Consider the following 144,179-nt stretch of genomic DNA (forward strand, 5'->3'; position numbering starts at 1 on the left):
AGGGTCGCAAGGAGGATCTGATGGTTGACTGTGTCGAAGGCTGCTGATAGATCTAGGAGAATCAGGACAGAGGAGAGGCCTTTCGCTTTTGCTAAGTGAAGTGCCTCTGTGACCGCAATGAGGGTAGTTTCTGTGGAGTGGCCAGTCCGGAAGCCAGACTGATTAGGGTCTAGGAGGTCATTCTGTAAGAGATAAGCAGTAAGTTGGTTGGATACAGCACGTTCAAGTGTTTTAGAAAGGAAGGAGAGAAGAGAGACAGGACGGTAGTTGCCTATGACGGTGGGGTTGAGGGTTGGTTTTTTTATGAGCGGCGTGACTCTGGCTTGTTTTAGGGAGGTGGGGACCACCCCCGAATTGAGTGAGGAGTTGATGGTTGCAGTTAGGAATGGGAGGATGTCTGGTGCTATGGTCTGGAGGAGTGGGGTGGGGTAGCTGGTCCAGCTGGCACGTAGTCGGACGGTTCGACGTTACCAGTGTCAGGGTCTCGGCTTCTGTAATGGGAGAGAAAGATGACAGAGTGAAGGATGAGGTTCTTGATTCAGCATTTGGAATGGGTGGGGGTTGGGAGAAGGAGCTGCGGATGTTCCGTACTTTTTCCTCAGAGAAGGTCGCGAAGTCTTCGGCAGAGAAAGATGAGGGAGGAGGGGGTGGGGGGGGAGTGAGGAGGGAGGACATGGTAGCATGCAGTTTGCGAAGATTCTTGGCAGAGGCCTCGATCCTATGGTGAAAGAAAGAAGCTTTGACATTAGTAATGGTTTTGGAGAATGTTAACAAGAGGTTGTGATATGTGTTGATGTCAGCAGTGAGGCGTGACTTTCTATACTTCCTCTCAGCCGCTCTCAGGACCTGTCTTTGTTCTCTCACTGGATCTGTCAGCCATGGACTGGGTGGGGAATGGCAGGCAGGTTTCTCAACAAGGGGACAGAGCTTGTCGAAGGAGGTTGCAAGGGCTGAGAGGAGGGTGGAGGTTGCCATCTCTGTGGAGAGAGCAGAGAAGGTGTCACTCAAAGGTAGAGTGGATAGTATGTCAGAGGAGAGGGTGGAGGGGGATAGGGAGGGCAGGTTGCGTCTGAGTGAGACGGTTTGATTTGGGGTGAAGACCTTTCGGTTAAGCATGAGAGTTAGTGAGAAGGATATGAAGGAATGGTCAGATACATGTAGGGGAGTTACCGTGGTGTTAATGATGCTGGAGTTATGGGAAAATATGAGATCCAAGGAGTTGCCTGCTTTGTGGGTGGGAGGCATGGCAGTGGGAGTCAGGTCAAACGATTGTAGGAGGGAGACCACTATGACTGACTGAGATGAGTCAGGCAGGTTGAAGTCGCCCAATAGAAGGAGAGGGGTACCATCTTCCGGTAAGGAGCTTAGAAGCATGTCCAGCTCATCTGTGAAGTGATTGAGCAGACCTGGAGGGCGATAGAGTGTAACAATGGTGATATTGAAAGGATTAGAGACAGATACTGCATGATATTCGAGAGAGGAGAGTGACAGTTCTGGGAGTGGTGTTAAGTTTGTAGCCCATGAAGGAGATGAGTCATGAGGCCAGTGCCTCCACCTCGTCTGGAAGGTCGAGGTGTGTGAGTGAAGTTATAGTTTGTAGATAATGCTGCAGGTGTTGCTGAGTTATTGGGGGTTATCCAGGTCTCAGTTAGAGCCAGGAGCTGCAGATTTAGACTATGGGCGTAGGCAGTAATGAAGTCAGCTTTCTTGACTGCTGATTGACAATTCCATAAGTCTCCCCGTACTGTGACAGGTGTATTAGTGGCTGTAGGAGGGTAGGAGAGATTAGCCGGGTTGCTAGCAAACTGCTGTGGGTGGGTTGAATCTGTTCTGGAGGAGCAGATTGTGGATATAGGTATGAGACACATTGTGGTGTCAAGAGTGGCAGGGAGGAAGGGAGGTAGTAGAGAAATAGCAGAGTGGGAGGGAAAGGGACATTTTTCAGAGTGGAGTGAAAGATAGGACTAGCACTAGGGTGTACTTAGCACTAGGTGGATCGGTGGATCCCTTAGCGGAGAACTCCAGGAAAACTCCTCTTTGTCCCTCTTCATTTTTCTACGCTTCGCTGACGCTAAGCCAGCAAGCCTTTAAATCTCTATCACTAATTAGTGCTGTCTTAACACCTGGCCCTTTTATGGGGGCACTTAACAAAAACAAAATGGCAGTTTTAAACACGCCCCTTTAATCAAGTCAGCTGGTTCCTCAGTTTTAAGATGTCACTAATAAACTTAAAATGGCTTACCCTAGGTTTCAGTATAAAGCCATGTAGATACATGTACAAGCTTGTCTCACAGAGCCATAGTTTGGATTATAACTGAGAATCTGGTGCTAACATGGTCAATAATGCTTATTTTGGACAGACAATTGTGTCTTAAACATTTAAATTGACCAACCATAGACCCTTTTTATTCCAATCAAGGCAAGAGGGCTAGTGGTGGTAGTGCTATATGACATTATTTTATAATACAATTATAACATTGTAGGCTACAGTACGAATATTATATACAGTACAATTATATTACTATTTTATAAGAGCCTACGGGTGTCTCTATCTATCTCAATCACCTACTCGAGATAGAACCCTGTGGCCGCCCGATATCCCCCAGCGAGGTGCTAAACTCGCCAAGTTCTCGGGTCAATTACTAATCCTAATCACGCTTATTTCATAGTCACTAGTTAGTTATATCCAGTTCATATGAAATATAAGCGTAGAAGAGTTGTTAACCTCTTCTTTGTTTGTAATAAACCGAATGTATGTCTGGGAAAACTCCTTTCATATAATAATAATTATTATATCATCATTATCATTATCATCACCATCATCATCATTTTAGGAAAAGCCTATAATGCTAATCATTTGTAAGCCTGATGATATTACTACTCTTTTAATAAGTATTACTACTGCTAATAGTGTAATATTAGCGTAATAACATTAATAATCATTTGCAAGCCCCATAACCTCCGATCAGTTTGATAGACCCATAAATCCATGGCCCGAGCGTCCGGCCCTGCAGTGTCCAGACTCCCAACTTCCCACAAATCCAATAGGCCCGTCGAACACAGAGATACTGGCGCTTGCAAACAACAAATAGTGATATATATATATATTATATCCTTTATATAACTTTAGCTAAAAGCAGTAACCAGCAATTGATTTAATCCGTATGGCTTCCAAAGTATACCGTGTTACCTCAGATGAGAGCAGGGCGCGGGCAGCGTCGTGACACATTGTGATAGAACAGCACAAATGAAAGCAGTCCACAAATTGGTTAAAGTATTTTAACAAAGTTGGTTTAATTAGAAAAAGTAAGTTACAAAGAATAATAAGTATAAAACAAAACATCTGTCTCAAGCAGAGCTTAGCATAGTGAAGTATCTTTCGCTTCATTTATATCTATATCTATGTTCTGTGATCGTATAGTCTTTTACCCTTCTCCTCTGCATTGTTTGGTATTTCAGATGTTCGGTTCAATTTAAGGAAAGAAGCTGACGATGTGGTCTGAATAAAACAAACTGGTGTGTTTATTTCTATTTCTTAATAAACCACAGCTTATGAATCAAACAAGTACAAGCTCTTTACTTCAATCTAATCGTCTCTTTGGTGTGGCAGTTCTGTCCATGATCTGATCAGCTGGGGCCGATCAGAGCTTTCTTCTCCGGTGCTGGTGTTGTTGTCTCTCGGGTTCCCATGACAACACGCGGCTTCTCTTGTGGTTGGTGGTCGCCAGGGCAACCTTGGGTCTCCGTGTGTCTCAGCGCTCAAGCAAGGAGCGCTTGATTTTGTCTCTCTCCGTGGCAGGATCTCCTGCTGCGAAGCGATCTTCTGTCATCGTCTGTCTCCGTGGCTCTGTGGGTGTCCGGTTCGGCTCTCGAGTCTCTGGCTACCCCGTCTGTCTCCAGCGATCTCCTCCTCTCCAGGTCTGTCTCAGTTTATCTCCAGGATCTGTGTGTCTCTGTTTCCAGGATCCGCTCTGTCTCCTCGCCTGCCCTTTTTAAATGAGATAGAAAAGACTTTTCCCCTGCCTGTCTGGTGACGTCACTCCCGCAATCGGGCTTCCCCATTGGCCAAATTCTCCTCGCTGAGTGACACGTCAGCCTTGGTCTGCTGACACAACGTTTACACAATAGAATCCGCCGGGCTGTTTTTAGCAGTTAGCCATTACCTTATTAGGGGATCCTTTTAATGAGTGACACGTCCTCATGTTCTTCTGACAGTCTAACTTGGGGAGACACCGACTGGCTCTCCGTGCACAGATAATAAAACATGAGCTGTTTCCATCTACAAACACTTTACCATTCTGTAATTGCTTTTTTTGAATACTAAGATAATTCTTTATTGTCTAGACAGTGACTCACCGTCTTGTCTTCAGTTGGGTCCACTTTTTACTTTATTTGATTTTCACAGTGTAGGACAATTTTCTAGTCTCCTTGAAACACCACATTTTGCAAATGGTCTAACCCTTAACCTCTGATATTTACCAATTAAATACATTCTTATTGTTTTACTGTTATCCTTGGTTGTTTTGAACCAGTTTTTAATATCCAGTTACTCAAATTATTAACAGAACACAGCTTTCACAGTTCTGAGTTAGTTTGGTGCTAATCTCAGCTTGTTGTTTCACTTAATTTAATTCCTTCTCTGCCCCTGCTAGGCAGGGCTTAATTTTCTAAATCTTGATGCACTGAACACCTGGTCTCTCTTGGGAGCATACTGAGTCATCTATCTTCCGGCTGAAGGGCTCTGTTTACAGTCCGTTTTACTCGGTTTCCTGACCAGCTGCCATGTCGTAACCTGAAATTGCTTAGCTTAGTGTCAATATGACCTTTGATCTCAACTGTATTTTAAGTTTGGTCTTCCTGTTCTAAGATAATTAGTTCCTCTTTTATCTCTTACCACTTACTTTAAACAACCCTCACTTCCTGCCTGATGGCTGGGTGAGGGGCGAGCCGATGTCCTCTCAATTCTCCTATCTTTAGGCCTGTAGCCACAGCGATAACTAACATGGGGTTTTCAAATGGCCCTTCTGTCAAATCAGCATTTTGTCTTATCATTCTGTACAGTTTTAGTTGCTATATTTCATGTTTCATTTAGATAAATACATGACAATAGCTCTTTGCATCTAAAAAACAAAGTATTGGCATAGGGACTCCACTCTGAAAAATAAACAGACTAGGTTCCAGTACTGCGCTCAACCTTGACTGCTGCTATAAAAATGGCCATCTCAAAAAATCTCAATCTGGCCCGGAGCGAGCGAGCCGGGCCTTACACATGTCTGTAGCGTCATATAGTAAGCACAGAAAAACACTCCTCCTTCCAACTTGTATCTTTGCCATTGGCTCATGTCTACTCCACTGGGTTGTAACTTAAAAAAGTAATAGTAACAGTTTTACTGAAACAGAGTACGATATTGTGGAAAATCCCTAGGTCTACATCTGTATCTAGCAGGCTAGTAGAGGCCCACAAGGTCATACACAGGGAGCACATTCCTACCTCCTCTATTCATCATGACTGTGCAGCCTGCCCCAGACACAGACACACACCATATATATATATATGTCTATATCTAGTGCAAAGCGCACAGTATATATATACATATATATATATATATATATATATATATATATATATATATATATATATATATATATATATATATATATATATATATATATATATATATATATATATGTATACATATAGACACATACAGTAAACATATGCTTAATCATTTACATCATAATCCTAATTATAATAGTACATCATACAAGTGACATAAGGCAGAGAGGTAACAGGATGTCAATATAAAAAGTGTCACTAGTTGTTTGTGGGACTTCAACACCCCCTCTGTCATCCTGGTCGGTCACTTTCCACTGTCCTAATAGCGTCTGTACGGGGGGACGAGATGGCAATTGCGGGGTCACGATGGCTGTGACTCTCAACACACCCTCCGTCATCTTGGTTCCCTGGCTGGATGGCCCGACAGGATAGGGGCCACGTCGTTGCTTGGTAGCTGGCGGGAAGATTTGCATCTGTTGTTCCCGGCCAATGCACCCAGTTGTTGTCGTCTGAAGAACACAATGTCATAGTTCTATGGTCTCCCCCTCTGACCTCTTGGATCTCTGTCGTAGTTTGAGGGTCGAATTTTCACTTCTCGGGCGACCCCACGGGTCCCCGAGAACTGTAGCAGCAGTCCTCTGTTAAAGCGTGGTTGGCCTGGTCGTGTGACCCTGTCCGTAGGCCATGCAGGACATCACAGATACAGTCCACAGAGGACTCATCTCTTTTCTATCTTCCAGGCCCATTCTGGGCTCTCGTCGCCTTGTAACTTGGGTCCAGGTCGATGTCTCTCTGTCTCCACGTCACAGGATATGCGGCCATAATATCCCCTGTTTCATCGCCTGCCAATTCTCCTTCACCTTCGTCGGAGACGTCCTCCAATCCTGAGCTCCAGGTCGAGCCCGAGAGTGACTGAAAGGTGGTGCCTTTCAGAGGAGGCCCCGTGCCTATAGGTCTCAGTTTGACCGGTTTAGCTCTCTTGTTCCGAGGTCTAGGAGGTTCGCCCCTTGGGTACTGAACTCTCTCCCTAGATCTTGACCGAGATGAGGACCTTTGAGGATGCTCTGGAGCCTGACCTATCCCGGTCTTCCTCCATTTCTGAGTCCTGATCTGGATCAGTATACTCCTGTTTGCTACTTGCTGCGTCGTCCACCGACTCCGGGGGACAGCCCACCCGTCTAAGAATGCTCCTGGCCTGAGATAAGGCAGGTTCTGATCCTTCAGGTTCGGACTGTACTGTCGGTCTCCTGGGTGTGGATGATCTCCCTCTCTCCGCTGCTCTGGAGGATTTCTGGGAGTTGGACCTTTCTTTCCTCACCTATGGGTGTAAATCCCCCCATTTCGTGTCCGGAGGGACCGCTCATTGAGCGGGGAGCCCTCTGGTCCATGTACCTGTGGGTGGGAGCAGGCAGTGCTCGGCCTGTTTCTATGAGGCATGGTGCATTCAGGATCTGTCCCTGATGGTGACCAACTCCTGGGTCCTGACCATGTCCCTGTGCCATCCCCTCCTGGGTGTGTCTCGCACAGGTGGAGTGGAGCTCAGGGCTTTCAGGGTTAGTGAAACCCCCTGAGCCTTCTTTCTCCGGGCTTGGAGGCCGAGTATCTGGTGTTTCCTCATATATCCTCCCTTGTCCTGACCGGGGCCACGTAATTTGGGCCCTCTGGTCTGAGTGACTCACTGCTTCCCTTGGTGTTCCCGAGGGACCAGACCATGTCTGGTTTCTGTATGCCAGCTCGTTCATGACCTGTGTGAGGTCTCCGACCATAGTGGGCTTGATTTCCTCGAACAGGTTTCCCCAGCCATTACGGTAGTGTGGTGGCCATGCTTTCATTTGAGCTCTGCGCACTGTGTTTGCTTGGTATTTATCCGGGATCAGCAAGACCACTGCCATTGATGCGGCTGGTATTTCTTGGTAGGCTTCCAGGAAGCACCATATGCTTGTATTGGCATCATAATGCCAAATCCCTATTCCAAACAAGGTCATAACTAGGCTTGTTATGCCTGCGTCCTGGGCTTGTCTGAAAATGTTCCTGTAGTATGCCAGGAGTACTCGGGTTTGGCTTTCGATGTCTGCTCCTGGCAGCACGTCCTGCATGGCAATTGTCAGTATCCCCGCGTAACCCTTATTTTTAAGTAGGTAGGGGACTCCCACCAGCACCGTGCCGTCCTTAAGGAGGTTATGAGGTTGTCCGGCCACTTCTCTTGCACACCAGTCGGCGTAGCCGGGTCCTGCCATATCCTGTATGGTTTTTGCCATTCCTCCTCCATTACGTAGGCCTCGGTTGGCCGGGTTAACCACAAACGTGTGGTTCCCTTTTGGTACAAAGTTTTGTAACCATATGGAACAGACCCATAGATGCTGTATATGCTTCGGGTTTCCTGGTTGAGTTCTTGGTTTAATAGCACAAGAGATTTCATTTAATCTTGACATGCCAGGTGGCATGGTCTGCTCCCCTCGCGGGGAGTTTGGTGTAGGGATTTGGGGCAGTGGGTTCCACTGTCCCTGAAGTCCCAGACTGTCGGGCCAGTATGCGGGGGCCGTAGCTGTCGTGGCCTTCCGTGTTCCAATTACCGCCTGCTGTACAGCCGGCAGCTCTGGGTATAGTGATTCGCTTGGTTCTGTGAATTCCTCACTTCCCGCAAATGTTTCAGGGGACTCTGGGTGTTCTCCCCGCTCTCCTAGGTAGTCTAACCCCCTGCCGGGTGTAATAACTCCCAATCCATCATCCGAGGGTGAATCCTCGTCCTCGGTGACGTGGGAATGATTGTGAGACATCCTTAGGCTGCTATTAGCCCTGGCTCGTTAGCCTGCTGTTAGCATCTGTCAGCACTGGCTCGTTAGCCTGCTGTTATCATCTGTTAGCACTGGCTAGTTAGCCTGCTGTTATCATCTGTTAGCACTGGCTTGTTAGCCTGCTGTTATCATCTGTTAGCACTGGCTCGTTAGCCTGCTGTTATCATCTGTTAGCACTGGCTAGTTAGCCTGCTGTTATCATCTGTTAGCACTGGCTAGTTAGCCTGCTGTTATCATCTGTTAGCACTGGCTCGTTAGCCTGCTGTTATCATCTGTTAGCACTGGCTAGTTAGCCTGCTGTTATCATCTGTTAGCACTGGCTAGTTAGCCTGCTGTTATCATCTGCTAGCACTGGCTAGTTAGCCTGCTGTTATCATCTGTTAGCACTGGCTAGTTAGCCTGCTGTTATCATCTGTTAACACTGGCTCGTTAGCCTGCTGTTATCATCTGTTAGCACTGGCTCGTTAGCCTGCTGTTATCATCTGTTAGCACTGGCTAGTTAGCCTGCTGTTATCATCTGTTAGCACTGGCTATTTAGCCTGCTGTTATCATCTGTTAGCACTGGCTAGTTAGCCTGCTGTTATCATCTGTTAGCACTGGCTTGTTAGCCTGCTGTTATCATCTGTTAGCACTGGCTCGTTAGCCTGCTATTATCATCTGTTAGCACTGGCTAGTTAGCCTGCTGTAGACTCTTAGAGTTTTCTACTTAAGTTCTGACTTTAAGTAAACATTAGGTTACTTCAAGTTCAGGTGACTTTAAGGCTCCCTAGACCTTTGACCTTAAGGCTCCCTAGGCCTGCTAGTCGCAAGTAGTTTTCTACTTAAGTTTTGACTCTAAGTAAGCATTATGTTACTTCAAGTTCAAGTGACTTTAAGGCTCCCTAGGCCTTTGACTTTAAGGCTCCTTAGGCCTGCTAGTCGCAAGTAGTTTTCTACTTAAGTTTTGACTCTAAGTAAGCATTATGTTACTTCAAGTTCAAGTGACTTTAAGGCTCCCTAGGCCTGCTAAACTCTAAGTAAGCATTATGTTACTTCAAGTTTAAGTGTCTTTAAGGCTCCCTAGGCCTTTGACTTTAAGGCTCCCTAGGCCTCCTAGTCGCAAGTAGTTTTCTACTTAAGTTTTGACTCTAAGTAAGCATTATGTTACTTCAAGTTCAAGTGACTTTAAGGCTCCCTAGGCCTTTTGACTTTAAGGCTCCCTAGGCCTGCTAGTCGCAAGTAGTTTTCTACTTAAGTTTTGACTCTAAGTAAGCATTATGTTACTTCAAGTTCAAGTGACTATAAGGCTCCCTAGGCCTTTGACTTTAAGGCTCCCTAGGCCTTCTAAACTCTAAGTAAGCATTATGTTATTTCAAGTTTAAGTGACTTTAAGGCTCCCTAGGCCTTTGACTTTAAGGCTCCCTAGGCCTCCTAGTCGCAAGTCGTTTTCTACTTAAGTTTTGACTCTAAGTAAGCATTATGTTACTTCAAGTTCAAGTGACTTTAAGGCTCCCTAGGCCTTTTGACTTTAAGGCTCCCTAGGCCTGCTAGTCGCAAGTAGTTTTCTACTTAAGTTTTGACTCTAAGTAAGCATTATGTTACTTCAAGTTCAAGTGACTTTAAGGCTCCCTAGGCCTTTGACTTTAAGGCTCCCTAGGCCTTCTAAACTCTAAGTAAGCATTATTTTACTCCAGAGGCACATGACAGCAGTCATTTCGGTTCATATTCTTTTGGCTGTTGATACCTATTCAATTAGTATAAAGCCCAACTCACGGATGTTCTAAGCCCCAGAACCTCCGATCCATTTTGACAGACCTATAAACCAGTGACTTGGCCGCCTAACCACCACAGCGTCCTGTATGCTGAAACTTCCAAGTCCCCATAAATCTGATAGGCCCGTCGGATACAGAGACCCTGATGCTCGCTCTGTCCCCCCGCGTCAAGGTGCTAAGCTTGATGATAGTTTGCAGAGTCTCAATTTTATCCATAGGCACTGGTGAGTGTATGTCTCATGCAGCTGATATGGTTGGTACGGGTGTAACCTACCAAATGGTTGCTGTCAGGAAATCCCCTTTGCCTTGAATGAAATATATTACAAATTTTTTCGTCCTCTTTACTCTGGTTTAGAGAAAAGACAGACATCTTTACATAGTATACTTAAAATGTATACAAAATGAATGTAGTATTCTATGTCGTGTTTCTTCCTAAATGACAATAACACTATATATTATTCCTCTCGACAGATGAGCTGAATGTCAAGTGCAGTTTGCACTTGCTCGAGTGTCATGTGTCAGGGCCCCAGAAGGTAAGGATACTATTGATGTTTTTCCTTCCGGGCTTTGAATTCCTCCCTTTTGCCCTCATCTCTGCTTGCTGCTCTGGGGTTAGTGCCCCCCAATCGTCTGCAGAGAGGTATTTGATGTCGGAAGACTCCGTTTTCCTTGTTCTAGCCTTAGCTGGTGGCTGTTGCTGGGCTTTGGGAGGCCGAAGTTGAGCCTTCTCATCTTGCGGGTTCTCCCCTTTCCTTTCCCTCTTGTTGTGTTTGTTGTTAGATAGCATTTTGACTTGGTCATACAGCATACATTCGATACGTAACTGGTCTTGTGACCATGCTGCGCATCGGGCTGCCAGTAGGTTACCCCCTGGGACACCTCTGAATAGCTTTTCAAGCAGTAAGCATGAACCTTGCATAGGTGCTCCACGTATGACTGATCTTGCTGCAACAGTGAGAGACATGCTCCCGTCTCGCACCTGTGGGATTAGTTTCTCCACCATGTTATCCCCTGGATCTTGACCGGGAGTCCTTACTTCTATTTCCATCATTTGGGCCATTGAGGCCCTTTCGGGGATCTCCAGTCCTTTGAGATGTCTCAACATGCAAGCTAGCGTCTCCTGTGCTAGCATCTCCTGAGCTAGCATCTGCTGCGCCAGCTTCTCATGAGCTAGCATCTGCTGCACCAGCTTCTTCTGAGCTACCTGTGCCTGCTTCTCATGAGCTAGCATCTGCTGAGCTAGCGTCTCATGGGCTAGCGTCTGCTGTGCCAGCTTCTCATGAGCTAGCGTCTCTTGTGCTAGCTTCTCCTGAGCTAGCTGAGCTAGCGTCTCTTGCGCCAGCTTCTCTTGAGCTAGTATCTCCTGTGCTAGCTTCTCCTGAGCTAGCATCTCTTGTGCCAGCTTCTCTTGAGCTAGCGTTTCTTGTGCTAGCGTCTCTTGTGCTAGCTTCTCTTGTGCTAGCTTCTCTTGTGCTAGATTCTCTTGAGCTAGCGTCTGTTGCGCCAGCTTCTCCTGAGCTAGCATCTCTTGTGCTAGCTTCTCCTGAGCTAGCGTCTGTTGCGCCAGCTTCTTCTGAGCTAGCGTCTGCTGCGCCAGCTTCTTATGAGCTAGCGTCTGTTGAGCTAGCGTCTCATGGGCTAGCATCTTCTGTGCTAGCTTCTTCTGAGCTAGCGTCTCTTGTGCTAGCCTCTCTTGAGCTAGCGTCTCTTGTGCTAGCTTCTCTTGAGCTAGCGTCTGTTGCGCCAGCTTCTCCTGAGCTAGCATCTCTTGTGCTCACTTAAACCCTTTGAACCTCCCTTACCAGGGCGCAGTTCCAGGCTAGGTCCCTTTCCACCCCTAGGCTTTACCATCCAGACTCCTCTGGACCGACAAGCCTTAGCTTTCTGCTTCCCGGCATTTTCTTTTCAAAAACACAGATCACAGAAACACTACTCGCTTACTAACTCATTCGGTTTCAGCTTATAGTGGCCTGACTGTACATTGAGCCGAACGCGGCGGCCATTACCATGGTCTTACTGCCATATGCGATCCGACCGGCAGGTGACCCAGTCGATAGCGATCCTAGACCCCGTAGTGGTTGTTGGCCACCCAGGTAAGAACCGACAATCTGATCCCCACCCCACTTTGCTTTGGGTATGGAAACTTTGACCGTTTTCACCCGCCTTGCCTGTTCACAGAGGTGCCTGTGCACTTCTGCTAGGTGTGGACTGTCATCCACGTACCACGTGTTGCCCCCACACTTACGTGCGACACACACGCCGACTAGACGGTACCACGGTGGTATGTTGATTCATACCTCATCAGACACGAGGGCCATTCAGTATCTCCCCAGCACTATACAAGATATTTTAACGTGCCCTCGGAACTTCGCAGTCCCACCGCCGCCTGTTGAAGCCTAAGGTTCGGGGCGCCTACCCCCTCCCTAAGCTTCTCTTGAGCTATCGTCTGTTGCACCAGCTTCTCCTGAGCTAGCATCTCTTGTGCCAGTTAGCTCCCAGTTGGCTAGGGCCAGTTAATTCCCAGTTGGCTAGAGCCAGTTAGCTCCCAGTTGGCTAGAGCCAGTTAGCTCCCAGTTGGCTAGGGCCAGTTAGCTCCCAGTTGGCTAGAGCCAGTTAGCTCCCAGTTGGCTAGAGCCAGTTAGCTCCCAGTTGGCTAGGGCCAGTTAGCTCCCAGTTGGCTAGAGCCAGTTAGCTCCCAGTTGGCTAGGGCCAGTTAGCTCCCAGTTGGCTAGGGCCAGTTAGCTCCCAGTTGGCTAGAGCCAGTTAACTCCCAGTTGGCTAGGGCCAGTTAACTCCCAGTTGGCTAGAGCCAGTTAGCTCCCAGTTGGCTAGAGCCAGTTAGCTCCCAGTTGGCTAGAGCCAGTTAGCTCCCAGTTGGCTAGGGCCAGTTAGCTCCCAGTTGGCTAGAGCCAGTTAGCTCCCAGTTGGCTAGGGCCAGTTAGCTCCCAGTTGGCTAGGGCCAGTTAGCTCCCAGTTGGCTAGAGCCAGTTAGCTCCCAGTTGGCTAGAGCCAGTTAGCTCCCAGTTGGCTAGGGCCAGTTAGCTCCCAGTTGGCTAGGGCCAGTTAGCTCCCAGTTGGCTAGAGCCAGTTATCTCCCAGTTGGCTAGGGCCAGTTAGCTCCCAGTTGGCTAGGGCCAGTTAGCTCCCAGTTGGCTAGAGCCAGTTAGCTCCCAGTTGGCTAGAGCCAGTTAGCTCCCAGTTGGCTAGGGCCAGTTAGCTCCCAGTTGGCTAGGGCCAGTTAGCTCCCAGTTGGCTAGAGCCAGTTAGCTCCCAGTTGGCTAGGGCTAGTTAGCTCCCATTAGCACTGGTGACTCTTTAAACTGCCCGACACACAGTTGCTGGTTCCACTTCCGTCACAGTAGCAGGACTTTTTGCCTGTATGATTGCGCTGGTGTCTCTTTAAACTGTCTCCAGTCATTAGAGAGAGAGGGCTCTCATGTCTGTCTCCAGTGCCATCAGAGAGCGCAGACGCCTTCAATTTTGCCACTGCTCTCCTCTGAGGGAGACAATTCTGGTTCCATACAGATCAATATCCCTTGTCTGGCGCTCTCTAAAGCGGAAGGTTTTGACTTCCTAGGTGCTGATAAGAGCACATTCAAGTAAGGTTTAAACTCACTTTTGTAATCTGTTCATTTCAGAGTTCTCCGTTATCAATATTCTAGTTTATTTTATTTGGCTGTTATCCTACCGATTTCAGCCCAAACGCAGGGACGCCATGATAAGAGCGGGTGTCTCTATCTATCTCAATCACCTACTCGAGATAGAACCCTGTGGCCGCCCGATATCCCCCAGCGAGGTGCTAAACTCGCCAAGATCTCGGGTCAATTACTAATCCTAATCACGCTTATTTCATAGTCACTAGTTAGTTATATCCAGTTCATATGAAATATAAGCGTAGAAGAGTTGTTAACCTCTTCTTTGTTTGTAATAAACCGAATGTATGTCTGGGAAAACTCCTTTCCTATAATAATAATAATTATATCATCATTATCATTATCATCACCATCATCATCATTTTAGGAAAAGCCTATAATGCTAATCATTTGTAAGCCTGATGATATTACTACTCTTTTAATAAGTATTACTACTGCTAATAGTGTAATATTAGCGTAATAACATTAATAATCATTTGCAAGCCCCATAACCTCCGATCAGTTTGATAGACCCATAAATCCGTGGCCCGAGCGTCCGGCCCTGCAGTGGCCAAACTCCCAACTTCCCACAAATCCAATAGGCCCGTCGAACACAGAGATACTGGCGCTTGCAAACAACAAATAGTGATATATATATATATTATATCCTTTATATAACTTTAGCTAAAAGCAGTAACCAGCAATTGATTTAATCCGTATGGCTTCCAGAATATAAGTATACCGTGTTACCTCAGATGAGAGCAGGGCGCGGCCAGCGTCGTGACACATTGTGATAGAACAGCACAAATGAAAGCAGTCCACAAATTGGTAAAAGTATTTTAACAAAGTTGGTTTAATTAGAAAAAGTAAGTTACAAAGAATAATAAGTATAAAACAAAACATCTCTCTCAAGCAGAGCTTAGCATAGCTCTTTGCATCTAAAAAACAAAGTATTGGCATAGGGACTCCACTTTGAAAAATAAACAGACTAGGTTCCAGTACAGCGCTCAACCTTGTCTGTTGCTATAAAAATTACCATCTCAAAAAATCTCAATCTGCCCCGGAGCGAGCGAGCCGGGCCTTATATACACATGTCCGTAGTGTCATATAGTAAGCACAGAAAAACACTCCTCCTTCCAACTTGTATCTTTGCCATTGGCTCATGTCTACTCCACTGGGTTGTAACTTAAAAAAGTAATAGTAACAGTTTTACTGAAACAGAGTACGATATTGTGGAAAATCCCTAGGTCTACATCTGTATCTAGCAGGCTAGTAGAGGCCCACAAGGTCATACACAGGGAGCACATTCCTACCTCCTCTATTCATCATGACTGTGCAGCCTGCCCCAGACACAGACACACACCATATATATATGTCTATATCTAGTGCAAAGCGCACAGTATATATATACATATACATATGTGTGTATACATATCACATATAGACACATACAGTAAACATATGCTTAATCATTTACATCATAATCTTAATTATAATAGTACATCATACAAGTGACATAAGGCAGAGAGGTAACAGGATGTCAATATAAAAAGTGTCACTAGTTGTTTGTGGGACTTCAACACCCCCTCTGTCATCCTGGTCGGTCACTTTCCACTGTCCTAATAGCGTCTGTACGGTGGGACGAGATGGCAATTGCGGGGTCACGATGGCTGTGACTCTCAACACTATTATAAAACAAATATTATTTGCTCCACCTTAGATAAAAACAGTACAGACAATGAAGATGGAGATAGTCAAGAGGGAAATAATTATATCAGGAAGAGAGATGGTGAAGAAGTGGAGGAAAAAGAAAATGCAGATGATTCTATGGAGAGAAATTATGAAGAAGTGAAGGAAAGAGAAATGCAGAGGATTCTATGGAGAGAAATTGTTAGGGTTTGTAACCGACCTCAAACGCAACGGCACAGAGAGAGTTGTTCAGAGTTAGCCAAAGCAAGGGCGTATTTATTTTCAGAGTTACAAGATGGAATGAAGTTGAGCAACCGAACAAACGGGGAATCTGGCATGTGAAGGTTGTTGCGGCTCTGCAGATACTCCCAGTAGGTGGTGGTGAGGAATTGGCTTGTGACGTCTGAAGCGGCTCTGCAGATCCTCCCAGCTTTCACTCCCGGTGGAAACGGAGAGAGAGAGAAATCTGAGTTAGCCCAGCGCACAACAGAAACAGAGAGGTGACTGATCCAGTATATATCCAAGTGACTTGATCTTCGGTGTACCACACACAGTTAGCAGAGTCCAGAGAAAAAACTATACGGTAATCCAAAGTGTAAATCCAACACAAAAATAGGTGAGAACAGTACAAACAAAAACGGGATCTCTTCGGTGTTTCACAAACACACAAAAAACTGATGATCCAAAAGAACTGTCTCCAAAAACTCACCAGAGCGCAACGCGTAAAGCGGGCAGATAACGAGGCGCAGCTCAGAACGGGAAACCAGGTTCTCCACAGGGATTCTCCACGAAAGTCCTGGAGAGCAAAAGACAGCAAACAGCGACGGGGAAGGCAGGCAAATGCAGGAGTATTCAGAACGATCCAACATCGATAGTAGGGGGATCAGGGTATATAAAGCCACAGGGCGCTGATTACAAGCTGTGACAGCTGCGGGATGAAATTGATACTTGCTCCAGAAGCGTGTGGCGGGGAGAGCACCAATCAACACGGCACCTTACAGGAACGGAGCGTGTGGCGGGGAATGCAATTAATCAACAAAGTACCTTAAAGGAACGGAGCGTGTGGCAGGGAGCGAACCAAACCTCACAGAAATGATGAAGAAGTTGAGGAAAGAGAATGCAGATGATGCTATGGAGAGAAATGATGATGAAGATGGTCATGGAGATGCTAAAGAAAGCGAGGATGAAAATGATGAAAGGGAGAGAAATGATTCAAACGACACAACAACAAATAACTTGAATGCTCTCCGGTTGCCATTAAAATATGCCACTGATCCAGCCAGTATCCAGGTACAATATATTAACTTTAATGGAGAGAATGGGGAAGATAGAGAGGGGGGAGGGAGAGATACAGTAGAAGAGAAAATGAAAGGACAGGATGAGAGAAGGAGAGGAGAGGACATGAGGAGAGAAGGAGAGGACATGAGGAGAGAAGGAGAGTACAGGAGGAGAGGTGGGGAGTATAGGAGGACAGAAGGAGAGGGCAGGAGGGGAGAAGGAGAGTTAGGATAGAGAAAGGAAGAAGCTCAACAGCACTCAAATTAACTTTAACTGTTATATGTTGTAAATAGCTTTTAAAGAATAGGTTCACTATTTTTCAACCCAGACTATATTAAAATGCTGTTTCCCAAATATTTATATTCCTCACTGATATCTTTAGCATTGAGAAATGTACCACTGCAGCAATGGTTTAGGCCTTCAAACACCATGATAATCTACTTTTCAAACACCATGATAAATCTAAATTTCAAACACTATGATAAATCCACTTTTCAAACACCATGATAATTTACTTTTCAAACACCATGATAAATCTACTTTTCAAACACCATGACAATGAGGTGAAATAAACAAGGTGTATTGTTCCCTGTGTGTTTTTATCATAGAGGTGTAATTATACTATTAATCTGGATTGTCTATGTTATTCTTTGCACTCCATCCACCCCCCCCCTCCCCTCTTCGGGGGACAACTTTATTATTTATTATACGTTTTAACAAAATTAAATAAAAAGTGTAGTAAAATAAGAAAAATATTGAAAAAATATATTTCATTGCCCTCACGGAGGGGGGGAACTCAGACTAGACATTGACAAACAAATTGCAACTAAGGACAATGAAGGACAACAACGAATACACATGACAAGGGAAAGGGGGGGGGCAGAGAGGGGAGTAAGTAAAGTAGCGGGTGAGGAGGGGGATTGAGAGAAGGGTGGGTTATGGAGTGGATGGCTCACAGGTCAATCTCCTATGATTAGGAGCCTAGATTATCCACAAGCAATTCCCAGATGTTATTAAATTGTGAGACTTCGATGTGATCCACGGTTGAGATTGTTTCCTGTGATATGTAATTTGAGAGAAGGCCCAACCATTGCCCAGTATTAAAATGTTCTCTTAAGAGGATAGTTTTCTTGGCAACAGCTAGAGAAACGAGTAGGGGTTTGGTGTTCTGGACTAATAAATTGATAGCAGTAGTATCCCCAAGTAGGCAGAGGGAGGGGGAGAGAGGAATGCTGCAGCTCATGACCCGGGATAGTGCATTGATGACGGAATTCCAGAAGTCTTGAACAGGTGGGCAGAGCCAGGTGGCATGGAAATAGTTGTCTGGGTGTTGAGGGTGCAATGGGAGCATACATCTGTGCTTGCAAATCCCATTTGAAACATCCTGTGCTGTGTGATATGTACTCTGTGTGTTACGAAGGATCAGATTAAACCGAATATATATATTTATTGATTGATATATATTGCATAATATTTGTATATCGTCTGATATCCCTTGTGTATTCTTTGTACATATACACGGAATATCCCTTTAACCTAGTACAGACCATAATATTTCGTTCTCCTATTGGACAGCGGTCCCCTAGGCGCCACTGCCGTGCCCCCAGGGTCTGGTTCGGAGTCGCCGCCGGGGACATGCCTGGACATGAACGGCTCTGCGCAGGGATACGGGACGGGAATAGGGCTGGTACTGGTTTGTTCGCCTAGCGTGTGGATGTGGCGCAGGTGAATACAGATGTAGTTCGAGTTACCCAAGTGAAGACTCACCCACGATACAACGTGCGGTGAAGTAGGGCCCGTTTGGCCCCAAATAGAGCATTGAGACCGCATGCGAATTGATAACTGAAGTATCAGAGTTTAACGCTGTACCGTCGAGTTCGACCTATTCTATTAATTCAGTAATAGTCTATTTATGTATAGTGTATCGTGCGGCTACCGTTCTACAGTGACCAGCATCACCAACGTTTCCTCGTACCAGCTAGTGTGCTTATCCAGGCTGGGCAGCTTACCCTGGCGCCTTCACCCGAGGAGCCCTAGACGAGGACCGTGTGGACATGTACACTGGATAACCTACCCGACGACTACATAGCCCTTTTCGGCTGGATTATATTTGCTTTGGTCCTGTAACTGATGGAGCGGAGAATCGTCTACACCCACAATTGTGTGGGATTTACCCTGTGAGGAGCATCGTCGAGCCCGCCTCTAGGACGCCCGAGGCTGGCTAGCTTTCTTCAATGCGGAGCTGCATACCGGAGAATAGCTGCTGCTTTCGTCTGCCGATCAAGGGAGTAATGTACCGTCTCCCGTAGCAGGAGCTTATTGAGTCCCCGTTGATCCAGACTTCGTTACCGACAAATCCTCTCCCCTTGCTGGCCTACAACCGGAGGGACCCTACCAGTATCTCCCGCTGCCTTACTAGTGTACCATAGATATAATTCCTAAGATACAGGTGGTATTCATTATATCCTGCGTAATATGATAATGGACTTACGTTATTGATTTACTCACGCACATTCTTTCGCCTTATAAGCGCGACGCTACGTAAAGTATTGTTATATACTATCATTGCTGCTAATAAATATTATTATAACCCAGATTTGTTGTGGAACCGTGTCATTGTGGAGGTGTTCATATCATATACCTGTGTACTGTATGGCCAGTAGTAATGTACATAAGACAGTAGTGGTTTAATGATACCATACTTATTTAATACAGTCAGGGAATTGTACCCCTTAGTTACAATTGGTCCTTCGAGCCGGAGGGTAATTAGCGTAATATTAATATAATATTAATATTAACATGGCCGATGATGAACACTCCACAAACGGTTCTCCTAAACTAGATCGCCCGCAGCGCAGACAGCAGCCACCTCTTTCCCTAGAGGACTACGCTGACAGTCTACTACCTAGCTTTATAAAAAAGTTAAGTACGGATAAAATAAATAAAGCGGATAGTAAAAGTATGTCAAACCCTACCGACCAGGCGACCCCGCCAGTAGAGACCCTAGTGGGTTCTAACGTAACTGACCAAGCTCACAGGGGGGACCAGGAGGGACCTGACATGACTTTACCCCCCGCCGACGCCAACGAGGTAGTCCCCGGAGAGCTCCAGGATAAAGAAAGCCCTCCAGGGACGGAACCCGACCCACTACCAGAAGAGACGCACACCCAGGAGACGGACCTCCTCGGAGCGCGACAGGAGAACGGATCTCCAACGAGCACTGCCAGAAGCCGATCACCTCCGCCTGTGTCTTCCCCCAGCGAAGCGGACAAGATGCTGGCGCAGGCACTCATCGCCACCCTGGCAGCCTCCACCGAACGCGATCGACTTCAAGCGCAACAGACGAGCGAGCGCGAACAAGCTGCAGACCAACGAGAGCGCCTTCACGCGCAACTCCAAGCGCAAGCCCTCAGTGAACGCGAACATTCTGCAACCGAGCGAGAGCGCTTCCAGGCGCAACAAAGGAGTGAAGACGACCGCATAAGACTGGAGACCAGACCGCCTTCAGACAGAAGAGAACATTGAAAGAAGCCGCGCCGATGCACAGTGCGCCGCCGCCAATGCACAGCGCGACGCCGCCAATGCGCAGCGCGACGCCGCCAATGCCCAGCGTGAAGCAGTGCGCGAAGCCGCCCATGCCCAGCGCGAGGCAGAGCGCGACCGGCTGCAGGCGCAGCTGATGGACAAATTGATTGCCATGGCGACACCCCCTCACTCCGCACGGAGCTCCCGGAGATCGTCACGACAAAGGTCTAGGGCACATTCCCCTACCCGACCAAGCGACCCCGCCAACAGGAGGATCCTGTCCACGTCTCCGAACCCCCTCCCCGGCCGGTCCATACGAGACCCAGCAACCGGGAAGAACCGGACCATGCCGAGAGACTGAACAGAAGACTCCAGGACCTAGCAGAGGAAGAGGAGGAGGAAGAGGAGGAATGTCAAGCCGACCAGCAGCAACGTACTCTGGACCAGGAGGCCCAGTACAGCCCCGACCAGCAGCAACGTACTCTGGACCAGGAGGCCCAGTACAGCCCCGACCAGCAGCAACGTACTCTGGACCAGGAGGTCCAGTACAGCCTAGACGTCAGCCCCGAGGCACTGCGCTACAAACCCCCGACTCAACTCACGGGTGAGTTTGACGCACCGTCAGCACCGAGGAACAGCACCTGGGTACCCGACCTTCGGTACCCACCAAGTACCAGCCCAAGACAACACGCACGGGGAGACTCGCCCAGGAGGCCTCTCCCCCAACGCTCACCAATGTGCCAGCCATCCATGGCATCGTACCTTGGCACACCGACGTTCCCGGACTTCACACACGAGAACAGAGCACAGTACACAGAGCTACGAATGTGCTTAGAGACAATGATGTCCGATGTACCGGATGAAACGTACAAGTATGCTATCCTACTCAAGCACCTGAAGGTGCCCAGAGCGCACAATATAGCGCTGGCATATTCCAACTCTACTACCCCATACACCGCGGCTCTAGTAGCCCTCGACCAACGTTATGGACGCATATGGGACTACGTGATACAGGAGATAAGAGACATTGACCGTCTCCCCCCAGCCAGAGACAACAGAGCATTAGATGACCTCTCTATCAAGGTACAGTCCCTGGTAGGGATGCTGGGGTCCCAAAAGGAAAAAGGGATATACGAACTGTACGCTAACTCTAATGTAGAGAGAATATTAGAGAAGCTCCCTCCCGCCCGACAAGAGCGTTTCCGGCGGCAGAGAGACCACCGTGACCCCAACGGTCCAGAGGCATCCCTCCTAGACTTGTCTGATTTCCTCGCCAGGGAGGTCAGCAGCCTACGACTGGACACGTTTGTATGGAGTGGACCAAGCCCAAGACCAGGACCTCGGGGATCAAACGATAACCGCCGGTCGGTGACTGTTATGCACCAAGCCGAATCAGTACCGCAGCACAAGAACCACAACACCCCCTCGACGAAAGAGGAGTGGAAGATTGAATGCCAGTACTGTGAAGGAGAACATCGGCTGTATCAATGCGACACTTTCGGGAAGCTGACCACGGATGAGGTGAGTCAGTGGATCAAGGACCACCGCCGCTGCTTCCGCTGCGCGCGCAGCCACATGGCAGCTGAGTGCCGCTTGAAGAAGAAGTGCGGCAGGTGCGGCGGCGCCCACTTGGAGGTCCTGCATGACATCAACAGGCGTCAGCCAGGACAACAGAGTGGGCCCGTCGCGGTAATGTACCATGCCGAGGCGGTGGCACCAGTACCGAAGATCCACCAGACCGCTGCCTACTGTTCCGACTGCTACAGCAGACACTGGGAGTCACGGTGCTACTCGGACGACCGCGAGTCGGCACCACCCCAGACGATCCAAAGCAACCGACCAACAGGAGTGCTCCACATTGACCAGCATAGCGGGACCCCCCGAGTGCTCATCAAAGTGGTCAGAGTGCTCCTGAGCTACGAGGACAAGGTCCTGGACACTTACGCCGTCCTGGACAATGGGTCTGAAAAGACTCTCCTCCTCGCTTCCGCCGCAGCCCAGTTGGGCCTGCGGGGTGCCAAAGGTACCATGACAATACGCACCATCAGAAGGGACCAGAAGACCATAAAAGGTGAAAAGGTCTCCTTCAAGATAGCAGCGGTGGACCAGCCCGAGAAGCAGTATAGTATAACCAACGTCTTCACCAGCCACGACATAGGCCTGTCTCAGTACACCTACCCCATCCCACAGCTGATGGCGAAGTATGTGCACCTACGTCAACTACCTATACCGCTTATCGACGGCGCCACACCGACCCTGCTCATCGGCTCCAACCACGCGGACCTCATTCTCCCAATTGAGGCGGCCAACATCGGACCCAAAGGATGCCCAGTCGCGGTTCAGACCCGACTGGGATGGACGCTCCAGGGCCCCCTCTACGGACTTGACAGTCAACCCACGTCTACACGCTGCCTACACACAAAGGCGAGCGACACCGGCCACTCCCTCGTACAGCCCGTTGAGAGGCTATTGACATTTAGCGAGAGGCCTGTGAGAGAACCGTGGGCACAAGAGGGAGTTCCGAACTCCACCCCCCTCAGCTGTGCCCCAGACGTAGCTGACCTCGAACCCAGCACCCCAGGCGACTCCTTGATGGGGCGGCCGGAACCGGCCCCTCCTCAGACGGGGTACAGAGCGAACAAGAGAAACAGACGGAGGAGGTGGAGGCGCAGCCAAGCACAGATCAAAGCAGTCTCAGGCCCGCTTCCTCCTAACCCCCCTACCATCCCTTCCAGCCCGTCAGAAGCGGGTCAAGGACGGGGACAACTTAAAAGAGGACACAGTCGTTGTGATCATAGACCACTGACCAGTCACTACCCCGAGCTGCGTGGCCGGCCGGCCGCGTAAGCAAAGTGATCACTGGTGCCGACGGAAAGGTCAGAGCGGCAGAAGTGCTCGTCCAGGGGCGGACATACACCCGACCCGTGGCGAGGCTGATAGAGCTGCCAAGGCTCCCCGACTCGCTTAATGACGACCATGACCCCTGACTTTGTGAACTGCCCTACCCTCACAACGGACATTGAGTAGTGGACAGTGTGGTTAATCTGTCTCTGCTTATCTAATTAGGTGGGACTAATTAGGAGGCGGCTGTTACGAAGGATCAGATTAAACCGAATATATATATTTATTGATTGATATATATTGCATAATATTTGTATATCGTCTGATATCCCTTGTGTATTCTTTGTACATATACACGGAATATCCCTTTAACCTAGTACAGACCATAATATTTCGTTCTCCTATTGGACAGCGGTCCCCTAGGCGCCACTGCCGTGCCCCCAGGGTCTGGTTCGGAGTTGCCGCCTAGGACATGCCTGGACATGAACGGCTCTGCGCAGGGATACGGGACGGGAATAGGGCTGGTACTGGTTTGTTCGCCTAGCGTGTGGATGTGGCGCAGGTGAATACAGAAGTAGTTCGAGTTACCCAAGTGAAGCCTCACCCACGATACAACGTGCGGTGAAGTAGGGCCCGTTTGGCCCCAAATAGAGCATTGAGACCGCGTGCGAATTGATAACTGAAGTATCAGAGTTTAACGCTGTACCGTCGAGTTCGACCTATTCTATTAATTCAGTAATAGTCTATTTATGTATAGTGTATCGTGCGGCTACCGTTCTACAGTGACCAGCATCACCAACGTTTCCTCGTACCAGCTAGTGTGCTTATCCAGGCTGGGCAGCTTACCCTGGCGCCTTCACCCGAGGAGCCCTAGACGAGGACCGTGTGGACATGTACACTGGATAACCTACCCGACGACTACATAGCCCTTTTCGTCTGGATTATATTTGCTTTGGTCCTGTAACTGATGGAGCGGAGAATAGTCTACACCCACAATTGTGTGGGATTTACCCTGTGAGGAGCATCGTCGAGCCCGCCTCTAGGACGCCCGAGGCTGGCTAGCTTTCTTCAATGCGGAACTGCATACCAGAAAATAGCTGCTGCTTTCGTCTGCCGATCAAGGGAGCAGGCACGTGCACACATAGAGGCCAAGGGGTGCTTGAGCACCTGCCTTTTTGAGCCTTATCAAAAAAGTGCCCTTTTTGAAAAACAAATAAAAATAATAAAAAATTGTTTACCGTTACGCATATAGACTGCCCTTCCAACTGAAAAATGTCAGGATAGAATCAAAATATTAGGTAAAGAGAGAGAGATGCCCCATATTCCATTGCAGTTTGCACGGCCTCCTCAGCGTGCCTCTCCACGGACCTATATATTTTATGCATAGCGTGGGTGGTGATGATGATGATGATAGAAACCGCTGTGGCGCATACAGTTGAATGCTGGTATTACACTCATTGAGGGACACGAAGAAGTCAAGTCCGATGGAATTTGGGAATTTCAAATACAAATGGGGATTGGAATAAAAAATGCATTTATATTAAACAATACAGAATATACAGCACTTCTTGGGGTCTGTAGGGTAAGCACTTATTCACTCCCCCCTGAACATTTATGGAGATGTATGGGCCTTTTAAGTCAGTGATAAAAGTGTCTTTCAAGGATAAGTGAGCTCCTGCACTGATTATTATAGTTCAATATTCAATATTTGATCACCAAAACCCCCCAAAAGGCATAAAAAGGGGGCCCCCCGCCCGAAAAGGGCCCTTAAAAATCGCGCTGCGTGCTCGGTTAATATATACACACAAGTGCAGTGCCCTTTTCAGCCTTGGAGCACCTGCCCCTCTAAAGTCCTGTGCACGTCCCTGCAAGGGAGTAATGTACCGTCTCCCGTAGCAGGAGCTTATTGAGTCCCCGTTGATCCAGACTTCGTTACCGACAAATCCTCTCCCCTTGCTGGCCTACAACCGGAGGGACCCTACCAGTATCTCCCGCTGCCTTACTAGTGTACCATAGATATAATTCCTAAGATACAGGTGGTATTCATTATCTCCTGCGTAATATGATAATGGACTTACGTTATTGATTTACTCACGCACATTCTTTCGCCTTATAAGCGCGACGCTACGTAAAGTATTGTTATATACTATCATTGCTGCTAATAAATATTATTATAACCCAGATTTGTTGTGGAACCGTGTCATTGTGGAGGTGTTCATATCATATACCTGTGTACTGTATGGCCAGTAGTAATGTACATAAGACAGTAGTGGTTTAATGATACCATACTTATTTAATACAGTCAGGGAATTGTACCCCTCAGTTACACTGTGTAACACCTTATATTGGATTAATTGAAGGTTAGTGTTGTTAGTCATTGTGAATGTGTTGGTGCCAATTTGTTCCCAGGATACGGCATTGGGAGAGAAAGCCAAGTCCTGTTCCCATTTTGTGAAGGGGAGATGGAATGTAGTGTCTGCGCTTGCCAGTATTTTGTATATTTTTGAAAATATTTTCTTCTGTGATGTTATTTTATTCATTGCTAATATAATTGGAGGTGGTTCAAGATCATTCTGTGTAGTGTTAATTTTTTTATTTCAAAATTGATTTCAGCTGTAGAAATTGGAAGTGTTGGTCTGTCCCAATGCCGTATCCTTCAGTCTTCAATCTCGATAAGTGATTAGGCTGTTGTCTGTGAAGATGTGGTGAAGATGAGTAATGCCTGATTTGCCGAGTTGAAAGTCAGGGTTGTGCCATGATTTGTTGTCTATGTTAATCTTAATCAAGGATGAAGACTATTTCACCATACATGACGCATCATATCTTTTTGCTCACGGATGGGGTCCCATGTTGCGCAGTAGGTGCCCTTTTTTTCTTTTCGCCCCTGCCCTTCAAACAGCCTGAGTCCGCCACTAACTCACAGCATCATCATATCATTGGAAATGAACAGAACAAGAATAAAAAGAATGAGGCTAGTAGGCTAGAACAGGGGTTCCCAAACTTTCAGGCCGCGACCCTCAAATAACGGTGTCAGAGAGCCGCAACCCCCACTATTATTGGAGGTAAAAAAAAAAAATCTCTATATATATATTTTTTTTTTTTTATAAATGGAAATGTATGGTTGAAACATGCAAACGTTCAAACGCACACACACACACTAATAAGCATTGGAGGCTTTTAACCAGGGCCGAACTGGGGAAATCATTCAGGCCAGGAAATATAGTGCAAAATATAGCCCCAGTCAGGCCACTTTTTAAGCAGGGGGTCTGGGGGTCCCCCACCATGACATTTTTTGTTACAAAGACTTCATTTCCTGCATTTTGGTGCAGGAAATCTTTTATTTGTACCCTTTAAATGCCAGTGTTTGTGATGGCATCACAAATTATTGTTAAAAAACAGGCTAGCATATGTATGATATAGCAACAACACTGATTTTTATGGATTTTCTGTTTTTTTGTAATGTCAAATTGAAAAAAATACAATCTTTTATTCAACTTCAGCCCTGATCATAACACCACATATTCATTTTATAATTCCAACCCTTTAAATGCCAGTGTGTGTGATGGCATATATTTGCAATATATCAAATGCAAAGTAGATTTATCTGGGGGGGATTATTACAGGCTAGCATGTGTCAATGATTAGCAACAACAGTTTTTGTAAGGGTCCCGCCTCCACCAATCACATGCGGCTCCCTTTGTGTGTGTGGAGAGCAAGAGAGAGAAAGAGAGATAGTTCTCCAACTTGTGTGAGTTGCAGTGATCTCCTGGTTGTTCCCCACCTAGGTTATCTAACTATTGCGCTGCTGCAACTAGAAACACTGGCCTGGCCTGCTTCTAAGTTCAGTGGCCTGACTGCATTAAAAAATAAAAAAAATATATATATATATATTTTTTTAATCATCTGGCGACACCCCCCACACCCCCTCGGCGGCTCGCGACCCTCCTGGGGGTCACAAACCCACTTTGGGAACCCCTGGGCTAGAACATGGCTGAAAACAGTGTAAGACGAAATTCTGTTTTGTTTTATTATTATTACTTTTATTTTTTTGAGGACAAGAACTGTTTTTGGGACTATCATTGGAAATGAACAGAACAAGAATAAAACATAATGAGGCTAGTAGGCTAGAACATGGCTAAGACAAAATTCTGTTTTGTAAATACAATCTTATCCTGCATTTTTTTATTATTACTTAAATCTTTTTTTAAATAAATGTCTATTCATAAAAATATATGACTGATGTGTGATTATTATTCATGTTATATACTGTTATATACTGTTATGGGGCTAAGTAAGCAATCAACCCTGCAAAATAACCTTTAGTTGTTCTGTATATTTGTTCAGACAATGGGCCTTATTTATGAAGCGATATAAGAACAGATTTCGTTCTTATCTAGCAGTTCCTCTTATTTTATTCTTACCAGGGATTCAGCAATGTTTTCTTATTGTTGCTTTTCTCTCAGGCAAGACCAAATTCTAAGAGTGGTTGAGAGCACTCTTACCGAAATAAGAAACCCAAAAAAAAAGAAGCCTATCATTGGTCAATTGCTCCCAAATACGACTTTAAAATCCCAGAACTTGTCAATAATAATAATTATTATTATTATAAGTTATTGCGTGTGTTCTGCTTCTGAAATTGATTATATATTGCTGTTAGAACAGTTAGATGCTCTGGCCACCCAGGCCAACGCATATCGTCTAGATCTATTTGCAGAGCCAGATGAGTGGCTGCTTAGCCGTTTCAGATTGAGATTGAGTCATTGAGATTGAGTCATTCAGTATTGACAAAGCCTACATTGCTGGAACGATTAATTTCACACATATACAATACATATAAGTATAAGTCTTTATTTGTCATCAGATTAACTCACACACATGCGATGGGTGACCGACAGGAACACACACACACACATGCAGTGATGGGCAAGCTACTTGGAAAATGTAGCAAGCTACACTACAAGTTACTCTCGATTAAATATAGCTCAACTACAATGGAAGCTATCCCCAGAGAAATGTAGCAAGCTACACTACAAGAACATGACAAAAATAGCTAGCTACATCGGCACTACTTTTTTTTTTTTTTTTTACTTCGTGACCAAGTTTCCACCAAACAAATAGGCAGGAAAAAAATTCTCAGTTTGATTGTTTATTATAAAACTGAAACAAGCCCTCGGTCTGGCTTTTTGTGTCATCCTTTTAACATGAACTTGTATTACACACTTCTTCAATATCTGAATTGTTTTACTTCATTTTACTAGTATTATGCTACCAATGTATATACTACTACCAACTATGCTAATATGTCTATACTACTACAGTATGTACTCAGAGTATAACACTCAAGCTTGCCACTGACAAACAATACTACTTATCCTTGGCTGCTAGATATGTACCACTCCTACTGACTTGTTGTACACAATTTGTAAGTTGCTTTGAATGAAAGTGTCAGCTAAATGACCAAATGTATTTAAATATGTAACTCACAAAACATTCCATGGCCCCAAAATCATGTGGGGACCCCCCCTGTGGGTCCTGTCCCACAGGTTGAGAACCACTGCTTTTCCCTCTTTTTTTCTTTTCTCCACCCCAATAATATTGTTCATTTTTTGCCTACAGTGAAACATCATGATAGCAGCTATCTTAGTTAAAGCTGTTGACAAAGTGTACTGACTTGTGTGCTGTTTTGGAACAGTTGATTTTCATCAGCTCACCTGACTGTCCTCAAGTTAGTGCTGGACGTGTTGAGAGAGCAGCATATGTTTTAGCAGTTTTTTCAGTGAAACTCATACATGTGTCCCAGATAGGGCCATGGAGAGTCATTGTTGTTATTGACATCATCATCTTCATCAATGCCATCGAACCCCTCTGCCATTTCGCGCAGACTGGTTCATTTCATGTAATCCGTTAAATTGCATTCATTCAATACGTCTGTGTTTTGATTTTCACTTCCTGCTTTGCGGCTGGAGTCCCGCCCTATCCTGCCTCTGATTGGCCTACCCGTAATGTTTTGGTCTACCATACCCAATCATGAGTCGTCACTCATATCTAAACAAACCAACCAATCATAGTGGGTTTTTTACAGGGAGTTTTTTTTTCTCCTCGCAGATCTTCTAGTCTAGACTGTCTCTCCCGAAAGTAGCGTGTAACGTTTCTCGTCGCTACGTTACTACTTCGTTCTATAAATAGCTCCGCTACAGAGATCGCTACCCTGGTTAAAAAGTAGCGAGCTACCAGCACGCTACTGAGAATTGTAGTTAAGCTATGTAGCGTCGCTATTGTAGCAAGCTACTGCCCATCACTGCACACATGCGATGGGTGACCCACAGGAACACACGCACACACATGCACTGAGTCGTGTGTGTGTGTGTGTGTGTGTGTGTGTGTGTGTGTGTGTGTGTGTGTGTGTGTGTGTGTGTGTGTGTGTGTGTGTGTGTGTGTGTGTGTGTGTGTGTGTGACCAATGTCAGATTGCGAGTGGATTACTTTCCAGAGACATGAAATGTACATGACATGAGTGTACAGGGGGACACTGAACACAAAACTGCTCCAGGTAAGATTAACTTTACTGTTACTCCCAGTCCCGGAGCGGAGGCGCAGAGAAGTGGGGCAGACTGGTGTCAATTCTGATCAGCGTTTTTTCAATAATGGAATATTCTTTGCGATGCAACGAAACGCACGTCCGTACGGATTCAAGCTTCTGAAATATGTCGCCAGAATCCTGAAGAAATTCCCTCTCTCTGCCGATTTCCCAGTGGACCTTACATCTGACTCGCTGACACCTTATATTGGATAGAAGCGCAGCTCTGCTTCCTCCGTGAGAGAATACAACCAGTGTTGCGGGCCTTCGGGACAGAGACACATCGGCAGCAAAGAGACGTTTCCAGGAACAAGCTGGCAACACCGCAAATCAAAGGCAATCGATCCCGCCCCGATATATTTTATTCCCTGTTTATGTAATATAATTTGTGGAACCAAATAAAGTATTCAAATGTATGTGTGTGTGGGCGGCTAGGTGGCGCAGTGGGAAACGCAGGAGATGCTGGTATCGAGCCCAGCTCTCGGCGTTGCTATGGGAGGCATAGTCTAGCAACGTTCGAGACAGGGGAGGGGAGAATTGAGGGGAGAATTGGCGAGGCGAAATTGGGAATGGAGAAAAATAAGGAGAAAAAGTGGATAAAAAAAATGTATGTGTGTGTGTGCGCTCGGACGTGCGCTAAGGCTGCCTCGCTAAGCCGTTTATGTATTTATTTATATGTATTTATTTCTGGAGCATTAAATGCATTTATCCTCTCTGGTTGGATGGTGTATTGTACTTGTGCTGTATAATAACAATACATTTGAATATAATCTCATTTTGAGATCAGTCGCAACTCGCAAATCGCTTCCTGTTGAATGGATCAGCATGCAACACCAGAAACTCTCAAGCTGTTTTGCATATACCTCACCCGCCTTATAAGGAGCATGTGGGTGTGTCTATTTTAGTTTAAGAATGAGTGGGATGCATGATGCAACCGACCTGGGTAAGAACAGATTTGATGAATGTGGCGGTGGCTTTTCTTATTGTTCTCTTAACAGACAGGTAAGCAAGAATAAATAATAAGATAGTATTGTTGAATGAGGCCCAATGTGAGTACAAATACAGAAATTCTGCTGTCAGCTAGGACCAATGTTGCCATGTTACAACATTTCCCTAAAAACTTACGAAAATGTAAATTTTTTGAAAACCCTTTCATTTCTGCATCAGAGGCCTTCTACAACAACATATGTAAGGTCAAAAGAAATTGCTAATGTTTTTCTCTACAGGGTGTTAAGCAGGGTGTGATCTGTCTGTGCGTGTTATTCATTCATTAATCACAGGTACTTAGAGAGGTGTTGAAGCACACACAGACGATAGCTCTGCTTTCATAATAGCAGAGAGAACGAAACGTTAAGTTACACTTATCTTAACGTTATAGCAACTTAACTTGTGACCAGCGCCAGCGTCTATATTACGCGAGTCGAACTGACTCCGAAAAGACCGTTCATCATACAACTTGGTTTAAACCAAAGGTCCATTCAAAACTGTGTATAATGAAATAATTGTGATGTCTGACTATTTCCCTATGAAAAACAGTATCAAACCGGCAACGCAATGATGAACAACACAGCGCAATCCTCTCGAGACCCAGCCCATTGAATTGTGTCCTCTATAGGTGACATTTTGTTCACATGTACAGTATCTCCCTTTAGTCTTTTGATCTACTCTACTAATTCCTGCTGTACTCTACAGAGGACATCCAGGGCTTTCCATTGGTGTATTGCATGATATGGTGGCATGCTGCCCCTTTTTTTCATCCAAAATGGCAAAATAGGAAACAGTATGGACAGAGGCTAGGTAGGTCAAATACTGTTTATTATTGTTGTTGTTTTTTTACTATGAAAATCATATAGATTCTTGTTTATTAACATGTTAGGAATGATATATTACATTCTGAAAGCAGTTGAGTTTTTAGTAATAGCCCTTTTATGAATGTCAATTATAATGGACACCAAGACCATCTTTATGTGCTTAATGACAAACATTGTTGCATTCTTTACCAAATAATTGAGGGAGACTGAGATTTGGAGTTGTCAGATGATGAGAGATGAGGACTTTGTACCAGGGACAGAAGAGCATGAGGTGTAGCAAATGCAAGATGTTTCTCTGCATTACCAAACAGAGAAAATGCTTCCAGGAGTATCACTGTTAAAATAGAAAATGCAAAGAAAGAAATTAAGCACAATGAAGAATGAAGAATTTATGTTAGACAAATAACTAAATTACAATAATAGATATAGATCAAATACAAATTGTTCATGTTTGTTAAAGAAATTATTATTTATTTAATATTCTACAGCCATTTCTTACGTTAAGTTTGGTCGTCTTTTTACACGAAGATGGTCTTGGTGTCCACTACAGTGGACATGCCGTAAAATAAAAAATGTAAATACATTTAAAAAAGATGTTTTTATTAACCCTAAATAGGTAGGAAATCACAAACAAATATAATTTTGAGGACACTTTTTTTCCTCGGTTCCCAGGAGGATATAGCAACGGTCATATATTCTATACATAACTCAAGGTTAATTTACAGTACAATGAGGTTGCTACCTGGAAAGGAAGAAGGATCATAATGGTAGAATGGTCTCCTCATCTGACTTCAAATATAGCCAGTAGAGAAATAAGCTGTGCAGCCAGACAACAGAGCTATAGTTTAAAACTCATGATTTATTGCCAAAGGGCTCAGAGTGAATTATAAGGTTGTTGTTTACATACAAGGATTATTTCATAGTACATCAAACATGTTTGTACATAGGCTTAATAAGGTTTGCACATCAAACCTAGTATGTACATAAACAGTAGTCATGGTTATCAAATGAAATAGAGAATCTACTGAGCATTACACATGAGTAAACCTGGTCAACAGATAAGGATTACACTAAACTAAACAACAATGGTTTTTCCATGATTTACTCGCATGAAACGGCAGAAAGCATGCTCTGTGGAGAGGTGGTGTGAGGTGCAGACCTGGGGTGTTTCGGGTGTCTGGCCTGTTCTCTCTAACAATGCGTTTATCATTTATACTCAAAATGATGTCATAAGTTGACTTGGTCCATAGCCAATCAGTTATTTCTATATATTTGGCATTCTGTTCCAATTGGTTCTTGATTCTAAACACAGGCGTTCTTCTGTTCGGTCCAATCAGGTGATCGTCTGGGGGCGGTCCACCCCCTGTCTTCTTCCTTGGGGTCTTTCTTCAGCAAACAGAGGGGTATTCCCATAAACATTTTACAAAGTATCTCTAGTGTATATGAATTACGCTCTTCCAGTATTATCACAGTTTTACTCTTTTGCTTACATTTTAATACCAAATTTCATAATCGGGTGACATTCCAAATAACATTTATCTAATAAGTCAGTTTCCTTTTAATATCATCTTGTTTGAGTTAGCTCCAGTCTTAACATCCTATCAGAGCCAGCTATCTGGTCTCTGCTATCGCTGCTGAAATCTGCTAGTGCTGAGTGTGACTTTTCAGTTCCTTTGTTCCTAGTGGGGTACATTTACATACAGTCTTCAGTCACACAGTTCTCCATTCTGAGTGTGGGAAAATCTACTCTCTCATATCATATATGTACTTTAAGACATTCTTTGAATTTAGCCATTATAAACAGATATTTGTAGTTTTCAGTGATGATGTAACAGTGTGTTTTGTCTCTAATGTATAATTGTATTGATTTAAACAGTTCTATTCAAGTGAGTCACACAGTCTTCAGTCATTCGAGTGGGGCTTGGTTGACTGTATCAGTTGGGTGTGACATTTTCTAGTTCCTTTGTTCTAAACAGTTGAGTAGTTAAATGGGGGTTGAAATGACTATTCCTGTAACACCAGTATCACTTATTACTTAGCTCTGAAAACCCATTCTGCTGTTGAAAGGGTACACCTGGCTTTTTGCATTATGGTTTTCTAATTATATACACATATTTGTTATGAAATGCCAGTCAAAGATACCACAGTTCCTTCCTTTGACAATTAATATTGTCATAAACCAGTATATTGACTTGATTTCATACAGGCTAACCATAAAAAAATTTCACATTAAAATAAAAATCATATATTTTTCCCAATTTCTCAATTTTCTCTTTTTCTCATTATTCTTTGGTACATATCATCAATGGGCTTTTGCTCCTCATGGCTCATAGCCAGAGGCCTACTATATTTTTTTAAACAAAAACTTTGAATATGTTGACAACAATTAAAAATAATTTTAATCTAAACATCACAATTTTAATACCCAGTATTCTTAATCTACAGAAAAGTAGTTCCAACCCTCTTAGATGATCTGGTTGAGAGAAAACATACATTAGTATCACAATATTTTCACTTTACATTCGTTCTCTGAAATAATATTTTCTTGCTAATTTTTCTTAAAATAATTCAATCACATTTACATAATTCATCAATTGCGCTTCTCATCTATCCTCCCCCCTTATGACCAACCCTGGTCATACAATCTTACCACCTTGGTCTCCCCAGCTCCAGTCGGGCAGGGAAGGCACAAACACCCAAGGAGAATTTTTTTTTACACTACTTCCTAGCGTCTAACTCCCTAATTTACGTGCATGTAATTACCTATCTCAACCTATCCGCCCTTTGTTTGTGCGTCCTACCAAATCAAATGTGCACAAAACAAAGACCATCAGTAGCTCCGTTCAGTTATTTCCCTGTTCCCCACAGCCCCAACCAAAACTTCACAATTCCCAGAGGATCTTGCTCACACGTATCCTGCTCAGCCCTCAGACCATCTCCGGCCCCCTCCTTAGCTCGGCAGCTAACAGCTGCAGCCATGTTTCAGGCCAGGTTACATGCCTCAGGTCTAGTCATCTTTTATCCCATGACAACCTGTCGTCAGACTCACAGACGGTTCTTTTCTGGACTTTTTCCAAACCACATCTGTTCACATAAGTTCAACCTGGCCCCCCTTCATGGGTTTTGTAGAGATGGGGGCAAATGTATACAAGAATCCTCTCACCACAATTTGGTAATTAACCACCATTGGACTGAAAAGATTCAGGAAAAACTGAAGTTTCACTGTACCGTGTCGTATTTCTAATGTAATGTATTGACCATGTGTCCTGGGCTGTTCTGCATTCCCCCCCATACTGAGCTGTGAAGAGACGAAGCACAATGCAAATTCTGATCACATCTATTTAACATACTTGCAAGAGAAGTCATTTTGACAAATCCACACAAATGTGAAAATGAACTACTTAGCTCTCTGGACATCCTGTCCTCGACGTCACACAGCTGCACCAGTCCTCCCCCACCAGATCATGAAAAGATAGTTTAAATACAAAAAAAGAAATTAAACAAAGCCATATATCTCAATAAACACACACCAATCTGTTGTGGCATCCCCACTTGTGAAATATCTCATGCACACAGAGAAAACATCAAAGGAATGAAAAGAACAAATTCTAAATCGCCTGCACTCATCCTTATCACTTCTGCTGCGGCTCCCACACACACATTCCCTCAAACACACATATTCCACACATCACTCAAAATGGAACAAAGCAATCAAGGTCCCTGTAAACTGACACCTCAGGCACCTTTTCTCCATACAGGCTTCATTCAAACACATCAAAATTCAGAAAGAAAAGAAATTAAAAAAAATCAAACATTTCAATTCAATACATCATTCATACGTATACTGAGTTCTCAGGCAGTGAAACATTTAAAAGAAATCAAATCAAATGAAAGAAATCAAATCAAAATTACCACACCCCTTTTTAAAAATAAAAAAATAAATAAACTCTTTCATTCAATATCTCACAGCCTCCATCACCCACTGAAATGAAAAGACACAGACAAGAACAGACAACAACTTAATCATCCACAGATTTACTTAGTGAAACATTCACAAAGAAAAACCACTCAACCTGGTTTCACTCAACTCATACTTTCTGCAAACAAAAACTGTCATTCAACATAACGCTCTCAATCACAACACAACATAACTCATTAGTCTCCTCCAGGCCCACAAACAATGTTAGTTGTTTCTTCCTCCCTTCTCTCAACTCTCCTGCTCCCAACTTCAGGCTAATACAATCTACACTCATTTTCTGCACTCCTACCCTTGCTTCAAAGATGGACTGGACCCATCTTTAATTTAGAACCATCCATGCCATCCAGTGCACAGACAGTTTCAAATTATTCCCTCACCAAATAGTCAGCCACTCAACGTAATAACTGCATCTGAGGACTGCCTATTGATTTTCTCACTCACTCACCAACTGTCTCCTGAATTAGCCGCCAAATGTCTCACCTCCCTGTCACCTCCTATGTAAATAGCCCCATTGTTCTCTGTTCTCCAACTGCTCTCTCCCCTATCTGTTACCTTCTCCCCTAGCCCCCTTTGGCTGTAACAGCAATCATAAACAGCAGCTGCATACCATAAACAACAGGTTTACCCGAATTGCTATTTATAAAACAACAGATGGACCCCATCCCCCTTTGGCATAAACCCCCCTTGGCATAAAGGCCCCATCTACTCCATCCGTGAATATAGGCTCCCTGTAAACCATCAAAAGGGTTAATCACACATTTCATCTCCCAGAGGCAAGCCGCCTCCCAGGGTTGAATTAACCTTACATTCCTACAGCCCCCAGGGAAGACTAATCCTCCCCCAGAGCCGAATTAACATACAGTTGCCTGTTTCAGTCAAACCTACAGACAATAACACTCATCTTAACCACAGTGAAACTATGGAATGAAAGCAAATTGTTACAATTATTGTAAACACAATCATTTATCAAAACATTTTCATCACTGCAATAAAATTGTACTCCAGCTCAGCAAGCCTCTTTTCTATAAATTATCCTTCCTCATTAGTCAGAGGCCTGCATCAAGCATTAATATACACATTAGCCTATGCCAATCAACAGTGTATTAACAATTACCAATCTGACATCTTATTAATGCATCCAAATACGAGCAGCTTACTTCACATCAAACAATAAGCTCCAGTAAAACACAGCATCATTATTCCTAAACAAAACATTATTCAAAACAATTATGCAATCTAAACAGATTTAAAATTTACAATTTAACACAACATTATGCAAGTAATTTTACAAACACAAACATTTCATCAAAGGCCACTCGTTTAAGAAATAAAACAATATTTTCCATACAAACTCCCAGAAGTGGTTAGTTTCCAAATGTGCCAAGACTAAATTGTTTTAAGCCAGGTCTGCCCGGGAATGATACTCTGTACACATGTGATATTTGATCCTACTGCAGTTGTATTAAGTCATATAATGCAAGCAACATGTAAATCTAGTGTAGAGTACTTTAGCTACTCTCAAACCTACCCCCCTTGGTAAGGACTTACTTGAGTAAAACAACACATTGCTTACTTGACAGACCCAATGTATATATATTGTTCCCACTATTAAATGATACATTTACCCATAGTAGCTAAATTGCGAGTCTAACTAGATACAAGCAACGTAAACATTCTCTACTGATATACTCACTGCAATGTTTTGCAATGTAACCCCCAACGATTTTCTCATAACCATGTCCCCCAATTTTGACTATCCTCCCCTAACCTAATCCCACACATGTACACATCCTCCCCCTGCTTACACAAAACTTGTAGTAACACAACCTGTAGTAAACACAAACACCAACGGAGCCACTTCCAGAATACATATATAACACAGCAAAAATATAACTCACCCTGTCCCCTGAGCGAGTGAATGGAACATCGCCTCGCGATCCCAGAATACCTCCCGTACCAACGCGCATGCGCATCAGAGCAAACGCCAGAGCAAACGATGTGTATCGCGACAAATTACTACTTCCACCAAAAAATACTCCGTTTGGTTCTAATACATTGCCACAACGTCCACCGCACACTCTAACCCCTCCTAATCGTTACTTCCAAAACTCCGCCACACACACATGCTGCCCGCAAATCCATAGTATAGCAGCATGCATGCTAATTATCCTAGCCAGCTCCATTTTCCTCCCAGAGATGCACCACGGTGCTCTCGCACAGAGCCATACAACATTACAACCAAAGCGTCCTACTTTTGCAAACAACTCTCAATCAACGTTATCATCAAACAATCGCTCTACGCACCAATATCCCTTATCTACCGCCACCACGCCGCTTCTAATCATAACATTGCACAAGCCCTTATCACGGCGCTACCCCCTAAACGCTCATACCAGCTAAGTAGCTAGCCAGCATTTCCGCTCCTGATGTGAGGGTCCAACACATTTCCTGGGATCCGCGCATTATGTGATGTTCCTATATGCGTTCAAGATCCGCGCATTCATTCAGTTAAACGCTAACCGGTCAGATAAAAATTACACACGCATCCCGCCATGATAATTATATAACAGTACTTTTGTAAAATCATACATACACGCATTCATTCATAAGTACTAAACCCATTTACCCACAGCTAACATGTTTACACACAAACTCCCATTCATAAGTGCACACTTATTCCACTGAAACGTCCAACAACATCATCATTTTCTCCTCATTATCATCTCAGCCGGCCGGCTTTTTAAGTACTAACTCTCAACGTGACTCACGCAATAACGGCATAAACGTCTCAAATTTAGCAGGCCCTTCTGCAGGATTTATGCAGGTATCATCTTTTTCTTTAAACTCCCTGTGCTCACAGGCAGCAAAAAATGCCCAATCCTTTCCTCTGGTTCGGACTCAACGGGCGAACCAGAGTCGAAAGCTGTATTATAGCCACACGGTCTGCTTCTGGTGTCACGCTACAATACTCAAAACACACTTATTGACTCCATAACGTTTATACATCCACCACGTCATTCGTAAGCCCGGCGGCTACTTGATTAAAACTAATATTGTACGCCCTCTGCACCACTCTCTCGTGTCTACTGTCCATAGCCCAACAAAAGGTTTGATACACATCATACTCGCCTTTATATATCCACCATATCTCTTACTCGCCTTGAGCACGGCTAGAGATAGATTACGGGATATATTCAAGTAAGCACCTTCTATTAAAGCAACAGCACCAGGCACGAGAGTTCATTCGTTTCTGCCCGAATACAGAGGTTTGAAATGACCCTACTGATCTTTGATTTGCTAAGAGTCCTGGACAAATGCAGGCCTGACAGCAACCCAACTAACATCTTTGAACGTCGCCCCACTTAATCACTTCAAAATGTTCTCATTACATCCACGTAAGATTAATGACGTAAACTCAACGCCGAGATATCAAACGCCACGTAACCACTCACTTACCCGCGTGATCCTATACCACTGATCCACACTGTAGTGACGCCACCAATATTAGATTATATTAACCTAAGCACCTTCACCCTATCTGCGCTCTCATTCAGAATCCGTCTGTACAGTCGAGGTCAGAGTCAATCATTGCGATTCCTGACTTCACTCGCCCCGCCGACACAAACATCCCATCCCGGAAGCGCGGTCTAAACTTTAATAGAACTCATCTCTGCTCTACCGCTCCACCCCCCTGCACACAAAAACAACACCCACGCCGGGCCCCAACTGGTGGCTACACGACCAAATACACAACCCCGTTCTCCCCTTCCAGACAGCAAAACTCTGCACTGCAACACTTTATTGAACATCTTATCAACCCCGGTCCTTTCTACTGCTTACTCTCAATATGGGAACAATGCAGAACGGGTCTAACATGGCACCATTTCTGTCGTATATTCTATACATAACTCAAGGTTAATTTACAGTACAATGAGGTTGCTACCTGGAAAGGAAGAAGATCATAATGGTAGAATGGTCTTCTCTACTGAGTAGAGAAATAAACTGTGCAGGCCAGACTGATTTATTTTGCCAAAGGGCTCAGAATGAATTAGAAGGTTGTTGTTTACATACAAGTATTATTTCATAGTACATCAAACATGTTTGTACATAGGCTTAATAAGGTTTGCACAAACCGTATGTACATAAACAGTAGTCATGGTTATCAAATGAAATAGAGAATCTACTGAGCATTACACATGAGTAAACCTGGTCAACAGATAAGGATTACACTAAACTAAACAACAATGGTTTTTCCATGATTTACTCACATGAAACGGCAGAAAGCATTATCAAGTCAAGTCAAGAGATTTATTTGTCACGGCATACAAGTATACAATGAAATGCGGGTGGTCTTGCCCGCAACGATGTGCAAATAACATAATAGAATCAACATTGTGCAATAAACAAGTAACATTGTGCAATAAACAAGTAACATGTTAGGGCATATCGGTATATGTACATAAGTTATTTACAGAGCATGGAGGACATACTGGGTCCTTTGGTAGTGTCTTTCTGTACATGCTAATTTATACAATCTCCGGTTATACTATACTATTTTTAAAGTGACCCTTCTTGGTGGCCATAAGTGTGGGCGTGTGCAGCATGAGTCTGTGCCTGCTCATGTTAAAGTGGCTGCTAGTGTATGAGCATGTACAGTGAGTGTGTTGTGCTTGTGCTCATGTGTGCTTGTGTGTGGAGAGTTCAGTGTTCAGGGCTCTGATGGCCTGGGGGAAGAAGCTGAGCCGAAGTCTCTCTGTCCTAGCAGCTGGTGTTCGCAGGCGTCTGCCTGACCTGAGCAGCATGAACAGGCTGTTGTTGGGGTGGTGTGGGTCTTTCATTATTCTGCAGGCTCTGGATTTGCACCTCTTGTTGTATAGAACCTGCAGGGGTGGTAGTGCAATACCCGTGGTACGCTCGGCTGAGCGCACCACTCTCTGTAGGGCCTTCTTGTCCTGTGCCGTGCTGTTTCCATACCAGGCAGTGATGTTTCCAGTCAAGATGCTCTCTACAGCTCCGGAGTAGAAGGACTGGAGTATCTTCCCAGATACTCTGAACTTCCTTAACTGTCTCAGGTGGTAGAGGCATTGCTTCGCCTTTTTTCTATGTGTGTTGTCCATGTCAGATCCTCTGCGATGTGGACCCCCAGGTACTTAAAGCTGCTCACCCTGTCCACGGTAGCCCCGTTAATCCTCAGTGGTGTGTGTGTCTCCTGCTGTCCTCTCCTATAATCCACGATCAGCTCCTTGGTTTTACCAATGTTCAGGAGCAGGCTGTTGTCCTGGCACCAGCGTTCCAGTACCTCAACCTCCTCCCGGTAGGCCTTCTCGTGGCATTCTCTGTGGAGAGGTGGTGTGAGGCGCAGACCTGGGGTGTTTCGGGTGTCTGGCCTGTTCTCTCTAACAATGCGTTTATCATTTATACTCAAAATGATGTCATAAGTTGACTTGGTCCATAGCCAAACAGTTATTTCTATATATTTGGCATTCTGTTCCAATTGGTTCTTGATTCTAAACACAGGCGTTCTTCTGTTCGGTCCAATCAGGTGATCTTCTGGGGGCGGTCCGCCCCCTGTCTTCTTCCTTGGGGTCTTTCTTCAGCAAACAGAGGGGTATTCCCATAAACATTTTACAAAGTATCTCTAGTGTATATGAATTACACTCTTCCAGTATTATCACAGATTTACTCTTTTGCTTACATTTTAATACCAAATTGCATAATCAGGTGACATTCCAAATAACATTTATCTAATAAGTCAGTTTCCTTTTAATATCATCTTGTTTGAGTTAGCTCCAGTCTTAACATCCTATCAGAGCCAGCTATCTGGTCTCTGCTATCGCTGACTTTTCAGTTCCTTTGTTCCTAGTGGGGTACATTTACATACAGTCTTCAGTCACACAGTTCTCCACTCTGAGTGTGGGAAAATCTACTCTCTCATATCATATATGTACTTTAAGACATTCTTTGAATTTAGCCATTATAAACAGATATTTGTAGTTTTCAGTGATGATGTAACAGTGTGTTTAGTCTCTAATCTATAATTGTATTGATTTAAACAGTTCTATTCAAGTGAGTCACACAGTCTTCAGTCATTCGAGTGGGGCTTGGTTGACTGTATCAGTTGGGTGTGACATGTTCTAGTTCCTTTGTGATAAACAGTTGAGTAGTTAAATGGGGGTTGAAATGACTATTCCTGTTACTAGACATCACTCAGGTGTATTATTGATGCTCTCATTGATACTAGGTTTGTTTCTGAAGTGTGTGTGTGTGTGTGTGTGTGTGTGTGTGTGTGTGTGTGTGTGTCTGTGTGTGTGTGTGAGATATATAGAGAGAGAGGGGGGGCTTTGGTAGACTATTGCATTGGTCCATTCATTGAAGATGAACGCAATGCGACATCCTTTACTAGGATCACCCACCAACAGTGCAGGTGCTGAACTGCTGATCCGAATGTATAGGTAAAAACCATATTATGCGTTTTCATCAATAAAAAAATGGCCAAAAAAAATTTCTCTTGCGCGCTGACGCGCACTCGCATTCACTGGGGGCCTACAAATACATTCTTTCATGGGGCCCAGAATCTGGAGCTACACCCCTGGTAACACCAGTATCACTTATTACTTAGCTCTGAAAACCCATTCTGCTATTGAAAGGGTACACCTGGCTTTTTGCATTATGGTTTTCTAATTATATACACCTATTTGTTATGAAATGCCAGTCAAAGATACCACACACAGGGCCGCCTCAGGGGGTGTGCGAGCAGTGCGGTCGCACAGGGCCTCGCGGGAAGGGGGGCCTCGCAAAATTAAAATTAAAATTTTTTTTTATTTTTATTTTTTTTTGCGAGGCCCCCCTTCCCGCGAGGCCATTTTTCATCACAGACCTAAAATCTAGTTTTGCTTATATGCTTATATATTTCACATTAGACACGTTTGTAGAATGTGTCTGACTTGTTCCTGGCTCTGCGGCTCTGCAGATACACTATTGGCTCTGCAGATACACTATTGGAGGCAGCTCTGAGGCTCTGCAGCAGAATTGGTTTCAATGAGGGGAGGGGTTACAGGTAAGGTAGAGTCTGACTATTTTGCGCGTGCAGCATTGGAGGTTATGCCAGCCAAGATGAAGAGGACATTGTTCGGCAGATGGACTGAAGATGAAAGTTGTTGCATGTTAGACAGTTCAGTCAGGCTAGCCATCCCAGCTAAAGACAGGGACAGCTAGTTAGCTTTAGCTACGTTATAATATTGAGTGCTAACGTGTGGTTCAGTCGGGATATAGCCATGATGATGTCGGCTAGTAGCTAGCTTAGCTAAAGGCTACACGAGGTACAGGGATTATCTAATTCAGCGCTATTCAGAGGAGCGAGGCGAGTGGATGTCTTTTCAAAAGAAGGAGAAGAGAACTTGTGAGCAGATAAATCTGTTAGGCAGCAATACGCCGAAAGGTGTCCAGTCTGCCGGAAAGTACTCGAAGAAGAAGAAGAAATTACACCGTGGGCCAAGAAAGTCTCCTTCCAACTTTACCATTGGCGCCGCATTCATTGATACTGCGTTATGGTGAGTCAACCTATGATTATATACCCGCCGTGGACCTATCTATCTTTCTCTCTCTCTGGAGCCAAACTGGTCGACTAGCTAATATAGTACTACTAGTAGCTAACGGTGTGTGCCTGGTGAGAGCACCTGGCTGTATGTAGCCGCATAGCTTGCAGAACGCAGAAGCAAGCTATGCGGCTACATACAGCCAGGTGCCTGATTGAGCTAACTGTTAGCCAGTTAGCTGTTTAGCGTCAGCTGGGAACGTTCGTTTGATGCTATCAGTTAGCCTTGAGAATAGCAGGCCCTGGCACTCTGACTACGACATCATCTTTGACAGAAGATGTAGTCGGGCCTGCACCATGACAAGGCTCTGGCCATAGCTTATTTGTCCCGACAGCGAGAGGCCTTTCGTCAACGTGGAGACCTGTGTTGCGGCCTTTCGCCCTGCGTTCCTCGTGCAGGTAAGATGTCATGACATTACCCCACTCTTCCTTCCTTCCCCTCCCGAATGTTTTGTTAATAACGATGTTTTTTTCCAGGCAAAACATATGCTACTTCACAACATTTGGAGATACGACATGTGCTGTGTGTGAATGGTCGTTTGTGTAGCTTGGGTAGCGTTGGGCCGTTGGCCAAAGCTGTGTGTGGCCTGGTGTCACAGTACCTGGCTAGCCTATTTAGCTGATGTCGGCCATTGGCTCCTTGCTGCTTTGGTTTCTCTGGTATAGACCCTCTTCTTGTTGGATTTAAGTGTTGACCTTTGTCTTTTTGGATCTCTCATACATGCTCTAGTCTCTCTCTAACACACACACACATGACAAACACACATGTTCTCTCTCTCTCTCTCTCTCTCTTTCTAACACACACAGTCTGCCTATGGCGGCCTTTCTCGATGGCTAGGCTGTGCTCAAGGATCTTCAGTCACAGTGCTCAGGTATTCTGCCACTGTGTACTCTCTGTTTAGGGCCAAATAGCATTTCAATTTCTTTCCAATGTGTCTCTCTCTCTCTCTCTCTGTACACTGTATATTGACTGTAGAACGGGAGCTCTCTCTCGCTCTCTCTTTTGCTATATGTTGACTGTATCATGCCCCGCCTCGGGCAGCGCTATTATTTAAGAATATGTTGACTGTATAAAAAAAAAAAATATATATATATATATATATATATATTTTTTTTTTTTTTTTTTTTTTTTTTTAACCTTTTGGGGGGGGGGGGGGGGCCTCGCGTTAAATCTCGCACAGGGCCTCGCATTTCTCCCAGGCGGCCCTGACCACACAACCATTGTCTCTTCCAACATGGAGGACAAATGGGCATTCTAAATGTTCTGTGAAAGGGCTCTATTGGCTTTCTCAAGGGAGGTAGTGTTGGGGGGTTGCGGGCAGGGACTGCGTAACAATAACAAGTGTCAACTTTTCACCTTTCACAAACTTCCCTACAGGACTAGGGAATTCAAACGGGTGCATTTTTTATCATTGAACGACCACATCAAACAAGAGGTGGACGTGGGCAAATACTGCGGCATGGTCATGCTGGACCTCCAAAAAGGCTTTCAACACTGTCAATCACTCTATTCTGATTGACAAGCTAAAAGCAATTGGTTCTGATAGTTCATCAGTGAGCTGGATGCAATCCTACCTGGAGGGGAGAGAACAGATGGTGGAGGTAAATTGTACACTACCCCCCCCCCCCTCCCAGTGAGCTGTGGTGTTCCACAAGGAAGCATACTAGGACCGTTACTGTTCCTAATTTATGCAAATTACATGTCATCAGCTTGTGACTGCAACTTGTTCCTGTTTGCGGACAACTCAGCCCTGCTGGTCTCTGGAAGGGGTTAATTGTATTAACGTTACCCACAGCAAAATAGTTGTTCATAGGCTCAGGAATGGACACGCACACAGAACTCCCATCTAATTCTTTATCGTTACTTATACTGGTCAGTTACAAAGATTTAATAGCAATGGGTCAAATAGAATGAAGTCTTACTATTACCCAATTTGTAACTCAATACCTTATAGACACTTAGATTATACACCCACACCGTATATAACCAGGTATTGCCGACCAAAGTATAGTATACTTCAATGTGCTTGACTCATCACCCACGTCTGGGTTAGTACCAGGGATAATACCTCTCTCAGGCTTTAATTATATGGTAGTGATAATACCTATCTAAGGCTTTACTTATAATACAACAGGTCGGTAACCTCCTCACAGGGGAAGGGTTAATTAGATGGGAAAATATTATTAAAGAACAAACACGTTATCACACTCAAAGAAAATGAAAAAGGTGGGCCCACTTTACCAAACAAAAGTCCTATACTAATGCCGGCATGTAATGTTTATGGGGTACCCCTATGAACTGTAGTTAGCAACATTAGCTTCGCTCGTAGGCTGCACCACACTGTGTACTGTGCAATAGGATCCTGAGCACCGAAGCGCTAATGTACTCAACCAAGATGGCGGCCTCGCCGCACCACCACTGTCCGGGTGGTAAGATGGCGTCGAACGCTCTCGTCACAGGAGCTAGCAAGCGGTGTGGGGCAGAGGGAGCAGTAGCGGGCTGAAGGCGCGTGCTGGGTGATGGCGACCTCTGCTGGACGGGACGAACTCCCGTGCTGGGCTGACGACCGCCGGTGCAGAGCAGATGTAGAACGCCGGTGAAGACAGGCTGCTGGCTGCCGGGGGTGGGTTGACGCGCGATAATAATCTGGGCCCTACCTTAACTGAAGCTACTCTGTGGGTCCTAGACAGCCCTCCTGCTAGCCGAAACATACAACGACGCAGGGTGCCTCTAACCACCGGTCCTCTTCAAGCCACGCTGGCTGGGCACCTCACTGGAGGGGATAACGTTAACATAAGCCAACTCTTGGCTATACCGCTTTCTTCTAGGATAACTCGTTGTATCACTAGGGTTATTCAGTGGGGACATGCAACACGCTACTACGCTTATATTTCTAGTATAACCCGTAATATATTCAAGTTCAATACGTTCACCCGTGTGGTCCACAACAGGGCTCTTTCAAGACACGACCGACCAGGTCCAAGTCCAATGTCGAAGAGGCTGGCTCTCCTCACTTCCGTTCCAGTTGACTTGCTTCCCTCTATGCCTCTCTCGTGCGCTCCGCCTGCCACCGCCGCCCCCTGCTGGTACCGCCAACTAGCCCCACAGGAAGAACTGGGTGGATAGAATATGATTCAGTTTACTGTTTATAATCCATATTCCAGGCGGTGAGAGAAGGAGAAACCCGTGTCATTGTTCGAGGGAATATCAATGGAAACTAGTTAATATGTCTTTGTGCACAAAGGGGAGATAAAAGGCAAGTCAGCACTTCTGAATAATAGTCACATATTCAGGGTGCTACATACAGTACACTCTACACTACAGCCTGGTCCTGCAGTACACTCTACAGCCTGGTCCTACAGTACACTATACAGCCTGGTCCTACAGTACACTATACAGCCTGGTCCTACAGTACACTATACAGCCTGGTCCTACAGCACTCTCTACAGCCTGGTCCTACAGTACACTATACAGCCTGGTCCTACAGTACACTATACAGCCTGGTACTGCAGTACACTATACAGCCTGGTCCTACAGTACACTATACAGCCTGGTCCTACAGTACACTATACAGCCTGGTCCTGCAGTACACTATACAGCCCGGTCCTACAGTACACTCTACACTACAGCCTGGTCCTGCAGTACACTCTACAGCCTGGTCCTACAGTACACTATACAGCCTGGTCCTACAGTACACTATACAGCCTGGTCCTACAGTACACTATACAGCCTGGTCCTACAGCACTCTACTAATCTCCCTCTCCTCTCTCCTCTCCTCTCCTCTCCTCTCCTCTATCAGAGTTTCCAACGCTATAGGTCTATATGACAGGCGTTGTACTCTTAAACAGTCATGTATATTTGTAGATCTGGTATGTCATAAATGTCTGGATGTAGCAGTACTGTCTATATCTCTGTATGTCATATATAGATGTAGCAGTACTGTCTATCTGTATGTCATGTTATGATGAATTGAAAATCGGGGACCCTGATGTAAACAAGACGAAAGTCTTTCTCTGGTCTGCATCCTCTTAACAATTGTGTGTATTGAGCCGTACTGTATTGTACCCATTCTGCAATCTGTTAAATAAAGTTCTCATTCATTCATTCATTCATTCATTCATTCATTCATTCATTCATTCATTCATTCATTCATTCATTCATTCATTCATTCATTCATTCATTCATTCATGGAATGGGGGTGTTGCAGCGTTGGGGATGTTTAAAAAATATAATTTAATATATAATATAATAATTTGTGCTTCACCTAAAAATTTGGTCAGCAGCCTCCACTGGGCTACATATTGTAAATTTGTTGTAGGATTTATGTAGGATTTACGAACTCGAAAAGGCAGTCGTAAGTCGGACAGACCGGTGTGCGCCTGTGTTTTCAACAGCTTTCTCTTGGACAAGTAATTGGGGATTGCCGATACTACAGAATTAAATAATTATAATGATAATAAATACAACAATATTTGTATCATTAACAATTACGTTTTGCATTTATAGTCCTGACTCAATGAGGCATTGTGAGCATTACACACACACACTGCAAACGAAATAAATAAGAACTAAACCGATCGCCACGGATATACATGTAGCTACTGTCAGTGTGCGAACCATATCACAATTTTCAAAAAAAAACTCAGAGCGTGTTTTTATAGTCACATATTTGTCATGTGTAGGTGGGTTTTCCAGCAAACTCACCTCTTGCTGCCGTTGAATTCGTAAGGGCTGCTACCACGTAGTAGTACTTGGTGGCATCCGCGGTAATATCCCTGAGAGCGAATTGGGCTTCGGCTTGCGCGAACCAAGCGTTGGCACTCTGCGCAGCTTGAGTGAAACTGCGTTCAAAGTTCTGCGATCTGCGTTCTGTTAACTGAACATGTTCGATATACTCTCCGAAATACATCCAAGGGTCACAAATGTAGGAATGCAGTAATGATAGCGTAGACGGAGCCGTGTTCCGATGCAAAAACACTAGTTTATTACGCACAAACAACACTTCCATTCAACTTTCACTCGTCTGTCTCTCTTTAACTAAGTCATCCCCCGCTAAGGGTCATGGGAGATGTAGTAAACACCACAAAAGGCTAGAATGCCGTGAATTATGTCCCAGTAAGTAGCCACTACACGCAAATCATTAATCATACATCCAAAATAGCATACGTTTATTATTATACACGATGATGATACAGAAAATTACAGAAAAATGAGAAATGCATGGCAAAAGTAGCATTTATTTTCAGTAATTTAGAGACCCCCCAAAGATTCACAAATCATGTATTCAGGTGAGCTGATGTCTGATCTAAGGGAGCCATGGCTCCCACAGCTCCCCCCGTGGATCGCACCCTGGCTACTGTATAGTGGAATATACTGTTAATATGCCATATACTGTCTTATTCTATATGATATTATATATATATTTATATTAGGGCTGTCAGTTTATCGCGTTAATTAGATTAATTAATTACACATCAAATTATCACGTTGTGAAAATTGACTAAAATTAATTAAACACATTTTCTTTTTTTTATGAATTTAATTTTTTTTTAATCTCATTCATTCCATAATAAACATTTACAAACTTTTTTCAAAATGGTATTTGCATGTTCTTGGTATCTGATTCTAGGGACATCTATGGATCTCAGGGAATGTATTCCCAGTGTCAGAAATACTGTGTCTGTTACTAGGCTTGAGTAAATTGTAATGAACCAAATGAGAATATCAATTCAATTATTTTTTTTTATTTTTTTGACTGAATAACACCATGTTAAAATTGACCAGACCTGAAAAATCTAAGCAAATGAATAAAGGGAAGATGATTAAACAGAAGGTTTTGTAGATACAGTACTGAATTCTGCCATCCGGACACATGCAATTTGAAATATGATTATAGAATATAAAATAGCAGGCCTAAAATGGTTATGCGATTAAAATGTGATTCATTAATTACAAATCCTGTAATTAATTAGATAACATTTTTATTGCCTGACAGCACTAATTTATATGTATTGTTGGTTTGATTTATTCCTATTGCTAGAGCTAAATAAATGCGTGGAGAAACAGCTTAGTGAGGCGGCCTCAATGCAGGAGCACACACTCGCGTACCAGGCGCGTTTTTAGTGTTAGAAAACATTGGGGGCTTCAGCCCGGGGGGGGGGGGGGTGGAGGGTGGAGGGAGGCCCCCCCCCCCTTTTTTTTAACACATAAATACGCAATTTTAGAGTAATTAGAGATGAATACTGAATAACTAGAATCATTAGAGGTTCTCAAAGTGAGGTCCAGGTCCATGAGAGGGATCTGGGCAGTCTCCATAGAAAATTCAAAGTTAACAGGACCAAATCATCAGTTTCTTATTTATTTATTTAACCTTTATTTAGCCAGATAAAAAACATTGATCTGGTCCAAGAAGCCCCAACAGGAGTACAAATATACATATAATATATATATTATACACATATATATACATATAATATATATACATATACTGTACATACATACAGACATATACACCAATAACAAAATAAAAACACAGTTAAGAATCATACACATAAGCAAATAAACAAACAAACAAACAAACATATGCACAGCCTATGTACAAAAGAAATAAACAGTTCATCTCTAGTCTTTACAGTTTTCTTCAATTGCATAAACACTCAAATCAAAAGTATTACACAATTATCAAAACCTTACACTCAAGGAGCAAAATATAGGCCCAGATTTGCACCCCTACAATGTCAGCCTCACACTTTTTGCAAAACAATACACACAGTGATTTGCAAAACACTAAACGCACTTGCATTACATTAGACACAGAATGTCAAATTACCACACATATGAGCCAATTGGTTAAACACAGCCATCAGATGCACAAACACACCATTGCTTAATTGTAGATACACCAATCAGGTTTAAGCACTATAAAAATGCAGCAGGTGAGTTCACCCGTCTTCAACCAAAATGGAAGGAGAGTGAAGTACTGTACACAGAGAACGTGAAAATATACAATACATTCACCAAACACTACACAAGACAACCAATGATGCAGACTGATGAAAATATACATTTTCTCCCATTTTCCCAAATCAGTCAACATGGAGAATCACAACAAAAAATTATCTTGCCAGATCCAGCTAGGCAAAGAGATAATGTCTAGTATTTTCTGTTTAAATTCTTTCAAAATAAAATTGTTTTACTGTAATTTTAACCTGTACTGGATACAGTATTTTATGTTTGTCTGATAATTGCTGAGCTTACACTGTTATGCACATAGTAGCATGTATGTATTGTTGTGATTCTCCATGTTGAAATGTTGACTGATTTGGTTATATGGAGAGAACATTTATATTTGCATCAGTCTGCATCATTGATTTGGGTATATGGAGAGAAAATGTAATTTTTTTCATCAGTCTGCATCATTGATTTGGGTATATGTAGATAAATAAATTATATTTTCATCAGTCTACAGCATTGGTCTTGTGTAGTGTTTGGTGAATTTATTGTATATTTGCACATTCTCTGCGTACTTCACTTAGAGTACTCTAATCACTGAGAAGTAGAATTGCTAAATGTGTTTTAGGTTAAGCACAGCAGTGTGTGTAACTGGTTCAAACAGAATGAAGTCGTATGAAACGTGTGTTTCATATGGTAACAAAATGTGGTTTTTATAAATTAGTGTATGGTTTTGACAAGTGTTCTGATAATTGTGTGTGTGGTTGTGCTAATTGTGTGTTTTGAAACACCGGGCCCCGTTTTCAAAATCATGCTTAGGCAATCGAAAAAAAAACTGTATTGTGTGTTTCATTATATACATATGTTTCAGTCTTCATAAAAAAAATATTAGATTTTTGGGTCTTTTCCTGCCTTTGGTCCGCTTTGCATTCACATCTCAAATGAACCGCAGCAGGGTTCACTTGCAAGAGTGAATGAGCTTTCACACCACCCCAAACCAACCGGACTATCCGAGGAAATGAACCAGGGTTCGATTAAGGCTTATTATAGGACACTGGACATGGGTATGGATGGCTCCAGGTGCTGCTGCGTTAAAGTGCACATCTTCAATATCTGTACTATTTAAAAGCACAGTGCAGGACACACTCAAAGGTTATCGCACCTCAGAGATGGCAGTGGACATGTATGACAGGACAAGGGCCATATGTAATGTAATAATAATAATAATAATAATAATAATAATAATAATAATAATAATAATAATAATAATAATAATAATAATAATCCATTTGATTTATAAGACGCCTTTCAGGACACTAAAAAAAAAGTCCACAAATCGGTGAATGAAAAAATTATAGGATCAAATGAAAACTACTTACTAAAAATGGATGTTTAAAAGTACTAAAAACCAACAAAAAATACCAAACACTAACAAACATTCAGCACAGACAATGGGGATGCTGACATAAAAAAATAAAAATAAAAAAAAAAAGTTTTTTTTAAGATCCGGGGCTAGGAGAAAAATATCCGGGGCTAAAGCCCCGGAAGCCCAGGGCTAACAACGCCACTGTCGCGTACGTACTGTGAAATGAAATCGTACTGCGAAATGAATCATTCCAGCAAAGTAGGCTTCTATTATTCTAATGACTTGTTTCATTAGGTATTATAGTAGTTAGTCATACTGTAGACTGTACTGACATATTAGCATGACATCTCATTTGGTAATGTCAATACTGAAAGACTGCGCAATTGGCTCTTGACAAGCGTGCAGTCGTTCAGTATTGACATGAGATGTCCGAGTTTCATCACCTTTGCATTGTATGTTACTATTGCACTTCACTGTTACATTTGCACTCTGGTTGGATGGTGTATTGTACTTGTGCTGTATAATTACAATACATTTTAATCTAATCTCATTTTGAGATCAGTCGCAAATTGCTTCCGTGCTACCTGTTGAATGGGTCAGCATGGTGCAGATGCAATGCCGACCCTCTGCTGTTTTGCACATGGCCCTCGTCGTTTTGCACATGCCTTATAAGGAGCTGGCAGGCGTGTCTGTATGCAAATTCAGGTGTACGAAAACGCGCTTTGCAGTTTAACACTTTCTGCGCCAAACCCGAGAAAAGTCGGGTTTCGCCGCCAGCGGTTGAGCGCCATACTCAAGAATTCTCTGGTTTTGATCCTTTGATCCCCGTTCTATACACTCAGCCGGAGCTCCTTAGGTCTCCCTGGCACATCTGCCTATGTTGGAATTGCAATGACGATCGTATCTCACCAGGTGGCAGTATCGCCAAAATTTTTAACTCTGATAGGGATCAGGACAGACACTAGACAGTGTCTGTCCTGATCCCTGTCTGTCCTGACTCACTCTGAGGGGGAGGAGTTCTTGGAGAGCAATCTCTCTGAGATTTTCTCACCTCAAAACCTATAGTTTCCTGTATACACGAGTATACACATATAAACGAGTAATCGCGATTGCAGATGGGATCACTGGGATTATTCTTTTTGGAGTACCTTCTGGCTAAGGTCTATTTTACCGAACCTGAAACATGTTTCTGTACCGATCACAGTGTCGTATTTTAAACGCTTTTTGTAACGATCGCATTTTCGGGGTAAGACTACCTGATTTTGTGAAGACACATATGTATATGGTATATACCTTTGATTCGGAAGTAATTGGGGTTTCAGGCGATCAACCAGAATGATTTGGGCATATTGCATATAACGCGTCATATCTCACAATCTATTAAAAGAAAATGGATTATTTTGGAAAGGGGCGATGTTTAGCGTGTAATAGCGCACAAACTACAGTATGTAGAAATGAACTGGTTAGACAGTGTTGGACTATGAACAATGCCTGTCAAATGAGCCATATTATTGTCTCCATAGCTATAATACAGAACACATGATGTTTAGTAAAACATCGCTAAAATGGTCAATAATGCTGGCACCATTGAGTAAAGATGGGAAAAGAGCATGGTGCTCAATGAGTTAAGAATGAGTGACGTATTTCATTCATGGGATCCCAGCTGCGAAGATTTTTGCCACTTACGGAGACCGTTTCACATGTTCAGAAATCCGGAGGAGGATTTAAATTTCTTTTTTTAAGATTACATTTTTTAGCGTTTATCGCTTTTTACTACTGGGCAGTCCAGTAGAGAGAGAGAGAGAGGAAGAACGGGAGACAGCGTGGGGGGGGGGAAGACATTCGGCAAATGACGCCGGGTCCGGGAATCGAACCCGGGTCGGCCATGCCGCGACGCAACGCCTTACATGGTTCGCCACTTGGGCGCCCCGGAGGAGGATTTTAGTAAATTTGTCAGTATGAAATTTACAGCTTAAAAAGGTGTTAAATAAAATTAGGTGATGATTAATGGTTTTTGTGTTGGCCCATTTGACATCAACTATCTATCGTTCAATATGTGAAAAAGAATACATTTTTTCATCAATACATTCGTGTGTTATACCATGGTGAATATAAGTATAGTTTTAGAGTGATCCTGTCTAATCCCAGAAAATTCCGATATGCAGCAAAACGTAAATTTCACTAAAAGCGTTGCCGTTTCTTGCCTGGACACGCTACTATTTCCAAATCAAATGTATATAATAGGTATTATGTTTCATCATGAATGCATGAAAAGGGGGGGGGTAATTTTTGGATGCTTTGATCGTCACCAACGGCATACGTTGTGGAGTAACGTTACACACATGTTGCGATCGAGGTGAAATCATGGTTGGATCAAAGCAGGATTTATATAATTTAGTCCTTACCTTCACTAGGAGGTACCCCAAAAAGAATATTCCAATTGTATGATCGCGAGTCCAAGAATTGGTGTCCATCGTGTCGCCAACATAATCCACCACAACAGATGCATCAGGGGCATTTTGACGCTTCTCAATGCGATCGGGATACCCGCTCGACTCGCCTGACAAAGAAAAGTACGCCCGGAGACATTTGAACGTTGCACAGGCCAAGATAATAAGGTTTCAAAGGGTGCTCGATACTGCCACCTGGGAGGATGTATTGCACTTTGGCATTCTCAGGATGATTCCCCATGTTAACCCCCGAGTCTGTGTGCCTGTAATGAATAGAAATATCGAATAAAAGAAATAACGATGAAAACTCTGATTGAGTTAATGTAAGAGCAGTTAAAACATCAAAGTAAGGGGGGGAGAAACAAACATGACAAGAGTTGAGACCGCGGCGCAGCATGCCTATAGATTACATCACCATAGTCACCATAGTCAGAAAACAGAATCAAAGGAAAGCTGCTTCTGTAATACCATGAATTGAGTCCCTCCATCACTCACGGTTACCCAGGTTACTTGAAAGGCTAAGTTAACAACATGATGTTTTCACAATCAACACCCTAGCACCTGTACCACCTTTCCACCTCTTCGCTTCTCAAGAATGGTATGTGAAATTTCTGTTTAATATATGACGTAGAAATTGACAAATTGACTTTGTATTAAAGATGAAATCATTATGAATTAAGGCCTTATGAGACAAAGTGTAATATTACTATAGGCTGACATGAACAGCTGCTAATCAGAAGTATTCCAGAAGCGACCGGAAGTGACTGGGACCAGCTGCGACAACAGATAAGCAGAGGCCGGTTTCACACTAGTCGTAAATAACTCGGCAGAGACAGACCTGTTCTTGTGAGAAACCACACAACAAGAAGAAAACTGTTTAATGTAATTAATTATTTCATGCTTAGGTAGAATGGGATGTGATATCAGAAATGTGATTTGTTTAGATTGGACCATTAGAAAAAGACCAAGCAACCTCATATTAACATTAACACAATGGCCGCCAACAACGAGTCAACTCGTTATAGCCCGCCAATCGAATTCTGCCAACAACGAGTATACTCGTTATTGGATCGTTATTTCTTTTATTCGCTATTTCCATTCATAATTCATCCTGCTGTGCTGTGGAAATGTGTGGCACTCTGTCTGAGATCGCAACAGTCCAATAGCCACCGCCTAACGCCTTGCGGCCGCTATTGCACTCCATTTATAACTACTATTTCCGGGCCGAGCTGCGGCGTGCGGGCGGGGTCTAAATACTCCGGCAAGACAAGCGCTTATAGGGATGGCATCGACGAGGGTCCGCCCCCCCGGGTTCATGTTCAATGCTGGATAACGTTGGATACACGATCGCGACCAGTATTTGGAATGGCGATCAGATAATTGGATTCTTCTTTTTGCAGTACACCATAGACAAGGTAAGGACTATATGTTATCAATCTTGCGTTGATCCGATAATTCTTTCCCCGCGATCGGGCTGTGTGTGTGTGTAACATATCCCGTTGGTAGCGATCAAAGCACGGAGGGGCGCCCCGTCCCCTGTCCCCATTTATGCATGCATGATGAAACATAATACCGATAATCTAGCCTTGATTTCAGATTGATTGTTGATCCAAGCGAGGAATGACAACGTGTTTAGTGAATTGCACTAAAACGCTGTTTAGCAGCGTTTCCCGGGATTACACAGAACTACCCTAAAACTATACTCATATTCACCACGGGAATGTATTGATGAAAAAATTATCTGTTTCATGCAACTTGACCGGAAGAAACTCAATGACAATCGACTATGTCATTAGATCCATAGCTATAATATTTAATATAGTTTCAGCACCACAAACACCGGCATATACCCCCATTTCATTACAGCTCACAGCGCCCACAGCGACCTCCGGCGGTCAATGAGTTAATAAGTACCCTCCGTGTTGTGTTCACTTCTTATTGTTAGATCACCTGATTAACAATTTAAAGGATATAACACCATGTTGGTCTCATTTTGTGTTGTGTTGTAAATACACCTCAACAAGTCATCACAGGCTGCCAGAAACATTTCCATTGGCCCAGTAGGTCACACTTTGAGAATGCCTGCCCTAGGCCCAAGACCAAAAAAAGAGGTGAGGTGGTTCTTGGGGCTGGCCAGCTACCACAGACAGTTTATTCCCACCTTTGCAGACCTGACCAGCTCCCTGACTGTCCAACCTTCCCCCGAAAGGGTGCCTTAGAATGGGCCCAGTGGTCACCAGCTTGGCTGGCCGTTCACACTAATACAATTGGCAGTATTAGAGGGTGGGAGAAGCTGGAGGGGTGGGTCCGGGTCGTTGTAAACAGTGACTCCTACAGTTCGGTCGGGGCGCCTGCTAAGCGCGGATAGGACCTGAGTGGGATAGTGTGATCCTTCCACACGCTACGCCCTCTCAATGAGAATCCGCGCTGCCAGGTGAAAAGAAGCGGTGATTGGCTGGACGTGTGTCGGAGGAAGCACGTGGTAGCCTCCACTCTCCCAGACCGACTGTGGGGGGTAAGTGCGCAGCGACCAGGAAGGGGATTGGGAATTGGCATACGACTAACATTGGGATGGGAGAAAATCGGAGGAAAAATGGAGGGGAAAAAAGATCAAAAAGAAAAGAAAAAAAGAATGGGCCCAGTGGACAGAGCGTGTGTGTCAGCTGGTGTTTGAGAGGGTAAAACTATCTACCTCTCTCTCTTCTTTTGACCTGCAGACCGACATGTTAGACAGGGGGCTGGGGGCTGTTTTGTGCCAGGAGGTGGAGGGTGTCAACCGCCCCAATGCTGTACATCAGCCAGAAACTCTCAGCAAGAGGCCAAGTACTACAGCACCATTGAGAAGGAGTGTCTGGCCATCTGGTGGGCTGGTGCCACCAAAGCCGACACCACACCACAACCATCATAACTGTTTCGTTTCATTATAAATAGCCCTAACCAAGACAACAATTAGCCTCGGCCTGGCATACTGATCCAGAATATAATATAGATAATAGACCACTATAGCTTCATTTGATTCAGACCCAAACATTGAAATATAGAAATGCAGCCTTCAATTGTATAGCACAACAAAAGCTAATTAAAATGCATACTATGCAATGGTAGAATGATATTGGGCTTAATTGATCAAACGTTCTGAATACACGTTAAGCTGTAGGCCTAACATGCCTAATGATTGCATAACAGGATAAGTGGGTCAGTATACACGTGTGTAAAGAAACAATTATCTCCAATAATTGGTGAATAAACTTTCAGTTGAACTAAACAGTAGATAAATCATGCCATTTACTGCACATAATAATAAAGCAGCATTCTTACCTTGTGCTGCAGTCCTAAACACTCCAAATGTGTTTTTCATCATGGCATGAATATCTAACTGGGCAACGATGTCTCAGTGTACATGGATCAGGGTCAGGTGTGTTAGTGCCACAGGTTGACAGGGGAGTGCTCCCCAAACTAACTGGTAGTTTCCCAATTGATAAAAAATTTCTTTTATCTTGTGTCACTTTTCTATATTACTGTGTGGAATATACATAGACTATGGATTAACCTCTGGAATATAAACTGCGGAACTATAGATTTCTGAATGTAACATAATGGAAGGTATAAACAGTATTTGCTGAAATGTGAGGTTTGCTGTGTGTCTCCCCTGCACCTAGAACATTGCACATTATTGAGTAAATGGCACGTGTTTGGACACAGCTGTAGACATTTAACCTTGTTGGGAGAGGACCCAGGCATTGGCTGACAGACAATCTCCAGGTGCCTCCCCTTGTCACAGTCGCTGCCTTCTCTCTCTCTCTCTCTTTCTCTGCCCCACATTTCCCGATGGGGATTAATAAAGACGCATCGTATTATCTTAACTTAAACAATGTCAGCATTATCTCGCCATGATCTGTTTTAATCTCATCCCTGTACAATGGCAGAGATGTGTTGTAATTGTCATAATGGAAGTCTGGGAGTGTTCCATATATGGATTTTATGGTGTTATTTGTTCTGGATCTATTGATGTTTCTTCTTGACTTGTAAAGCCCATGGTGGCAATTCCATGTGATCTCGGGCTATACAAATATAAATTTTATTTTATTTGAAAGGTTGGGAAACACAGAGACAGCTGTTATCAGCATTTCTTCCATGAACTATAAACAATTGTACTGTATCATGTAATTTATAAAAAAAAAATTATAAACAAGTAGTCTACCATGGAAACACTGTGGACAGCTGATTGGAGAGATGCACCGTGAGGTGGGTGGTTTTTGGTTTCAGCTGCAGTTTTCAATCATGGAGCTTGGTCATAAACCTTCCCTTTTTGCACCTAAACAGTCCACTCAAATATGTATCTGACAACATTTTATACAATAAATAGACCATGCAATTGCTGGTTGTTAATTCATATTTTGATCCTAGTATGGCGGTTTGATTAGAATTGTGCGAGGCAGCTGTGCTGCTTTGAACGGATTAATTTGCATGAAGTTTAAATCAAGTTAACTTTATGCTAATTCGGTACAGCGCATGTGCCGCAGCAACACCTTCAAATTCGCAGCGACCCTTCCCATTGTGCACCTCATGGCTGCATAGTATACGCTATTCTACATTGAAAATTAATTGAATGCAGCCATGCATTCTGCCATAGCTGCTAGAATCGCTGGAAATGCACTGAGATGAAACTATGAACTGCTTGAACTATGTGTTGCATGATGTCTCTCAAGCAACAGCTGTGCCCAGAACATTTGGACATTATTGACTAATATACGTGATTGGGTGCAGCTGTGGACAAAGAACTGTGTCAGGAGAGGACCTGGGGATTGGCTGACAACCAGTCTTCCAGTTTCCCATAGTACTATACGTGGTGAAGTCATGGAAACACACCTGGGCTTTATAATGGGAGCCAACAGTCAAGCCATTCCTGAGCAGAAGTCTCCGATAGTGTGTTGCACATACTCCCTTCTACAATGTTGGTTTGAGTTGCATCCTCCAACTTTGTCCTCCATCCATCAATCTTCTCCTCCACTGCGGCTGCAGATGTCTACTCATCTGGGGGCTCCTCAACGCACCATCTTTGATCACACTGCCTACTTGCTCATATGCATTGTTTACACTGCCTCTTTTTACTTTTCTACTTTACTATAATTTCCATTGCCTGTATTTATGTCTTTCTACTATTAGCATGCCCATACCTGTAGTTGATCCCCTCTTTTGTGCATTGACTTTTTTTTGCCATTGTGGAAATGTCCAATTTCCTTGTTGTGTGTGCCACTATTTTGGCACCTCCATTACTCTCGCTCAGTGCTGGTATAGGCCAGGGTACCTACCGCCCAAACCATTCAACTGGCTGCCACGGCTATGTGGTTCCTCGTCACCAGGCTGCGCTGTGTTCAGGCCACCAGTAATCAGTCTGAAATTAGGAGATTTCATATTCCCACATCCTGTTGTGTTTTTCACACATTGTAATCAAATTACCAAATATAGATTTACCTCTGTTACACCTCCATCTGTTGTCTGCTGTGTTACTGTGTTGGGAACCTGTGGAGACTAGTCCAGGTTGATTTGTCCTTGACTTGTGACAGCTGCTGCTTAACCTTCCTTCTTTCATTTTCGGTTGCTGAGTTTTCTGGTAGAAAGACTTGATTCGGAGGTCTTCTTTAGGAACCTTTATTCCAGTGGTGCAATGGTGCTAACCAGCTCTTCAACATGCATATCAAGTACAACCCACTGACCGGGATACGCCATGTACATGCAGTCACAGTGCTATGTAAATGTCACAACTGCAGTAGTGTATCACACATTTCTCTATCATCTATTAGGCGTTTTAGTCTGGGATGGAATTGTAAAGAGAAACCTGTTTGAATTGACTTCCCAGCAGAACGTATATAACCATAGTTATATGAGTATAGTGACGCTCAGCGTCATAGTGGCAATACTCTTCACTTCAGTACTTGCACTGAATAAATTCTCACAATGTACCTTTACATACCATCATCTGTCTGGCCACACCCCCATCCGCTAACTACATAAGCAGGGGTGTGGCCATACCATCACCTCCTTCCCAATCTTTCACCACAAGGCAAGAGTAAGGGGTCCTCAGTGAGTCCTGACGCTGAGCGTCACTATACTCATATAACTATGGTTATATACATAACCGTACGTTATATTATCGTATAGCTCTGCTCAGCGTCATAGTGGCAACTCAGGAGCTGAGCAGAGCTGAGCTCGACAAATGTACCCACTGAGGCCCCCCACAACCATCAGAACCGGGGAGGACCCGAGCCCCCCCGACCCTCCCTAGCGGAGGACGGGAGGGAGACGGATCCGACTGCGCGAAGAGGAGCTTGAGCAACTCAACGCACAGGGTGAGCAGACCGTGGGGCGTACCCACGACTACACAAACGCACAACCTGCATGCCACTAGGGAACGAACGGAAGGAACAAAACCCCCGTTACCACCCCTAATATCACGGGTTCAAGAGCAAAGCCCAACCCTGTGGCAAGGCCGTAGCAGCAGAGCGCAAAGGAGAACCCAGACCCAGAAGAGACTGGACCCCCCCCGGAAAAAGGGGGCCTGGAGAGGCCAATGATGCCACAGCATCGAGACCTCACCAGGCGATCACTAGTGACACCGCCCCCCACATCGCCAGCGTAGTCGGACAGGGCCCATCCAAGAGCAGGCCCTTCCCCCCAATAGCACACCGCCTGGCTCACTGATCCTGGTATACTCAGGCAGTCACCCATCCAAGCACAACCCAGGCCTGAACTTATACCGCCTCCGAAATCGAACAAGATCGGGCGTGTTCAGGTTGGCATGGCTGTAAACTCGAAGCACTCAAGAGGCTACACCCACAGCGGGAGCAGGCAGCGCACCGGGGAGACGACCTCCAGAAGAGGTCGATCCCTCAATCCAGGCAACAGGCACTTGACCTGAGCCTGGAGCACTGCGGACTAGACAGGCGCCAAAGGGGTCTGCTGAAACAGCACCCCGGCGGAAGGGGCGTATGCTGGTATTGTTGCGCACCATGTCACAGCCTCCACAAAAAAAAACCTGACTCTCTAGAGGGGTCGAGGCAGAGAAGGCTGACACGATTGGCAGACGTCATGAAACGTGCGGGGGCACACTCAACCGGCCTAACCCGAGAGTTGACTCCGCTACCAACACACCAGGGAACCAACCACCAAACATGAGGTGGTTGTTCCTATAACCCCTCAAGAAAAAACTCCAAAACACAACTGCGGGTATACACTGGCTATACCGCAGTACAAGTGTTTCAGTTTTCAAAAAGGGGTTATCCCAGGCCTACGGGTCGACGAAACAATTTCGGACCGGGCCCGGCGGACCGGGACGTACACGGGGATGCCAGAGGAGTTCCATAAGAACCACCTCAACAGCCCCCTCCCAGCCATGCTTAAGCAGGAGAAGAGAGGGGCGAAAAGAATGGAGAAGGACCAGGCCCCCTCAGCGCAGCGCAAGGTACAACACAACATGGACCAAGCAACAGTGAGGGGTAATACGTAGTAATCACAACCACAAACATCTCCATAACGTCAAACCCTGCAACACCCGGGCCGACCCGGCATTTTCCCCCCCGAAAAAAGCACAAGTCCCTCAGGGTACCAGAACAGCAGATCTGCGTCTCCGGCGGACAACGGGTTAACTGACCTGGACCGGCGCGACCACAAACAGTCCCGTGCCCTAATCACGCCGACATCCCCAACACTAGGAGGGGGGTAGGTACGTGTGTCGATCCAAAACATTATAGAGGGCGCCACCCAGACGGTCCCTTTCGTACCGCGGTCGGTGGCCCACCCCAAGGGCGTGAGACCCCTCTACCTATGCTTTGATCTATTCCGTTAACATGCCCCAGATATGAACGAGAATTCATCGAGACAACACTGGCGCTCGGAAGAGACAAACTCCATCCCAGTTGCCCCATAAAAACGCAGTTTTAATGATGAGCAACCAAGGTGTGCAAGCCCATGCGTGATTCCTATCAGAAGCACCCAGGGCCAGCACTATGTACACGTCGAGACCCAAAACACATCAATGGATAGTCTAACAAGACACCAGACACCGTTCCTCCAAGCCACCTGGGAGAACGACAAGAAGCCGCCTTTTTTCACACAAAAAAATACGGACATGGGTCACATACGACGCGGCTGAGGGAAAACAACACCCCGTCAACCATGCTCCATAAAGGAGGGGACGGAGAGCAACGTACCCTATGACGGGGGGAAAAACCATGACTCAACAGACCATTACCGGCGAGGAGTCAGGGAACTCCCTAACCAATACCCCGTCAACCTGCTCCATAAAGGAGAGGACGGGGACCCCCAGAGAGACTTCCCACGTGAGCAATAGATTGAAAAGACATATTGCAACATTGAGCTATGTAACAATTGGATTAGGACTCTCCGAGGAGGAGGCTCTGAAACTCTGAGGAGGCTCCCTCACTGAGAAGGAGACTCTGAACTCACCGAGGAGGCTCTGAACTCCCTGAGGAGAAGACTCCGAAACACCCTGAGGAGGAGGCTCTGACCCAATACACACACTACCAGTAGGGAGCAGAGCAGAAGAACAAACGTCTCTACTGCGTAGCATCACCCACCAAGCTCAATACACATACAACAGAGCAGAACTTCTTTTTAAGTTCTACTCACCTTGACAATCTGAGGAGGAGGCTCTGAAACTCTGAGGAGGCTCCCTCACTGGGAGGGAGGGTCTGAACTCACAGGAGGCTCTGAAACTCCCTAAGGAGGAGGCTCTGAACTCCCTGAGGAGGAGGCTCTGAAACTCCCTGTAACAGAGGTCCATAACATGGAGCCTGAATAACCCACGGAAGTCTTACCAATAGAAACGCGCCCAGTGACGTACTCTATGGCGGGGGGATTTCCGTGGTCCACCGCCCAATATGGCGTGGGACCAGGAAACATGACAGCTTCACATAGACTCATGTGCGAAACCTGCCATCTGAATTTTACAAAGAAAAACACAGACCCAGAGAGGGCCCCTTTAAGAGCCCCGGTACCAGAGCTTACACACGTGACTTCTGTAGGCCAAACCTAACGCAGTTGTGGATCTTAATGACACACACAACCCTCCATCACAACAAAAAAGGAAAAAGTACACTCTCACTACCGTAAGAGGAACGCCGTTTTTCATAACGAGAGAAGACACAAGTCCTCGATTACGTACTGGCCACAGGCCTTGCTAAGTCCACATGATAGCGACCAAAACAATCTTTTCCCTAGGAAAAAATCGTTTTCTCAAGCAGGAGCACAACCCCAGCAGAAGCTGAGGGATTACACCGAATCCCCACAAACACAGTGAAACAATATATTGTAAACAAAACATGTTTGAGAGGAGGGGGGAAAGCCCCAGGAAAACCGGGGGAAATCACCCTTCCCCACCTTACCCTTGATACGACTAGGTTGAACAGGTACTGCCCTGTTAATATGTGAAGACGCTACCTGTTTATTGTCATCACAGGCTGAGAGAAGGACTCACCCCTCGATCATATGTCACTAAGCATAGCTTTGCAGGGTTATTAACCCAACTAGTTGTGAGCTCAACCACGTTAACTAACGTTACATGAACACACAAGTCTCATCACAACCAAACCAGTTCATTTTTACTCACGTAAAAAACAACGCCGATTTTCTAGGTAGAGAGAAACTATACCAGCGACAAGACAATTCACACATAACACATATCGTATCCCCAATGTAGTGCAGCAACATACGTTTTGGAAAACATCGTTATTACAAAACATTTAGAAGGGAAGGAAGGAAGAGGCGTTAAGCGTCCAGAAGGACTCTTACCTACACCACGAGCGCAGGCTGAGAGGACTGCAACCACTGGTCTCTCCATGTTGATGAAAGTCCTCGCTGGCGGGGCAACACGGTGTAGGGCCGACTAACATCCTCTGTCAAATATGACGTCGTAGTCAGAGTGTTATGGCCTGTTATCCTCACAACTAATGTTCAACGGTGTAGCATAAGCTAACAGCCAACTCAGGCCGGCTGGTAGCAACAATCTAACGCTCCTGGCCTAGTGAACATAACGAGCCAGCGCCGCAGCTAACAGCTAACTGGCTAACAGTTAGCTCACCCAGCTAGCACGCAAGCTAAGCAGCTATCACCGAAACTGCACACGAGAACACAATAAGCCAACACCTCAGACAGCCGCCGTCTGACTCACCTTATCCTAAGAGAGAAGAGAAAAAGAAATCAACACAGTTTCCAAAACGGTGCAGATATACAGCGGTGTCAGCTCAATTCCTTTATAGGCTGCAGCCGACTTGAGCGTGGTGTTTCCGATAAAGAAGCACCAAACACACTTTTCCTCGTGAGGGTAATTTTCAACTTGAAAGATGGGGCCTTCACATGACAGAGAAGAATCCGCTCGTCCAAAAGATCCCGGGTTTTAACCATAGACCTTGGTCATGGCCCACTAGATTGACTACCGTGGGCTTCAAACCAGGACCCTCCCTCTGCCGTCTAAGAGGCAGAAAAAAGGATACTAGTCCGGGGCCGGTCTTCGTAAATTGTGCAGCTAACCCCCCATATCAACACAACTGGTGCTCGCATAGCAAAAAACATCACTCACCCAGAGGTAGCCAGCTTCTCACAACAGCCGACGCCTCCTGCACAGTCCAGCTGCAGACCCGAAGGTAATACCTGTCCAGCTGCAGCTTGGACCAGCGACGCAAGCCCCTAATACGAAAAAGCCGGTGGAGGTCAGAATGATCATCATCTTCCAGACACCCCAGGGACGAAGACATTATCGCAGTATTTTCTCGAAAATAGTGAGGGAGAAAACAAAGATATAATGTCAACGTATCTCCTTGATCTTCTGTTCTCCTTTCTTCAGACTAATCAACCTAGCTCAAGTGTTGGTATACAGGCACTTCCTTGTGGTGAAAATTGAAGAAGGAGGTGATGGTATGGCCCAGACCCGGCGCCATGGGCGGGCATTAGGGGGCCGGGCCCGCCTACTGAGTCAGCTGTGCCCACCCTGGTAAAAAAATTAAAATAATTTTTATTTTTATTTTTTTTTGTCAATCAAAGTCGACTATCCAAATCCTTAGTCGGGGACAGCCCTAGTGGGCACTGATGTCAACAACAACACTACTGAAGCTAGCACGGCACTCTGTGAGAATTCGTTTTCTACCCTCAAGAACGTCTTTACAGAACATCGCCTTAGTATGCTTCATCGACGCAAGGCCAATTTAATTCAGTTGGCATTTGAGAAGGACTTAACAAAAAAGTTCAGGAATGAGTGGAGGGGCAGTGTTTTAAGAAGATTTCACTCTGTCCCCAAACGCTGCTTGCCGCTCTACTAATGATGGTGAGTAGCCTGTGGAGGAATTTTGTTTTGTTTGCTTTTTTATGCACCTTATTTTTGTCAGTTCAGTTCAGTTTGGCAGTGAATTCAGAAGTGTTGAATAAATGGAGACTTTTCAAAGATATAGAATAGAATAGAATAGAAATGTATTATCCTGAGGGAAATTTGACACTGCAAATCACTCAACATTAAACATTTAGACAGAACAAGTCACGAATAAGAATAACAAAACAAATGGCCTAAGAATAAAATAAAATGAAATAGAATAAAAATAGAATAAAAGATACAGTAAATAAATACAGTAAAAATATACTGAAGTCTAGAGTAGGTGTAATATTGCACAGTGCTGTTTAAAAAGTAAGAGTCCAGGAAGATGGTAACTGTCACTCTGTGCTCAGTGATGCAGTGAGGCACAGTGATGCATTGTATAGTCTGATGGCTGTCGGAATGAAGGACTTCCTGTGCCGTTCAGTGCTGCATTTAGGTAGTGTGAGCCTATAACATGCTCCTCCTGTCAGCCAAGTCTGTGTATAGTGGGTGGGAGGGGTTTTCCCTGATGGCCTGGAGCTTAGCAAGGTTCCTCCTCTCCGCCACCCTCGCTAGAGTCCAGCACCACCCCAACCACGCTACTGGCCTTCCTGACCATCTTATCCAGCTTGTTTGTGTCCCCTGCTCTCAGTCCGTTGCCCCAGCAGGTCTGTTATATATATATATCCGTTCAGTCTGTTTTTGTATAAATGAATGTTCTTAAGATAGAGAAATTAGATTTTTCAATTGCCTCTCTGCTGTTTAGTTCAGCACCGTGGGCAGCGCCAAGCAAGCCACAGCGCCGTTGTACCAGCTGAAACGTATAAAAGGGAACCTGTGTTGAAAAACCATTGTGCCCCCCCGAGAACATTTTATGCCCCCCCACTCATTTGTTTCTGCAGCCTGGTCTGGTATGGCCACACCCCTGCTTATGTAGGTAGCGGATGGGGGTGTGGCCAGACAGATGATGGTATGTAAAGGTACATTGTGAGAATTTATTCAGTGCAAGTACTGAAGTGAAGAGTATTGCCACAATGACGCTGAGCCGAGCTATACGATAATTATGGATGTCCCGATCCGATCACGTGATCGGCGCCGATCACGTGCTTTTCAGAGGATCGGGATCGGGAAAGGAAATTAAATAAAAATCGGCAGTCAATAAAAGATTTTTTTTTTTTTCAACAAACATGACCATGTTCACGTCTTAAACTCATACGGAGGCCTTAGTTTTGGTTTTAAATTACATATAATATATCATTAATGTATTTATTGTCACACAGAGCAGAATAATTGTCCACAACAAACACATTCCCTTTAATTTACACCATTGCAACAAACACTTTCCCTTTAATTTAGACCGGTGTTCTGGCTACACGCTCACATCACAATAACAGTACAACACGTCGCTCCCGAAACACTGTTATCCACTCACTTGAGCAGCTAGAGGTTTGGAAGTTGGAACTAAGCATTTTAAAATAGAAAGTGAAGCCAGTCCAACAGCAATTGCAATGTTTGCAAGGACGACATTCCGTGTGGAGGAAAAACTCAGCAGGCTGGAGCCTGGAGGCTGACTTTTCAGACTAACTTTTCACCTGGATAACGTCAATTATTTGCTGTGACTAAAAGCAGCTAGAGGTTTGGAAGTTGGAACTAAGCATTTTAAAATAGAAAGTCAAGCCAGTCCAGCAATTGCAATGTTTGCAAGGACGACATTCCGTGTGGAGGAACAACTCATGAAGCAGCAGACTGGAGCCTGGAGGCGGACTTTTCAGACTAACTTTTCACCTGGATAACGTCATTTATTTGCTGTGACTAAGGATTATCGTCTGCGTTTCAGACCGTAAGTCGAACACTGAATGTATACTAATGTGCAAACATATATTGAAACTTTTAATATTTCTCATGAAGCACATTTCTCAGGATGAATGTAATAACAAGAGCCGCCGCGCTCGCGCCCCTCCAGGGACTATAGCCAACAGAGGGACTTGTCTTGCTTCACCAGTTTCTGACAAAAATGCGTCAAAATTGATTACTAATGTGAAAGATCGGATCGGGAACGATCGGAATCGGTAGATATTTAAAATCACATGATCGGAATCGGATCGGGAGCAAAAAAAGGCGATCGGGACATCCCTAACGATAATATAACCTTATGTTGTGTCTGCTGAGCCATAGCTTGTTGTTATTAAACACAGTTACTGTCTTGGATGTAAGACATAATAACATTGACTTATTACTGTATACTGTGACATCACCTTCCTATAAATCTCAGTGGCAATTAGGCTGACAAGTGAGTATCAGAATTATAAAATGGATGTAGGCCTACAGGAGTTTGCCTCTGTGCCTATGGTGCAAAAACAACTTAGTTTAACTGGACACATTTACATGGTACAATTACAACAGGACATCATAAAGCACATTGCATAGGGACAGCACAACAATAGACAGTAGACCATTTCTCCAAATATATTTACTGTAGTACTACAGGTATCGATGTTAGTATTTTGGCATAGGCTACACTACAGGACAGTTCTCTAAATACACAGAACAATAAGCTGGTATGCCTATATTCTGTACCCCTACATGTACTCATATGAGGTGGTGAGGGTGAGCATGGGGAAGGCTAACTAGGGATGGAGTGTTGGGCTGCTAATTTCTTGGGAGCCCGAAATTGATCTGTTAGCTAAAGTAAGCAACGTTTTTCTTTTTATTAGAGCTCAAAGGTAAAGTTCAGTAACGTGAAAACAAAGTTATTAATACCCTAATGTATGACCACTAAGCAGCTGATTCCACACCAAACAAGTGCAAAGTAAACATAGTTGATGTTCAGGGGTGCGTTGGTGATTTCAAAGCTGGTTGCACTGCGTGTTATTGACGTCACGTGCACGTGCGCTCCCAAACCTGTGAATGTGATTGCCATGAAATGGGTTTTTTTTTTTTTTTTTTTTTTATTTTATACAGCAGGGCTGTACGCTAAGCTTTTTCACTAGGGGCACACTTGCCCCTAAATGAGAAATTTAGGGGCAAAAAAAATTTTTTAGGGGCACATTTTTTACCAATTTTACCATCATTTATATCGATTGTTTTTGATTTAAAAAAAAAAAGAAAAAAAAAATTTGATATAATTTTTTTTTAATAAAATATATATATTATATAATCATACTTGTAGTTGTATTATCTGCGAGACATCGCCACCACGCAACAAGTCTAAATGCTCGCTATATGCAACCAGCTCCACTGTCTGTGTGTACTGAGTAGCCTCCAGCTACGGCCAGGATTCTCCGGAGCTGCAGCTGGGCCCTATACTGTAGCCTCCAGCTACGGCCAGGATTCTCCGGCGCTGCAGCTGGTCCCTATTGACTATTCAGCGTGCCCTCAGCTCGAATACGCATCGACTCAGTGTTATATAAGACATTGATATCAGGACGGATGTTGCGAAGGATCAGATTAAACCGAATATATATATTTATTTATGGATATATATTTAATAGTATTTGTATATCGTTTGATATCCCTTGTATATTCCTTGTACATATACACTGAATATCCCTTTAGTCTACTAACAGCCCATAATAGTTTCATTCTCTCATTGGACAAGAACTTGGCGCCAGCAGCCAAGCCCCTTGGTTCAAGTTCAATCGTGCCGACGAACATGTCGTTACTAGCCCGGTTCCGCGTAGGAATACGTCTGGCGAAATACGAATGGTACTATTTGTTCACAGCGCATATATATATGGCGCAAGTAAAGTAGAACTTCCCTTAGCCCTTAGTTCTTTACCCTCCAACCTAGTGGCAAGACGTTAAGCCTCACCCACGATCCACGTGTGGTGCAGTATGGTCAACTTGGCCTCAGAATGGCATTGAGACATCGTGTGGATTAATAGTTGAATTGTCATAGTTTGGCACTATACCGTCGAGTGGGACGTATTTCTATTAAGTTAATAATAGTCTATTATGTATGGTGCATCGTTCGGTTAGAGTTATAAAGTGAGCAGTACCCCCATCGTTTCCTCGCGTTATCTAGAGTCTTAACCAGGCTGGGCAGACCACGTGTGGTGCTTTCATCCGAGGAGTTCTGGGCTAGGACGAGTGGACCTGCACATTGGATTACCTTACCCGGACGACGGCGAGCCCTACACGGCTTGGATTATCTACTTGCTTTGGGTGCTTTGATTATGCCATGGATAACAGCCAACACTGGTAAGTGTTGGAACTACCCCCGAGAGGAGTCCAGGTGAGACGGCGCTCTAACCCGAGTGAGGTCGCCTCACGTCTCTTCGTTGTGGACCGGCAGCTACCGTCTACAAGAGGGCCCAACTGTATTCATCTGTGGACCAAGGTTCTGTGGGCACCGTGTTCAGCACTCTGAATTCTCCCAAGAAATCGTTGGCCAGATGGGATATCGCCAGCGGCTCTCCTAACCCCCCCCCCCCTACTGACTTACAACCAGCGGGACCCCCTTTAGTATATCCAGCTATAATCATTAAGTACCATCGCTATAGTTCCCTAAAGAACCAGGTTGTATACTTGCTTCCTGCGTAACCAGAGATTGGACATTCAATGTGGATTTGCCTACGAATACTCATTTGCCTTACAAGTGCATTCAAATCATAAATGTCATTACGTGAACGTTGCATATACCCTTTGCTATATATTAAATATTCGACGGATACATTTGTGTGGACTTGGTTTCATCAGGTGGGAAAGTGTTCATCATATCTATATCATGTACTGTGTGGCCAGTAGTTAAAGTACATAAAGCGGTAGTGGTTTAATGATACCATACTTATCAATACAGTCAGGGAATTGTACCCCTCAGTTACAATTGGTCCTTCGAGCCGGAGGGTAACTAGTGTAATATTAATATAGTGTTATTAATATTGAAATGGCCTATGATGAACACTCCACGAAACGGTCCTCCTAACGTAGAACGCCCGCGGCGCAGACGACAGACACCTCAGTACTTAGAGGATTACGCTGTCAGTCAACTACCTAGCCTTCGACAAACGGTAAACGCGGTAAAAGTAGAAAGTAAAATTATGTCTGACCTTAACGACCAGGTTACCCCGACCACAGAGGCCCTAGTGGGTTCTAATGTAACTGACCAAGCTCACGGTGGGGACCAGGAGGGAGCTGACATGCCTTTACCCCCCGCCAATACCGAAGAAGTAGTCCCCGACCAGCCCCGGGAGGAAGACAACCCTACAGAGAGAGAACTCTGCACGGAACAAGATGAGGAGAGCGCCGAGGAAATAGAGCTCCAGGACTCCCCGACGAGTACAGCCAGGAGCGGCTCACCTCTACAACCGTCTTCTCCCAGCGAAGCGGAGAGGATGCTATCACAGGCGTTCCTCGTCAGCCTGACAGCCTCTACCGAACGCGATCGACTCCAGGGTGAACGCGATCGACTTCAGGGTGAACGCGATCGACTCCAGACACAGCAACGGAGCGAAGAAGAGCGCATACGCCTGGAGATGAGACGCCTTCAGACGGAAGAGAATATGGCAAGAGACCGAGCAGACACCCAGCGTGCCGCTGCCGGTGCCCAAAGAGAAGCAGAGCGCGACATCGCTTTCATCAAGCGCGAAGCCGAGCGCGACAGACTACAAGCGCAGCTAATGGAGCAGCTGATCACCAAGGCAACACCCTCTCCCTCCGCCAGGGGTTCAAGGAACTCGTCGAGACAACAGTCAAGGGCAGCATCCCCTAACCGAGCAAGCGACCCTGAACTTGACCAACAGACCAAGCCTATAACCCCTGCAGACCCCCTTCCCAGACCGGTCCAAGCGAGACCCAGCTACAAGGAAGGAGCAGCATACACTGCGGAGAAGCTAAATAAACGACTACAGGATCTAGAGGACCTGATAGAAGAAGAAGAGGGAGAGGAGGAGAACCAAGCCCGACGACAGCACAGTACTCCACCGGACCAGGAGGTCCAGTACAGCCCAGGCTATACCCCCGCGGCGCTGCGCTACAGACCCCCGATTCTATTCACGGGTGAGCATGACGCACGACCAGCCCCGAGGAATAGCACCTGGACCAGCGGGCCATGGTACCCTGCCGGTACCAGCCCACAGAGAGGCGCAAGAGGAGACTCGCCTAGGAGGCCTCTCCCCGAACGCTCGCCGATGTATCAGCCATCCACGGCGTCATACATTGGCACACCGACGATTCCAGCCTTCACCCATGAGAATCGAGCACAGTACACGGAGCTCCGGATGTGCTTAGAGACAATGATGGTGGATGTCGCTGATGAACGCCACAAGTATGCAATATTACTGAAGCACCTGAAAGTACCCCGAGCGCACAATATAGCGCTAGCCTATGCCACCTCTACGACCCCATACACCGCGGCTCTAGCAGCGCTGGACCAGAGATATGGACGTATATGGGATTACGTAATCCAAGAGATAAGGCATATTGACCGCCTACCCCCAGCAACAGACAATCGCTCATTAGACGACCTGTCTATAAGAGTGCAGTCCCTGGTAGGGATGCTGGGAGCGCAACGAGAAAAGGGTATGCACGAGCTATACGGCAACTCTAACGTCGAGAGGATTTTAGAGAAGCTGCCACCCGCCAGACAAGAGCGCTTTAGGCGGCAGATAGACCACCGTGATCCTAACGGTCCCGAACCATCCCTCCTCGATCTAGCCGACTTCCTGGCGAGAGAAGTCAGCAGCTTACGACTGGATACGTTCGTGCGGAGCACACCAAGCTCCAGAGAGGGACCCAGGAGAATAAACGATGGAAGAAGATCGGTGACTGTCATGCACCAATCAGAATCAGTACCGAGCAGTAAGAACCACAGTACCCCCTCGAGGAAAGAGAAGTGGAAGATGGTGTGCCCGTACTGCGAGAAGGAACACTGGCTGTCACAATGTGACCTGTTCACCAAGATGAATGCAGAAGAAGTGAGTCAATGGATAAAGTCCAACAGGCGCTGTTACCGATGTGCGCGCAGTCACATGGCAGCCGAGTGCCGCCTAAAGAAGAGGTGCAGTCGGTGTGACGGAGCCCACCTAGATGTCCTACACGACAGTAACAGAAGAAAGCCTGCACCTGCACCATCGAGCAGCACCAAGGCAAGTGTCATGTACATTGACCCCGCCAGCAGCAGCGGCGCCCAAGTGCTCTTAAAGGTAGTCCGTGTAACATTGAGCTATCAAGATAAAGTCATGGACACTTACGCCGTCCTTGATGACGGGTCAGAGAAGACCCTTCTGCTCGCGTCCGCTGCGGCCCAGCTGGGACTGCGGGGGAGCGAGAACCAAATGACGATTCGGACAATAAGAAGAGATTTAAAGACGATAAAGGGCGAGAATGTCTCCTTCACTATCGCAGCAAGCGGGCAGCCAGAGCGACGGTATAGGATTACAAATGCTTTCACCAGCCAAGAAATAGGACTATCACAGTACACCTACCCCATCGCCAAGCTGATGGATAAATATGTGCACCTGCGTCAACTACCTATCCCGCTCATAGACGGCGCCACCCCGACCCTGCTGATAGGCTCCGACCATGCAGACCTCATAGTCCCGATAGACCGGGTCCATACAGGACCCAGAGGCTGTCCTGCAGCAGTCGAGACCCGCCTAGGATGGACACTACAAGGCCCCCTCGCTAAATCTCTTAACCGAACAGCAGCCACTAGCTGCCTCCACTCCAGAGTGACAGAAGAAGACACCACTCTCCTGCAGCATGTCGAGAGGCTATGGACACTAGAGACAATGCCCTTTAAGAACGAAAAGAAAGACATTCGTTCTAAAGAAGACATTTACGCCATAAACCTCCTCGAGCAAGGGACAAAGAGAGTCACAGTCAGCGGAGTGATGAGATACGCAACTCCACTCCTGAGGCGAGAGGGAATGCCCACCTTTCACGCAAAGAAAGAAGCTACGGAGCGGTATCTATTGAACACAGAGCGGCGCCTAGCCAAAGACCCCGCTCAAGAGAGTGTGTACCGCGCTGAGATTGAGAAGCTAATCACAGCGGGACACGTGACAAAGATTGACATTAAAGAGGCCGATCAGACGACCGAATCATGTTACGTGCCGCACCACAAGGTCCACCACAACGGCAAGGATCGCATTGTGTTTAACTGCAGCTACCAGATCGGATCCCAAAATCTGAATAAAGAGCTCTTGCCCGGCCCCACACTCGGCCCCTCTCTACTAGGCGTGCTACTACGCTTCCGCCAGGACAAGGTGGCTATCAGCGGGGATATCAAAGGGATGTTCCTGCAGGTGAGACTAGTGGAGGAGGATAAGCCCCTACTGCGGTTCCTATGGAGAGAGAGGACCGGAGATGAGCACCCAGCCATCTACCAATGGGAAGTCCTCCCCTTCGGAACCACATGCAGCCCGTGCTGTGCTACATTTGCACTACAGAAACACGTCGCAGAGGACCCAGCAGCAGATGAAGAGGTCCGACACAGTGTGAAGAACAGTTTCTACGTGGACAACTGTTTACAAAGCGTTTCGACTCAAGAAGAAGCCGAGGTTCTCCTACTCAAGCTACGCGCCTCCCTGATCAAAGGCGGCTTTGATCTCAGGCAGTGGGCCAGCAGCGACCCGCACGTATTGCGCAGCCTCTCCCCCGCGGACAAGGCTGCCAGCAGCGAGACCTGGATGGCGACAATCCCAGGAGAAGCCCAAGAAATGACACTAGGACTAGTCTGGCGCTTCAAAACAGACTCGCTCCACTATAGACACAAACCCCTGACCACGGAGCAGGGAAGGTCGACGGCGATACCGACCACCAGACGGAGTGTGTACAGAACACTCGCCAGACAATATGACCCGTTGGGATGTATTCTACCTTACACCACCAGGGCAAAGATGATTGTACGAGCACTATGGGACAAGGACCAGGGCTGGGACGACCCAATACCCGCACCCCTTGCCTCCACATGGAGAGAGTGGGAGACGGAGCTCCGCTCACTCCCAGGCGTCAACATACGCCGCAGCTACTTCCCACCCACAGTGAGGCCAGAGACATGCAAGATGGATCTACACGTCTTCAGTGACGCCTCCGAAGTAGCCTATGGATCGGTGGCCTACTTGCGTGCCCAAGAGAAGGGAGGAGAGATACACACTGCTTTCATCCTGGCTCGCTCAAGAATAGCCCCACGAAAGCAACAATCTATCCCGCGTCTAGAGCTCTGCGCAGCCCTAGCAGGAGCGCATCTAGCCACGTTAATCCAACGTGAACTCACCATTCCGGTGCACAGAACAATCTTGTGGTCAGATTCCACGACAGTACTCACATGGATCAAGTCTGATTCATGCAGATACAAGGTCTTCGTGGGAGTCAGAGTCACCGAGATTCAAGAGTTAACAGAAGCAGCGAGCTGGCGGTATGTGGACACCAAACACAACCCAGCTGACGTCATCACCCGGGGAATGTCCCTAGATGACCTCACCCGTCACAACATCTACAGTGACGGACCAGAGTTCCTCAAGCTCCCGGAAGAAGAGTGGCCTACGCCCACCCCACGGGAAGCGAGTAAAGAGGAGGCTGAGAACAAGAAACCTATGTTCTGTGGACTGAGCACAGTCGCCTCCACAGACCCCAACATAGATGATTGCCTCACCCTACAGAGTGCGCAACTAAAGACATTTCTGCGGCACCACCCAGAGATTCAGCCCACTGCCGACATTTCAGCAGCTGACTACGAAGAAGCAGAACTTCTTCTACTACAACGAGCCCAGAGAGACTTGTTCCCCGACGAGCTAGACTGTCTACAGGGAGGAAAGCCCGTCCCATCAGACAGCAGATTGCTCCACCTGGCACCCGAGAGCGACGCCCATAATCTCATCAGAGTGGGTGGTCGTCTGCGGAGAGCCCCCGACCTACCGGATGACGTTAAGTACCCGATAGTCTTGAACAGCCGACACAAGGTCACAGAGCTGATCATAAAGAAATACGACAAGGATGTGCACCACGCAGGAGCTGAGAGAGTCTTCGCGGAGATCAGACGTCGCTATTGGATACTTCAAGGAAGAGAAGCGGTGCAACGCTTCCAGCGAACCTGTCTAGACTGCCGAAAGTGGCGCGCGCAGCCCAGCATACCCCGGATGGCTGACCTACCCCCCTGTCGCCTCCGACTCGGCGACAAGCCATTCCACTCCACAGGCATGGACTGTTTTGGCCCGTTGCATATAAAGAAAGGAAGAGGAACCGAGAAGCGGTGGGGTATTGTATTCAAATGCATGACCACCAGAGCGATACATATCGAACTCCTTCCAACCATGAGCACAGACTCATTCCTTATGGCCTTCCGAAGATTCACATCACGGAAAGGAAAACCGTCTACATTGTTGTCTGATCACGGGACAAACTTCAAAGGCGGAGAAAGAGAGCTGAGAGAGAGCTTCCAAGCTATGGGCCCAGAACTTAAGACCCACCTCGCTCCATCCCAGATTGACTTCCAGTTTAATCCCCCGAACGCACCCCACTTCGGTGGAACCTGGGAACGAGAAGTACGTTCTATAAAGACAGCCCTGTACGCCGTGCTTGGGGCCCAGACTGTGGCGGAAGAAGTCCTAATGACAGTCCTCACGGAGATCGAGGGAGTATTGAACTCCAAGCCCCTCAGCTACGTCTCCAGTGATATAGCAGATGTCGACCCAGTCACCCCCAACACACTCTTGATGGGGCGGCTGGACCCCGCACTACCCCAGACAATGTACAGGCCTGAAGAAGCGAACGGCCGAAGAATGTGGAGGTACAGTCAAGTACTAGCTGACAAGTTTTGGAACAGCTTTCTACTCCACTACCTACCGTCTCTACAGACCCGCCAGAAGTGGGTAAAAGAGAGAGACAATTTGACAGAAGGAACAGTCGTCATGATTATCGACCAGTCACTACCCAGAGCTATGTGGCCGGCTGGCCGCGTAAGCAAAGTGATCACCGGTGCCGATGGCAAGGTCCGAGCAGCTGAAGTGCTCGTCCAAGGGCGAACTTACACACGACCCGTGGCGAGGCTAATAGAACTGCCTAGACTCCCAGACACTATCGATGACGACCATGACCCCATGACTTTGTGAGTTGACTGACCCTTACAGCGGACCTTGAGTGGTAGACAGTGCGGTTAATCTGTCTCTGCTTAGGTAATTAGGTGGGACTAATTAGGGGGCGGCTGTTGTGAAGGATCAGATTAAACCGAATATATATATTTATTTATGGATATATATTTAATAGTATTTGTATATCGTTTGATATCCCTTGTATATTCCTTGTACATATACACTGAATATCCCTTTAGTCTACTAACAGCCCATAATAGTTTCATTCTCTCATTGGACAAGAACTTGGCGCCAGCAGCCAAGCCCCTTGGTTCAAGTTCAATCGTGCCGACGAACATGTCGTTACTAGCCCGGTTCCGCGTAGGAATACGTCTGGCGAAATACGAATGGTACTATTTGTTCACAGCGCATATATATATGGCGCAAGTAAAGTAGAACTTCCCTTAGCCCTTAGTTCTTTACCCTCCAACCTAGTGGCAAGACGTTAAGCCTCACCCACGATCCACGTGTGGTGCAGTATGGTCAACTTGGCCTCAGAATGGCATTGAGACATCGTGTGGATTAATAGTTGAATTGTCATAGTTTGGCACTATACCGTCGAGTGGGACGTATTTCTATTAAGTTAATAATAGTCTATTATGTATGGTGCATCGTTCGGTTAGAGTTATAAAGTGAGCAGTACCCCCATCGTTTCCTCGCGTTATCTAGAGTCTTAACCAGGCTGGGCAGACCACGTGTGGTGCTTTCATCCGAGGAGTTCTGGGCTAGGACGAGTGGACCTGCACATTGGATTACCTTACCCGGACGACGGCGAGCCCTACACGGCTTGGATTATCTACTTGCTTTGGGTGCTTTGATTATGCCATGGATAACAGCCAACACTGGTAAGTGTTGGAACTACCCCCGAGAGGAGTCCAGGTGAGACGGCGCTCTAACCCGAGTGAGGTCGCCTCACGTCTCTTCGTTGTGGACCGGCAGCTACCGTCTACAAGAGGGCCCAACTGTATTCATCTGTGGACCAAGGTTCTGTGGGCACCGTGTTCAGCACTCTGAATTCTCCCAAGAAATCGTTGGCCAGATGGGATATCGCCAGCGGCTCTCCTAACCCCCCCCCCCCCTACTGACTTACAACCAGCGGGACCCCCTTTAGTATATCCAGCTATAATCATTAAGTACCATCGCTATAGTTCCCTAAAGAACCAGGTTGTATACTTGCTTCCTGCGTAACCAGAGATTGGACATTCAATGTTGATTTGCCTACGAATACTCATTTGCCTTACAAGTGCATTCAAATCATAAATGTCATTACGTGAACGTTGTATATACCCTTTGCTATATATTAAATATTCGACGGATACATTTGTGTGGACTTGGTTTCATCAGGTGGGAAAGTGTTCATCATATCTATATCATGTACTGTGTGGCCAGTAGTTAAAGTACATAAAGCGGTAGTGGTTTAATGATACCATACTTATCAATACAGTCAGGGAATTGTACCTGTAACTGAGGGGTACAATTCCCTGACTGTATTGTTAGATATGATACTTACTACCACTACCTCTTGTACTTTAGACTCTGGCCACCCAGTACTAGGTATAAATAATTATGATAAACACTCCCACCTGATGAAACGGATCCAACACAAATGTACCAAGTCGAAAGTCTGCGTTTAATAATAATACATAGCAAAGGGTATGTACAACGATCACTTAATTACATTTATGATTTGAAATAGTATGCACTTTTATGGCAAATGAGTATTCGTAGGTAGATCAATATCGAATGTCCAATCTCTGATTGCGCAGGAAGCAAATATACAACCTGGAATATTTAGGGAACAATAGCAATGATACTTGAATGATTATATAGCTGGATACACTAGGGGAAGGTTCCGACTGCTTGTAGGACAGCTGGAGGGGGGGGGGGTAGAGTCTGGCTGTATCCCGTCTGGCCGAGGGTATCCTGGGAGAGCCCACAGTCGTGCGACCCGGTGCCCAGCGATCCTCGATCCACAGATGAAAGCAGTTGGACTCTCTGTGGCCGGCGTCCTCCGGTCCACGATGGAGAGACGTGAGGCGACCTCGTCGTGTAGAGCGTCTTCTCACCTGTCGTCCTCTCCGGGGGGGGTATTTCCAACACACCGCAGTGTTGGCCTTTATCCATAGAATAATCAAAGTACTCAAAGCATAATCCCAGCCGGGGAAGGCTAGCCGTCGTCGGTAGAATAATCCAATATACAGGTCCACTCGCTCTTTGGCCTGGAGCTCCTCGGGTGCAGCTTCACGTGGGGTCAACCACCCTGGATAAGCGTCCAGCTGATGCCCGAAACGATGGGGGTGCTGATTACTATAGAACTCTTACCGCACGAGGCACTACATATGAATAGACTATTATTAGCTTAATAGAATACGTCCAACTCGACGATATAGTGCCAAATATGACTATTCAAATATTAATATACACGATGTCTCAATGCCGATACTGGGCCGAATTGGCCTTACTGCCCACACGTGGTTCGCGGGGAGGCTTTTGCGTCTGTCACTCTGTTGGAGGGTAAGGAACTGGACTAAAAGAAAGCTCTACTTTAATAGCGCAGTATATATACGCACTATGAACAAATAGTACCATTAGTGGTGCGGTAGACATATTCCTACGCGGAACTAGGACTTGTCCATACATGTTGAGCGGTACGATTGAACCTGGTCTGAGGGGTATGGCGACCTGGCACCAAGGTCTCGTCCAATGGTAGAATGGAGACTATTATGGGATGTTCAGTAGACTAGAAGGGATATTCAATGCATATTGTACAAGGAATATACAAGGGATATCAGGGGATATACAAATACAATTAAATATATATATATAAATAAATATATATATTCGGTTTAATCTGATCCTTCAGAACAGCCGCCCCCTAATTGGTCCCAACCCAATTAGTTAAGCAGAGACAGATTAACCGCACTGTCTACCACTCAAGGGTTCGCTGTAAGGGTCAGTCAACTCACAAAGTCATAGGGTCATGGTCATCATCGATTGTGTCTGGGAGTCGGGGCAGTCCTATGAACCTCGCCACAGGACGGGTGTAAATGCGCTCCTGGACGAGTACTTCAGCTGCTCGGACCTTGCCATCGGCACCGGTGATCACTTTGCTTACGCGGCCAGCCGGCCACATAGCTCTGGGTAGTGACTGGTCAATAATCATGACGACTGTTCCTTCCGTCAAATTGTCTCTCTCTTTTACCCACTTCTGGCGGGTCTGTAGAGACGGTAGGTAGTGCAGTAGGAAACTGCTCCAAAACTTGTCGGCTAATACTTGGCTGTACCTCCACATTCGTCGGCCGTTCGCTTCTTCAGGCCGGTACATTGTCTGGGGTAACGCGGGATCTAGCCGCCCCATCAGGAGGGTGTTGGGGGTGACTGGGTCGACATCTGCTACATCACTGGAGACGTAACCGAGGGGCTTTGAGTTCAATACTCCCTCAATCTCCGTGAGGACTGTCATTAGGACTTCCTCCGCCACAGTCTGGGCCCCAAGTACTGCGTACAGGGCTGTCTTTATAGAACGTACTTCTCGTTCCCAAGTTCCACCGAAGTGGGGTGCGTTTGGGGGGTTGAATTGGAAGTCAATCTGGGCTGGAGCGAGGTGGGTCTTAAGTTCTGGGCCCATAGCTTGGAAGCTCTCCCTCAGCTCTCTTTCTCCGCCTTTGAAGTTTGTCCCGTGATCGGACAATAGTGTAGACGGTTTTCCTTTCCGTGATGTGAATCTTCGGAAGGCCATAAGGAATGAGTCTGCGCTCATGGTCGGAAGGAGCTCGATATGTATCGCTCTGGTGGTCATGCATTTGAATACAATACCCCACCGCTTGTCGGTGCCTCTTCCTTTCTTTATGTGCAGCGGGCCAAAACAGTCCATGCCTGTTGAGTGGAATGGCTTGTCGCCGAGTCGGAGGCGACATGGAGGTAGGTCAGCCATCCGTGGTATGCTGGGCTGCGCGCGCCACTTTCGGCAGTCTAGACAGGTTCGCTGGAAGCGTCGCACCGCCTCTCTTCCTTGATGTATCCAGTAACGACGTCTGATTTCCGCGAAGACTCTCTCTGCTCCTGCGTGGTGTACATCCTCGTCGTATTTCTTTATAATCAGCTCTGTGACCTTGTGTCGGCTGTTCAATACGATCGGGTACTTAATGTCATCCGGTAAATTGGGGGCTCTCCGCAGGCGACCACCCACTCTGATGAGGGTATGTGTGTCACTCTCGGGGGCCAGATGAATCAATCTGCTGTCTGATGGGACGGGCTTTCCTCCCTGTAGACAGTCTAGTTCATCGGGGAACGAGTCTCTCTGGGCTCGTTGCAGTAGAAGCAGTTCTGCTTCCTCGTAGTCAGCTGCTGACATATCAGCGGGGGACTTAATCTCTGGGTGGTGCCGCAGGAATGTCCGTTGCTGCGCACTCTCTATGGTAATGCAATCGTCTATGTTGGGGTCTGCGGAGACAACAGTGCTCAATCCACAGAACATGGGTTTCTTATTCTCAGCCTCCTCGTCACTTGCTTCCCTCGGGGTGGGCGTGGGCCAATCTCCTTCCGGGAGCTTGAGGAATGCTGGTCCGTCACTGTAGATGTTATGACGGGTTAAGTCATCTAGGGACATTCCCCGGGTGATGACGTCAGCTGGGCTGTGCCCTGTATCAACACAGCGCCAGTTTGCTTCTCCGGTTAACTCTCCGGTTAACTCTTGAATCTCAGTGACTCTGACTCCCACGAAGACTTTGTATTTGCATGAATCCGATTTGATCCAGGCGAGTACTGTCGTGGAATCTGACCACAGGATTGTTCTATGCACCGGAATGGTGAGCTCACGTTGGATGAGCGTGGCTAGATGCGCTCCTGCGAGGGCTGCGCAGAGCTCTAGACGTGGGATAGACTGTTGCTTGCGTGGGGCTATTCTCGAGCGGGCGAGGATGAATGCTGTGTAGATCTCTCCCCCCTCTTCTTGGGCCCGCAAGTAGGCTACTGATCCGTAGGCGACCTCGGAGGCGTCACTGAAGACGTGTAAATCCATTTTACATGTCTCTGGCCTCACCGTGGGTGGGAAGTAGCTTCGGCGTATATTAACGCCTGGGAGTGAGTGGAGTTCCATCTCCCACTCTCTCCAGGTGGATGCAAGGTGTGCGGGAATGGGGTCGTCCCAGCCCTGGTCCTTGTCCCACAATGCTCGTACAATCATCTTTGCCCTGGTGGTGTACGGTAGTATACATCCTAACGGGTCATATTGTCGGGCGAGTGTTCTGTACACACTCCGTCTGGTGGTCGGTATTGCCGTCGACCTTCCCTGCTCCGTGGTCAGGGGTTTGTGTCTATAGTGGAGCGAATCTGTTTTGAAGCGCCACACTAGTCCTAGTGTCATCTCTTGGGCTTCTCCTGGGATTGTGGCCATCCAGGTCTCGCTGCTCGCTGCCTTGTCCTCGGAGGAGAGGCTGCGCAGTACGTGCGGATCGCTGCTGGCCCACTGCCTGAGATCAAAGCCGCCTTTGATCAGAGAGGCGCGGAGTTTATGTAGGAGAGCCTCGGCTTCTTCCTGGGTCGAAACGCTTTGTAGACAGTTATCTACGTAGAAGCTGTTCTTCACACTGTGTCGGACCTCTTCGTCCGCTGCTGGGTCCTCTGCGACATGTCTCTGTAGTGCAAATGTAGCACAGCATGGGCTGCATGTAGTTCCGAAAGGGAGGACTTCCCATTGGTAGATGGCTGGGTGCTCATCTCCTGGCCTCTCTCTCCATAGGAACCGCAACAGGGGCTTGTCCTCCTCTACTAATCTCACCTGCAGGAACATCCCTTTGATATCCCCGTTGATAGCCACCTTGTCCTGGCGGAAGCGGAGTAGTACGCCTAGTAGGGAGGGGCCGAGTGTAGGACCGGGCAATAGCTCTTTATTCAGATTTTGGGATCCGATCTGGTAGCTGCAGTTAAACACGATGCGGTCTTTGCCGTTGTGATGAACCTTGTGGTGGGGCACGTACCACGATTCAGTCGTCTGGTCGGCCTCTTTAATGTCAATCTTTGTGACGTGTCCCGCTGTGATGAGCTTCTCAATCTCAGCGCGGTATACACTTTCTTGGGCGGGGTCCTTGGCTAAGCGCCGCTCTGTGTTTAGTAGGTACCGCTCTGTGGCGTCTTTCTTTGCGTGAAAGGTAGGCATCCCTTCCCGCCGCAGGAGTGGCGTGGCGTATCTCAACACGTCGCTGACTGGGACTCTCTTTGTTCCCGTCTCGAGGAGGTTAATGGCGTAGATGTCGTCTTTAGAGCGAATGTCTTTCTTTTAGTTCTTAAAGGGCATTTGTTCTAAGGTCCATAGCCTCTCTACATGCTGCAGGAGTGCGGTATCTCCCTCTGTGACTCGGGAGTGGAGACAGCTAGTGGCTGTGGTTCGGTTGAGAGATTTGGCGAGTGGGCCTTGGAGAGTCCATCCTAGGCGGGTCTCGACTGCTGCAGGACAGCCTCTGGGTCCGGTATGAACCCGGTCTATCGGGACAATGAGGTCTGCATGGTCGGAGCCTATCAACAGTGTCGGGGTAGCACCGTCTAGGAGTGGGATCGGTAGCTTGCGTAGATGTACATATTTCTCCATCAGCTTGGCTACGGGGTATGTGTACCGCGACAGTCCTATTTCTTGGCTGGTGAAAGCGTCTGTAATCCTGTACCGTCGCTCGGGCTGGCCGCTTGCTGCGATAGAGAATGAGACATTCTCGCCCTTTATCGTTTTCAAATCTCTTCTTATTGTCCGAATTGTCATTTTGTTTTCGCTCCCCCGCAGCCCTAGCTGGGCCACAGCGGACGCGAGCAGAAGGGTCTTCTCTGACCTGTCATCAAGGACGGCGTAAGTGTCCATGACTTTATTCTGGTAGCTCAATGTCACACGGACTACCTTTAAGAGCACTCTGGCTCCGCTGCTGCTGGCGGGGTCGATGTACATGACGCTTGCTTTGCTGCTTGATGGTGCGGGTGGAGGCCGCCGTCTGTTACTGTCGTGGAGTATGTCCAGATGGGCTCCATCGCACCGACTGCACTTTTTCTTTAAGCGGCATTCGGCTGCCATGTGTGATCGCGCACAGCGAAAACAGCGTCTGTTGGACTTTATCCATTGACTCGCTTCCTTCCGCATTCATCTTGGGGAATGAGTCACATTGTGACAGCCAGTGTTCTTTCTCACAGTAGGGGCACACTATCTTCCACTTCTCCTTTCTTGAGGGGGTACTGTGGCTCCTACTGCTTGGCACTGACTCCGATTGGTGCATGACAGTCACCGATCTTCTTCCATCATTTAGTCTCCTGGTTCCTTCTCTGGAGCCAGGGGTGCTCCGTCCGAATGTATCTAGCCGTAAGCTGCTGACTTCTCTCGCCAGGAAGTCGGCTAGATCGAGGAGGTTCGGTTCGGGGCCATTAGGGTCTCGGTGGTCTCTCTGTCGCCTAAAGCGCTCCTGTCGGGCGGGCGGTAGCTTCTCCAAGATCCTCTCTACATTTGAGTTGGCGTATAGTTCATGCCTACCCTTTTCCCTCTGCGCTCCCAGCATCCCTACCAGGGACTGCACTCTGATGGACAGGTCGTCCAGTGCTCGATTGTCTGTTGCTGGGGGTAGGCGGTCGATGTGCCTGATCTCCTGGATCACGTAATCCCATATACGTCCATATCTCTGGTCCAACGCTACCAGCGCTGCGGTGTATGGGGTCGTGGAAGTGGCGTAGGCGAGCGCTATGTTGTGCGCGCGGGGTACCTTTAAATGCTTCAGTAGTATCGCGTATTTATGGCGTTCATCAATGACATCCACCAACATTGTCTCCAGACACATGCGGAGCTCCGTATACTGGGCCCGGTTCTCCTGGGTGAAGTCTGGTACCATAGGTGTGCCAATGTATGACGCGGATTGTTGATACATCGGCGAGCGTTGGGGGAGAGGCCTCCTAGGCGAGTCTCCTCCTGCTCCTTGGCGTGGGCTGGTACCGGCTGTGTACCATGGCCCGCTGGTCCAGGTGCTGTTCCTCGGTGCGGGTCGTGCGTCGTGCTCACCCGTGAATAGCGTCGGGGGTCTGTAGCGCAGCTCCGCGGGGGTATAGCCTGGGCTGTACTGGACCTCCTGGTCCGGTAGAGTACTGTGCTGTCGTCGGGCGTGGTTCTCCTCCTCTTCCTCTTCGTCTTCCGTTAGGTCATCCAGGGCTTGTAGTCTCTGATTTAGCCTCTCCGCAGTGTATGCTGCTCCTTCCCGGTGGCTGGGTCTCGCTTGGACCGGTTGGGGAAGGGGGTCTGCGGGGGGTATAAACCTCGTCTGTTGGTCAAGTTCAGGGTCGCTTACTCGGCTAGGGGATGCCGCCCTGGAGTGATGTCTAGACGAGTTCCTGGAGCCTCTGGTGGAGGGAGGGGGTGTTGTCCTTCTGATCAGCTGTTCTATTAGTTGCGCTTGTGCTCTGTCGCGCTCGGCTTCGCGCTTGGTGAGATCCGATTCTCTCTGGGCACCGGTGGCGGCGCGCTGGGCGTCGGCCCGGTCTCTTGCCATATTCTCTTCCATCTGAATGCGTCTTATTTCCAGGCGTATGTGCTCTTCTTCGCTCCGTTGCTGTATCTGCAATCGATCGCGTTCACCCTGGAGTCTATCGCGTTCAGTTGAGGCTTTCAGGCTGACGAGGAATGCCTGCTGTAGTGTCCTCTCTGCCTCGCTGGGAGAAGACGGTTGTATAGGGGAGCCATCCCTTGGGGTACTCCGTGCGGAGTCTTGGAGCTCTATCTCCACGGTGCTCTCCTCATCTTCTTCCGTGCCGAGTTCTCTCTCGGTAGTGTTGTCTTCCTCCCGGGACTCGTCGGGGACTACTTCTTCGGTATTGGCGGGGTGTAAAGTCATGTCTGGTTCCCCCTGGTCCCCACCGTGAGCTGGGTCAGTTACGTTAGAACCCATAGGGGCCTCTATGGTCGGGGTAGCCTGGTCGTTAGGGTTAGACATAATTTTACTTTCTAGTTTTACCGTGTTTACTGTTGGTAGAAGACTAGGTTGTTGACTGACAGCGTAAGCCTCTAGGTACTGAGGGAGCTGTCGTTTGCGCCGCGGGCGTTGTTGGTTAGGAGGATCGTTTCGTGGAGTGTTCATCATAGGCCATTTTAATATTAATAACACTATATTAATATTACACTGATTACCCTCCGGCTCGAAGGACCAATTGTAACTGAGGGGTACAATTCCCTGACTGTATTGTTAGATATGATACTTACTACCACTACCTCTTGTACTTTAGACTCTGGCCACCCAGTACTAGGTATAAATAATTATGATAAACACTCCCACCTGATGAAACGGATCCAACACAAATGTACCAAGTCGAAAGTCTGCGTTTAATAATAATACATAGCAAAGGGTATGTACAACGATCACTTAATTACATTTATGATTTGAAATAGTATGCACTTTTATGGCAAATGAGTATTCGTAGGTAGATCAATATCGAATGTCCAATCTCTGATTGCGCAGGAAGCAAATATACAACCTGGAATATTTAGGGAACAATAGCAATGATACTTGAATGATTATATAGCTGGATACACTAGGGGAAGGTTCCGACTGCTTGTAGGACAGCTGGAGGGGGGGGGGTAGAGTCTGGCTGTATCCCGTCTGGCCGAGGGTATCCTGGGAGAGCCCACAGTCGTGCGACCCGGTGCCCAGCGATCCTCGATCCACAGATGAAAGCAGTTGGACTCTCTGTGGCCGGCGTCCTCCGGTCCACGATGGAGAGACGTGAGGCGACCTCGTCGTGTAGAGCGTCTTCTCACCTGTCATCCTCTCCGGGGGGGGTATTTCCAACACACCGCAGTGTTGGCCTTTATCCATAGAATAATCAAAGTACTCAAAGCATAATCCAAGCCGGGGAAGGCTAGCCGTCGTCGGTAGAATAATCCAATATACAGGTCCACTCGCTCTTTGGCCTGGAGCTCCTCGGGTGCAGCTTCACGTGGGGTCAACCACCCTGGATAAGCGTCCAGCTGATGCCCGAAACGATGGGGGTGCTGATTACTATAGAACTCTTACCGCACGAGGCACTACATATGAATAGACTATTATTAGCTTAATAGAATACGTCCAACTCGACGATATAGTGCCAAATATGACTATTCAAATATTAATATACACGATGCCTCAATGCCGATACTGGGCCGAATTGGCCTTACTGCCCACACGTGGTTCGCGGGGAGGCTTTTGCGTCTGTCACTCTGTTGGAGGGTAAGGAACTGGACTAAAAGAAAGCTCTACTTTAATAGCGCAGTATATATACGCACTATGAACAAATAGTACCATTAGTGGTGCGGTAGACATATTCCTACGCGGAACTAGTGTAACCAGGTCAATTGGACATTGATTATTATTATTATTGGGGTTTGAAATGTCACCAAATCCTGTTTATTATTTTATTAAATCCTGTTTACAATTGTTTATTATTTCTTTATACCAAAGGCACTTTTATTTGAATGTAACTTGGGAAGTTCACGTTCGAGAGTGTAGCACTTCCGGGTCAGATATTCACGCGTGTCAGGAGCAACCTCTTCCGGTTGAGTTCAGTCCGAAACCAGAACTCCACGTGAGAGGTGTGTATTACTGTGGCGCGCCGCACCATTGTGTTTCATACTGTTATATATATATATTTTGTATAAGACTTGAATGTTGATCGATAATAATTACTTGCTTGTTGTAACGAACGGTGTGGTTATATGGTATGCACAGTTGAAGGTCTTGGCAATGTAGTTAACTAGTGTTCTCTGTCCACAGACGTATTGAGAGCACACATGTGTTGACGCTGTTTCCTTGTTGTGTATTCGCCATTCGGTTTACACAGGTATGTGCCTTGATATGTTTATTGTGCCTTAAATATGTGTTTATTGTGCAATATATTGTTATGGTCAGTCCGAAACCAGAACTCCACGTGAGAGACGTATTGAGAGCACACATGTGTTGACGCTGTTTCCTTGTTGTGTATTCGCCATTCGGTTTACACAGGTGGCTTCCATTGCAAGACCATCCAATAAAAGATTGAACAGTGTTCACGTGTGCCGACTCATCCCTCTCACACAAAGAACACAACGCAAGAAAAGAGTACACACAGAGAACATCCGTTACAGTGGTGCCGTGACCCGGATAAAGACTCGTCAAAGGCAGAAGGGAGAACGTCATCTGATCGTTCGCCGGGGACTGCAGCTTACCTCCACAGCCACAGCCACAGCCACAGTGACTCCACAGTCACAGCCTCATCAATGGTGAGACGCTGCCATCTAGTGGCCGGTGAAAAGAACTTCACCCTACGAGGCTTCAGTACAGTGAAGGTATGTCGACGCTGCCATCTAGTGGCCGGTGAAAAGAACTTTTCACCCTACATGGAGAAGGACAGGCCACTGTTTTGTAAATTGTGAATGAAGACAATTAAAGAGGACAATGAACTTGTGAAGAAGAAAAAAGACATGAAGATGAGGATGCCAGTGAATGTGTAAAAGACATTTAGGTATTCAGTTAATTGGTTAATCTCTTATGTAATTATTTCATTCCTATTAATTTTTTTTTCTTATTTCTACTACAGTAATTAAATTTTTTTTCTGTTAAGCCAAAGCACCTAAGGGTGAAAGTAGGACAATGGCAGAAGGTGGGAATACAGATGTGGTAGTAGAGATGGACTTGGATGGGGGGGGGGGAATTTTACAACCGGCTCTCAGAGACGGAGGCAACAGGACCAGATCCCGTAACATTTGAAACTCCACAGCTTACCTCCACGAGGTACGTGAATCGTGTTAGAGTGTTAGAGTGTGTGGACCGTGTCGGGCCAAGTCAATCACCAGTTAGTGAGCGACTAGCAGGTGAACAGCCAGAGTTAAGTGCGCTCATCACACAGCTGGCAGAAAAGATTGGCGAGTCCATCACAGCTAAGCTGCAGTTTAGCAGGAGCACAGACACCATTAGGTCTATTGAGCGCCCCTCAGAGGTGACAGTGCCACACCGAATAGTCGTGCACTCAGACGCCAGAGAGCCCCCTATATTCAGGGGTGATAATTCAGACAAATTCACTGTTTATGAGTGGGAGAATTTGGTTACCTCATACATGAGGAAACGAGCCACTCCAGTTAGTGAGCAATCACAGGAGATTCTATCTAAGCTCATGGGTAAAGCAGGGGATGTGGTAAGGATAAAGTTGCGTAACAACAAGTCTATTGACCACACAAGGAACCCTCACATGATTTTTGACATACTAAAACAACATTTTAGTGAACTCTCATACTCGAGCATGCCCCTGGCGGACTTTTATAGTACACTACCAAAGCCTGGTGAAGATGCTATGGAGTTTTGGATCAGGTTAAATAGGACAGTAGAAGTAGCTGATGAGTGTTTGAGGAGGCAAGGCCGTAGTATCGAGGACCCGAGTCACGAGGTCAGCATGATGTTTATCAAACACTGCCCTGATCAGTCATTGGCTAATGTTTTTAAATTCAAGTCTGCTGGGCAATGGTCTGCTTGCGAGATCCAGGAGAGACTCGATGAGCACATGCAGGACAGGAAGTCTCGAACTGCTGCAGGTGGACAGTTTGAATTAGGTACGGTAGAGCGCAGGGTTCGTTCCCAGTGTCATGTGCCTATAGTCAGTGACGCACCAGTATTGAGTGCGACAGCCTCGGTGTTTCCGGCACCGTCCCCAGCACCCACAGATGGTTCCGGAGGTGGCCATGACTACATGAGGAGTCTAGTGGGTTTGTTAGACCGCCTAGTTACAGTGCAGACTCAGGTGCCAGCCAGCGCCACAGCTCGGGTGCCTGACACACAGCGCCGGTTGTGCAGAGTTTGTAACTCTCCTGACCATTCCACTCTTTCCCACTGCAGAGGGGAGAACAGGTGTCTAGCATGTTTGTCTCCTGGTCATTGGAAGAGGGATTGTCCTCAGCAGCACAACCAGCGGCAGACTCCGCCCGGTGACAGCACTGGTGGTCAGTCTCGTCCTTTAAACGACTAAACTCACACCTAGAGAGGGGTGGTGTGGGTGGTATGGATGAATCCCTCACTGATGTCTCTGATCTTGCTCACTTGTATGAAGACAAGTGTGCCAAAGCACCTAAGGGTTCTCGTACGATCATTCAAGCAACTCAAAAGATTCAAGCTTTCAGTGACCTGTTTTATGCTTCAGTCCTTGTCAACCAGAGTGTTCAGCTTAGAGGCATGTTGGATACTGGCTCTATGTCGTGCAGTATCAGTGAATATGCAGTGGAGAAGCTCCGCTCTGGGGGTGTTTTGCCTGGGAAGCAGCAGCCTGAAGAAAATATTGTTTTGATTGGCTGTGGTGGTCTGGAGACGAGGCCTGATGGGTTTTATGATTTAGGCATGCAGCTTTATGGGGTCTCCTTTACTGTACCCACGTTGGTCGTGCCCGGTCAACATGATGACCTGATAGTTGGCACGAATGTCCTTAAACATGTTACCCACGTCCTGAAGGGTGGTAGTGAGTACTGGGATCTCGCATCGAGACCAGAGCCTCAGTCAAGTCCGGAAGTGGAGCAGTTTCTGTCCATGTTTACTAATGTGGAGCGCTGGAGGGGCGGTACGGTTCCCGAGAAAATTGGTACTGTGAAGCTCACCCAGGCCGTGACGCTCCTACCGAGACACGAGCACTTAGTCTGGGGCAGACTCCCCGCTAAGGTGCCTATGTCACCTGGGAGCACTGTAATCGTGGAGCCAACAGACTCCAAGGCTATGCCACGAGGCGTTCTTGTGGGTCGGCTCGTTACACCACTCTGGGGAGATAGGTGGGTGCCCATGACTGTTGTCAATCCGTCTGACAAACCTATCACACTGAAAAGGAATTGCAAGTTGGCTGATGTTTCAGTGTGTTTGGCGATTGAGGACTTAGATGCTTTTCAGGGACTGCAGGCAGTTTCGGAAAGGCGAGAGCCTGACGCCCCTGGTTGTGCCGGTCCTTCGGCCCCGCCGGCTAGGAGTTTGTCAGAGCTCGGGCTCGGTGACATTGACATCAGTTCTTGCCAGGTCAGTGGAGCCTGCAGGTCTCAGCTTGAGCAGTTGATAATTGAATATAGCGACATCTTTTCCAAGGACTCGTTAGACTGTGGTGAGGTCAAGGGATACACTCATCGCATCCGTCTTGTGGATGAGCGCCCCTTTCGATTGCCCTACAGGAGGGTCCCCCCGGCTCACTATCAGAAGCTGAGACAGGTTCTCACTGATATGGAGGAAAAGGGGATTATCAGGAAGTCCTCGAGTGAGTACGCTTCACCTCTTGTAATGGTCTGGAAAAAGGACGGGGGGGTTCGGATCTGCACTGATTTCAGATGGCTGAATGCACGCACCTTGTAGGACGCTCACCCCCTGCCACACCAGTCTGATTGTCTTGCCGCGCTTGGGGGCAATTGCCTCTTTAGTACGATGGATCTCACCTCTGGCTTCTTTAACATCCCAATGCATGAGGATGACAAGAAGTACACGGCTTTCACAACCCCCCTCGGGTTGCATGAGTACAATCGCATGCCACAGGGTCTATGTAATAGCCCTGCAGCCTTTATGAGAATGATGACTGGAATCTTTGGGGACATGAACTTCACAAAACTGTTGTGTTACCTTGATGATCTCCTGGTCTTCGCGCCGTCAGAAGATGAGGCCCTGTCTAGGCTCCACACCGTGTTTCAGAGGTTGAGGGAGAACAACTTGAAACTGGCTCCCAAGAAGTGTCACCTTCTGCAGCAGGAGGTTAGGTTCTTGGGCCATGTGGTCGGTGGTGGGGGCGTGTCTGTTGATCCCTCCAAGGTGGAGGTTATCTCCAACATGACAGTACAAGATCTCATGGAAGTTGATGGGTGCACACCCTCTGTCCGTAGGATCAGGTCGTTTCTTGGGATGGTATTCTATTACCAGCATTTCCTCCCAAACTGCTCTGCTGTTGCGAAGCCATTGTTCGCCCTTACGGCTGGACAAAAGAGGAAGGGGAGGTCCCCTAAGGACAAGAAACCACCTGGCAGCTTTCGTAGGCTCACCCCTGCCGACTGGACACCGGTTTGTGGGGAAGCTTTCGACAGGCTGAAAACAATGCTACTGGAGTGTGTCGTGCTCGCCCACCCAGATTTTGAGGAGCCTTTTGTCCTCTCAGTTGATGCGTCGTTGGACGGACTTGGCGCTGTGCTGTCGCAGGTACCTCGAGGTGAGTCTAAGGCCAGGCCTGTCGCTTTTGCAAGCAAGACCCTCAGTGCTTCACAGCGTAAGTATCCAGCGTATAGACTGGAGTTCATGGCCTTGAAATGGAGCATATGCGAGAAATTCAGCCATTGGCTGAAGGGTCAGAGATTCACAGTTTGGACGGACAATAACCCGTTGACTTATCTGCTTACGAAGCCAAAGCTTGACGCATGTGAGATTCGCTGGGTGTCTAAACTTGCGGCTTTTGACTTTGATCTCAGACACCTGCCAGGGAAGAAGAATGTGGTGGCGGACGCTTTGAGTCGTGACCCGTTCGCTAAGCATGTTAGTCAGAGGTTATTGAGGGAGCCGTACCCGGCTCTTGTGCAGGAAGCGGGGGCAGTTGAGGGGGACTCTGTGCAAGATGTTTTTAGGTACAGTTGTCTGTCCCAGACGGTGAGTAGCTCACTACTCGGGATGGATTGTGGGACAGAGGAGATCAGAGCCCTCTGTCAGTCTAAGTGTGATTGGATTGGTGCTGCTGAGTCCAGAGCGCTGGGTTTGGTTCAGAACATCCAACATCTGTCTGAGGGTCAAGATGTTTTACCGATGTTTTCAGTTGAGGAGCTCCGGTTGAGTCAGGAACGGGACACATGCATCTCTAGGGTGCTACCCTTTGTCGCTGTTCGAAAGCGACCATCTAGACGGGAGAGGCACGGCGCTAACCAGAGGGTTCTCAGACTGTTGAAACAGTGGGACAAGCTGGAGGTCCGTGATGGTGTCCTGTACCGTGTGACGAGGGACCAAGTGTCCAAGCAGAGGAGGACTCAGTACGTGTTGCCGCTGAGTCTGAGGGACAAGGCATTGTCTGGCATCCATGATCTGGCGGGTCATCAGGGCCAGGATCGCACTCTTTCTCTTGCCAGGCAACGTTTTTATTGGCCAGATATGGAGAGGGATGTCAGAGCATATGTCAAGTGTTGTCAAAGATGTGTGTATGGGAAGTCCCCGGAGCCTGCTGCTCGTGCGCCCCTTGAAAGTATCAAGAGCTCCGCGCCGATGCAGTTAGTATGTATGGATTTCTGGTCCGCTGAGGACAGCAATCAGCGGTCAGTGGACGTGTTGGTGGTGACTGACCATTTCACCAAGTTGGCGCACGCTTTCCCATGCGCTAATCAGACGGCGAAACAAGTTGCCAGAAAGCTCTGGGACAACGTGTTTTGTGTGTACGGGTTCCCTGAGAGAATACACGCAGATCAAGGTGCCAATTTTGAGAGCAAACTGATTGCTGAGCTCCTCAGGTTGGCGGGAGTGGCCAAATCCCACACAACGGCCTATCACCCCATGGGTAACGGTGGGACAGAGCGCTTTAACCGCACTCTGGGGAACATGCTCCGCTCTCTCCCGCTTCGGAAGAAGCACCAGTGGCCGCAGCAGGTCCAGACACTCACGTTTGCGTACAATGCCACTGTTCATGAGACTACGGGTTATGCGCCTTTCTTTTTGATGTTTGGCCGCGTCCCTAGACTACCGGTGGATGTCATGTTCAGGCAGGTCCTGAATGACCCTGGAGTTGTAGATTACGATTCCTATGCTGGCTCCCTGCTTTCGTGTCTGAAGAGTGCCATGGAGATCGCTCAGAAGCACTCCACTGTTGAGCAACAGCACCAAACCCGACAGTACAACAAGCGTGTCAAGGGTACACACCTGTCTGTGGGGGATCGGGTTCTGGTAGCAAATCAGGGAGAGCGGGGAAAACGGAAGTTGGCTGACAAATGGGAGGATGGAGTGTATACAGTTGTTGGTGTCAATCCCAGTATCCATGTCTATAGGATTCAGGATGTAGGGGGGCGCACAAGGGTAGTGCACAGGAACCGTTTGCTGGAGGTCAACTTCTTGCCATTTCCTGAGCTAGAGCAGGGGGAGGACGCCAGTGAGATTGGTCAGGCGTTTGATGACGGAGAGTCCGATGAGGGGGACTGTGATAGTAGTGACGGTATGGATCCTGCATCTGGAGTTTGGTCTGAGGGCGGTGTTGCACATGACCTGACCGACTCTGTGGAGGTAGAGGGGCCTGTGGTCTCGTCACTTACAGACTCTTTTAATTCTGTGTTGGCTGTGACAGATGGGATAGATCAGGTTAGCCCAGTGGCCAGTCCTGCAGGGGCCATTGCTCAATGTACACCTGACACACAGGCACAGCACACAGAGGTTCCTCACTCACCTGACATAGTTGTCATAGCTCACACCGATTCAGAGGCAGAGGTTTCTCACTCACCTGACATAGTTGTCACAGCTCACACTGATTCAGGTACAGGGGTTTCGCACTCACCTGACATGGGTGTTGCGGTTCCCACTGATTTGCACCCTCACGTAGGGAATGATGGTCGGGTTAGGACACGTGCAGGGAGAGTAGTGAGATCAGTGAACAGGTTGATAGAATCTATGGTTCAGATGCCATTTCTGAGAGGGGTGACTGGTTGAGTTGAGGTGGAGGTTAGGGTTCACCAAAGCCAGTTTTTTTTCTTTTGTATTGCTGGGTTGAGTAGGTGTCTATCAGACAGCTTTGAGGGCCATGAGTTGTGTGGCGTATCAGGCGTCATATTGATCTAAGGGAATTTTGAGATCTGATCAATTTTATTCTCTGAACCTCTTTTGGGGGTGACTTTTGAGTCGAATGGGGGACTAGGTCCTTTTTCTCTGGTGCCAGGTCTAGGTTAGTGGTAGACTACCGATATATTTTTTTTCTCTTTGTATGTCCCCCTTGCTTTGCTGACACAGGATGTTGGTGACATTTCGGGAGGGGAGAATGTAACCAGGTCAATTGGACATTGATTATTATTATTATTGGGGTTTGAAATGTCACCAAATCCTGTTTATTATTTTATTAAATCCTGTTTACAATTGTTTATTATTTCTTTATACCAAAGGCACTTTTATTTGAATGTAACTTGGGAAGTTCACGTTCGAGAGTGTAGCACTTCCGGGTCAGATATTCACGCGTGTCAGGAGCAACCTCTTCCGGTTGAGTTCAGTCCGAAACCAGAACTCCACATGAGAGGTGTGTATTACTGTGGCGCGCCGCACCATTGTGTTTCATACTGTTATATATATATATTTTGTATAAGACTTGAATGTTGATCGATAATAATTACTTGCTTGTTGTAACGAACGGTGTGGTTATATGGTATGCACAGTTGAAGGTCTTGGCAATGTAGTTAACTAGTGTTCTCTGTCCACAGACGTATTGAGAGCACACATGTGTTGACGCTGTTTCCTTGTTGTGTATTCGCCATTCGGTTTACACAGGTATGTGCCTTGATATGTTTATTGTGCCTTAAATATGTGTTTATTGTGCAATATATTGTTATGGTCAGTCCGAAACCAGAACTCCACGTGAGAGACGTATTGAGAGCACACATGTGTTGGCGCTGTTTCCTTGTTGTGTATTCGCCATTCGGTTTACACAGGTGGCTTCCATTGCAAGACCATCCAATAAAAGATTGAACAGTGTTCACGTGTGCCGACTCATCCCTCTCACACAAAGAACACAACGCAAGAAAAGAGTACACACAGAGAACATCCGTTACACTAGGACTTGTCCATACATGTTGAGCGGTACGATTGAACCTGGTCTGAGGGGTATGGCGACCTGGCACCAAGGTCTCGTCCAATGGTAGAATGGAGACTATTATGGGATGTTCAGTAGACTAGAAGGGATATTCAATGCATATTGTACAAGGAATATACAAGGGATATCAGGGGATATACAAATACAATTAAATATATATATATAAATAAATATATATATTCGGTTTAATCTGATCCTTCAGAACAGTACCCCTCAGTTACAACGGAGCTATCTGAACTATTTAGTTTAATGGGACGTTTCGTTTTGAACAGTAAGCTAACGCAAGCTATCATGCACTACTAGACTTACTGGAGCATTTGTTGATAGCTATCTATCAGTAGCTAGCCGGCTGGCAGGCTCACCGAGGTCCCAGTGTCCCACTAGAGACTAGTGTTTACAACAGCCACACGGAGACGCCGCAGCTCTCTCCGTGTGTCTGAGTTCAGTTCAGTTCGGCTCACTATAGGAGGTCGCGCGTCGAAAATATGAAGCAATACTAACGTTACTTTTCTTCATAGCTAAATCAGCCAGTCTATCAGAGTGAGTGCTCAGTCGATTGTTCCCGCTGATCATACCTGCTGAGTGCTCACTGCTCAGCTCGCGTGAGTGACGGCATCGCGTCATCACACGCCTTGGATAATTTAGGAGTGAAATGCGAATCCAAGGCTTGAAAGCACTACTCGCAAGCCCGCCCCCAGATAATATTTACCAATCGCAACGGCCAATTAAAGGGGCAATTCGCGACGATATCATCGCACTGTACAGCCCTGTACAGTCAACATATTCTTAAATAATAGCGCTGCCCGAGGCTGGGCATGATACAGTCAACATATAGCAAGAGAGAGAGCGACAGAGAGCTCCCGTTCTACAGTCAATATACAGTGTACAGAGAGAGAGAGAGAGAGAGAGAGAGAGAGAGAGAGAGAGAGAGAGAGAGAGAGAGAGAGAGAGAGAGAGAGAGAGAGAGAGAGAGAGAGAGAGAGAGAGAGAGACACATTGGAAAGACATTGAAATGCTATTTGGCCCTAAACAGAGAGTACACAGTGGCAGAATACCTGAGCACTGTGACTGAAGATCCTTGACTAGGTACAGACTCAGCGAGCACAGCCTAGCCATCGAGAAAGGCCGCCATAGGCAGACTGTGTGTGTTAGAAAGAGAGAGAGAGAGAGAGAGCATGTGTGTTTGTGTGTTAGAGAGAGAGAGCATGTCTGTGTGTCGTGTGTGTATGTGTTAGAGAGAGAGCATGTATGAGAGAGATAAGCAAAAATGAGCCCCTAAGGATATTCAACTTTTAATGGAAGAACAAAACAGAAGGAAAAGATAACTTCACAAAGGCAACATGAATATACATAGATCCAAAAGGACAAAGATCAACACTTAAATCCAAAGAGAAGAGGGTCTATACCAGAGAAAACAAAGTAGCAAGGAGCCAATGGCCGACATCAGCTAAATAGGCTAACTGCAAAGAGAGTAGCCAGGTACTGACACCAGGCCACACACAGCTTTGGCCAACGCTACCCAAGCTACACAAACGACCAAGACAATTCACACACAGCACATGTCGTATCTCCAAATGTTGTGAAGTAACATTATGTTTTGCCTGGAAAAAAACATTGTTATTAACAAAACATTCGGGAGGGGAAGGAAGGAAGAGTGGGGTAATGTCCAATGAACATCTTACCTGCACCAAGGAACGCAGGGCGAAAGGCCCAAACACAGGTCTCCACGTTGACGAAAGGCCTCTCGCTGTCGGGACAAAAAGAAGCTATGGCCGGAGCCTTGTCATGGTGCAGGCCCGACTACATCTTCTGTCAAAGATGATGTCGTAGTCAGAGTGCCAGGGCCTGCTATTCTCACGGCTAATGTCAATGGTCGTAGCACAAGCTAACAGCTAACTCTAGGCCAGGGGTCGGGAACCTATGGCTCGCGAGCCATATATGGCTCTTCTGGTGACAGCATATGGCTCCCAGACATTTTTGAGTAAAAAAAAATATATATATATATATATTTTTAATACTTGTGATATTTCTTAACACTTTGGCTGCCATGGGTTAAATTCATTATCAACCGTAGGTTGCCGGCTCTATTTGTCTATAGAGAAAGTCCCCTTCTTTGCAGGGCTATAACTTTTTTAATTCTATTGCTACATTGCCATTATTAGGGCCCATTCAAAGTCCTATATGTATTGTTCATTGTGTAGCAACGTAAAACTTTTTCATTCACATATTCATAGTAAAGTATGGTCTAATGTATAAGTATGTTTTCATCTCTTTCTGCAGCTTTCTCCAGAACGTGATCTATAGCCCCAAATACATTATATTGATGATGCAATACAGTTTTATGGCAATCAGCGCGATATAAAAAATTCCAACTAGACGTACTTCTAGAAGTTACTACACGTCATCTGATGTTGACCGGATGGGCTAGGGGGCGTTTATAATTCCGTGGGCAGCGTTATACCAATCATCTAATGTGGGTCAAATGTTGATAATAGCAGTTAGTATCGAAGACGGTAACTTTACACGCTAAAACTCACCCCAGTCTCTGCGCGCCGTTGGGCGATCATCGTAGAGTAGAAATTTTACCATTATGGGATGTCGATTTACCCGGTCCATCTCCAGCTTGTATAATGGTATATACGTCCAAATCATGTTGTTTATCGAGTTATTGGCAATCGATCGCTGTAACTGAGGGGTTACAAAACCCTGACTGTATTAAAGATTGTGATATATTAAACCACTGCTAGTTATGTACTTTAATTACTGGCCAAACAGTACATCAAATATTGATGGTGAACACTCACAAGAACACGGCATTGACACAGAAATTCTATTGGAGGGTTTTTTATTATTATTAGGCAACGTTGGGTTACAGAATGAGAATTAGGGTTGCGCTTGTATGGCGAAGAATATACGTAAAGTCAGTCAAGAGCATAAGTCACTAAGAATAGCAGGAATACTATGATGGGTCTAAGCTGACGCCACCTGTTGTATAGTAGCAATTATATAGGGTGGTCGGTACCAACTGGAGACAATGGGTTCCCTCCGGGGGTGTAAAGCCTGGAGGGTAGAGGAATGCTCGGATACTCAGTCTGATTCAATGAGGAATAAAGGGGGTTCACGTGCAGAAGCCAGTCCTTGTAAATCCAATCGATCAGCAGCAAAAGCAATAGTTGTAATCCAAGGTGCTCGACAGCATTGATGACAGCTAACCAGCCCCTTCCACGAGGCAGGTCCGAGTGGTAATCCTCACGAGGTTAAATCCCAAATGATAGTGGAAATCAACGGTGCTCTTCTCCGGTGGTCACGGTCCCAAGGCAATATAATCCAACCAGGAATGGTTCTGCAATCGCCGACGCCGATTCTCCTGTGCACTATACTTCACATTAAACTAGGTCGAACTTGACATTACTTCACTAAACTCTGACACTTTAACATTCTATTCGCACGCGGTTCTCAATGCTCTATTTAGACGCAAGGTTGCTCACTTCACTTGCACGTTGACTCGTGGTGAAGGTGGGTAAGGTACTGAATGAACGAAGAACTAAAAACGGTGTGCGCACCTTGCGCTGTATTTATACTTAAGTGAATATCTAGTCCCAACCTGGTCAATACACTGCCAAAGGCATGTTCTGACATGCCCCAAACTCGCCCATTGCACCTGTCTGAGTGCGAGACTGCCTGGAGCCTGGGGGCACTGTCCAATAGGAGAGCGAATATTACTCTGGTCTGTACGCAGGTAAAGGGATATTCCGTGTATATATATAAATAATATACAAAGTATATCAAACGATACATATATATATTCAGTTTAATCTGGCCCTTCACAACAGCCGCCTCCTAATTAGTCCGCACCTAATTAGTTAAGGGAGACAGATTAATAGTCTAGTCAACTGCTCAATGTCTGTTGTGAGGAGTAGGTCAATCTACAAAGTCAGTGGGTCATGGTCGTCATCAGGGGAGTCAGGGAGCCTCTGCAACTCTATCAGCCTCGCCACGGGTCGGGTGTAGGTCCGCCCCTGGACAATAACTTCTGCCGCTCTGACCTTTCCGTCGGCACCAGTGATCACTTTGCTTACGCGGCCGGCCGGCCACGCAGCTCGAGGTAGTGACTGGTCTATGATCATAACGACTGTGTCCACTTTTAAGTTGTCCCTGTCCTTGACCCGCTTCTGACGGGCTGGAAGGGATGGTAGGGAGCTTAGGAGGAAGCGGGCCTGAGACTGGTTGATCTGTGCTTGGCTGTGTCTCCACATCCTCCGTCTGTTCCTCTTGTTCGGTCTGTACCCCGTCTGAGGAGGGGCCGGTTCCGGCCGCCCCATCAAGAAGTCGTTTGGGGTGCTGGGTTCGAGGTCAGCTACGTCGCTTGGAGCGCAGCTGAGGGGGGTGGAGTTCGGAACTCCCTCTTCTTGGGCCCACGGTTCTCTCACAGGCCTCTCGTCTAATGTCAATAGCCTCTCAACGGGCTGTACGAGAGAGTGGCCGGTGTCGCTCACCTTTGTGTGCAGGCAGCATGTATACGTGGGTTGACTGTCAAGTCCGTAGAGGGGGCCCTGGAGCGTCCACCCCAGTCGGGTCTGAACCGCGACTGGGCATCCTTCGGGTCCGATGTGGGCCGCCTCAATTGGGAGAATGAGGTCCGCGTGGTCGGAGCCTATGAGCAGGGTCGGTGTGGCGCCGTCGATGAGCGGTATAGGTAGTTGACGTAGGTGCACGTACTTCGCCATCAGCTGTGGGATGGGGTAGGTGTACTGTGACAGGCCTATGTCGTGGCTGGTGAAGACGTTAGTGATGCTATACTGCTTCTCGGGCTGCTCGACCGCTGCTATCGTGAAGGAGACATTTTCACCCTTTATGGTCTTCCAGTCTCTTCTAATGGTACGGATTGTCATTGTTTCTTTGGCACCCCGCAGGCCCAACTGGGCTGCGGCGGAAGCGAGGAGGAGAGTCTTTTCAGACCCATCGTCTAGGACGGCGTAAGTGTCCAGGACCTTGTCCTCGTAACTCAGGAGCACTCTGACCACTTTGATGAGCACTCGGGGGCTCCCGCTATGCTGGTCTATGTGGAGCACTCCTGTTGGTGGGTTGCCTTGGATCTTCTGTAGTGGTGCCGACTCGCGGTAGTCCGAGTAGCACCGTGACTCCCAGTGTCTGCTGTAGCAGTCAGGACACCAGGGGGGGGGTCCAGGACTGGTTTGTGGTGACACCGCCTCGGCCTGATACATCACCGTGACGGGCCCACTTTGGTTTCCTGGCGGACGCTTGTTGCTGTCGTGCAGGACCTCCAAGTGGGCGCCGTTGCACTTGCTGCATTTCTTCTTTAAACGGCACTCAGCTGCCATATGGCTGCGCGCGCAGCGGAAGCAGCAGCGGTTGGCTTTGATCCACTGACTCACCTCGTCAGCGGTCAGCTCCTTGAAAGTGTCACATTGAGACAGCCAATGTTCCTTTTCACAGTACTGACAGACAGCCTTCCACTTCTCCTTGACGTGGGTGTTGTGGCTCGTCTGCCGTGGCTCAACCTCGGCTTGGTGCATAACTGTCACGGACCGGCGGTTGTCATTGAACCTCCGCGGTCCATCTCTAGGGCTAGAGTCACTCCACACGAATGTGTCCAGTCGTAGACTGCTGACCTCCCTGGCGAGGAAATCAGCTAGGTCTAGGAGGGATGCTTCTGGGCCGCTGGGGTCGCGGTGGTCTCTCTGCCGCCGAAAACGCTCTTGGCGGGCTGGAGGGAGCTTAATAATAATAATAATAATAATGCATTCTATTTATAAGGCGCCTTTCAAGGCACACAAGGTCGCCGTACAACAATTTAAAAACAGTTAAATTCATAATCACAGTTCATTCAAATTTAAATTTAAATATATAAAAACAGACAAATTAAAATCAGACATACGCCTGCCTAAAAAGGTGGGTTTTGAGGTGGGTTTTAAAAGAAATGATGGAGTCAATGTTCCTGATGTCGGGGGGGAGGGAGTTCCAGAGGCGGGGGACAGAGCAGCTGAAGGCTCTTGACCCCATGGTGGACAGACGGGCTGGGGGGATGGTCAGGTTGATGGAGGAGGCAGACCTGAGGGACCGGGTGGGAATGTTAATATGAAGGAGGTCGGACAGGTATGGAGGGGCGAGGTTGTGTATGGCCTTGTATGTATGGAGGAGGATCTTGTAGACTATGCAGAGTTTAATGGGAAGCCAGTGTAGTTGGCGTAGGACGGGGGTGATGTGACTGATGACAGGGGTTCTGGTGATTATACGGGCAGCAGCGTTCTGAACCAGTTGGAGCTTATGGAGGAGTTTGTGGGGAAGACCAAAGAGAAGGGAGTTGCAGTAATCTAAGCGGGAAGTGACGAGGGCGTGGACCAGGATTGCGGCGCTGTTGGGAGTGAGTGAAGGGCGGAGGCGGTTGATGTTGCGAAGGTGGAAGTAGGCGGACCGGATGATGTTATTAATGTGGGAATGGAATGATAGGGTGCTGTCGAGGACGACACCCAGACTCTTGACCTGGGGGGAAGGGGAAACCAAGGAGTTGTCTATGGTGAGGGTGAAACTGGGGTGCTTGGTGAGTGTGGACTTGGAGCCAATGAGGACTACCTCTGTTTTGCCACTGTTTAATTTCAGGAAATTTGAGGTGAACCAGGATTTGATTTCCTGTAGACAGGCACAGAGGGAAGAGGGAGGGAGGGTGGAAGTGGGTTTGGAGGAAACATAGAGCTGGGTGTCGTCTGCGTAACAGTGGAAATTGATGCTGTGTTTACGGAGAATCCGACCGAGTGGGAGGAGGTAGATAATGAAGAGGATAGGGCCAAGGACAGAGCCCTGGGGAACACCGGAGGAGAGGGGGGATGGATGGGATGTGAATGATTTTAGCTGAATGAACTGAGTACGGCCAGAGAGATATGAGTGGAACCAGTCTAGGGATGTGTGGGAGATTCCAATGGAGGCTAGTCGGTTAAGGAGGGTGGAGTGAGATATGGTGTCAAATGCGGCGCTTAGATCGAGGAGGATGAGGATGGATAATAGTCCGGAGTCAGCTGCCATCAGTAGGTCATTCGTGATTTTGAGGAGGGCTGTTTCTGTGCTGTGACGGGGGCGAAAACCAGATTGGAACTGTTCATAGAGGTTATTGTTGGAGAGGTGAGCATGAATCTGAGAAGCCACTACTTTTTCCAGGATTTTTGAGAGAAATGGTAGGTTGGAGATGGGGCGGAGGTTATTGAAAATGTTGGGGTCTAAACCAGGTTTCTTTAGAATCGGTGTTACAGCAGCGGATTTGAGAGATGATGGGACAGAACCAGAGGTGAGGGAGGAATGGATGATTGCTGTTATAAGGGGCAGGAGAGAGGGGAGGGAGGCTATGACCAGGGAGGAGGGCATGGGGTCAAGTTGGCAGGTGGATGGCTTGGATTTCCGGATGAGTTTTGATATCTCGGCAGCAGAGGGGAGATAGAAGCAGGAGAGAGGTGCAGAGAGGGAGGGGTGTGGAGCTAGGGGAGATGGACAACTGGACATGAGAGAGGTCAGTTGCTGGTGGATATTGGCTATTTTTAAATTGAAAAATGACATCAGTGAGTTACAATGTTCAGTGGAGTAGAAGTGTGAGGGAAGGGAGTCAGGGGGGCGGAGTGAGTTGTTGACCACTGAGAACAGGGCCCTGGTGTTCCCAGCACCAGCAGTGATTTTATCTGCAAAATATTGGGATTTGGCTGAGAGGGCGTCTTTGTAGTGGAGGATATGGGTATGGTGCATTTGTTTGTGAACAGTGAGTCCGGTTTTTCTGGAAAGCCGCTCCAGCTGACGTCCTTTGGCTTTCAGCAGACGTAGGTGAGGGGAGAACCAGGGGGCGGAGTGGGGGAATGACACAGTCCTGGTTTTGAGGGGGGCAAGTGAGTCCAGCAGAGTTTGGAGACTGTCGTTGTAGTGGGAGACGAGCTGATCCGGGGTGCATGGGGGGATGGTGATGGGGAAACTGTCGATGCCTGAGGTGAGATCAGCTAAATTAATGTTTTTGATGTTGCGGAAGGACATAATACGTGACTGTTTGGTTTGGGATAGTGTCAGACTTAAATTAAATGAAACAACCATGTGGTCAGAGATGGGGAGATCAACAGCAGAACAGTTGAGAGGAGTGACACCAGAGCAACAGACCAAGTCCAAAATATGACCTTTAGAATGGGTTGGGAAATCTATGTGTTGTTTGAGACCATAACTGTCCAGGCAAGAGATGAAGTCCTTAGTGAGAGCATGATTCGTGTTGTCCATGTGAATATTTAAATCACCCAACAGAATTATGTTGGATGAGAGTGAACAGATGTGGGTGAGAAATGTGTTGAATTCATCAATGAAATCCTTGTTTGGTTTGGGTGGGCGGTAGATATTTACTAAAATAGTTGGTGTAGGTCCATTTAACTGTAGAGCTACAGACTCAAATGATTGAGACACTGGTAGTGTAACAGATGAGACCTTCCAAGTCTCGCGGTAGATTAGATGAGACCTCCCCCTCTGCCGGTGAGACGGGGTTGGCAGATGTAAACAAACCCAGGTGGTGTAGACTCGTTCAGCTGAGAGAAGTCATTGGGATGTTGCCAAGTCTCTGTTAAACAGAAAAAGTCATACTTGCGGTCGAGGAGGAGGTCCTGCAGTAATTGTCCCTTGCCAGTGAGGGAGCGGATGTTAAATAATCCAAGTTTGACGTCGGAGTGCTGGTTGGAGAAGCTAACGTTAGCCGACCTGGCTAGGCTAGCTAACGCGCTGTGGTCCACCTTCCTGCGAGTGTTTCTCAGAGGGTGGCGGCGGGTGGAGGTCCAGATGGAGTTTATTTCGGTGGAGTCATCGATGTGGTAGCTTCGTCCGGCACTGCGATGGATGTACCTCCGACGAGGAAAAGCAATGTCCGGGAAATGGTACAGTACAGGCGGGGGAGCAGACTGGTGGAATCGGAGTTGGTGGAGCTCCGTACTCATGTATTGGATCAGGGTTGACGCTGGATATATTAAGAAGGACAGGACAGTCCACAAGAGCGCAGAGCTCACAGCGAGGTTGTAGATCAACATGATGAACAGGCAGATGTTACGTTCCGAACAGCAGTAGCAGTGACCGGGTGAGTAGAACACCAACACGCTTTTGGTAACGTTTCAGCAGTCTAACACACAATACTGACAAACGGATCAATTTGACAGTAATTCCAGAGTAGAGACCAACGGTACCACGTTCGCCAATAGTAGGTGATCTGCTGCAAACTATGCAAATAATCATAAAAACATTAAAAACAACCGGAGAGCAGCGGCAGCTAGTCGCGCCTGCGTTCACTCAACCGGAAGCTTCTCCAGTATCCGCTCCACGTTAGAATTTGCATACAGTTCATGTCTCCCCTTCTCCTTTTGGGACCCCAGCATCCCCACGAGGGATTGTACCTTGATAGAGAGGTCATCCAGTGCTCTATTGTCTTTGGCTGGGGGGAGGCGGTCGATATCCCGTATTTCTTGGATCACGTAATCCCATATGCGTCCATAACGCTGGTCGAGGGCCACTAGAGCTGCGGAGTATGGGGTGCTTGAGTTGGAGTATGCCAGCGCTATGTTATGCGCTCTGGGCACCTTGAGATGCTTGAGGAGGATGGCATATTTGTACGACTCGTCGGGGACGTCGGACATCATAGTCTCCAAACACATGCGTAATTCCGTGTACTGTGCTCTGTCCTCGCGCGTAAAGTCGGGGAACGTCGGTGTGCCAAGGTACGATGCCATGGATGGCTGGCACATTGGTGAGCGTAGGGGAAGAGGCCTCCTGGGCGAGTCTCCCGGTACGTGTGGTCGTGGGTTAGTACTTGGTGGGTACCAGAGGCCGGGTCCCCAGGTGCTGTTCCTCGGTGCTGACTGTACGTCAAACTCACCCGTGAGTTGGGTCGGGGTTTGTAGTGCAGTGACTCGGGGCTGACGTCGGGGCTGTACTGGGCCTCCTGGTCCAGAGTACGTTGCTGCTGGTGGGCTTGACATTCCTCCTCTTCCTCTTCCTCTTCTAGGTCCTGGAGTCTTCTAGTCAGTCTCTCGGCGACGTAGGCCGGTTCTTCCCGTTGGCTGGGTCTCGTATGGACCGGTCGGGGAGGGGGGTCGGAGACGTAGACAGGTTCCTCCTGTTGGCCGGGTCCCGGGTCGCTTTGTCGGGTAGGGGAAGGTGCCCTAGACCCTTGTCGTGATGATCTCCGGGAGCTCCGTGCGGAGAGAGGGGGTGTCGCCCTGGCAATCAATTGTTCTATCATCTGCGCCTGCAGCCGGTCGCGCTCTGCTTCTCGCTGGGCATTGGCGGCGGCGCGCTGTGCATTGGCGCGGTCTCGTTCGATGTTCTCTTCCGTCTGAAGGCGCCTCTCCTCCAGTCTTATGCGGTCGTCCTCACTCCTTTGCTGCGCCTGGAAGCGCTCTCGTTCGGTTGCAGAGTGTTCACGCTCACTAAGGGCTTGCGCTTGGAGTTGCGCGTGAAGACGCTCTCGTTCCGCTGCAGAGTGTTCGCGCTCGCTTAATTGTTGCGCCTGGAGGCGCTCTCGTTCCGTGGCGGAGTGTTCGCGCTCACTAAGCGTCTTTGCTTGAAGCCGGTCGCGTTCGCCCTGAAGTCGGTCTCTTTCGGTGGAGGCTGTCAGTGTGGCGATCAAGGCTTGCGCCAGTATCTGGTCCGCCTCGCTGGGGGATGACACTGACGGAGGTGATCGGGTTCTGACAGGGCTTGTTGGAGATCTGTTCTCCTGGCGCGCTCCGAGGTCTATCTCCTGGGCGCGGTTCTCTTCTCTTGGTTGTGTGTCGGGTTCTATCCCTGGAGCGCTTTCTTTATCCTGGAGCGCTCCGGGGTCTATCCCGGTGACGCTGTCTGGAGGTATAGTCATGTCATGTCCCACCTGGTCCCCCCCGGGAGCTGAGTCAGTTTGGTCTGAACCCACTGGGGTCTCTACTGGCAGGGTCGCCAAGTCGATAGGATTGGACATGCTTTGACTATCCGCTTTATCCGTATTTAACGTCTGTTTAGATAAGCTAGGGGGTAGAACGAAAGCGAATTCCTCCAGATAGGGAGGTGGCTGACGTTTGCGCTGCGGGCGTTCTAGCTTTGGGGAGCCGCTTGGGGAGTGTTCACCGCTGGCCATGGTTAATATTAATATTATATTAAATATTACACTGATACCCTCCGGCTCGAAGGACCAATTGTAACTGAGGGGTTACAAAACCCTGACTGTATTAAAGATTGTGATATATTAAACCACTGCTAGTTATGTACTTTAATTACTGGCCAAACAGTACATCAAATATTGATGGTGAGCACTCACAAGAACACGGCATTGACACAGAAATTCTATTGGAGGGTTATTTATTATTATTATTAGGCAACGTTAGGTTACAGAATGAGAATTAGGGTCGCGCTTGTATGGCGAAGAATATACGTAAAGTCAGTCAAGAGCATAAGTCACTAAGAATAGCAGGAATACTATGATGGGACCTGTTGTATAGTAGCAATTATATAGGGTGGTCGGTACCAACTGGAGACAATGGGTTCCCTCCGGGGGTGTAAAGCCTGGAGGGTAGAGGAATGCTCGGATACTCAGTCTGATTCAATGAGGAATAAAGGGGGTTCACGTGCAGAAGCCAGTCCTTGTAAATCCAATCGATCAGCAGCAAAAGCAATAGTTGTAATCCAAGGTGCTCGACAGCATTGATGACAGCTAACCAGCCCCTTCCACGAGGCAGGTCCGAGTGGTAATCCTCAAAAGGTTAAATCCCAAATGATAGTGGAAATCAACGGTGCTCTTCTCCGGTGGTCACGGTCCCAAGGCAATATAATCCAACCAGGAATGGTTCTGCAATCGCCGACGCCGATTCTCCTGTGCACTATACTTCACATTAAACTAGGTTGAACTTGACGTTACTTCACTAAACTCTGACACTTTAACATTCTATTCGCACGCGGTTCTCAATGCTCTATTTAGACGCAAGGTTGCTCACTTCACTTGCACGTTGACTCGTGGTGAAGGTGGGTAAGGTACTGAATGAACGAAGAACTAAAAACGGTGTGCGCACCTTGCGCTGTATTTATACTTAAGTGAATATCTAGTCCCAACCTGGTCACTTTGGTCCTGAATCAATACACTGCCAAAGGCATGTTCTGACATGCCCCAAACTCGCCCATTTCACATGTCTGAGTGCGAGACTGCCTGGAGCCTGGGGGCACTGTCCAATAGGAGAGCGAATATTACTCTGGTCTGTACGCAGGTAAAGGGATATTCCGTGTATATATATAAATAATATACAAAGTATATCAAACGATACATATATATATTCAGTTTAATCTGGCCCTTCACAACAATCGCTATGTAGTGTGTCGAGATCGAGTCCCGGAACCTATAGCTAGTGCCCGGAAGTAATACGGCCGACCAGCACAATCTCCATAGCACTTCCTGTTAAGCGATTGCGCCGATCGGCCACCAGATGGCGCTCCTGAACCGCCAGAGAGCTCAGTGGGTCCTCCTGGTGGATATCAGGCCAGCGGAGGGGAAATATGAATCCGATCCCAGATTTTTGAAATATTGATATTAAAGACGCTGTAAAGCGTCTTCGGCAACTTGAGCATGGCCGGGAATGACGTGTTTAGGCGTTTTCCGGCAGCCAAAGTGTTAATAATACTGTGTCATTTTAAAGTAAACAGAAATTAGTTTTGAAGATACAGCTAATAGTATCTATAGCTGAAGATATAGCGAGCAGAGCTGGCGAGGTAACACAAGTGGACAGAAATAAAAAATCTTCAACCTGAAGACCAGCTGATTCTTAAAACTTGGAACGAGCTTCCTGTGACATACCACACAATGCAGCGTGAGTATTGCTGTATTGACCATGTTTGGCTCTACATATGCATGTGGGCAGTCATTCTCGCATATGAGGAACATTAAGACCAACCTACGCTCACGTTTAACTGATGGAAGCCTCAACGCCTGCATGAGGCTCAACCTCACCACGTATGAACCAGATTACAAGGCCATCAGCAAAACCATGCAGCACCAGAAGTCGCATTAAAAGTAAGACATATTTAATTTATTATACGTTAAAAATACTATATGGCTCTCAATGAAATATATTTAGAAATATTTGGCTTTTATGGCTCTCCCAGTCAAAAAGGTTCCTGACCCCTGCTCTAGGCTAACTGATAGCATCAAGCTAACGTTCCCAGCCGAGCGAAAACGAGCAGCTAACATCGTAGCTAAACAGCTAACTGGCTAACAGTTAGCTCAACCCGGCTATCGCTAACCATTAGCTAACGCAGAAGCAAGCTATGCGGCTACCACTGAAAAACTGTACAACGTGAGAAAAGCAATACAGGCCAACACTTCAGACAGCCGCTGTGTTTTCCTCTTCTCATACGAAGAGAGAAGGGAAAAAGAAGGCAATACACGTCCCACTACAGAGTGGTGTTTACCATAGCGGTGCCGGCAACAAGTCCCTCGCGGAATATATAGCCGACTTGATCATGGAGATATTCTCATAATGAAACACCAAGCTCACCTCCCTCGCACCAGGTGCTGACACCAGGCCACACACCGTTAGCTACTAGTACTACAACAGCTAGTCGGCCCGTTTGGCTCCCGAGAGAGAGAGAGAGAGAGAGAGAGAGAGAGAGAGAGAGAGAGAGAGAGAGAGAGAGAGAGAGAGAGAGATATCCACGGCGGGAATAGAATAGAGTGCATTAAAAACTCACCAAACGTCCAAGAGGATGGAGACAACCGCGTGGAGTTGACGAAGTTCATCTGCCGAACGACCGCCCTCTTCATCTTGGCATAACAATGCTGCACGCGCTGTCTCTAGGTTAGCTAACGCTAGTTAGCCTTTAGCTAAGCTAGCTACTAGCCGACATCATCATGGCTATATCCCGACTGAACCACACGTTAGCACTCAATATTATAACGTAGCTAAAGCTAACTAGCTGTCCCTGTCTTTAGCCGGGATGGCTAGCCTGACTGAACTGTCTAACATGCAACAACTTTCATCTTCAGTCCATCTGCCGAACGATGTCCTCTTCATCTTGGCTGGCATAACCTCCAATGCTGCACGCGCGAAATAGTCAGACGCTAGTGATGGGTCGGTCATGAGCGACTCGTTCATAAGAGCCGATTCATTGCCGTGAGCGTGAGTCGAATCGCTCACGTCTGGCAATGAGTCGGTTCACGCCCCCCCCCCCCCCCCCCCCCAGCACGCACACAGACACACACAATGAACTCAACAGACGCTACCTTACCTGTAACCCCTCCCCTCATTGAAACCAATTCTGCTGCCTGCAGAGCCTCAGAGCTGCCTGCAGAGCCTCAGAGCCAGGAACAAGTCAGACACATTCTACAAACGTGTCTAATGTGAAATATATAAGCATATAAGCAAAACTAGATTTTAGGTCTGTGATGAAAAAGGGCCTCACGGGAAGGGGGGCCTCGAAAAACTATTAAAAAAAAAAAAAAAAAACGCACTGCTCGCACACCCCCTGAGGCGGCCCTGCGCACGCACATCCATGCATGTGCGCGTACGCGCTTCTGCTCACAAAAGATGGTTGCCCGGCATGCAACCCCGTCCCATGAGCAATGCACCCCTCTTGAAGTGCTCGTCTTCATTCCTAAATCCCATTTCGTAATATCTCAAGACAAATCCAGTAAGTCAGCTATGCTAGGCTACACAAAAAGTGAAACCCAGGCAAATCAACATCACGTCTTTGGCAACGAACACAATCAGCCAACCTAACATTACCCGAGGTTTGCACAAGCTATAACGTGTAATAATAATGTTACATGTTCACCACATCTAACATTAGCTAACACACATTTGATGAATTAACATATATTGTCAGCGTATCCTATGCCTTCACACAATTCCTTTCAGTAAAGCAAATAAAAAATAATCCATGTTTTGATCAGGTAAAAATCCAGTTGGAAATTAAGTACTTCAGCAGTTAATTTCCAACTTGTCTTGCAGTGTTTCTATTGTTTTCAATGGTTTTGTCATGACAGGCACATGTCTCTTCAGATTTTTGAAGTATTTTTTTTAAGTTTCAACTTTCGCCGTGGTGTGCACCAAGTCAATATCACCTTCTTGTCGACGGACCAATCAAATCAACCTAGCGGAGGGATTACAAATCAGAAGTATTTTAATAAAAATCAAGTTTCAAGTTTCTTTATTATTTGTCACAATAAAATAGAGATATTTTATGATGAAATGCTTGTTTCTGTATGAATCGACAGCAAAACAAACCAATCAAGAATGGATTTTGGCCGTTTCCGACAAACCTTGATTGTACCCTGTGCACTTTGTATTCTCTATATGTACACCTCTGCGCCTCGCGTTTGAGTGCAAGAAAAAAAATTTCATCTGATCACAGCCATATACTACTCTCCAAGCCTCAGACTGCAGAGGTGGACGATGTGGTGGATGGTGTCACCATACCAGTGTTACACAATAAGTGAAACCCAAGCAAATCAATGTCACAACTTTGGCAATGAACACAATCCTAGCCATCCTAACATTACCCGAGGTACAGTACCTCGTCCTCTGCTGAATAATTTTTTAGGTGAATGGTGAATGGACTGGCTTTTTTGAGTCTACCGAGCATCATAGCCTATAACATGCACTGTAAGAAAAAAAGCTGCAAGAAAACGGTAAATGTCTGGCATCAATGGTTTCCAAATACTTACTGTCAAATTACAGTCAAATCAAATACATTTACAGATTACAACCTTTATTTAATGGTTAATATTTTGATAAAAGGTAATTTACTGTATTGTTATGGTATTTACACTTAAAGTAGAAAAACAAAGGTAATCTGTAAAATAATACAGTGAATTTCTTGTGAAATCTTTTTATTTTCTTCTTTATCTAATGATAAATACCTTTCTTAACCCATAAATTGGGATATAGCTCCATTTTACTCCAAGTATTAACAAACACTGTAAACGTAAAAAAAAAAACGTTCAGAAATACAATTAAAAACTTATATTTACCTGTTCTTTCAAGAGCTCAGTCAATGGACTAGACTAGACCCAATCCCCAATGTCTCCAATCCCATTTTTCACGGTGGGGGCTACCCATTTACTTTCAGATCACTGATTAGGCCTTTACATTTTACATGGTCTTATTTCATCCCATGTTCTAACCACCTGCCATGAATGCAGTTCAGGCAGAGCTCCCTGAGTACTCTCTCTCTCTCTCTCTCTCTCTCTCTCTCTCGCTCTCTCGCTCTCTCGCTCTCTCGCTCTCTCGCTCTCTCTCTCTCTCTCTCTCTCTCTCTCTCTCTCTCTCTGAAAATGGGGGATCCTGATGTAAACAAGACAAACGTCTTTCTCTGGTCTGGGGACCCTTAACAATTGTGTGTATTGAGCCGTACTGTATTGTACTCATTCTGCAATCTGTTAAATAAAGTTTTCATTCATTCATTCATTCATTCATTCATTCATTCATTCATTCTGTATATGTCCGAGGGTATTAGATTGACTCATTTTCCCATTGATGGCAAGATCCCATCAACCTGCTTAAATTTTCCGTTTTACTTGGCGTTATCCGGTCATAATTTTTATTACCATCAATGCTGTAGACCTTTTCTGTTTTTGGCACATTACCTCGTCAGTGTATCGCTTCAAATAAAGCAGATGAAAGATGAAAGATAAAACAGGGAATGTCCAGTCGTTGTTTTTCTTTTGAATCAAATCTTCAGTTCTTTTATTTTCTATTAGTTTGACAATTTCTAGTTCAGTTCTCAGTTCTTTCACCATCAAGTCAATTCACATTCTGCCTGCCACTGCACATCACAGCTGTTTCTAATACATCAATCAAGTCAATCACAGTTTACAGTTCAGAGCAGCATGCAGCTGTCTTGGCAGGAGCTGTCCGGTGCTGAGTGGTGCTGAAAAACAGACAGGTTAGTGCAGGCAAACAGGTTCTTTGTAGCAGTGCTACTTTCAACTCCATCAAAGCAAAATAAGACAAATAAAACAAAACGTTATCAACAAATAAACTATGTGTGTGTATTTTATAGATTACTTTACGAGTCTGCAATGAAAGTGTATCTTATCTATCTATAATAGTTACAACAAACTCCGGCCCGATGAGCTCTGTTCATCAATTAATCTCAAGGTTATGCAATAACTGTATTGGCTGTCTGATTACTTTTCTTCCTGGCAACTGTATTGAGCAACTTCTAGTTTTACCATCACAACCTGGGAATACTTCATGTATTCTTCTCATTCTCCAGAGTTGTCTTGGCAACATGGGTTCGTTCACTAGTACTACATCACCCTCCTTCAATGGTGTTGTTTTCTTTGTGGAAGATGAGTGAGCAGATTTTAATTCCATCAGGTATTCACTTCTCCACCGATTCCAGTATCCATTGACGAGACATTCTCTGTACCGCCATCTCTTGTTCATGTCCTTTCGAGTTCCTTGTTGTATGTTTGACTCTTTTACCGTCTGTGGTGGTAGTGTCATCAGTCGGTTTCCTACCAAGAAGTGAGCTGGGATTAGAGGTGCCACCTCGCTTTCGTGGTCCACATAAGTGAGCAGTCTTGAATTTATCACGGCCTCCACTTCAGTCAGAAAGGTCTGCAGTTCCTCGAAGTTCAGAAATGCCTTTCCCATGATTCTTTTGAGGCTGGTTTTGACTGAACGCACCATACGCTCCCATATACCTCCTCACTATGCAGCTCTTTCCACAATAAACCTCCAGGTTATCCGTTTTTCTGCAAAGAAGTCCTTCACTTGTTGTTGTTGTTTGGATTTCATTGACTTCCATATTTAGTTCAAGTCCTGTGATGCCCTTTTAAATGTCTGTGCATTGTCCGAATAAATTGTTGAGCAAATGCCTCCTCTTGCAATAAACCTTCTGAAGGCCAAAATAAAGTTTGGTGTTGTCAAGTCTGACACTAATTCTAAATGAACAGCTCTGGTCACTGCGCACGTGAATAAAGCAATGTAGGCCTTTTTGTGGTTAGGTCTGATGTACAACGGGCCTGCGAAGTCGACTCCAGTCACCTCAAATGGGGCGGCTTCAGTTGTCCTGTCCGTAGGTAAAGGTGCTGTTATTTCCTGACTGGCCTTGGTTGTAAACCTTTTGCAAATGAGACATCGATTTAGAATCTGTTTAGTTGCTTGTCGTCCTCTCAGAATCCAGAAACGTTCACGTAGCTGTGTTAAGGTGTTCTGAAGTCCATTATGCATTACCTCTTCATGAGCGTGTTTTATTTCCAGTTCTGTGAATACATCATGCACAGGTAGAATGAATGGATGTTTCTGTCCATATCTTAGGCTCGATTTATGCAATCTACCTCCAACTCGCATTACTCCATTATCCAAGAATGGGTTTAGATCTTTAATTTTCGAGTGCTTGTGAATATCCGTTCCTTTTTGCAGTGAGAAAGCTCTTTTTTGCATTTCAGCAATCCAGTATAACTCTGCTGTGTTCATTTCCGCTGCCGTTAGTGGCGGAAATGCGCGAGTTATGCACAAATCGGTTTACATTTTGCAGTTTCTTTTAGGTACGATTTCGTTTCGGTCACCACGTGGTACTGTTTGACAGTCTCCTCAATAGGCTCTTGTAGGCTAGGCCCATTGGTCTCCTTTTCAATTTGACGGAGGTCCGCGTCTCGTAGCCATTGTGGTCCATTCCACCATAAGTTCTGAGTTTTTAAGTTTTCCGCAGATATTCCTCACGTGCCTAGATCGGCTGGATTATCTTTACCAGGACAGTGTCGCCAATTTTCTGGCTCGGAAAGCTTTTGGATTTCAACTATCCGGTTTGCAACGAATGGTTTCCACTGGTTGGCGGAGCCTTTTATCCAGTGAAGAGCTATTGTTGAATATGTCCAAAGGTAAGCTTTTATCGGTGTGTCTCTGGTGTCCATTACATATTTACAAAGTCTCGCTCCTATTAGAGCTGCTAATAACTCCAGTCTTGGTAGCGTCACCTTCTTCAAAGGGGCTACTTTCGTTTAGGCGCATATTAAAGTGCAGCTGCTTTCATCGTTCCCAACCGTGCGTAAATAGCCTACGGCGCAGTATTCGGTTTAACTGGCATCGCAGAATGTCGCTGTGTGATTGAACTCGGGGTTCCAGTGTCGGGTCTGGGAATGACCATAGTCTTGACAGTTTGTAACTCTCCATACCATTCTTTCCATTTCAGTTTTATATTGGTGGGCAAGTCGTCATCCCACTCTAGGCCTCGTTCCCATGTTTCCTGGAATAGTCGCTTGGCCCTCACCGTGAATGGTGACAGGAACCCGATAGGGTCGAATAGCCTAGCGGCTGTTTGCAGGACTGTTCTCTTTGTGCATTTTGTATTTTTTGATTCTCGTAGAATACTTGTCAGATCAAACATGAAATCGTCCGATGTCGTTCTCCACCTCTTCCCCAGAACTTTGACTGGAGCATTCTGGTCCACTTTCGTTTTCTGTAGTTTGTTCTGTAGTTCAGGCGAATTCGTTTTCCATTTGCACATCTTCATCGCAGCCTTGTCTATGATCGTTTTGGATTATTTATACAACTTGTATGCATCTTCTACTGTATCTGCTCCATTTATGAAATCATCCACATATAGAGTTTCTCTTAATGCTTTTACCGTAGAGGGGTGCGTTGACTCCAATCCCTCCAGATGATGTCTGATAGTTGCTGACAGCAGAAATGGGCTGGCAGTTGCGCCAAATGGAACCCTTGTCATCCTCATTATGCACTGTTCATTTCCATTCTCTGAATGAGGAGCATTGTCTGTCCACAGGAACCTCAGTGCGTCTGTCTGGTTTATTGAGATTTTGTAGAAAAGCCTTTTCAATGTCCGACATGAAAGCAATTTTGTGTTGCCTGAATTTCAATAGAACACTCAATAAATCAGGGTTCAAGTTCGGGCCAGTTAGTAGACAGTCATTAAGTGAGTCACTGTTTCCATCATGTGACGACGCATCGAATACAATCCTGACTTTCGACGTTGCGCGTTCCTCCTTCACAATAGCATGATGTGGCATGTAGTACAATGGGTTACAGGTAGTCTTGGTTTTGACTGGTTCAATGATTCTCTTCTCCAAGTAGTCATCGATCACCTCACTGTATCTTGTGAAGAGTTTACCATCATGTTTGAATCTTCTCATCAGACGTTGAAATCTGTTCTCTGCAATTCTGTAGTTGGATGACAGTTTCAAAGTCTCTGTGCGCCATGGTAGTTGCGCTTCCGTTGTGCGTAATTGTTTCTTTGAATTGTTTCAGGGCATTTTCATCATTGGCGCTCAACTTTGTTTCCGGTTCAGGGTTGATTCCCAGGGATTCTAGCTCCCAGAATGAGCGCAACTGTTCAGACAGCATTTTGTTATCTACATTGACATGCATCACTCCAACGTTGGTTTTTGGTGCTGATGTGCATTGTACATTTACATTTACATTTACATTTAGTCATTTAGCTGACGCTTTTATCCAAAGCGACTTACAAGTTCTGTACGACAAGCCATCAGGAAGAGCACAACTCTATCAGCTGAGTAACAATGTTCATCAAAGTGTTGAGTGCTACAGTGTAGGTTAGTTTATTAGGACAAGTGCATGACAGTATGGTTAGTTAGGGTTAGATTTTTTTTTTGTAGTGGATTGTAGTTACCGTGCCTTGAATGAGCCATCCGAAGCTGCTCTCAGCTGCCACTAGTCCATCCTGTAGTCTTTCAATCTTTCCAGAGACCACTTTCCAATAGTAGTAGGATCCAATTAATATTTCCACATCTTGGTTTTCCCTTCCGTGAACTTTTACGTCGGCCAACAGCATTCCTTTTCCTTCCATCTCCGTGCGTAATGGCTCTCCGGGTACGCTCATTATGACGTGCATACCTGTGGTGATTCCAGTCATTCAATTTAGATTGTTTGGCCATTTCTCACATTGGAAAGTTTTGCCCGTACTTTGTTGCAATACACTCGTTTTGGTTGTAGGCTACCAAACGTGTGTAATTGTATTACCTCTGAGCCTATCACCGGTAGATTTAGTTTGTGTGACAATTCCGTTCTTATAAAGCTCTGTTGACTCCCACCGTCCAACAGGCATCTGGTCAATTTACTCCTGATTGCGTTTTGGCTAAACAACCACACTGTCGCTGTTTGGAGTAAAACATTGCTGTTATTGCCCGAGTTATATCCAACGGTAGTATCAGTTTGTAGGTCTTGTGGTTGTTGCGCTACGCACAATCTTGGATCATACGGGCACATATCGTAAGGCTGGGCGCACACTACTTTGTGGTGTCGCCGGCCACACCTCTCGCATGAAACCTGCGCCTTACAAGTTCTGGCCATATGTCTTGTCCCCAAACACACAAAACAACGTCCTTGTTTTTTAAGGAATTCTCTTCTCTGTTCGACTGTATTTTCCGCGCAGTGTTTGGAGATATGGTCGGCTTTGTTGCAAAATATGCAGTTCTGTGGCGCTCCCGTATACAATGCAGCGGTAGACGCTCTATAGGCTGCTCTATATGTCTTTGCTCAATTTGCGGGTTCAGATCAATCAAGTTTGCCATTCTTTCTCGGCTTTCAACTTCTCTTTTCAAGAATTTCATTAAGTCCTCTACTTCCAACATGTCGTCTTCCTCTCTTTGACGACTGAACGCAAGCGTTATGCTCTCTGGCACCATTTTCATTAGGATAGGGCAGAGTAGGATACCATACATTTCAGAGACGACTTTAAGTGCTGACAGACTTCGATCTCATCATATAGTTTTCGTAGGGCGACGGTGTCATTTGCATGTTTAACCGGGGTCAAGTTTAATAACTTATTCATATGGGCATTGATTAAAAGATCCTTTCGGCCAAATCTGTTTTCCAACATTTTAATCGCAGCATCATAGTTTTCATCGGTTAATGCAAGACCCGTGATTGCGTTTGCAGCCCTTCCCGTGAGGTAGGACTTCATGTAATTAAACTTGTCAGCTTTGCTGAGGTCTGGGTTCCTATGAACCGCCATGTCGAACTGGCTCCAGAATGTTTGCCATAGGCTAACTACTCTGTTGAATTTGTCAATGATCAGTCTCGAGAGTTTGACTGCGAAACCATGTCCCTTGTTGAAGCCCACTGATGAACGGTCATCGTCTTTTCTTCTCATAGCTTTTTTCAGTTTGGTTTTGCGCATACATATATCCTCTTCACACTCTCAAGTTCATCTTCAAATTTATCTTCCTCAATTCCCTCTTCAATTTCTATGTTCAAGGCTTTCAATGCAATTTCTTTTTCCACAAGCATGTCCAACATTTCTTCATAATCCGCGTCCACGTCTTCTAATGACACTCTTGTCTTCTCATCTATCACATTGATCAACTTTGTTATTGCAGTCCTTACCACCCCTCTTTTCAGAAGTAGTTTCTTTAGTTGTGTCTTGGACATCGCTGCTGGAGGCTTGGACATGTCTGTACATTCCTTGATCCTTCTTTGTCTTTAAAGCACTTCTTTTCTTTGTTCCTTTCCCTGGTTTCGGCACCAGCTTCTATTGCAAAGATGAAACAGGGAATGTCCAGTCGTTAGGGTTAAGTCTATTCACATTCTGCCTGCCACTGCACATCACAGCTGTTTCTAATACATCAATCAAGTAATTCACAGTTCACAGTTCAGAGCAGAATGCAGCTGTCTTGGCAGGAGCTGTCCGGTGCTGAGTGGTGCTGAAAAACAGACAGGTTAGTGCAGGCAAACAGGGTCTTTGTAGCAGTGCTACTTTCAACTCCATCAAAGCAAAATAAGACAAAAAAACAAAACGTTATCAACAACTAAACTATGTGTGTGTATTTTATAGATTACTTTACGAGTCTGCAATGAAAGTGTATCTTATCTATCTATAATAGTTACAACACAGGCCAATAAAACAATGAAATTAAAATGTAATTGTTAAACACACACGCTCGCACATACACACACAGGCCCTAAAGACAAGACTACAAACATCACAAAACAAACTGGTCAGATTACTGCTTGACCTTACTCCTAAAACCCACCTCACCCCTGCCCATTTTGACAACCGAGGATGGCTTAGAGTAGACGACAGAGTACAGCAACTTACAATGGGCCTGGTCTACAAGATACACTACACCCTAAGATACCCATGTACATGTCGAAATACTTCCCAAAGGTCAGTGAATTCCACGACCACAACACCAGAGGGAGTTCCACAATTCATGTTCAACCCAGATTCGGCTCAAACAACAGACTAAACACGTTTCGCAACTATGCCACAACACTGTGGAACGCCCTACCCACAGCCGTAAAATAATGTGAATCCCTACCCTCCTTCAAAACCGCTCTCAAATAGCACCTACGGGTGGCTGCAATTAGAAAATTGGCCCTGGTGTCCAAATGTCCAAAACCCCTATAAAACCCACCCACCCAACCCCCTCTAATGTACAGTTTCTTCCCCCTTGAATGTATATATTTTTTCATGATCTCTTTCTCATAAACAGTATTGTATATTTGTATGTCTTGTATGCAGTGTTGGGGAAGTTCACTTTCTACATGAACTAGTTCAGTTCATAGTTCAAAATTCAAAATTTTGAACTAAAGTTCATGGTTTCAAAAATGAACTAATTTATAGTTGTTAACAGAATTCGGCTATAGGGCGACAATAATGTGGTCAAGAGGCATGGTTTCTATCTTGAGCCCAAACTGGCGTGGTTTATTTAATCACATGTTAATTAAGCAGCAGTCACTATAGGTCTTCTCTTACTGAGAGACATGGGGGAGAGAAGGAAGTGGGTGGATACATTTTCTTTTATACTCGTCACAAGGTGGTGTACCTGAGTGGCTCCGCCTAGAGCGCCCTCTAGTGGAAACAGATATGCAACTAAACAGTTACTAGTGTAAACAGCCATATGTGCAGTTAGACAGTTACTAACAATCCTACACAGAATCTCTGACTTCAACAATAGTGTATAGTTCTTTTTTCAATACGTTGCTGCAAGCTATTATTTTTCAAATGTATTGCCACAACCCATAATAGAACCACAGAATACTGGCATTTCCATAACGATTTGCTGCCACCCATTCAGTCCACACTAGTAGCAGCTGCAGCTTTCATCTCTACAGTATATTTTCAAAAACTGCTTGAATGGTCTTTATTAAGTATAATAATCTAAATATACTTAAAGTACCAAAAGTGAAAGTAGTCATTGTGGAAACATATAACATATAAACTGTGTGCCGACATAACTCTGTACTAACACAACACGAGGTAGGAACCAGGCTGAGGTATGAAACTAAGGTTGTACCTCAAAGTTCAATATTCAAAGTGCAAAACATTTACTGACTTTAACTAAAACTCTTTTAAATGCTCATACACCGACGTCGTAGAGTCTGACTCTGAGCGAGTGCAGCGCCTTCTAAAAGTGCGAGTGCTGCTGCTCTACTACCAGACTCCCCGAAGCCCCGCCCAGAGCGGTTGCCAGATTGTGTGGTTTTCAGCATTATTTTAAAGCCTGTTTACGGTGTGCTTTAACTGGGTTTTCGGCTGAAAGGCATATGAAATCTGGCACACTTTTGAACGCCGTTATAATATAGTGCTGAGAATGAACGCACTTTTGAACGCCGTTATACAGCGCTGAGAATGAACGCGTTCTCAATTACGTTCATTTAGGGGGGAAAACATCCGTTCAGTTCACGTTTGCCCAAAATACGAACGCGTTCACGAACGATCGTTCATTGAACGCGTTCAGGTACATCACTGCTTGTATGTCATAAATGTCAGGATGAAACAGTACTGTATATCTGTATGACATGTATGTCATAAATGTCTTAATTAATTGAAAATGGGGGACCCTGATGTAAACAAGACGAAAGTATTTTTCTGGTCTGCATCCCCTTAACAATTGTTTGTATTGAGCCGTACTGTATTGTACCCATTCTGCAATCTGTTAATAAAGTTTTCAATCAATCAATCAAACACACACGTACAGTACATAGGACTTTCACACCGGCCGGGCTCTGTGCCGGAGCCGGTTCCCGAACATGACGGAGGCTTTAGTTCGGCCCTCTAAGAAAACACTGAGCATCGATTTTTCATGTTCCGAACCAATTATTCCCGGTGTGAACGCACCGGCCGGATCGAGATTACGTTCGGGAACCGGCACGGAGCCCGGCCAGTGTGAAAGTCGTAACAGACACAAAGACACTCGCAGGCTCCAGTGTGACAGGTGATAGTGGTTCCTTACTTAGCTGTTGCTGTCATCTAGTGTCTGTTCTCTGTATTACACCAGCTGGTTCTTTGCTCTGAGCAGGAGTAACCGACTATAGTACTAACGGTATTAGGACCATTAGGACTTTAACAGTAGTCGTTCCTTCACCCTCACCGCTCCCCCCAACCAAGTCTTAACTCTGCACGAGTCAAGAATCACCCCTTCACCTCAATCCTGTGAAAATCATGCAGTCATACAACCTATAATTTGTCTCTGAGGAAAGAAACACTGTTTGTGTGCTTGTTACAACCTGAACACACAATTCTCATGGGATTTAAAAGTTGGGGTTACAGGAATTTTCTAAACCTCAATATGTGGTCGTCTGCGTAAAAGGTTGGAAAAGGTTATCCCTTGCTTTTTTGAGGCCTATGTGAGAATTGATTTGGGAACCCAAGTTTCAAGTTTCAAGTTTTGTTTTATTTGTCACATATAAGGTATATTTACACACAGCCGCCTGGGAGAAATGCGAGGCCCTGTGCGAGATTTAAACGCAAGGCCCCCCCCCCCCCCCCCCCCCCCCCCCCCCAAAAGGTAAAAAAAATATATATATAATTTTTTTTTTTTTTTATACAGTCAACATATTCTTAAATAATAGCGCTGCCCGAGGCTGGGCATGATACAGTCAACATATAGCAAGAGAGAGAGCGAGAGAGAGCTCCCGTTCTACAGTCAATATACAGTGTACAGAGAGAGAGAGAGAGAGAGAGAGAGACACACATTGGAAATAAATTGAAATGCTATTTGGCCCTAAACAGAGAGTACACAGTGGCAGAATACCTGAGCACTGTGACTGAAGATCCTTGACTAGGTACAGAATCAGCGAGCACAGCCTAGCCATCGAGAAAGGCCGCCATAGGCAGACTGTGTGTGTTAGAAAGAGAGAGAGAGAGAGAGAGAGAGAGAGAGAGAGAGAGAGAGAGAGAGAGAGAGAGAGAGAGAGCGAGAGAGAGAGAGAGCATGTCTGTGTGTCGTGTGTGTGTGTTAGAGAGAGAGCATGTATGAGAGAGAGATAAGCAAAGATGAGCCCCTAAAGGATATTCAACTTTTAATGGAAGAACAAAACAGAAGGAAAAGATAACTTCACAAAGGCAACATGAATATACATAGATCCAAAAGGACAAAGATCAACACTTAAATCCAAAGAGAAGAGAGAAACAGAGAAAACAAAGTAGCAAGGAGCCAATGGTCGACATCAGCTAAATAGGCTAACTGCAATAGAGTAGCCAGGTACTGACACCAGGCCACACACAGCTTTGGCCAACGCTACCCAAGCTACACAAACGACCAAGACAATTCACACACAGCACATGTCGTATCTCCAAATGTTGTGAAGTAACATATGTTTTGCCTGGAAAAAAACATCGTTATTAACAAAACATTCGGGAGGGGAAGGAAGGAAGAGTGGGGTAATGTCCAATGGACATCTTACCTGCACCAAGGAACGCAGGGCAAAAGGCCGCAACACAGGTCTCCACGTTGACGAAAGGCCTCTCGCTGGCGGGACAAAAAGAAGCTATGGCCGGAGCCTTGTCATGGTGCAGGCCCGACTACATCTTCTGTCAAAGATGATGTCGTAGTCAGAGTGCCAGGGCCCCCTGCTATTCTCACGGCTAATGTCAATGGTCATAGCACAAGCTAACAGCTAACTCTAGGCTAACTGATAGCATCAAACTAACGTTCCCAGCCGAGCGCAGCCGGCAGCTAACGTCGTAGCTAAACAGCTAACTGGCTAACAGTTAGCTCAACCCGGCTATCGCTAACCATTAGCTAACGCTAAAAAACCACTGAAAAACTGTACAACGTGAGAAAAGCAATACAGGCCAACACTTCAGACAGCCACTGTGTTTTCCTCTTCTCATACGAAGAGAGAAGGGAAAAAGAAGGCAATACACGTCCCACTACAGAGTGGTGTTTACCATAGCGGTGCCGGCAACAAGTCCCTCGCGGACTATAGCCGACTTGAGCATGGAGATATTCTCATAATGAAACACCAAGCTCACCTCCCTTGCACCAGGTGCTGACACCAGGCCACACACCGTTAGCTACTAGTACTACAACAGCTAGTCGGCCCGTTTGGCTCCCGAGAGAGAGAGAGAGAGAGAGAGAGAGAGAGAGAGAGAGAGAGAGAGAGAGAGAGAGAGAGAGAGAGAGAGAGAGAGAGAGAGATATCCACGGCGGGAATAGAATAGAGTGCATTAAAAACTCACCAAACGTCCAAGAGGATGGAGACAACCGCGTGGAGTTGACGAAGTTCATCTGCCGAACGACCATCCTCTTCATCTTGGCATAACAATGCTGCACGCGCTGTCTCTAGGTTAGCTAACGCTAGTTAGCCTTTAGCTAAGCTAGCTACTAGCCGTCATCATCATGGCTATATCCCGACTGAACCACACGTTAGCACTCAATATTATAACGTAGCTAAAGCTAACTAGCTGTCCCTGTCTTTAGCCGGGATGGCTAGCCTGACTGAACTGTCTAACATGCAACAACTTTCATCTTCAGTCCATCTGCCGAACGATGTCCTCTTCATCTTGGCTGGCATAACCTCCAATGCTGCACGCGCGAAATAGTCAGACGCTAGTGATGGGTCGGTCATGAGAGACTCGTTCATAAGAGCCGATTCATTGCCGTGAGCGTGAGTCGAATCGCTCACGTCTGGCAATGAGTCGGTTCACGCCCCCCCCCCCCCCCCCCGGCACGCACACAGACACACACAATGAACTCAACAGACGCTACCTTACCTGTAACCCCTCCCCTCATTGCAGTGGAGGCTGCTGACCAAATTTTTAGGTGAAGCACAAATTATTATATTATATTATATATTAAATAATATTTTTAAAACATCCCCCACTGTGTGTCAGTGGTCAGTGGACACAGATGAAAACATATTAACATTAGGTGACAGCGGACCTGACCAGATGAAAACATATTAGGTGACAGCGCACCTGACCAGATGAAATCATATTAGGTGACAGCGCACCTGATCAGATCAAAACATTTTAGGTGACAGCGCACCTGACCAGATCAAAACATATTAGGTGAAGGTGACAAGGAAGCCACAGACTCATACCCCCTCGACACTCAACTAACCGCCTCGGACAGTCCTTCATACCAGTGGCCATCAGGCTCCACAACAGTGGGCAGCGACTGCTGCCAGACATCGACCTAGAACTAATAGGAACCCAAGTAGGACAATAACACTACCTTATGCATACTGCACCTTATGTGGATACTGTGATACTGTGAATAATGAATAATGTATATTTCAGTTAGTTAGATAGTAAATTATATTGACCTATTTGTTTACACTGCTTGTGTTGTTTTCACTACCTGTACCCCCCCCCCCCTACCCCCATGCTGCTATGATGCCTGAATTTCCCCAAGGGGATCAATAAAGGAATATCTTATCTTATCTTAAAAGGAAAGATGAAATTACCTACCTGGGTTCCATCCTATAGAGGCAAATCTTTCCTGTGACAAAATGGGATCCAATGTAATAAAACTAAGTCAACCAACGAACTAGATTCCTGTACCGGATCTCCTCTCTGGTAAACAAGAATACCTTGAAGACTCTAACAGGAGCACTCATTCAAGGGTACTACGACTATGCTTGCACCTCATGGTACCAAAGCACCTCAAAGGCACTAAAAACAAGATTACAAACATCACAAAACAAACTGGTCAGACTACTGCTTGACCTTACTCCTAAAACCCACCTCACCCCTGTCCACTTTGACAACCTAGGATGGCTTAGAGTAGACGACAGAGTACAGCAACTTGCAATGGGCCTGGTCTACAAGATACACTACACCACTAAGATACCCATGTGCATGTCGAAATACTTCCCAAAGGTCAGTGAATACCACGACCACAACACCAGAGGGAGTTCCACAAATCATGTTCAACCCAGATAAAATAATAATAATAATAAAAAAAAAAAAAAAAAACGTTTTTTTTTAATAAAAGAAAATAGTCATAACTTAGAAATTAGATTGCATAGGTCTATGAATCGATATCGCGATTCTGTTTCGATTAATTGCCCAGCCCTACAGTGTGTACAGTAAGTTAGCTTGGTGATTATCATTGTGATGTAGGCTAAGCTGCCTAGCTACTGTTAGCATACAAGCACTGTAGCCTACTTACTTTTTCATCCACAACGTTTTTTCTGATCCAGATGCATAAATCCACTTCTTCATGTTGCTCAGTTGCTGGTTTATACTTCGGTCCTAATGTTGGCGCAAAGTTTAATTTAGCCTGACTTGTTATAGCTGTACAGCTTACTAACTACTAAACAACAACTTTCTCATAGTCTCAACTTTCACATAGTCAAAATGGGTCCAGCTGCATGTGAGGAGGATAGGTTTAGCTCGGGCCAATCTCAAGTTTCTCAAGTTTCTTTATTAGTTGTCATACAGAAGTACAGAATACTTTTATACAAAATGCTTCTTTATGTTACATTTTGTATAAAAGTATTCTGTACTTCTGTATGATGACAACTAATAAAGAAACTTGAGAAACTTGAGATTGGCCTGAGCTAAACCTATCCTCCTCACATGCAGCTGGACCCATTTTGACTTTGCAATGCAGAAATCTCTGATTGGATTTGCAAGGCTGCCAATCATATTCAACCTCCGTGTATTGGATGTCAAGGGCTGTCAATCAATCAATCCTCCATTCAATGGCAAGAGTTTAACTGCACAGACCGTTCTTAGATGAAGTTAATAGCCTATTTTGATTCGCTGTTATTTATTATTTATTTAACAATGGGTCACACCTGTGAAGTTTTCTTCACGAATAATTACTGCAGGCAATACTGCAGTGCAGGCCTGCTCAGAGCTGTCAATTTTGGCCATTTTTGAAGAAAAAAAAATTCACTGGCATTTTTTTTACAGAGGAAAACATTTATAATAAAAAAATAATAATAATAATTTAAAAAAAATATATATATATATATAGTTTTTTTTTTTTTTTTTTTTATATATAGGTATATGTAAATTAATAATAATTATGAATTATGAGTGAATTTGTGTTTCACGTGTTGTCATAGAGAAACCTCCACTGCCTCATTGAAACCAATTCTGCTGCCTGCAGAGCCTCAGAGCTGCCTGCAGAGCCTCAGAGCCTGGAACAAACGTGTCTAATGTGAAATATATAAGCATATAAGCAAAACTAGATTTTAGGTCTGTGATGAAAAAGGGCCTCGCGGGAAGGGGGGCCTCAAAAAAAAAGAAAAAATAAAGAAAGAAAAAAAAAAAGAAAAAAAAATGTGCGAGGTCCCCCTTCCCGCGAGGCCCTGTGCGACCGCACTGCTCGCACACCCCCTGAGGCGGCCCTGTATGTACATTACAGTGAAATGCTTGGTTCTGTATGAGCCTCCTGAGATTGTGCTTCATACAGTAAAAAAAAGTTAAAATAATAAAGACCAAACATTATACAAAATATACAATATACAAAACTAAAGTACAAAATGCAAACAAAATGCAAAAATGCAAAGATTAGGTAGAGAGGTATCGCAAATATTTTAGTAATAGTAGCATAGAGTTCACATTGAGAATCCTGATGGCCTGGGGAGAGAAGCTCTGTACTGGCCATGAGACACCGGTAGTGCTTGCCTGACAGCAGCAGTGCAAAGAGGCAGTTGTTTTGGTGGCTAGAGTTTTAGGGGCGAATTCACAAAGAATGGATTGCACCTGCTAATAAATAACTGCGTGTTATTTGCGCCCGCTATTTGCTCCGTCTTAACACTTTGAGTGCCAGCTATTAGACGAAGCCGTCTGTTGCGACGCCACCAGTAGATAGATAGGGATCCGTCACCTTGTTTGTAAAGCTATAACTATATTCTATATTATAGCTATGGATACAATACTATGGCCCATTTGACATCACCTATCTATCGTTCAATATGTGAAAAAGAATACATTTTCCATCCATACGTTCCCGTGTTATACCGTGGTGAATATAAGTATGGTTATATTATCATACTGGCAATCGCGTCTCGCTCTGCCTACTGAGATATATCATTATCTCCAGCACCTAGTGTGCTCTGGGAAACAAAACAAATGCACCCACTTGCACGTGACCACGCCACTCCCATGCCTGCCTCTATATTACACCGGAAGTGGTCACGCCTCACCCTTCCTCATTCGTTTCCAAACGCGGAAGCAGCTCAGATGCACTTTTGAACTGGAACTTTGTATCAGGGGATACGACAGAGTATGTAGGGAAAAAATACGCAATGTTGGGCTTCGTCAGAAGTACGCCAGCCCCCGGATCCTTCTCGGCACGTCCAAAGCCCGGCGGTCCTATCCTGTGGTTTTTCCTCGTCACTTGACAGCGGGCCGATGGACTTCGCGCGACGCTTGGCAGTCGAGCCAAGTCGCGCTCAGGTAGGACCTGCGCTGGCAGGCGTTGGTACTGGCATGTGTAATACTGCTTGTTGTCTCGTGAGATGACCGGGCGATGTATTGGAGCGGGCGGGCGGGATATTTGGATAAACGTGGTCATCATGACTCACTTTTGGATGTTTCTCCAAGTATCTTAGCGGGCGCAGCTGGTGCTAATGCTAAAATGTTGGGGCGCTGTTCCCATGTACCCTCGCCGGGGCTGTCTTTACTCTTCCCTCCTCTTAACCATTCATGCTGATGGTCAATCGTTGTCTAATGTTGGGGGTTTAGGGGTCTGTGATGAAAAAGGGCCTCGCGGGAAGGGGGGCCTCGCAAAAAAAATAAAAAAAAGAAAGAAAATAATAAAATAAAAAAATAATAAAAAATTGTGCGAGGTCCCCCTTCCCGCGAGGCCCTGTGCGACCGCACTGCTCGCACACCCCCTGAGGCGGCCCTGTATGTACATTACAGTGAAATGCTTGGTTCTGTATGAGCCTCCTGAGATTGTGCTTCATACAGTAAAAAAAAGTAAAAATAATAAAGACCAAACATTATACAAAATATACAATATACAAAACTAAAGTACAAAATGCAAACAAAATGCAAAAATGCAAAGATTAGGTAGAGAGGTATTGCAAATATTTTAGTAATAGTAGCATAGAGTTCACATTGAGAATCCTGATGGCCTGGGGAGAGAAGCTCTGTACTGGCCATGAGACACCGGTAGTGCTTGCCTGACAGCAGCAGTGCAAAGAGGCAGTTGTTTTGGTGGCTAGAGTTTTAGGGGTGAATTCACAAAGAATGGATTGCACCTGCTAATAAATAACTGTGTGTTATTTGCGCCCGCTATTTGCTCCGTCTTAACACTTTGAGTGCCAGCTATTAGACGAAGCCGTCTGTTGCGACGCCACCAGTAGATAGATAGGGATCCGTCACCTTGTTTGTAAAGCTATAACTATATTCTATATTATAGCTATGGATACAACTATGGCCCATTTGACATCACCTATCTATCGTTCAATATGTGAAAAAGAATACATTTTCCATCCATACGTTCCCGTGTTATACCGTGGTGAATATAAGTATGGTTATATTATCATACTGGCAATCGCGTCTCGCTCTGCCTACTGAGATATATCATTATCTCCAGCACCTAGTGTGCTCTGGGAAACAAAACAAATGCACCCACTTGCACGTGACCACGCCACTCCCATGCGTGCCTCTATATTACGCCGGAAGTGGTCACGCCTCACCCTTCCTCATTCGTTTCCAAACGCGGAAGCAGCTCAGATGCACTTTTGAACTGGAACTTTGTATCAGGGGATACGACAGAGTATGTAGGGAAAAAATACGCAATGTTGGGCTTCGTCAGAAGTACGCCAGCCCCCGGATCCTTCTCGGCACGTCCAAAGCCCGGCGGTCCTATCCTGTGGTTTTTCCTCGTCACTTGACAGCGGGCCGATGGACTTCGCGCGACGCTTGGCAGTCGAGCCAAGTCGCGCTCAGGTAGGACCTGCGCTGGCAGGCGTTGGTACTGGCATGTGTAATACTGCTTGTTGTCTCGTGAGATGACCGGGCGATGTATTGGAGCGGGCGGGCGGGATATTTGGATAAACGTGGTCATCATGACTCACTTTTGGATGTTTCTCCAAGTATCTTAGCGGGCGCAGCTGGTGCTAATGCTAAAATGTTGGGGCGCTGTTCCCATGTACCCTCGCCGGGGCTGTCTTTACTCTTCCCTCCTCTTAACCATTCATGCTGATGGTCAATCGTTGTCTAATGTTGGGGGTTTAGGGGTCTGTGATGAAAAAGGGCCTCGCGGGAAGGGGGGCCTCGCAAAAAAAATAAAAAAAAGAAAGAAAATAATAAAATAAAAAAATAATAAAAAATTGTGCGAGGTCCCCCTTCCCGCGAGGCCCTGTGCGACCGCACTGCTCGCACACCCCCTGAGGCGGCCCTGTATGTACATTACAGTGAAATGCTTGGTTCTGTATGAGCCTCCTGAGATTGTGCTTCATACAGTAAAAAAAAGTAAAAATAATAAAGACCAAACATTATACAAAATATACAATATACAAAACTAAAGTACAAAATGCAAACAAAATGCAAAAATGCAAAGATTAGGTAGAGAGGTATTGCAAATATTTTAGTAATAGTAGCATAGAGTTCACATTGAGAATCCTGATGGCCTGGGGAGAGAAGCTCTGTACTGGCCATGAGACACCGGTAGTGCTTGCCTGACAGCAGCAGTGCAAAGAGGCAGTTGTTTTGGTGGCTAGAGTTTTAGGGGTGAATTCACAAAGAATGGATTGCACCTGCTAATAAATAACTGTGTGTTATTTGCGCCCGCTATTTGCTCCGTCTTAACACTTTGAGTGCCAGCTATTAGACGAAGCCGTCTGTTGCGACGCCACCAGTAGATAGATAGGGATCCGTCACCTTGTTTGTAAAGCTATAACTATATTCTATATTATAGCTATGGATACAACTATGGCCCATTTGACATCACCTATCTATCGTTCAATATGTGAAAAAGAATACATTTTCCATCCATACGTTCCCGTGTTATACCGTGGTGAATATAAGTATGGTTATATTATCATACTGGCAATCGCGTCTCGCTCTGCCTACTGAGATATATCATTATCTCCAGCACCTAGTGTGCTCTGGGAAACAAAACAAATGCACCCACTTGCACGTGACCACGCCACTCCCATGCGTGCCTCTATATTACGCCGGAAGTGGTCACGCCTCACCCTTCCTCATTCGTTTCCAAACGCGGAAGCAGCTCAGATGCACTTTTGAACTGGAACTTTGTATCAGGGGATACGACAGAGTATGTAGGGAAAAAATATGCAATGTTGGGCTTCGTCAGAAGTACGCCAGCCCCCGGATCCTTCTCGGCACGTCCAAAGCCCGGCGGTCCTATCCTGTGGTTTTTCCTCGTCACTTGACAGCGGGCAGATGGACTTCGCGCGACGCTTGGCAGTCGAGCCAAGTCGCGCTCAGGTAGGACCTGCGCTGGCAGGCGTTGGTACTGGCATGTGTAATACTGCTTGTTGTCTCGTGAGATGACCGGGCGATGTATTGGCGCGGGCGGGCGGGATATTTGGATAAACGTGGTCATCATGACTCACTTTTGGATGTTTCTCCAAGTATCTTAGCGTGCGCAGCTGGTGCTAATGCTAAAATGTTGGGGCGCTGTTCCCATGTACCCTCGCCGGGGCTGTCTTTACTCTTCCCTCCTCTTAACCATTCATGCTGACGGTCAATCGGTGTCTAATGTTGGGGGTTTAGGGGTCTGTGATGAAAAAGGGCCTCGCGGGAAGGGGGGCCTCACAAAAAAAAAAAAAAAAAAAAAAAAGGTCCCCCTTCCCGCGAGGCCCTGTGCGACCGCACTGCTCGCACACCCCCTGAGGCGGCCCTGTATGTACATTACAGTGAAATGCTTGGTTCTGTATGAGCCTCCTGAGATTGTGCTTCATACAGTAAAAAAAAGTAAAAATAATAAAGACCAAACATTATACAAAATATACAATATACAAAACTAAAGTACAAAATGCAAACAAAATGCAAAAATGCAAAGATTAGGTAGAGAGGTATCGCAAATATTTTAGTAATAGTAGCATAGAGTTCACATTGAGAATCCTGATGGCCTGGGGAGAGAAGCTCTGTACTGGCCATGAGACACCGGTAGTGCTTGCCTGACAGCAGCAGTGCAAAGAGGCAGTTGTTTTGGTGGCTAGAGTTTTAGGGGCGAATTCACAAAGAATGGATTGCACCTGCTAATAAATAACTGCGTGTTATTTGCGCCCGCTATTTGCTCCGTCTTAACACTTTGAGTGCCAGCTATTAGACGAAGCCGTCTGTTGCGACGCCACCAGTAGATAGATAGGGATCCGTCACCTTGTTTGTAAAGCTATAACTATATTCTATATTATAGCTATGGATACAATACTATGGCCCATTTGACATCACCTATCTATCGTTCAATATGTGAAAAAGAATACATTTTCCATCCATATGTTCCCGTGTTATACCGTGGTGAATATAAGTATGGTTATATTATCATACTGGCAATCGCGTCTCGCTCTGCCTACTGAGATATATCATTATCTCCAGCACCTAGTGTGCTCTGGGAAACAAAACAAATGCACCCACTTGCACGTGACCACGCCACTCCCATGCCTGCCTCTATATTACGCCGGAAGTGGTCACGCCTCACCCTTCCTCATTCGTTTCCAAACGCGGAAGCAGCTCAGATGCACTTTTGAACTGGAACTTTGTATCAGGGGATACGACAGAGTATGTAGGGAAAGATTACGCAATGTTGGGCTTCGTCAGAAGTACGCCAGCCCCCGGATCCTTCTCAGCACGTCCAAAGCACGGCGGTCCTATCCTGTGGTTTTTCCTCGTCACTTGACAGCGGGCCGATGGACTTCGTGCGACGCTTGGCAGTCGAGCCAAGTCGCGCTCAGGTAGGACCTGCGCTGGCAGGCGTTGGTACTGGCATGTGTAATACTGCTTGTTGTCTCGTGAGATGACCGGGCGATGTATTGGCGCGGGCGGGCAGGATATTTGGATAAACGTGGTCATCATGACTCACTTTTGGATGTTTCTCCAAGTATCTTAGCGCGCGCAGCTGGTGCTAATGCTAAAATGTTGGGGCGCTGTTCCCATGTACCCTCGCCGGGGCTGTCTTTACTCTTCCCTCCTCTTAACCATTCATGCTGACTGTTGTGAAGGGCCAGATTAAACCGAATATATATATTTATTTATATATATATATTTAATTGTATTTGTATATTCTCTAATATTCCCTGATATCCCTTGTATATTCCTTGTACAATATGCATTGAATATCCATTCTAGCCTACTGAACATCCCATAATAGTCTCCATTCTACTATTGGTCGAGACCTTGGTGCCAGGCTGCCATACCCCTCAGACCCAGTTCAAACGTACCGCTCGACATGTACGAACAAGTCCTAGTTCCGCGTAGGAATTTGGCTACCGCACCACTAATGGGACTATTTGTTCATAGTGCGTATATATACTGCGCTACTAAAGTAGGACTTTCTTTTCAGTCCAGTTTCTTACCCTCCAATAGAGTCACAGACGTAAAGCCTCCCCGCGATGCCACGTGTGGGAGTAAGGCCAAGTTCGCCTACCATCGGTATTGAGACATCGTGTATATTAATATTTGAATAGTCATATTTGGCACTATATCGTCGAGTTGGACGTAGTCTATTAAGCTAATAATAGTCTGTTAATATATAGTGCTTCGTGCGGTGAGAATACTACCGTAGTCAGTACCCCATCGTTTCGGGCAGAGAACTGGCTGCTTACCCAGGGTGGTTGACCCTATGTGAAGCTGCACCCGAGGAGCCCCAGAGCCGACGAGCGAGTGGACCTGTATACCGGATTATTCTACCGACGACAGCCCGCCTTCCCAGGCACGGATTATGCTTTGGATACTTTGATTATTCTATGGATAAAGACCCCCGACACTACCGTGTGTTGGAACCCCCCCCTGGAGAGGACACAAGGTGAGGAGACGCTCTGCAAGACGAGGTCTCTCCACATCTCTCCCCCGTGGACCGGAGAGAGCCGGCCCACAAAGAGTCCACCTGCTTTCATCTGTGGTCCAAGGATCGCCGGCGCATTGAACGGCACTACAGTGGGTTCTCCTGGGATACCCTTGACCGGACGAGGCAGCTGGATTCTACCCCCCCCCCCTCCTACTCCTGTCGGCTTACAAGCGACCGGATTAACCCCCTCTAGTGTATCCAGCCTATAATCATTAAAGTATCATTGCTGTTATTCCTTAACTATTCCAGGTCGTATATTTACCACCTGCGCCTTCAGAGATTGGACATTATCTATTGATATACCGACGAATACTCCTTGCCATAAAAGTGCATACTATTTCAATTCATAAATGTAATTAAGTGATTAAGTGCTTATTCTACACACCATCGCTGTGTAGGAAAATAAAGACCTATTTCTAATTCGTACATTTGTGTTGGATCCGTTTCATCTACGTGAGAGTGTTCATGATAATATATTTATGCCGTGTACTGGGTGGCCGAATATTAAGTACAAAGGTAGTGGTAGTAAGTATCATATCTAGTAATACAGTCAGGGAATTGTACCCCTCAGTTACAATTGGTCCTTCGAGCCGGAGGGTAATTAGTGTAATATTAATATAGTGTTATTAATATTGAAATGGCCTATTATGAACACTCCACGAAACGATCCTCCTAACCAACGCCCGCAGCGCGAACGACGGCTCCCTCAGTACTTAGAGGCTTACGCTGTCAGTCAACAACCTAGTCTTCTACTAACAGTAAACGCGGTAAAACTAGAAAGTAAAAGTATGTCTAACCCCAACGCCCAGACTACCCCGACCATAGAAGCCCCTACGGGCTCTAATGTAACTGACCAAGTTCACGGTGGGGACCAGTGGGAACCAGACATGACTTCACACCCCGCCAGTACTGAAGAAGTAGTCCCCGATGAGTCCCGGGAGGAATACAACGCTACCGAGAGAGAACTCGGCACGGAAGAAGACGGGGAGAGCACCGTGGAGATAGAGCTCCAAGGCTCCGCAAGGAGTACCCCGAGGGAAGGCTCCCCTATACAACCGCCTTCTCCCAGCGAGGCAGAGAGGACCCTACAGCAGGCCTTCCTCATCAGCCTGAACGCCGCTGCTGAACGCGACCGACTGCAGATCCAGCAGCGAAGCGAACACGAGCAGATACGTCTAGAAATAAGACGCATTCAGATGGAAGAGAATGTGGCCCGAGAACGAGCCGGTGCTCAACGGGACGCAGCGCGCGACAGACAGCAGTCGCAACTAATAGAACAGCTGATCAGACGGACAACACCCTCTCCCTCCGCCAGAGGCTCCAGGAACTCGTCTAGACACACCTCCAGGGCGGCATCCCCTAGCCGAGTAAACAACCCTGAACTTGACCAACAGACGAGGTCTATACCCCCCACAGACCACCTCCCCCCACCGGTCCAAGCGAGACCTAGCAACCGGGAAGGAGCAGCATATCCTGTGGAGAGGCTAAACCAGAGACTACAAGCACTGGATGACCTAACTGAAGACGAAGAGGAAGAGGAGGAGAACCACGCCCGAAGACAGCACAGTACTCTACCGGACCAGGAGGTCCGGTACAGCCCAGGCTATACTCCCGCGGAGCTGCGCTACAGACCCCCGACTCTATACACGGGTGAGCACGACGCACGACCCGCACCGAGGAACAGCACCTGGACAAGCGGGCCATGGTACACTGCCGGTACCAGCCCATACCAAGAAGCGGGAGGAGACTCGCCTAGGAGGCCTCTCCCCCAACGCTCGCCGATGTATCCACAGTCAGCGTCATACATTGGCACGCCTATGGTACCCGACTTCACCCAAGAGAACCGGGCCCAGTATACAGAACTCCGCATGTGTCTGGAGACCATGTTGGTGGATGTATTGGATGAACGCCACAAATACGCCATCCTACTGCAGCACTTAAAGGTGCCCTGCGCACATAATATAGCGCTCGCCTACGCGACTTCCACCACCCCATACACAGCAGCGCTGGTAGCATTGGACCAGAGGTATGGGCGCATATGGGATTACGTGATCCAGGAGATCCGACACATCGACCGCTTACCCCCAGCAATAGACAATCGAGCACTGGACGACCTGTCCATCAGAGTGCAGTCCCTGGTAGGGATGTTGGGAGCGCAAAGAGAGAAGGGGAAGTATGAACTTTACGCCAACTCAAATGTGGAAAGGATCCTGGAGAAGCTGCCGCCCGCTCGTCAGGAGCGCTTTAGGCGGCAGAGGGACCACAGAGACCCGAATGGCCCCGAACCGAACCTCCTCGATCTAGCAGACTTCCTGGCGAGAGAAGTCAGCAGCCTACGGCTAGATACATTCGGACGGAGCACCCCTGGCTCCAGAGAAGGAACCAGACGACTAAATGATGGAAGAAGATCGGTGACTGTGATGCACCAATCGGAGTCAGTACCGAGCAGCAGGAGCCACAGTACCCCCTCCAGAACGGAGAAGTGGAAGATAGTGTGCCCCTACTGTGAGAAAGAACACTGGCTAGCGCAATGTGACTCCTTCCCCAAGCTGAACGCGGAGGAAGCAGGTCAATGGATAAAGTCCAACAAGCGCTGTTTTCGCTGTGCGCGCTCACACATGGCAGCCGAATGCCGCTTAAAGAAAAGGTGCACCAAGTGCGATGGAGCCCATCTGGACATACTTCACGACAGTAACAGACGGCGCCCTTCACCTGCACCATCCAGCCGCAAAGCGAGCGTCATGTACATCGATCCCGCCAGCAGCAGTGGAGCCCGAGTACTCCTAAAAGTAGTGCGTGTGACACTAAGCTACCAGAATAAAGTCCTGGACACTTACGCCGTCCTCGATGACGGGTCAGAGAAGACCCTGCTGCTCGCCTCCGCTGCGGCCCAGCTAGGGCTGCGGGGAAGCGAAACCCAAATGACAATTCGGACAATAAGACGAGATTTGAAGACGATAAAGGGCGAGAATGTCTCATTCTCTATCGCAGCAAGCGGCCAGCCTGAGCGACGGTACCAGATTGCAGACGCTTTCACCAGCCAAGAAATAGGACTGTCGCGGTACACATACCCCGTCGCCAAGCTGATGGAGAAATATGCACATCTGCGCAAGTTACCGATCCCGCTCATAGACAATGCTATGCCGACCCTGTTGATAGGCTCCGACCATGCAGACCTCATTGTCCCGATAGACCGGGTTCATACCGGACCCCGAGGCTGTCCTGCAGCAGTCGAGACCCATTTGGGATGGACTCTCCAAGGCCCGCTCGCCAAATCTCTCAACCGAAGTACAGCCACTAGATGTCTCCACTCCCGAGTCACAGAGGGAGAAACCGCACTCCTGCAACACGTAGAGCGGCTATGGAGCTTGGAACAAATGCCCTTTAAGAATGGAAAGAAAGACATTCGCTCTAAAGATGACATTTACGCCATTCACCTCCTCGAGACAGGGACCAAGAGAGTCCCGGTCAACGGCGTGTTGAGATACGCCACGCCACTCCTGCGGCGAGAAGGAATGCCTACTTTCCACGCCAAGACAGACGCCATAGAACGGTACCTGCTGAACACGGAGCGGCGCTTAGCCAAGAACCCCGCCCAAGAGAGTGTATACCGCGCTGAGATTGAGAAGCTCATCACAGCGGGACACGTCACAAAGATGGACATTAAAGAGGCTGACCAGACCACTGAATCGTGGTACGTGCCCCACCACAAGGTCCATCACAACGGTAAAGACCGCATAGTATTTAACTGCAGCTACCAGATCGGATCCCAAAATCTGAATAAAGAGTTACTGCCCGGTCCCACACTCGGCCCCTCCCTACTCGGCGTTCTACTCCGCTTCCGCCAGGAAAAGGTGGCCATCAGCGGGGACATTAAAGGAATGTTCCTGCAGGTGAGATTAGTAGAGGCGGACAAGCCCCTGTTACGGTTCCTATGGAGAGAGAAGCCAGGAGATGAGCACCCAGCCATCTACCAATGGGAAGTCCTCCCCTTCGGAACGACGTGCAGCCCCTGCTGTGCGACATTTGCACTACAGAAACATGTAGCAGAGGACCCAGCAGCGGACGAAGAGGTCCGACACAGCGTAAAGAACAGCTTCTACGTAGACAACTGTCTACAAAGCCTTTCAACCCAGGAAGAAGCAGAGGCTCTCCTGATTAAACTCCGCGCCTCATTGATCAAAGGCGGCTTTGATCTCAGGCAGTGGGCCAGCAGCGATCCGCAAGTACTGCGCAGCCTCTCCTCCGAGGACAAGGCAGCCAGCAGCGAGACCTGGATGGCTACAATCCCGGGAGAAGCCCAGGAGATGACCCTGGGATTGGTGTGGCGATTCAAAACAGATTCGCTTCACTACAGACACAAGCCCCTGACTACGGAGCAGGGAAGGCCGGCGGCGGCGCCGACCACCAGACGGAGTGTGTACACAACACTCGCCCGACAATATGACCCGCTAGGATGTATTCTACCGTACACCACCAGGGCAAAAATGATTGTACGAGCATTGTGGGACAAGGACCAGGGCTGGGACGACCCCATTCCCGCACACCTTGCATCCACCTGGAGAGAGTGGGAGATGGAGCTCCACTCACTCCCAGGCGTTAATATGCGCCGAACCTACTTCCCACCCACGGTGAGGCCAGAGACATGTAAAATGGACTTGCACGTCTTCAGTGACGCCTCAGAGGTCGCATACGGATCAGTAGCCTACTTGCGGGCCCAAGACCAAGGGGGAGAGATCTACACAGCATTTGTCCTCGCCCGCTCGAGAGTAGCCCCACGCAAGCAACAATCTATCCCACGTCTAGAGCTCTGCGCAGCCCTAGCCGGAGCGCACCTAGCCACGCTCATCCAACGTGAGCTCACCATACCGGTGTCTAGAACAATCCTGTGGTCAGATTCCACGACGGTACTCGCCTGGATCAAATCGGACTCATGCAAGTACAAAGTCTTCGTGGGAGTCAGAGTCACCGAGATTCAAGACTTAACCGAAGAGTTAACCGGAGAAACAGAGTGGCGCTACGTTGATACAAAACAGAACCCAGCTGACGTCATCACCCGGGGGATGCCCCTGGATGACCTCACCCGTCGCAATGTCTACAGTGACGGCCCCGCATTCCTAAGACTCCCGGAAGGACAGTGGCCCATGCCTATCCCGAGGGAAGCAAGTCCAGAGGAGGTGGAAATTAAGAAGTCTGTGTTCTGTGGATTGAGCACCGTAGCCTCCACCGACCCTAACATAAACGATTGCACGTCCATAGAGAGTGCACAACAAAGAACATTCCTGCGGTACCACCCGGAGTGCAAGTCCCCCGCTGATATGTCAGCAGCTAACTACGAGGAAGCAGAATTGCTTCTACTGCAGCGAGCCCAGAGAGACTCGTTCCCCGATGAATTGGCCTGTCTACAGGGAGGAAAGCCCGTCCCATCCGACAGCAGATTAATTCATCTGGCCCCCGAGAGCGACGCTCACACCCTCATCAGAGTGGGTGGTCGCCTACGCAGAGCCCCCAATCTACCGGATGACATTAAATACCCGATCGTATTGAACAGCCGACACAAGGTCACAGAGCTGATTATAAAGAAATACGATGAGGATGTACATCACGCAGGAGCAGAAAGAGTCTTCGCGGAAATCAGACGTCGTTACTGGATCCTACAAGGAAGAGAGGCGGTACGACGCTTCCAACGAACATGTCTAGACTGCCGCAAGTGGCGCGCGCAGCCCAGCATACCAAGGATGGCTGACCTTCCTCCATGTCGCCTCCGAATCGGTGACAAGCCATTCCACTCAACGGGTATGGACTGCTTTGGCCCGCTGCACATAAAGAAAGGAAGAGGAACCGAGAAGCGGTGGGGTATTGTATTCAAATGCATGACCACCAGAGCGATACACATCGAGCTTCTCCCGACCATGAGCACAGACTCATTCCTTATGGCCTTCCGTAGATTCATATCACGGAAAGGAAGACCGTCTACCCTATTGTCCGATCATGGGACAAACTTTAAAGGCGGCGAAAGAGAGCTGAGAGAGAGCTTCCAAGCTATGGGCCCAGAACTTAAGACCCACCTCGCTCCAGCACAGGTTGATTTCCAATTCAACCCCCCAAACGCACCCCACTTCGGTGGCACTTGGGAACGAGAAGTGCGCTCCATAAAGACAGCCCTGTACGCAGTACTTGGGGCCCAGACTGTGGCGGAAGAAGTCCTAATGACAGTCCTCACGGAGATTGAGGGAGTACTTAACTCGAAGCCCCTCGGATATGTCTCCTGATGGGGCGGCTAGATCCCACATTACCCCAGACAATGTACCGGCCTGAAGAAGCGAACGGCCGACGAATGTGGAGGTACAGCCAAGTATTAGCCGACAAGTTTTGGAACAGTTTCCTACTGCACTACCTACCGTCTCTACAGACCCGCCAGAAGTGGGTAAAGGAGAGAGACAATTTGACAGAAGGAACAGTCGTCATGATTATTGATCAATCACTGCCCAGAGCTATGTGGCCGGCCGGCCGCGTAAGCAAAGTGATCACCGGTGCCGACGGCAAGGTCCGAGCAGCTGAAGTGCTCGTCCAGGGTCGCACTTACACCCGTCCCGTGGCAAGGCTCATAGAACTGCCTCGACTCCCAGACACAATCGATGATGACCATGACCCTACAACCCTATGACTTTGTGAAGTTGACTGACCCCTACAGCAAACCCTTATGTGTAAATAGACAATGCGATTAATCTGTCTCCGTTTAACTGATTAGGTCTGGGACCTATTCAGGGGGTGGCTGTTGTGAAGGGCCAGATTAAACCGAATATATATATTTATTTATATATATATATTTAATTGTATTTGTATATTCTCTAATATTCCCTGATATCCCTTGTATATTCCTTGTACAATATGCATTGAATATCCATTCTAGCCTACTGAACATCCCATAATAGTCTCCATTCTACTATTGGTCGAGACCTTGGTGCCAGGCTGCCATACCCCTCAGACCCAGTTCAAACGTACCGCTCGACATGTACGAACAAGTCCTAGTTCCGTGTAGGAATTTGGCTACCGCACCACTAATGGGACTATTTGTTCATAGTGCGTATATATACTGCGCTACTAAAGTAGGACTTTCTTTTCAGTCCAGTTTCTTACCCTCCAATAGAGTCACAGACGTAAAGCCTCCCCGCGATGCCACGTGTGGGAGTAAGGCCAAGTTCGCCTACCATCGGTATTGAGACATCGTGTATATTAATATTTGAATAGTCATATTTGGCACTATATCGTCGAGTTGGACGTAGTCTATTAAGCTAATAATAGTCTGTTAATATATAGTGCTTCGTGCGGTGAGAATACTACCGTAGTCAGTACCCCATCGTTTCGGGCAGAGAACTGGCTGCTTACCCAGGGTGGTTGACCCTATGTGAAGCTGCACCCGAGGAGCCCCAGAGCCGACGAGCGAGTGGACCTGTATACCGGATTATTCTACCGACGACAGCCCGCCTTCCCAGGCACGGATTATGCTTTGGATACTTTGATTATTCTATGGATAAAGACCCCCGACACTACCGTGTGTTGGAACCCCCCCCTGGAGAGGACACAAGGTGAGGAGACGCTCTGCAAGACGAGGTCTCTCCACATCTCTCCCCCGTGGACCGGAGAGAGCCGGCCCACAAAGAGTCCACCTGCTTTCATCTGTGGTCCAAGGATCGCCGGCGCATTGAACGGCACTACAGTGGGTTCTCCTGGGATACCCTTGACCGGACGAGGCAGCTGGATTCTACCCCCCCCCCCCTCCTACTCCTGTCGGCTTACAAGCGACCGGATTAACCCCCTCTAGTGTATCCAGCCTATAATCATTAAAGTATCATTGCTGTTATTCCTTAACTATTCCAGGTCGTATATTTACCACCTGCGCCTTCAGAGATTGGACATTATCTATTGATATACCGACGAATACTCCTTGCCATAAAAGTGCATACTATTTCAATTCATAAATGTAATTAAGTGATTAAGTGCTTATTCTACACACCATCGCTGTGTAGGAAAATAAAGACCTATTTCTAATTCGTACATTTGTGTTGGATCCGTTTCATCTATGTGAGAGTGTTCATGATAATATATTTATGCCGTGTACTGGGTGGCCGAATATTAAGTACAAAGGTAGTGGTAGTAAGTATCATATCTAGTAATACAGTCAGGGAATTGTACCCCTCAGTTACACTGACGGTCAATCGGTGTCTAATGTTGGGGGTTTAGTGGAGGCTTATTTACCCTTTACATGGGTGGATGGGCTGACAACAGGGCTCAGGGCAGGTATGCATTTTGTGAATCTATGAATTGAAAATGGGGGACCCTGATGTAGACAGGACTATTGTTTTCTCTGGTCTGCATCCCCTTAACAATTGTGTGTATTGGGCTAGCCCATTCGGCAATATGTTAATAGAGTTTTCGTTCATTCATTAATTTATCCCGTCACAGGTGCCCACCGCAGGGGAGGTTGTTGCATGGCTACTAGTGGAGCAGTGCTTCACTAGTAATAGACTTTGGTCAGCAGCCGCCACTGGTGTTCCGTGCTTAGTGGAGCATGTGGCATCGGTCCTCTGCCCTAACATGGTGGAACGGTATCCCGCCCGGCCGACACCAAGAGGCGAGTCCGCCCGGCAGGTGGCTGGTGGGCTGATGAAGCTTATACCGCCGCGGTACAGAATTTAGCAGCAACTAACAACATTGCTCAATTGGCTGCTTTTCTGTCAAAAATTATGTCGGGTGGTGGGGCCTTAGGTCCAGCCGACGTCAAAACCATCGCGCGAGGTTTTGAGGTTATTCAGTTTTTTGACCCAGCCGCAAGCTATAACCGCAGGGAGGGCTAGGATGCTGTCAATGGTTGTTCACAGGCATCTTGGTTGGAGCAATCTCCCCTTGAGGAGGGGAGGGGTCTCCTCCTCAGGGTTCCCCTCTCCGCGGGTGGACCTTGGTCTGTCCACGGAGGCGTGGGCGGTATTTGACCTGGGCTCCACGCCGCCCCACACCGCGCAGCCAGAGTTGAGAGCACGGCCTCGCCAGCAGCTGCGGCGAGGCCCCCGGCCAGGGGCCATGTGTCCCCGGCCTGAGATACCCTGGACACAAAGAAAACAGGTAATCACAAGGCCGACAGCCTCGGTGGCCCGAGGGATCGGCTATATTAGATGGGCACGCCCTAGAAAACCGTTGCCATCTAGCTGTGTCTAGCACGCTCTCCGGTTACTCCCCCCCGCTACGCTACGGGACTCAGGACTCTGATTTGTCCCCTTTGGCTGCGGGCCGCGTTCTTCCAGTGAAGCGCAAGCGGCCCCACATTTAGCTTCTCATGGAGACAGGGGCTGACACCCAGTTGCTAGCTAGGCATGGGTCTGTCTATGAGAATGCTGTGCTGTCAAGCGGCTCCCACACCACACGTCCTGCGTCTGTGTTTGGTGAGCCTGGTGTTGTATCTGTCGACGGAGCAGGGTTCCCTGTATCTAAAAGATTTTGTCAGAGGGGGAACTCTAGGCCCAGGAGGTCGCAGCGTGGGTTCCCCCCAGCCCCACCCTCGCCAGGCCGGGTATTACGTTAGTGCCTCCCCCGTCTGGACTTCCGATCCCGCGGTGGTCAGTCAGGCACGCGTAATTTGGGTGGTAGTAATATCACTACGGCTACGGTGTGTAGAGACCCACCCTATCGGGCAGTGTGGGACCACACACCATGCATGTCCAGCTGCAGAGCAGGCTGTCCTCAGCAAGCTAAGCCGGGAAGATGCTCAGCGGGGGAGCCTATGTCACCAGGGGTGAAGGCCACTCCCCCCGTATCAGACTGCCCCTTCTGTCGGGGTCCCCCCCTTGGGTGAGATTGCCTCGTTGGTAGAGTCAGGGTGCGATATCCCGGCTCCTCGGGACACCCTGCCCGTGCGGTTGGCGAGACCAAGGTTGAGGACGCACAGCTGGAGGGACCGGGCCACCTATCTACGATTCCTAACAGACCAGCGGCAGTTGGCGGCGGGGGCGCTTTGGAATTTTTACCACGTATGGCTGCAGTAGTAGCCATATGTCGGTGTAGATGGAGAGAACGCTGAGGGCGGCGCTTGTGTTACAGTTTACACACCCCCGCCCTCCGTTTTTGGGTTTGGTACAGACTCTATTATCAGAGTCCGCGGCAGTGACAGCCCTGGCCGAGGAGATTCGTTCTCTGGCGGCGAAGCAGGTCGTAGTCGTGGTCCCATGGGAGGACGCGATGAGCGGCGTTTCCTCCCGATATTCTCTGGTGCCTGAGAAACCGGGGGGGGGGGGGGGGGGGGTGTCAGACCGATACTGGACCTGTCCCATGGAAGGTTCAGAATGTTGACCGTCACCCACCTGTAGGGGTCTAAGCTGAAGAGCTTCTCCTCCTCAGAATATTCCTTTTTTTTGTTACATAATGTAAAATTACAGATTCATACCTTCAAAATAAGCCATCAATTGTCAAATTTGAGCCGATAGTTTTCAATCAATGTCCTATCAAACATTCTGGTAAAATCCTAACTACATTCCAGGATAGGACTTGGAAAGGATCCAAGTTCATTCAGCTATCTGATGAAAGAACTACACTCCCAGAATTCAATGTGATCAATGTCACTAGAACAATTCACACCTGGAGCAAAGGCCCAGTCGTTCCTTTGTTATTCCAATGAATGGACCCAGCAGGAGGCCTAGCCCTAGAGTGACACACAAGCTAGATAGCATAATTATTATACCAACACAATACCAACATTTTGACTTTGATACAGATAGGAAAGGTAATGGAATATATTATTAGATGACAGGACATGGAGAATTCTTTATACAATTATTTAATTCATTATAATTTAAACGCTATTGAATAATAGTTAATTAATACAATTATTCTGTTACAGCTACTGAACTATATACACAATAAATATTGCAAATGTGTGTGTGTGTGTGTGTGTGTGTGTGTGTGTGTGTGTGTGTGTGTGTGTGTGTGTGTGTGTGTGTGTGTGTGTGTGTGTGTGTGTGTGTGTGTGTGTGTGTGTGTGTGTGTGTGTGTGTGTGTCTTGCTCTCTCTCCCTCTCCCTACATCTCTCTCTGAATAGTCAAGAGTCAAGTCAAGAGTTTTATTTGTCACGGCATACGAGTATACAATGAAATGCGGGTGGTCTTGCCCGCAACGATGTGCAATACAGTGGGTACAACATATAATAGAATCCAATACAAAAAACGTTGTGCAATAACAGGTAACAGGTAACATGGTGTGACATCTCGGTATCTGTACATAGTTATTTACAGAGCATATAGGACATGCTAGGTAGCTTTGGTAGTGCAATACACTGTTACTGTTGCTAATACTGATTTAAAGTGGCCTTTCCTTTTGGCAATAAGTGTGGGTGTGCGCGGCATGAGTGTGTGCCCGCTCATGTTAAAGTGTTAAAGTGGCTGCTAGTGTGTGAGCGTGCACAGCGTGCGTGTCGTGTGTGTGCTCATGTGTGCTTATGTGTGGATAGTTCAGTGTTCTGTGGTACTCAATGTTCATTGTTCAGGACTCTGATGGCCTGGGGGAAGAAGCTAAGCCTAAGCCTCTCTGTCCTAGTAGCTGGGGTTCGCAGGCGTCTGCCTGACCTCAGCAGCTGAAACAGGCTGTTATTGGGGTGGTGGGGGTCTTTCATTATTCTGCAGGCTCTGGATTTGCACCTCTTGTTGTATAGAACCTGCAGGGGAGGTAGTGCAATACCCGTGGTACGCTCGGCTGAGCGCACCACTCTCTGTAGGGCCTTCTTGTCCTGTGCCGTGCTGTTTCCATACCAGGCAGTGATGTTTCCGGTCAGGATGCTCTCTACAGCTCCTGAGTAGAAGGACTGGAGTATCTTCCCTGATACTCTGAACTTCCTTAACTGCCTCAGGTGGTAGAGGCGCTGTTTCGCCTTCTTTACTACTGTGTCTATGTGTGTTGACCATGTCAGATCCTCTGAGATGTGGACCCCCAGGTA

The sequence above is a fragment of the Notolepis coatsorum genome (genome assembly GCF_963971535.1).
Source record: "Notolepis coatsorum genome assembly, chromosome: 14".
In the NCBI taxonomy this organism is placed as follows: domain Eukaryota; kingdom Metazoa; phylum Chordata; class Actinopteri; order Aulopiformes; family Paralepididae; genus Notolepis; species Notolepis coatsorum.